At 39.2% G+C, this 119,295-nt stretch overlaps 1 protein-coding gene across 3 annotated transcripts; it reads left to right on the forward strand.

Moving 5' to 3' along the window:
* The first annotated feature begins 6,866 nt into the window (after positions 1 to 6,866).
* USP6NL (USP6 N-terminal like) lies at positions 6,867 to 119,046 on the forward strand. 3 transcript variants are annotated; one of them, XM_066318819.1, is made up of 15 exons: positions 6,867 to 6,964; positions 11,964 to 12,053; positions 58,568 to 58,641; positions 60,685 to 60,767; positions 77,738 to 77,777; positions 82,548 to 82,628; positions 90,969 to 91,076; positions 92,980 to 93,089; positions 95,344 to 95,392; positions 97,067 to 97,187; positions 100,350 to 100,444; positions 102,028 to 102,093; positions 102,181 to 102,280; positions 104,412 to 104,564; positions 115,472 to 119,046. In XM_066318819.1, exons 2-15 carry the CDS (start codon positions 12,050 to 12,052, stop codon positions 116,911 to 116,913), a joined length of 2,526 nt encoding a protein of 841 aa, XP_066174916.1. In that variant the 5' UTR covers positions 6,867 to 6,964; positions 11,964 to 12,049; the 3' UTR covers positions 116,914 to 119,046. The 3 variants fall into 3 exon arrangements, with proteins under 3 accessions (XP_066174916.1, XP_066174917.1, XP_066174915.1); XM_066318820.1 differs by lacking the exon at positions 6,867 to 6,964 and having other exon boundaries at positions 11,839 to 12,053; XM_066318818.1 differs by lacking the exons at positions 6,867 to 6,964; positions 11,964 to 12,053 and adding an exon at positions 52,211 to 52,384.
* The last annotated feature ends 249 nt before the right edge of the window (positions 119,047 to 119,295 follow it).

Genomic DNA, 119,295 nt, shown 5'->3' on the forward strand with positions numbered 1-119,295 from the left:
GCAAAACGCACATCTGAATTTTCCAGCTTGATCCATTTGGTAAAATCAGAGGAAAATCTGAAGGGAAAAACGACCTTCTCTTTCTTAGGGGGATTTTGTAGAAACTTCTAAAACTCATAGATCAAATTCAAAAAGAGAAAGGAACCTGTTTTTTGAATGCAGTTTTGACATAACTAAGAGTAATGGAAATAGAAGTGGGCAAGACATTTTGAAGAACTTTCTACAATCCCAGTTTTGAGGAGTCTCACAGAACACAAAGTTGAGTAGTGCTCAAGTTCAAGTCTAGGAAGGCCAGGCTCCATCCCAAAACCTAACTGACAAATGAAACATATTCCAGCTCTAAATTTGATCACACATGGATTGGGAGCATTAGTGGTCATACAAAGGGGAAGGTACCACACCTGAGCCTCCCCAGATCACCTGCAGCACTCAGTGCATGAGAAGAATGAGACCTCAGGGTTTCTAGGTCCTCCCTCAAAGCACATTTGGAGCACTTGTGAGTATCAGACTTTCAACACATAATTTGAGGCCTGATTCAGTGTAGATCACAAGGTGGTGCAATTTCAGTGAAACTACTGCTTTTTATCCTACAGCTGTTAATTTAATTCACTTGTGTGATTTTGAAAGACTGTGAAAATGAAGAATTACTCAAAGCAATCTCTAATGACTATGAATGTTCTTACAGCCCTTACCAGAAGGTGAATGTTATGGTGTAAAGGTACACAGCACTCAGGTACAGGAACTCACTGTCTGTCCCATGAGCAGGTGCCAATCCTCAGGGTCAGTGTTGCTCCAGGGACAACCTTGCTGACCAGTGTCATGCTTGGTGTTTATTGTTTGATATTAATCTCTTGATTACCAGCTTTTTCATATAAGCTGTGGCCAGACAATAAAAGGCAAAGGCCAGTGTCACATTAATGACAGAGGGCATAAAGGTCTTAGAATTTATTTTTAGTTCACCAAACCATTCTAGTCCAGAGGTTTAGGTTATTTAAAGCAAACGTTGCTGTACACCCAACACATGATATTTTCTCCCATGTTGCCTCAGTTCCACATGCTCATGTCACTTCCATGTGAACTACAGCATATTACAAAGCTGTGTTGTATTCTTTTAATTTTTACACTGAAGGATTTCAAATGGAACCCTAACATAATTAGATTACATGTAATCTCTTCCCATTTTGATCCTATTCTCAAGAGTGTTTGCAAAGGAGCTTACTTGAGTCTTAAATGCACAACTTGAAATCACTCTGACGGAGATGAATAAGAGCAGCACACTCTTAGGAAAACATCCAGATGTGCAGGACAAAGCCTCATGGCTTTATTTAGTGAAATAGGTGTCTCCATGGGCAGTGCCCGCTTCAAAATCCTTGACACACAATTTTTTAAACTGCTGCACAAAACCTATAGCAAGTTGATTCAGAGTCCTTCCTTATCCATTTGTCTCCTGAATCAACATGGACTCCTGTTAATACCTGCTTGTCCTGGGGCTTCCAGAGAGCAGTGTGTTTTCTATTCAGGTGTCAGCCGAGGAGATAAACTGCAGTTCAGAAGGGTTTTCAAACAGCCATCACCTTCCCTGGGAGTACATTAAAAGAGATTATGCATTGCCAGACAGCAAGTCTTGTCAGGTCAGGGCAAAACAACATTTTAAGCCGATTGGCTCATATATCTCAAGGTATGTGTGTCCTTGCACAAATTCACTTTCCCCTCAACCCAGTATTTAAGAAAATCCACCTTTCGTGATGTTGATCGATCGGAAGTGTGGTCAGATTGAATCCTGCTTATTATCCTGAGGTTACCAAAGGATAACTATCTCTGGGTGTGATAGTAAATTACCGGATTGTAAGGAAACTTTGAGGAAAACAGCCTGTTATTTGGTAGCTGATGCCTCACCTTTCAGAAAGCTCTTCCTTGCATAAAAAGGATAAAGCATGTTTACACTTCAAAGGTATTTGCTGAAACTTTTGGAAGCTTCATCCTGCTTTACAGCCTCAAGCTGGCTTTGTTTGCCAAAGGTGAGGGATGCCTTTATTAGCGACAGTGGCTGTGTGCAGGGACCTTGGTTTCCCTACAGGATGAAACGAGGTACCTGGTGTAAACACCAGCCACAGCAGGATCTGTGAGCACACCTTCTTCACTGGCCAGGAACCTGAGTAACCTCAAGTCCCTGCGTTTGAGCAGCCTGACCCTGGGAAATGCAGCAGTGGCCCTTCCCTGGAAAATGAACTCTGTTCCTTACGGGTGTGAAACAGCTTGGGAGAGCATGCCCACCCTCTCGTTGGCTTGTTACACTCTACGGGTGCCATATGGGCTTAGTTAGGGAAAAGATAAGTGCGACAGGACTTCCACTTCCCTGGCAAGCTATTCCTGCAGTTAAAGCTTCATAGGAAACCTTCATGCTGCTTTACCCCGAACAGGAGGCTGACCGAACACAGATGGCTCAAGGCAGAGGGGGAAGAATGTGTTTAAATGCAAAGCTCGACTTGCATCCTCCACTGCACGTTGTGCTACATAAATTCTACATGAAGCGGAGCTGGGAAAAGACTCTAAATATCACATTGCTGGAAAAAAATTATTTTGATCTTTCAAAAGGAGCTTTTACCTGAACGAACTGCATATATTTCTACTCCATCAGCCATTCACATTTGTCTTTCTGCTGGTTTCAGCAGCAAATGGAAAAGGTCATAAAGATTTAACTTTTGCACTGCATTAGACAAGTAATTACACCTTTTGCAGGATACACTATCACAGCACAGAGTATTGACACATTTTATTACAGGCTCCTGTTTTCATTTGCTTGTAACTTCGTGAAAATTATTCCCCTTGAGGCTTTTAGATTTGTTGGTGTCTAAGAAATGATTCTATTTCTGTTAACTTTGACTTGCTTTTGACATTCTGGTGGTTATGAGTGAGTGATAATAAACTTTAATAATGACTGTGCTCTGAACACTGACTCTATAAATACTGTCATGAGATTCCTGGTTTCTTGTCTTACTGTAACTCTACATCAGATCTGCACTTTATAAAAATGTATCTTTCAGCTACTCTCCTGGAAAATCACAATAAGGCATACAAAGGATGAAGCTGACGTTTTGTTTTGTTGTGCATCATTGCCAATAAGACCTAATCTTCTGTCTTATCTCTTATTTTTCTTCATTTTATGTTCTACTTCTCCTTGATTTGATTATAACTTTCCCCTCTCTTTCACCAAATCCCTTCACCTCCTGCTGTGGGAACAGGATGAGATCCTGTTAACAAGAATATAAAACTCAGGTTCAGGCAAATATCCCAATTCATATTTTAAAGCCTATCCTGCGCTTCAGTTTAGATACGGCCACATGTGTCTTCCTCAGCCAGGCTTCCTGGGTTTTGCATTTGCTGTGCAGAGCCAACTGTGCACTGTCTATGTACTCAATGTAGAAAAAGATCTCTGGGAAATTCTATAACATAGGATATACAGGTAAGTGACACATTTTTGGTGTTGTGATGTTTCTCAGTGCACTGAAAAACTACTTGGTATTAAGGAGACCTTTAAAAAGGGGTTTTGTACTGTGTAAGTGTATCAAATGTTGTTCTGTGTGTAGTTTTCATAGATAAAGAATATTGAAAGCTAAATCAACATAGAAGAGAGAAGGAAATGAGAGAATATTGAAGTAACAGAATAAGACAGAAGGAGGTGAATGGTAAAAGGCAAGAAAATGCTAGAGGAGACAGAAAATTTGGGAAAAAAAGAAGGAGAATTAAGAAAATCTGTCTTGACAGACAGAGGGGACAGAAATAGCCCTTTTCATCAGGCATCAAGCACAGCACACATTCAAATCGGATTCCGACGGCAGGAGCCACCAAAAGCAGGAAGAGAGGCCTGAATGGGTGAAACCTGAACCTCAGCAAAGCAGCAGAGCCTGTGGACAATGGGATTGGCTGAGGGCAAAGCGAACAGTCCCAACCAACAGGAAAACAGTCCTGTAGGCAGCCAGAAATAGTGAAGCAAAGGGCAAATCCTCCTACTCAAAGTCCCACCTGACTCCTGCTTTTAACACAGCCTTTCCTAGGTAATGCAGCGTCTCCGTGTGGGCTGATGCTCCCGTGTGTGTACAGGCAAACCTCTGCCTAAATCATCAGTTCTGCAGAGCTCCTGGAAATGACATGATCAGGCAAGGGATGGGCTGCAACTAACACCTGAAACCCACCACTTTCATTTTGGGGAAAATAAACAAAAGCAAACCTAGCAGGTGGTATAGCAGCTCAGTGCATTTAAGCACATAAAATATTGAAGTTTAGGAGCAGCATTTTGGGAATAAAAAAAGGGGCAGAGCCCCTTCTCTGATCTATTGAAAAAAAAAAAAAGAAAAAAAAAAAAGGCTTGTGGTCTTCGTGAAGAGATTGATAAAGGATTTAATCACTCTGGATCTGCTGTAAATTGTGCTGAATTCTATCTGATCTGTGCTTAATAAATGAAAATGAAATGAATTTACTACTCACATTGCAATTTTATTCCTAGTTGTAATGTTGATGCCTTGTTCTGCACCTTTTGTACAGCTCCAGGGCCTGGAGTTGTTACTCAGAGGCACGTGGCACTAAAAGTGGGTGCCTTATCCAGCTTGTGAGATGTCACTTCAGAGCTCCTGGAACCCCTCAGAGCTCTCTGTTCCCCACAGGCACCAGGGACTCTCCTCCTTCTCACTTGGCAGCAGGTGTAGCCCTGGAGTTGTGCCCAGCTCCTTCATGTTCAAGTCATGATGTTCTCCTGCTGCGTTGTCCCAAAGACTCAAAAAATAACTTCTTTTTTTGCAGAAAGAAGGAACAATTAAACGTTTTCCTTTACTTCCCTTGGCTGGGGCATGAAGGGAATTCAGAGCAGAGAGAAAGGGCCTGGCTGGGAACTGTGCTGCTGGGAAGTATATGGGCAGCCTCTGTCTTGCCTTGGGGAGCACAGAGAGAGTTTGGGGTCATCATCTGTCCTCATTCAGGACTAGGATGTCCCCTACTCCAGAAGGAACAGGAGAAGTTCTCCAGTTCCATTCTATGATGTGAAGCTGTGTTCTATCCATCTCCATTTCTAAATCCTGCTTGTTTTCCAGGTTCCTGAAATGTCTAAGTGTCGTACATTGAGGAGTGGGAGCTGTACCTGATCTGCTGGCTATGTGAGTGATCCCTGTCCCTCCTGCCCTGGAGAGGATTGGACAGAACATCATCCCTTCTACTGTGCCTAGGGGCCAGCCCACAGGAAACTGGAGCATTTATCCTCTAAGAGCTTCCTGTGATAGTCATTCCTCCTCTAAAATCACATACCTGGAAAACCCACCAGGGCAGAGTTGGGTTTTCTGTCCCAGCTCCTCATGTCTTCTCCATGCAGGTGAGACCACAGGTTACCTCGTGGAGTGCCCCCTCTCTGGAGCAGGGGGATGCCTGCTCCTAATAGCAGAGACTCTGGTCTATACTGGTAAGGCATGGAAAATTTCCTCTTTCATGTCCTCTAATAGTTTCTGGAGGCCCTCTTTAATTTCCTCTCTTGAATTCCAGAAATTCTCTGTCAGTCTTTCCATGGATGAGATGTAGGCCCATAATAGGGTGGAGATATTTTCTTCCTGTGTCTGGAGTCTGCCAAACCAGGATGCCCACTTCTTCTTCTCCCTCCTTCCACGCCAACACTCCCAATGACTTGGCACATGACTACATGTTTTGTGTACAGTGGACGCTGTCTGGATTATTAGGGAATCGCTCGTTATCGGAAAAGATTATCTCCAGCACATTTAATTCTCTCAGGCACCCGGTACCTTCCAGGTGTTCCACTTGTCTTGGAGCACTGGAAAGTCTTCCTTGCAAAGGTATCTTTCCCTCACACTTGACAAGAGCTGCCTCCAGAGGTTGAGAGTTCCTGGTCTTTTTCTGATCCTCTGGCCAATACTCACATCTCTGGATAGAGATCGCAGTTGCTTGGCTTCATTACCATCCAGTGCCGCACCATTAGGCATAAGTCTTGCCAAATATTCAATTATTTAAGTGGAAATAATCTTAAAAGAAATAATTAAAATCACTTACAAAGGGAGGAATTGTTGGAAATTATATCACTTTTCTAATTAATTTTTTAAAGTAATTATTTTAATTAATCAAAAGCAGTGTATTAGTCTTAAGCAGTGTAATTTTCCACTTTAGCCAGCATGTCGCTAAGGTTTTTTTTGACAGACTTATTGTTAGATCATTGAAATTTTCAGTTTTGCTAAACTAACCCTGATAAGCTTCAATGAACAAAGGAAAGGTGGACACCAAGGATCCAAAATTTGTGGGCCTCCAAGGACATACTGGAGTAACAAAAAGAGACTAACAAAGACATTACAGACTAAGCATAGTAGCCTCTGTCGGGGAAAATTGATACAAAGGCTGGAAAATGTGGACTAATTAGCACCAGAAGCAAGAAACCAGCTAATAGAATAATAATTAAGGAAGAGAATTACGCAATTTAGAACCAATGAACAATAAGCTGTTTGCTGAAAACGTGTAAGTGAAAACTTTTGGAAATGAAGTTATCTGCTACGCACCCCAGCTAGGAATAAAGTAATGCCTACTCCCCAATACTATAAAGAGTTTGGGAGTTTAATTTAATGGGATGTTTTTTGCGCCATACTGAGGATCCCAGAGGCGGGCACAGGGCAGTGGGTGTCCATGCTGAGGCCTTGGCGGCTCACGCAGCACAGCCAAGGGGCCTGGGGCAGCCCCGGGCCCGGCCCGCGCCTCTCCCCACAGCCGCTCGGCCCCGGGCCGGCGCCTCGTCCCCAGCCCAAGATGGCGGCGCGGGTCAGCCCTGTGGGAGGGGCGGGGGCGGGGAGGGTTTCCATAGCGGCGGTGTCACATTGGGGCACTTCCCGGTCGGAGGCCGCCGGTCCCGGGGCAGCGAGCACAGACGCGCCGCTGGGGAAGGCGGCGGAGGGAGGCCCCGGGAAGAGGAGGAAGCCGAGCAAAGGTAAGGACGAGCCGGGACTTTGCTCCGGCCATTGTGCGGCCCCGGGGTGGCCGGCTGGACCCGTCCATTGCGGGGGTGCGAGGGGGCCGCGTGTGTGTGTGGAGGTGCCGCGCCGGACCCTCCATTGAAGCGCGCGGGTTCCTCCCGGCTGCGGGGAGGCGGGCGCTACCATCCTGCCCTGGGGGGGCGCGTACCCCCCGCGGGGCCGGGAAGGTGGAAGTGGCGGGAGCCGGCTCCCTCAGGGTGCTGGGGTGCTCGGACCGTTCCATTCCCAGCGGAGGGGTGTTCGTGGTTTTGGAAGCTCCCTGTTCTTCCTGCTGGAGGGGGGGCGCGCGGGGGGCTGCGGGACGCGGCGGAGCCGGGAGGGCTGGGGGAGCCCGGGGGAAGCCCTGTGGAGATGCCCCTGGTCCCGTTGTAAGGTTGGAGTGAGGTGTGGCGGCGTGAGGGGCCGCAGTCAGAGCGGGGCCGGGGGTCTTGTGTGTGTGGGTGTGTGCTTGAGGGAGTCACGGCTGTAGGTCGGACGCTTGGGGGCCTCCTTTCCCGGCCATGTGGGCGCGACACTGCCACCGCAGTCGGGACTAGGAAGGATTTCCATGGCTGAACACATTTCCCTTTAATGTGACTTTCTGGCACTACAGCTCTCTCTGTACCTGCTCCCTCCTCTGCTTTTTGTAATACTTCAGGTATGTGGTGGAAAGTACCAGGCTGGCAGCGGTGGGCTGGGACGGGGCGTCCCCCAGGCTGTGCTCAGCCCCGGCTCTCCGTGGCCCTCTCCCAGCATTCAGTCTCCGCTGGGATTGCCAGCAAAGAGCCAAGTATTATCAGGTGTTTCAGGTTCTTTCTGTGGCGGGGAAGGCTGCCTGTAGAAAACCACCGAAGCCACTGGACTGCCAGCTGAACGAGAGTCAAGTGGTGACTTAAAAGTCACTGTCTCCAAACTCCTGTACCAGTTGTTCACGCACATATGCTCGAGAATAACTTTCTTTGTGCTATTTACTGCTTGGAGGAGGCAGCTGCACTGAAAGCTGGCTGTGAGGGGAGCTGGTTTTCAGCTTTCGCTGAATTACAGTGGAGCGAAAACAAATCCGCATCTGCCCTGTTCACAACAAATGTATCTTGCGGAGGATCATTTCAGTTAAGATAATTACATTAAATAATTGTTTTCTATGGTTTTCTAGCTTGCTGCGTGCCCTGCAATCTAGAGCTGCTGTGTGACAGTCGAAACTCCAGCTCTACCAGGCGTGTGTGTATTAAACGCAGCGGCCAATCAGCAGTGCCTGAAACTAAAGGCGATTTGCCTCAACGCTTTGTAGTGTAAATATTCCTGCTATGAACAAAGGAGGGTGTGTCGTTTGGCTTGTTTCATTTGTACTTCCATGTGCTTCCTCATCTGTGGCCAGTCAGTGATTCTGTATAGGTTCTGAAACAGTAGCAATTTCACTTTGTTGTGAATTGTGCATTTGTGCTGTCTTGGGCATTTTACTGAGCTGCGGTGCTCAGAGGCTTGGTGCTATATTAGGCATTTTTGTTATGTTCTTTTTAATAACTGTGCTCTGAAGTGACTTAGTTTTGCTGCTTTGAAACTTTTACTATTTCTGATTATAACTTCTAAGTTAATTTAGCTGAGATGCAGTGTAAAATAAGTATTCAGTAGAACTGCCTTTTAACCAGCTGTTCCTCTGCCCTCTGATTATACAGCACAGAAACCACCAATTTCAGACTTAATGTTTTCCCAGCCAGTTATCTGTGCAACTCTAAAACACAGTGCTTCTGAAATATCTGTTTTCTGTGAGGGGCCATAATGTTTGGTTTAAAGGAGATGGTAAATGACACTAAAATACTGATTTGTGCAAGGCAGGCTCTCTTTAGACTGTTTTGTCTTTGTGTGTTTAAGCAGTGCAGTTGCGTGCTGCTCCTGTGATTCCTGGTACTTGGGAACTGGGGGTATAAATTTTTAATGTTAACTCCTTAGTATCTAAGTTAAACAGATACTACAGTAGTGCACACACAGGGTCGACCTGAATCTTTAATTGCCAACTTTAAGGAAAATCTCTTCTCTGGGTAGAATCATACTGCATAGAAGTACAATAAGCTGTAATTTGCTTTGCAATCTGGCTCCTGCTAATTATCCTGAAGCAGAGTATTGGGTAAAAAAGAGACCTGGCTCCAGCTATGGAAACAGGTAATTGAATGTATTATGAGTGTGTGTGAAGTTGCGAAGAGCTTTGCTCACTGCAGGTATTCCTTTCAAATCTCAGCTAAAATACCAGTAGTTTCACAGCTACTGAATGTGATACTCCCAAGAGTGAGTAGATGTGTGTCACTAGAGGAAACATGGGATGGAATACAAGGGTTAGTTCTTCAGGAAAAGACAAAGATCAAAGGTATGTGTGGGTGGGTTGGTGGTTTTTTCCTTCAATTTTTATTATAGCCTTGTTGATTGCAAGGGAAAGCAGAAAGGGTGTCAGGTGCTCTTGATGGCACCTGCACTGTTTTAATTCTTGAATTAAAAGTTTTTCCCATATGCTGTTTTTCAGAAAGACACTGAGCAGGTAATAGACTCTGTCTTTCTGTTGATATTTCTTTACAGGAGAGAGTTCTGCAGGCATTGAAATAAAGCAGGTTGGCTGAAAAAGCAAAGCAAAGGCAGTTTAGTTTCCAGCATACATCCCTAGGAAAAGGTGTTGCTATTGCAATGCAGGGACTGTCTGCTATTTGATTGTGTTGATTTTCAATACTGCTTGCTATCGCTGTACTCAAAATTACTGTTGAAAGACAAAACTTTTCTTAACAAGTTATGTACAAGAGAAATGGTATAAAACACGCATGTAGTGTTATTTCAGAGAACAACTAAATTTGCCAGAAGTCTGCACTGTCTGCTAAACAGATGCTAGCAGTAGCTAAACAAAATATTTGGGCACTGAAGGCAATACAGGAGTAGCACTTTCTGGCTGGGAGTCAGAGGTCAGGTTGCTCTGGTGCACTGGAGCATTCACTTTTCACACATTGAGGTAGAACAGAGTTTCTGTATTGTCCCCATCTCATTTCCTCCCTGTTACGTGACAAAGTTTTTATAAGTGGTGAGGGTGCATAATTAAGCTATTATTAGCCTTAAGTGGTTTTCAGAGCTGCTGTTTTGTTTTTTCCTAATGAACAGCCTTTTCCTCTACATACACACAATAAAATGTCATGTAACACGATGTCTCAGAGGCAAAGTATTGTTAGTTCGTATTTACAAAACTAAGGTGAGATAATGCCTTTGGAACGTCAAGTTGAGTGGGAGACTCTTGTTTTGCAGTTGATTATGCATAAGATTCAAGAAGAATCTGGGCCCAAAGGTATAGTGTAAAACTGGTCAAAAGTGCTTTGGACCTGGTTTGAGGGATGTCTGATCTATTTGATGTTCTTAACATAATAGGTGTTATTAGCCCAGTAAATAATTAATTGTCATGGAAGTTATATTTGCTAATTTTGGCACCAGTAATCAAGAGGAAGCTGGCAAGGTGCAGTTCTAATGATATGTTTTAACAGACACTTCATTTTTGATTGGTCTGTGTGTGCTTAAATATTTAATTCAGCAGACATTCATGGAAAGTTGACGGGGCCTGCAGTTCAAACTGTTCTTCACTGATTGTAGCGTCTCATGGCTTCGTGTTCATCTCTGCTTATTTAGAATGTTTGTGTGTGGATTTTTTCAGCTGCCTTCAATCCCTGCTGAGTCTCTGCCCTGTGTTACTTTTTCAGTGCAAAAAAGTTGGTTGTAATTTTCCGTCTGCAGCTTTACCAAAGGCTTCCTTTTGGCAGCTGCATTTCTTTTTCATGGTGTCTGTGGCTTTGATGTTTAATTTATTTTTTTTAATTGTTTTAGCAGTTGATAAAGGAGCGTTCTTGTGATGTCCTGTTGTAGTTCCTGTACTACTTTGCCATGTGCTGTAGATCTGTAAGGGTTATGTGAAGTCATAATTTAGGAGCAGTTGCATCTTTTCTTATGTCTTTTTGAATTTTACTTTGCCTTTTTTTTTGCGCCTTTTTTTTTTCTTGAGCATGAAGAGATCAGGAGAGTTGAGACTTGAATCTGAGCACAAGATATCTAGCTGGATTAGCACAGGTGGTGAGGTTCAGCAGGTTCTATATGGTTTTGAAAACATGAAATATTTAATATTCCTTAATTTACAGATTTGTGCAGGTATTGGAAGAAAAAGCTGTATAGGTTAGTAGATATGTTGGATTTCTTTTCATCTCAGCTCTGATGTGAAGTTTCATTTAACTGTTCTTTCAGACTTGTGTAAACTTGCTTTTAGCAGCAGGAGGGAGATTATATAATAAATTTTTTAAAATGTACTTGCTGTGCTGTCGTTGTTGGAGATTAAGTCCTCTATATTTGGCTTCAGGGAGGGCCAGGCTTATTGTCAGTGAATCCATCTGCCCTACTTGGGTATCCTTTTCTGAAATCGATGAGGAATTGATGGAACTGTAGGTTTATAGTTACTGGAAATGGTGACTTGTTCGGGTTTTGTTTCTGAGAAGGAAATGTTGGATGTCAGTGCCAACCTGTGCTTGTTTAGTAATCTTAATTGCATTTCTTGTGTTTTAAAAAGTGGATTTTTTGCATAGTTTTGCCAGCTGAGGTTGCTGAAGGAAAATACTGCTTTGGAATTTTCAGTTACTCTATCTCTGTTGTAGTCTTGCACTTTTAACCTTTTAACTGCTCCCAAGAGATAACAAACATTGTATTTTATAGCACTTTTTTTTTTTCTTAGCACATACTGAGGTTTATAACGTGTTTGTTAGAAGAAGGTGCACGTTTTGAGTCCATAAACAGCTAAATAGATCCATAAGCAGTAGAGCTCCCCAGTCATAACAAACACTTTTTTTTGTTTTGTTTTGCTTTTAATGAGGATGGAAACAGGGTAGGAAAGGCAGTTTATAGGCAAACATATATTCTAGTGATTTGAAGCTGAAAAATTTATTTATATTTTTATTTTCCTCCCACCTTCAGGACATGTATACCTCTGAGAAACCTTCTCCAACAAGATACCTTGCTTCAAGACCTGTCTTGGATTATATACAAAGAAGTTTCCAGTCATGAGTAAGTAGATTTCTTTCTTTCAGAAAAAACCCAAAACCCTTAGGTGGCAGTTTAGAAGTACTGTACTTCTGTAGTAGGTTTTGGGAGATGGTTATTCTTTGAAAATATTCATACAGAGTTTTGTATCTGCAGTCCTGTAAAAATAACCAAATAAAGCTGAGATTTGGCAGATGCCATTTTTAATCTGCAAGTTTTTGATCAGTGTGTGCTCTGTAAGACTTCTCTGTAGTTTAGTCTCATTTTCAAGAAGTTGAGTTCTGTGACAAGATGATGTTTGTTTTATTGAGTATAAATAAAACATGTAACTGAGAGGAAAATGCCTTGGATTTGCTAAGAATTCCAAAATTTATGACTGCCTAGTAAATTAAAAAAGCTGTTAAAAATCCAACATAAATGAATGGACTTCATTTTATAGGAAAAAATAAATGGGTTACTCAATTACTAGTGTAGAGGTTTGATCCCAAAGGAGTTCTGGCATGTATTGGAATGATCTGAGCCATAGAAAAGTGTGACTTAATATCTGTTATGGTGGAAAAAAACAGATGAAAGACACCGGAAATTTTGGTTTAGGTCATATCTGATGGGTGAGATAACCTCTTTTTAGTGAGCTCTTTTGAGTATTTCAGGGTCTCGTAAGTTTTGCAGATGTGAGACTCTTCGTGCAGGTTTTGTCAGCAGTGTTACTTTCATGTAGAAATCAGGATAAAATTCCATTTGCACAGGAACTGGATTTGTAATGTAGCTCAGCTTCAGCACAACTGTACTGAACATGCTGAAGGAAAAGCATCTTGTTCGTAGGATAATTATATCCTGTGTTGGTAAAAGAAGATGATTTGAGTTTCTGGGAGGAAGTGAGTAAAGAAAATTGTTGGTTAAATTTCTTGTCAAACTAAATGAAAAATGATTGTTCTTGACAACTGGAAATAAAAAAGAATGATGAAGGAAGTGCTTGCTAAATGCAGCAGAGGAAAAATTACACCAAAAAAAGGCCTGGAAGAATTGCTGAACTAAAGGGTTCATGCTGGTGTAGCTAGAACTATTTTAGTTTTTATACAGATTTATTTCTATTTTCTTTCATGTTACTATTCATGCTTGTTTACTTTCTGATGTTTAAAGTACTTGCTATATTGCTATTGCATAGAGGACAATTTTCCAGGCAGTTATTGAAGTACTGGAATATCCTGATTTGTCCCTGTATGTGAATCTTCATTTGTTTTATAGAGCTTTTCATGTGCAGTCATTGCCTTGTGTACAGTCTTACCCATAACAAAAAACTGACTCATAGTTGCTGTGTGAAGTGTGACTTCCAGGCTGCTGCTGTCATGATGTTGGTTTGGGTACAGCACATACAGACAGTGCTAGAGCAAAACACCCTTGGTTTAGGTCAGATTTTGAGCTGATTCCAGACTGGAGGGTTCAGCTGTTCATAAGGAAGGGTGAAGACCCTTATTCAAATCAAGGCAGCATTTTGGTTTTTTTTGGATGTTTTTCAATGCAGGATTCTGCAGCCCTGTGGTAGAGCGGCTGCTGAAGCCTGTGCTGTGATGGGCTTCAAGGGCACAACACACAGTGCCTTTCTTTAAAAATATGGTTTAGAGAAGATTAGGTGTTTTATATTTGGCTGATGCTGAATTTCTTAGTTTGTGGTTTACTTGAGAGAAACTTGATCTATAAGCACAATCCTCTTTCCTAAATATCGGTCAGTAAGGTATCATTTATTATGAAGCTTCATTTATTTGCATAGTTCTGTTATTTGTGTGCTTACTCACAAAATCTGTGGGCACCTAGAATGGCTGGATGTATTAAAAATGGTGGGATCCTCTGGGATTCCTAAACTGTGAATCACCTCGTGTCATTCAAACAAAAAAATCTATCTAAATGATGTAATCTCAGCCTTCAAAAAGCCACTAAGAACACCAGAATGCTGTTCTCTGCTGGCTACATGATTGAATCCTATATATATATATATGTTATATGTATTTCCATGGCTCTTTGTGAAGGGCTGTGCTAGGTGCTTAGTCCTAAAATGATTAAATTCTTTTTCTGGTATCTGTCCTAAATTTTTTCACAGGCAGATCATATATATTTGGGTTTTTTGCCTCATTTAGTCACTAGCTCAAGTAATTTTTACTATATAATGTTTGTTGTTTACCATATGAAACTCGTTACATAAAGCTTATCATTTTATTTAAATATCTTGTAGAAGTAAATCTCTTAATATCCTGGTACTTATGAAAGCACATACATGCTTACTTTTAAGCCAGTGATCAGTTAATTTTTTTTGAAAGTGAATGATAGAACTACTTTTTTGTTTAACGTTTTTAATAGTTACCAGGAGTGTAAGTGCATGCTTTGGATTCTGTTCTACTGGATCTTCCCCTGTATTGGGGAAGAGCATTGACAGAATTGCAAAGTTCACCATTCATGGTGGTAGTTTGTTGTTGGACATTACAAAAAAATCTGTTAAAACGGAGGTAGTCCCTATTTAGGCTTTTATTGCTGTGGAACAGCTTTGTAAATGTCTGTTTTCACAAATAAGTGTAAGACAGATTTGTATTTGAAATTGTGCTTTTCCGTTGTATGCCTTATAGGACACTGAGGTGATGTCCTTAAAGGGTTTGTAATAGTGTCAAGTGTGGCTGAGTGAAGTTGATTATTGATTTGGTTTGTATTTAAAGATAACTTTTCAGAGACGTCCTGGTGGATGCAACCTGCTCAGAATGTCCCACCACAGAAAGAGTTGATTTAATTTTCTCCAGCTATTTAGTGGCTAGAAGATCTGTAGTGTCATGATAAATTCTTAATATTATAAATTCTGCTCTTCATTTTTGGGGATTTTCCTGTGCTTTTCTTCTCTGAGGAAAGGTCAGTCCACTTAAATTATTTGAGCTGCTGCAGTGAGACTTAAGGTTATTGCACATTATTGCAACAAGCTGCTGACATCTTCATGCAGTACCAACTTACAATACAGAATATTTCTTTCCTGACTTTGTCTTTCTGCTTTTAGTTTTATTTCTAACACTAAAAACTTCATGCTGCATGCGGTTGGGAAGGTCACCTGATTCTTTGTGCTTCACTCCCATCAGTTCAGGTTTTCTTTCTGTTTGACTGAGGGTAGAAACACATTCCATGTGAGAGAACACATTTTGAGAAATGCTGTGCAGTGTAATCTTACATTGTGCAAATGGTTGGTGTAGCCTGGTAATGATGGGGGCAGTTTTGCCTCAGCAGTTCAAATGAAGCCCACAGTGGTGTGATTAAAGGCTGCTTCTGTTTGATGGTTGGTTATGTTCCTTGACTTCTCATTACAGCTCTGGCTTCCTAGCCTGTGTTCTCAGAGGAACCTGATGGTTTTTGGGATTTCTAAAAACATAGACTTTTTTTTTCTTTCCTTCTATATTCTTGTAGTGTATGTAAAGAAAGAGTTTTGGCTGTCAATTTCCCTGTTCATGAGCATTGAACTTGGGAATCCCGTTAAGATCAGCCATAACAGATCAGGGTGCAGTACTGTAGTGAGTCCCTTTAGGCCAGGTTGGATGGGGCTTGGAGCAGCCTGGCCTGGTGGAAGGTGTCTCTGTCCATGGCAGGGGAATTGGAACTGGATGATTTAAAGTTCCTTCCAACCCAAACCATTCTACATATGATTATTTCTGTGCCTGCAGCTGAGGAAAATGTTCTGGGCGTGTGTAGAGCTCCCTGTCCCAAGGAAGGTCTGTGAGTTAAGGCTCCCCAACCCTCAATCTCCACTCCAGGTGTGTCAGAATGTATCTGGAGTGACCTGAGGACCAAGTCAAACTGTTCATAAAATAAATACTGGGACACAGACCTTTTGTTTGTTTTACCTGAAGTGTAAGTGGCTGTGCATTTTATGTATTGTGGGTGAAGTGTTGCAAATAATTTTAAAGCCGAATGATTTAGTGGAAGAGGCTTTGTAGTCATCACTTCTTTGCAGTGAGCTGAGATGGAATGAAAGAAAGGAAGAAGTCTAGGTTCTGATTCACCAAGATGACTTCATGCTGGGGAAGGAAGCTTACAAGTAAACTAAAATACTTTTACAATATATAATAATGAATAGTTAAAGGATGTCAGGTTATTATGTTACATGCTAGGTTTTTGATTATTTTTGAGCCATGAATCCTGAAAGTCTGTCTAGTCATGAAATGCAAGTTTGAAGCTACAGTTAGTGAAGTGTTTTCACAATTGTTATGATTTCACAGCTCAGTTATCTTCTAATCCTTATAAATACTGTGACTTCAGAAATAGAGAAGAAACTATTGTGTCTCCTAGGTTATCTTTCCTGAAACTTGAAATTGTAATTCTCTATGAAAAACTGAAACTCTGAATAATAAAGAATTGTTGGATACAGGGGACAAAGAGCCATATTGCAGATTTGCAAAAGGTGGCTTTCAAGACTTGTGATATGTTTTAAAAAATTTTTAAGAGTTAAATAATAGCAGTAACCCCCCTGCAACTCAGCTATGTGAAACCCACTAGACTGAAATAGTAAACTGCTGTATATTAGTGAGCCCCCTAAAAAATTGCTTCATTGATAATATTAGTGTTTCAATTCTTCTCTTTATTTTATTGAAGCTTTCAAGGGAGTTCACCACTGTAACTGTGAGAGACAAATGAGGATTTGTATCAGTAGTAGTACACTATTAACTTTTTCATAGTGAGGTGTTCAAGCATAAAAAACACATGATGTTGTTTGGCTCTGGAATCTTGTAGTAGGAGAACTTGTCACTTGTTTTTGCCTCACTGTTACTCTTCTGTGTTTTCTGAACTTTTCAGGTCTTTTCTTGGTGTACTGCTACTTGCTGCTCTATCTCCTCTTTATAGTGCATCTTGTACTGGTGAGACTGTCAGCAACTGGGACAGAGATAAATTTTTGACTCAAAATACAGATTGAGAGATGAAAATTAATGAGTTACAGAAACCTGTATGGTCTTGAGAGGGAAGTATTGAATGAAGTTTCATTAGAAAGGTCTGGGCTACAGGAACTAAGGCTGATCTCAGGGTCTTAAAATTTCATGATCTCTTTAAAATGTTGCCCATGGCAGTAATGGGTTGGTGTCCTTTGCCTGCCTGAATTCCTGCATTGTTCCTTGTTCCATGAGGCTGACTGCAGTGGGGTGGGCTCCCTAAGGCCTTGCCAGGGTAGCTGCATCCATGGTTGCACTGCTGCCCTGCAGGGGTGGGGATCAGTGATCCCTGGGTGAGATGCTGGTCAAAGCTGCTTTTCCCTTGCTGGAAGTGTGCATGGAACTGTAGCTTAAGTTGTTCAGGAATGTGGTAATCTTGGGCTTCCTCTATGCTAAGCAAGGAGAGGCATCTCCAGAGGGCTAATCAGATCTTGGGTGACCCAGTTTCTCACCAATACTGTAATTAAACTGCTCCTCTGGATACACAGGGTGCCTGAGTAGTAATAATAATAACCCAGATACTTTGCACAAAACTGATGCATCACTCGGGGGAAATGCAGGCATGTTAGTAGAAACGCGTTGTTTTAATATTTGCCTTTTATTATGTTGGATTTTTATTTATTCAATTGACGTAATGGTGCAGCTTCTCAGACTTGATGGATTTTTTTTTTTTTTTTGCTCATAGTAGAGCTATTTACATAACTCAGGAGACAAATGAAAGCTTTTTCAAATTTGTCTGTATTTAAACAGATTTAAAATTAATTTAAAAATAATTTTCATAATACTTCCTTTATTTTTGGTCACATTTTAGGATATTTATGGCTGGTAAGTTGTTGCTTTCCTTGCACTTAGCATTTATTTTTAGGTCAAAGAGGCACATGAACAGTTTTTGAATTTTATTCTGTCAAGTATTTACTTGAACAAAGTCCTCAATCTCCGTGGTCTGAAATGAAGTTGCATCTTTGCAGGAGGTTGCAGTTACCAAAAATGTGTTCATCACATCCAGAAGCTGTTTGCAGGTGGTAGGTTCAAGTTGAGTAATGTCACTTTTTACAGGGCTTTGCTAACAAAGAGATATTGTATAATATTTACTGTTTAAATTAATTAAGGTATAGTACAGTTAAATTTGTAAAACTTTTTGCATACGTTTCAGGTACATTGACTGAACATTTTTAATAGGTGTTATATTTATTTTTAGATTTATTTTTCCATAAAAGGAGCTTTGAAAGAATCTTCTTTCATTTAGGCTTTTTCTAGCAGGTTCATGGGACTTCTCTAAATAAATTAGTGCAACATGACGCCTACTTTTAAGGAGATGCAATTTCTGTTTGTAAACCCAAATGTTGGCACTGGCAGGAAACTATTGTTAGTTCTGAGCTGACAGAAGAGCTGTGGCAGGAAAATTGCCATCATTAATGTTGCTGGAGTTCCAGTGTTTTTGTATACACACACTGGTCCCCAAATGTTTCCTTTTTAGGCACTTGCACTTCACCTTTATTCTGCCATGGCTGTGTTGGGAATTAAGGCTGGATTGTTTACAAAATATTTACTTTATAGTACTCTATATGCTAAACAACAAGGATGGTAGAAAGATGGTTATGATAGTAATTTATATTTAAACATTCATTACAGGTTTTATTTGTGATAGATATTTTATGTAATTATTTTCTCTTTATAATAAAAATTATATACGTGCATAAAATACATTAAAATTCTTTTATTTATGTGTTTATAAATAAAGGAGAGTCATCTTTTAACATTTATCTGCCTCAGTGTTTTGATTGATGGCCAGTAAGGAGTGCTGAATTATTATGACTAATTGGCATACACAAGAGTACATGCTTTTGGCATGATAATATTCTCCCATTACATCGTTTTTTATTTAAATCTTAGTCTTTGGGCCTCTCTCTGTGCTCCTTTATATAGAACATTGCACAATGATGCCTTTATCGTGGGTCTTTGGTGCTCCTGCAGCAGAAGGAGTGAGTAGCACAGGAACACTGTAACCTTGTTCTCTGGAGTGAGTATCAAGTATCTGCCACTATGTAAGCAATTCATATTTCTGGGATCCTATTCATCGTGTGATAAGTTGAGGGTGGTGTTCAAGTACATTCCAAAGGGGAAAGGATGCAGACATTCCCAACTAAAATCCAGATGAAAAGCAGCAGTTATGAATGCAGGCATTTGGGTGGGCACCCCCTTGTCTGCATAAGGCACTGTGCAGTCACAGACCAATGTTGCAGTTACTGCAGGAGGACTTCTAGAGGCTGCAGTTTTAATTAGTTCCCTAATGATAGTGTTATTTCCTGTTGAATCGAGGAATTCACAAAACAGCTGAATGCAATGAAAGATTAGAAATGGACTGAAGAACTTTTCCCAACAGCAGTATTAAATGAGGTGTTCACAGGACTTTCCTTGCCTCTCATGAGTCAGGGTGATTCTCACTTTCCATACAAATGGTTGAATAACATGCATCAATGTGTAGGAAAAGTGAAGTACTGCTGCTCAGTGGTGTAACTTTATCACAGATATGAAAAATAACTGAGCTGCAGTCTCATTTTATTTTGTTATTTGTGTTCATATTCAAAAAAAGAGCACCTGATTTGAAAGATGTGTGGTTATTTTAAGCTTAATTGACTAAGCTTAATTTTTTCTTAAATTGACTAATAGTTTTTTCAAGAAAAACTATTTTAACATGCTTTACTCAGCTACTGATAGGAAATAACTTCTCTGATCTGTACCACAGTTGGAAAATATTTGGGGTTGTTGCCAGAAGTGGGGTTATGTAAGTAATGTCAGCGAGATTGTTGGCTCCATATTTGTTTAAATTTTAAGATATTTTCTTTACTTAAACTATCCAGCCTGTTATCCTTTCACTGTTTAGAAGGATGGTTGCAGATATTTGTGGTGAAGTAGCTGCACTTAGGTGATATCCTATCAATCAGCTGATTATAAGGCTTTTTCAAGCTCTCTTTGCAAAGGACTCTCTCCCCTAAAATTAAGATACTTTAATTCCTAAAAGTATGTGGGAGACTGCAAGATAGCCTTGGAATGTTTTCAAGGCTGTTGGTAAACCTGGACCTATCCTGCCCAGAATTTCTGAAGCAAGCATGAAGCTGTGCAGAACTCCCAAGTTCTCCTGGTTTGGGAAGCTGGTGTGATGTGTTGTTTTCTTTCTTCTCTTCCATTTTCCCCCTCAGTTTTATTTTGTGTAAAATAATGGTCTCCAGAATGGGAGGCATACCAATACACTGTAGAACCTCAGTGCTTTTGGCCAGGGCAGTCATTACTCTTAACAGATCACTGATGTAAAAGGGCACTTTGTTTTAATGAAGCACTTTGGTTTGCTATAGGAGAGGATTCTTGAATGTGGTCTTTCTGTTTTAGCCTTGAAAAGCTCTTTGAAAACCTGCCTAATTCTGCGGTGGAGTGCTGAAAGCCTTACTCAGGGCTCTTTTGAGCTCAAGTCAGACTTGCCAGAATTTTTAGGGACATAGGGAAGTAGGTCTCTCACCAGAATGTTCTGTTGCATTCAATAAAAAGCTTTTTCCTTCTCTTTTTACTTTGTAGTAGAATTTTATCCAGCATTATATGAGGAGTTTTATTTTGTGGTGCTACTGTGTCTGAGTTGTACAAACAGTACAATGGCATAACCTTCCTCTCCTGCACTCCCCCAAATTTACGTTTGGAGGTGACACTTGGGGGCTGCAGCTCTGAGTTCCTGCAGTGATGCTGTGCTACAGCCATGCTTGTGATCAGGCTGCTCTGCAGACCCTCTTTGCCCTGGGAGCTTCAGCACAGTTACAGCTCATTTCATATCTGGCTGCAAAAACTAGACCAGCTTTTAGCTTCTCCTCCCCAGCTGATTGAAATTACTGTAAGAATGTTTGAAGGATGTCATGGTGTTGGAGAACACGAGAGAAAAAATTTGGCTTGCTGTAAAAAGATGAGGTACAAATTGAAAAGTGTCAATTTTGCTTTTTATTTGCTCCTCACTTTCTTCCCTGCCCCCCTTCCATCCCTTTTCTATGTTGGTGCAGTGACAAAATATTTGTACATTTGCTTTAAGTATGTGGTAGGAAAGTTTTCTTTTTAGAGCAAAGGCTAATGAGTCACTTTTAGTGACATTTCAGTATTTATTTATTCCTTGTGCATTAAAACAAACTCAAAGAAATAATACTTATGTCAAACTCACTGTAAGGCTCTTGAGATGTTTTTTTCCCCCTCTTCTTAATGCAATCGGTCATTAAGTGGAACATCATTTAGGAGAGCTAACACGATTTGTGGTTTTGTTTAACACTGTATATTCAGTGGACTTACAGGATGTTATAGCAAGGCCAGGTTACCTGGGTGTTACTCAGCGAAATTTCACAAGGATAAATCCACTGCAAGGGGAGATCTTCTGTTCCTTTAGCACTGGTGTAGTGCCAGTAGGAGTTAAAATGCTAAGTTGCAGTGGCTGAATGTTATATCGTTCAGCCACTGTAGAGAGATTACCTTTCTTGTCTGGACCATGGCAGTTGTTGGCTGAAACTTGGCGTGACTTTAAATCTACAGCTGCAGAGAGTATAGGGAGCAGTAAATGCACTACAGTTTTTCATCTGCCAAAACTGAGACAGTGTTTGTGTGTTCCTCTGTTCTTGTTCATGGAATAAGTAGGGAAGGTGTTCTTCATTTGGATAAATTGAATGTCTTAAGGTGAAGCTGACTGAAGAAGTCTCAGATCGCCAAATGTTTCCTCCATTTTGTCTTTGATGGGGGAATAGGAGGACTCTTCAACAGAGGAAGCATTTATATGTTTTTATGAGAAATAGGATTGAATATGAAGGAAGTGGGACCTCTCATTGCAGCACACTAAATAAATCCAGATGTAAGAACAGAGGCAAACCAGAGATAACCATAAAGGTAGCTACAACCAGCCACTTAAACACAAAACATCTCAAATACAGCTCTAGCATTAACCTTAAGTAGTCACAGTTAACATGAGTGTCGTATTCAGGTGCTAAGCTTGGATTTTTAAAACTTGTTAGTTGAAAGCTGCTTTGAAAGGCTGCACTTCTGAGTGAACATGGCAAGAGAGCAAGAGGCAGAAGTCTGAAAGTGAACAAGTAATGATGTCTCCCATTAGAATGCAACTGCAGGAAGCAAACAGAGCCAGGTGCACTTCCTTTTAAAGGGGGGTGGTTCTCTTCTGCTCTGTAACCTTCGGGTTAATTTCCATTTGCTACTTTTGGAATGTTGAATTTGTTCTTCCTTTGAATGTGTCTCTTTGTAATAGTTTCTTCAGCACTGAGGTAGATTGTATTTGGGGGATTAGATCCATTTTAGTGTTAGATTAGCCTATTACAGAGTATTCAAAAACTTGTTTTGAAAGTTTTGAGTTTTGTGTTTGTTTTTTTTGTTTGTTTGTTTTGGTTTTTTTGTTTTGTTTTTTTTTGCAGAGGCAGAAAGCCACACCATGTACTATTTGCTGCACAAACTGTGGCTGCAAATACATGGGCTTAATAAAAGTAATGTGTAGTTTGCAGTGAGCTAATAAGGTTTGATGGTCTTCCTGGTGCCTCTCTACAGCTGCATTTTATTACTTGGATTAAATGTACATGCAGTGAAGGATTTAATCACGCTAACAAATAGCAGTGCATAGAATTTTCTAGTTTTTCTTTGCCTCAGGGAGGTACAAGATTATTAGTCTCATTCATATCCTCTTCAAAAGGAAACCAAGTAAGGGTTTAAATTAAAAGCAAAGTTTTTATTTTTTGTCTTTTTTGGAATTGAACACACATTCATTTTTATCAGTCTATGCCTGATTAAACTAATGAATGTACTTTGACTTCAGTATTAGCACATGTAAGATGCTAATAGTTTTGGTTTTGTTTAATTCTGCAAAACCAAAAAAAGTCTTTAATGACAACTGTGGCTTCTTTCTGCATGCTTAGGTTTGACAGGACATTTAATGATACCTTTAGCTTAAGATAAATTTGTTGGTTAGCACTACAGCCGTGACCCAAATCCAGGCAGTGTAAAATTGCTGCATATTCTGTTTGAAATGCTGCAAATGCAGGAAATGCTGCATATTATTGGAGAATATATTTGAAATAGTTTTTGTTATTGTAGTTGCAGCTTCGTTAATGTCTGATTTCTTTTTGAGACTTCTAGTATGGAACTTCTTTTTTCTCAGAAAAACCTTCATTTGCAGCTAGATCTATGTGAAAATTTGCCATCTAATATGAGGAAGACTGAGAAATCCTGTGGAGTGTGTGCATTCACTGAGATGAGATCTTGTAGTACCATCCATCCTCTTTCTTCCTTTTGTTTAAAAAACCCCCACCAAACATTATTTTATCAATCATGTAAAGCACAATGCTTAGATACAGCCTTTTTTGGGGGGGTGGGAGGGTGATGGTGGAATTCCATTTGCTTTGTTGTTGCTTTCTTGGCCATTTCATGAGCCTGATGAAGTGACCATTTGGCCTTTGAAGGGCGTGGTGTGAGTGTGAGGAGAAAGAAATTTAATTAATTTGAAGAATCTGTGATTCTATTCTTACTCATTTTCGTAATATTTTGTAGCTTGCTTAACACAACCCTAATCACATGGACCCTAAAGACACGAGTACCTCTGTATCTAAGGGATTTTGCACTGCAGCCTGAGCTATTCCTTTTGCCAGGTCTTTATGGGGTAAATATTTGAGAGCTTTTGCAACTCTTTGAACTGTTGCTAAATGGTGCAGTTTAAATGCACTTTTATGTCTAAATCTACAGTTCTACAGAAAATATATGAGCGAAGAAGAAGCAGTACCCTTTTCTCACAGAGGTGACAGGTATAAAACACATTTATTGGGAAGAAAAAACAAACAGTACATCTATACGTGCTTTTTTCCTTTTTGTAATTTTTTTTTTTCAGAAGAGTGCATCAAGACTAATGTGAGCACAAACTTCTGATACTGATCCCTGTGAGTGTCTGGTTTCTGTTATCAGGGTGATAAAAGTGATCTACAGGGACATTTCCCTTGATTTCATCGTGGCTCTCTGGGAGACTCACTGTCTCTCTTGTTACAAAATGTGTCCTAGCAAGAGCTGAGGGGGGGTGAAAACTGGTGCAAAAAGGGTGGCAGCGAGAGCACTGAGCATGGATGGGGTTTGCAATGTGTAGTTTTACTTCAGTGTGTGCAGTTAGGGTCTGTGGAATGTGGCCCTGTGTTTTTCTGTCTTCCCTTTTTTCCCAGTTATAGCATTTGTTTTTCTATTTTGGGTTTATAGGTTTTTTCCCTGGAACAAATATAATTACTTTCATTGACCATTTATTGAAGTTTTCCATCATCTGAATTTAATGAACAGCTTTCTTGTATGTTTACAGTGTAAAGAAAAGCAGTCTTTTAAAAAATAGCTTTCTCTTGAAATTCTTACTTTTCCAGCCTTTAGATCAAGCTACTTTCTCTTCCCAAGAAGATGCCTTCTAAACAAGGCTCCTATATCTGCATCAATTTATTTTAAAAACTGCAGCCATAGTTTCATGCCTCAGAATTGGAAGCCAACTGCTAGAAATGAAGAAAAAACATTCCTAAATGGATGCAAATTCCATTGGATTAAGCAGTTACTAACACTGAAGGACCATTGAGAAGACTGTGAGGATGTTTATTTATTTTTATGTATTTTTTGCAAAATGCACAGCCAAAAGCAGTCATTTGAAAAACGAGCTCCTGAATAATAAATGGAGTTATGTCACTGGTGCAAACATTGTTACAAGAAAGCTATCAGAATTTCGCATCGGAGTTCTATGTGAGCATTAGGTTTTCTTCTTCTTGACTCGATCATGCTTCAAAGAAAGACCAGTAGAAAATAATGAAGATTAAGAATCTAAAGTTTCAGAGATGTATGGGGACAGTTAGCTATTGATCTGGAACTCTAGAATTCTCGTCCAACTGCAATGGATTATTGAAAACTTAGTAAAAACTGTAGGCTTCAGTTCAGTGATTGGAAAATTAATTCAAAATATTAGTGAGAAACAATAGATAAACCTACTTCATAGCAGCTGTAGTAATAACTTGTGTTATGATACATTGCCTGTCTTAGAGTTCAATGCCTGATTGTTTTGAGGTAATAATTTGAAGACCAGTTGTGACAGGAAAACTCAGAAAGGAGTATCATGGAACAAAATATTTCTGGGGGTAGTGGGGATAGTTAAGGTGTTTGCCTTAGCTGTTGGATAGACTTTATCTGAATTCATTGCTTTTGCAAGAAATTATGAAGGGACCATGCAAATGTTCTTACAATATACTCTTCCTCTTATTTGATATTTAAAGACTCTTTTCCCTGTTGCCTGACTGGTATTTTAATCCTTTAATCTATTCTTGAAAACTTTTATCCCACGTATGAGTTAGTGGTTCCTGATGGGAAAATAATTTTCACTTTCTCAGCCCCTTTGCTGAGATAGGAGGGACAATGAAGCAGTTGTCCCATGTGTGGTTTCTGAAACTGCAGCTTTTAAAGCAAACATTCCAATGGGTCATTAAGGGCAGGTGCCCTCGCTTTCGATGGCACTTGGAGTTTTTACAGCCCCTGTTCTAGACGGCCCTGCCGGGACAGCCCTGCCCAGACAGCCCTGCTGACTCTCTGGTGCTGAAACACCTTCTGAAGGGTGTTGCAGCCTGGGAAGGAGGGTCCAAAGAGCAAATGCTCCCTGGTCTCTTGTAAATCCTCTTCTCCTGCCTCTAATGTCAGACTTTGCTCTCTTGCAGAGCTAACATCACCAGAAGTGTTTTGTGCGTTATTTGCCTTCTAGAGGACTTAAAGCTTGATCCTGCGTCGTAACAGCAGTGACAGAACTGCTCTGGGCTAGGAACTTCCTGGCCATTTTGTTATGGGCTCTCCATTGCCTAGAGTGTCAGGCCTGAAAGGTTGGCATCTTAACCATGTGTGGAGTCTGTAAGGGAGGGAAAAGGACATAATTCTGGCAGTGGGGAACACAGGGGAGGATGGTGGAGCCAGACATCCACAGGTTTCTGCAGAGATGTTGGGAATAATCAATATGCAGAATATCTGAATTCTGGACAGTTCAGGTTGATCAGAGATGGAAAAAGAACAATGACAGGAACTTTGCATCTCAGCTCAAATGTGTGCAGTGTTGTTGTTCCTATGAATGAAAGGCCTGGAGCCATTGCAGTGGGTTGTTTTTTTTTCTGTTAGTAGCTTGTACATCTTTCTGTAAATGAGGACACAACAAGCAGGCACTTTTTGGGTAGCTGCAATGCTGCCTGGGAAAACTCCCAGGGTTCTTGATGGTTTTTTAATAGCCTAGACAGAATGCTGTGAATATATAAACATTACAGATTAGAAGAAGACAGTGAAAGAGAAAATATTAAGTCTTCCTCAGATGTAAATTCTGACCTTCCCCACCCCTTGTCAAATACCTTTGACAGATACCCACTGAGCCATCCTTCTGCAGCATAATTTGTGCTGTGAATGTGTTACGTCCTGGCAATATGCTTCATGAAAAAGAACTACTTCCAAGGATCAGTTAATTATAATTACGTTAACGGAAGCATTTTTATTCTGAATTACGATAGCTGACTAATCAGGATGCAGGTCATTTTTTTTTATGCTTGGGAGAGATCAAGGGCTGTACACTGTGATCCATGAAGTCCCATTCTGGTTGACTGTTCCTTTCAATACCAGTGTATTTCATCAGGTTGATAACATGTGCATGATTTCTGTGTTCCCTACAGTTTTGAAGTCAAGGAGGAAAAGCAAAATCCAAGAACATCATTAAGCACATATTGCTTAGCAAGCTCTCTGTTGAAGAGGAAAAGTGCTTGGCAGTGGTCCCTGGTCTGTGCATTGAATATGTAGCACTAATTTTTATCTCAAACAGAATTTAATCCAATTGTTGCACTAAATTTATGACGTGGTTTCTTTGTGGTTCACCTTGTGTGTGTGTGTGTGTCAGAATTGCTGTGAACTTCCATCTGGTCTATCCTTGCCCACAGTGGGTGTTTTGTCAGGATGTGTGGTCTGAGAGATGGCAGTTGTAGTGACAGATTGTATGGAAGTATCAGTCAAAGATAAGAGTGAACTATAACCAAATCCTGACTCATAAGTAACAGATGAAACTATACAATTTAACTAGTTAGTGTGTTTTATTTCTAGAGGGCTTTTTGGTATTGCCTTTGTAGTAAAGCAGGTTTAGTGTTGCTGTTCTGGTGTATAAATTGATTTGAGGAAAGACAAATAGCAAGCACTAGGCTTACTGTGTAATTCTTCAAAATTTCAGTGATTTGTTGAAATTTGTTATTTATCATGCCCGCTTTACACTTGCACCATTTTCTTTCCATTGCATATGGAATGTATTTTACATTTTCATAAATTATTTTAAGGCTTTATTTTAAGGCTTTGCAAGTTTTTTCAGTTGTTTTCTACATGCCAATTTTCACAATAAAGAAGAGAGGGAAACTCCTGTGCATCCCAACTTTGGAAACTGTTTCATGTTGAGGAAGGCAAGCAAGCATGTGTGAAAATGTCTTCCAGTCCTGATGTTCTCATGTGTCTCCTTTTAAAAGCGAGGACAGGGACCCGAACCAGCAAGGTGAGGGACAGTTTGGAAGAAAAAGGAACAGCTTCCTTTTTGCAGTTGGGAATTGGTACTGAAGTGTTTAATTTCTTCCTTTTAAAATAATTTTTCAGAAAAGTCATGGTTTCTAGTCCTTTCTTCCTCTGCTCCCCCTTCCCAACTGTTAATCTTTGTTCAGTCCACCATCCTCTCCTGGTTCCAGCACTTGAGAATGTTACTGTAGCAGTGAGATAATCAAATTCATTTAAAAATCAACTATAGGATCTGCAAGGTATATTCTTGCTTTGGAACGCCAAGTAGGTGTTATTACCGAATATTTTATTAGACCTTAATCACTTTTTTTCTCTTCCTTTCTCCTCCTATCCATAATATGTTAATATAAGGACCATCAAAAGTTTAGTACTTCTGTCGTTGTTATGGTTTTAGCACCATGAACTTAGAAGTCAGTTTTTTAGAGAAAATTTGCAATGTAATACAGTTGCAAGTAATGATATCCCTTTGGTTCATATCTTGGACTTGAAGATAAGGTGTTTGATTACCTAACTAAATAAAAACCAAATCCATCATGGTGAAATAATCGTGGAAAAAGTTCTTCCAACGGCAGTTTTGAGCACTGGATTATTAAGTAATGGACCTCCAGGTAAACCTTACTGTACAACTCTGCATTTTACTATATTCTGAACTATATACTAGTTCTGAAATTATAGTTGTAGTGATCTTCTCCAAACCTATCTAAATACAAAGTAATTGGTCTTAAACCTGGAATTTAACTTTAGGTCCAGGAGTTACAAGTTATTCTTAATATAGGAAAGTTTAGGATTCTATCTATAACAGTTTGAAGAATCCTTTTTCAGCAAGGGATAAGTCATAGTTGCACAGTGTGTCTACAAGCTTCCTCTTGGGTGGACACTTGAATATTTTGAGAGTGGGAGAAGAAATCACACAGCCTGGCAGGGAGAAGGATTTTGCTTGTCTTTGTTTTGCCTAATCAAAGAGGATAGAACTTTGGGTTGCTCTTCCTTCTGGCAGAGATCAATGGGCAGGCTGTGAATGAGACTGACATAACAGACATAGTTTGTCGTTCCTGTGCTCTGTGTGATTCAAGAGACTGGCATGGACGTGGATAAATACGCCAGTAAATCTTAAAATCTGCAATGCTTGTGATGAGCAGCTGGAAATGGAAAAATGGAAAGAGATGACCTCTTCTCCCCTCCCCCCCGCCCCTGATCTAACACTTAAGCAATGGGAACAGAAGGTCTAAAGGCCGGAGAATGTGGCCTGTGGTTTGTTTTCGTGTTACAATTTTCAGAACATGTAGTTGGCTTCCTAAATTGATCTGTGTGTACAAGGCCTCATAGTGCTGCTCAGGAATTTGGTTTTCTGAACTGTTCACAGAGCCTCTTCAGGCCTGACAGTTATTTAAAATGATTGCATAAAGCATTATTCTTTTTTTTTTTTTTTTTTTTTTTTTTTTTTTTTTTTTGGTTAGCTCTGCAGAGACTTTGACTTCTGAAGGGGCTTTTTACATTTTCCAGATGTCATTAAAAATGTAGGGGCATATACAGCAATCTGTCTGCCTAAAATTACCTGACAGAAGCAATGACAATCCCTTTGCTGAAATAGTTCATAGTTCTCCGGGCCTCTGGTGGTGGGTCAGAGAACGCCTGAAATCCTCTGAGGATTTCCAGCGTGCCTCCCGGTGTGTGAGAATTCCTGTCACGTTCGAGGGTGTCAGAGGTTTCTCTCGGAGGGGGGAGAAAAGGAACCCCGTGAATGCCTTTAGCACGAGCTTGCTTGTGCTTGCTGGAGTTCTTGCAAGCTGGGTTTAATTTTAGTTGTGTGGTGGATCTGGTGCTGGCTCTGCACTGCACCGGAGTTTTCCTTTAAGCATTTCGTGAAATTTCACGAATTGAGACCGACTTGAAAAGAGGATGCAGCCACACTTGTTAGTTACTGAGCCTAGGGGAGCACGCTGCATCTGTCGGCAGTCGTTTCAAGGTTGTTTTCTTTTTCTTTAGGTACTTAGGAACGTTTCCTTTAAACTTTATTTAGAGAAATCAGTATGCATTCTCTGCAGTAAGTCATTCAGTAATTCTAAAATGTTCTGTAGAAATACATTTAGGACTGCTTGCAGTTTTTTGTCTACTTGTGCTGAAGTCACTTTAAATCCATCACCCCAGCCTGTAGAGTCGTCAGGCAGAAATCTTCCTGGGGATGTAGAGGAGTTCTTCCTGCATCAGTTTTGCTTGAGCATACTAGAGACAGCCATGTAATGAGGTGTAGTAATGAAACCTGTTGGAATTTTAGAGGAGCGCCTCGTTCCTTTGATCTTGCTAACGAGCAATGATTCAAGTGCTACAGATTGTAAAGGATCTGGTGTCACCAGCAAGACGGAGAACAGATGCTGCCAGGAAAGGTAAGAGCAGCTCTGGGATATACTCTGTGCTCTCAGTAACTTGCTGTGAATCAGAAATATTTTGGAGTTCGGTTGTTGTTAAATTGTATACTTGATACTTAAAAATGCTCCTTGTTGTGGCATGTACAGCTGCCATAATTTGGTTTAGAACTATATTAAGCCTAATCACCGTTTTTGCTGCTTTCCTGAAGAGAATCCCGGTGACGTTTATTATGTGAAAATTGAGTTTGTCAGCATCTGTAACTGTTAGTTGTACTAAAGGTTTTCCTTTTTTGTTTGTTTTTGTGATAAAAACATCTTTGTTGTCAGGAGAGCTCAGGTTGTGAAAATAGCAGTTGTATTCTGTGTAATCCCATCAAAATAGTTTTGAGAGTCTTAATGCTCTAAATGAGAATAAGAGCCAAAATAGGCAGCTTTAGTGCTTATGGAAATGAGACTGGAAGTACACAGCTGCACTGCTGACTAGGTTTTACAATTAAATTATTTCTAGATTGCACCTAACTTCAAAATCCAAAATGCCTCTTGCAAGTGTATGAAAAACTACTTGAAATAATCAATGATTGTTTGAATTTTAATTGATGTTAAATGCTGTTCTCATTTACTTCAGTGTGTTGAACGTTTGTTTTTCCTTAGCTAAAGTAGTGCCATCTTTTGTGGTATCTGGCACACATATCTAATGAGGAACTGATTAAACATTTCTTTTGTCTTATATCTTAATTATTTGCAACTGCTAAATATTTGGTTTGTAGAGGAACTAAATAATTTGTAGGGATAACTTAAACATTTCATTTCTTTCTTCTCAGAATGAATTTTCTCGGACTAGTTTATTTTGTATTGAATAGGTTGTGAATAATTTAGGATTTACAGCATCTGCCTGTTACTGTGTCTTTTTTTGTTCTGCCTTTATGTGTAATGTGTGGCTATAGGCAAGTACCTTCATTTTAAGCCGAGTAACACCAGGCTGCTCTAATTGTAACAAGTCAGTTAATGAAACACTTCTGTAAGTAAATAAAAAGAGTGAAGGTAGAAAGGGGCTCAGCTGTTACCCTCTTATTCTGAAAGAACAAAAATACAAGCTTCTTAATTACTTCCTTAGATTTTGCAGTGATTGGTTGAACATTCCCCCTCCAAGAGTTGTATAATTTCATCCCAGTGAATTGACTTCAGCACTGTTCACTGTTCATTTCTGATTTGTGCTGCTTCCAGAGGACGAAGGGGCAGAAGTTCTACTTGTCTCTTCTGCACATACTTCACTAGTCAGGCAGGGTTTTACTGAACTGCTGTAAGGACTGTTTAAAAAGATACAACATCAAAACCCATAAAAATACTTATTTATAGGAAGGATTCAATGGAATTGAAAGGGAAAACTTGGAAAAACATGAGGAAATGCTCTGTCTCAGTTCTGAAGCTTTTAGTTTTTTTTTTTTCCCTGTTTGTTTTACTCCCTTGGTGAAAGACATCAATTTTGGTCAATGTTTGGACGGTATTCTCAAGCTGCTACTAACTGACCTAATTAGGTGTTAGCTCTTACAGAACCTGCTGGTGTGTTTTGAATAGCAATATTAAGATCTTGACACTAAAAACCATTCGAGTATTCTGAAGAAAACATTTACAAAAGATGCAAAATGCTGACAGGTTTTGGTGATCGATACAGTAATTTGAATAGACATTAGGGTTTTTTTTTCACAGCATGCAGCATTAGGCATCTGGTGTACATGAAGGGCTGTATTCTGCAGAAATGACTTATTCTCAGTATTGTTCTCAGTAAATGGAAAAATGGACTTGTAAAGAAAGAGTTGCTAGGAAGCCCACTGTCAATGTGAGGTGAGCCCATTGAGACATGGGGGATGATGTGTGAAGTATTTATCAAACTGCTTTCAAATCTGTGTTACTAAACTGTAAAGATTTTAAACCCCACTCCTCAGGTACATCCTCCTCTTTTCCTTTAAAAAGTGTTTTCATTAGAATATAATTTCTTGGGAGGTAAATGTTACAAAGGAGCATAGTGTATTAATGGCATATTTCATATGTAGTATCAAGTAAAAAACTTCTTTAAGACTGGAGGTCCTAACCAAGTAACTGTTTTTATAGATAGTATGTAAGGTTGGGAGGGAAAGGATTCCTCTGGCTTCCAATTTTCCTAAGATTTATTTTCAGACTGAGGCTTAGAAGCACAGTTAATAGCCAAGAGAGTGTCTTTTTGCATCCATCATTCAACATCAGAAGCTTGTTATAAGGTCTGCAGTAAGCACAGCTACTATGGAGATGGAAATTCAATCCCTGCAGAAGAAATTCCTGCAGAATGCCATTTAAAAGAAGCCCATTACTAATGCTTCATGAGTTGAAATGTGGATTTAATGGGGTTGCTGAAGAGCCGACAGAGTTGTGGAGTCTAATTCTGGGTTTTTATGGACAGTTTATTTTCATTGTGGCCGTGACCTATACCACAGGTTAAATTAAATTTAATTTTCTGTATCATAAGAGGTTGATAAATAGGTGGTTTACAGGACTGAATCCCACAAATAGTCAAGCAGTGTGAGCATGAGTGTTCACCTTGTCTCCCAGTGCAAGACCTGTGGTTTTGGTTTTGTCTTCAGCCTTTGGCTGCTCAGGCTGACATCAGAAAATGCTTCAAGTAGGCCTGGGAGTCTTGCTGAGTGAATACATAGAGCGAACTAAACAGTAGGTTTTGATTTAGAATGTCTCACATTTCCATACTTTTTTAAATCTTGTTCTGCTTAAAAATTTGATTACTTTTTTTTTTTTTTTTTTTTTTTTTTTTTAGGAAAAAAGTTCTTTAATTGTTTTCCATAGTCTTCCAATTGCAGTGAAGCTGAATGTGTGAAGCTTGTTGGGTTTTGATGGGTTTAGTTTTTGGGAAGCTCCAGACCCTTACCACATTTAGATAATATCAGATTCATTAGAGGAAAAAATGGCCACTAGTCATTTATTGTCAGAGGAGTAACACTTTACATGCCCTGTAAGTCTGAAGATGAACATGAGGTGATTAAGAAACTTAAGTGGCTGCTGTTATTTTATTTATAAAATTGAAAATTTGCTTTGACTAATATGATAAACCATAGCAGTATAAAATTCTCTTGACAAGCATTCTAATTTGAAGCCAAACATTTTATGAGATCTGAAACCTTTCTGAATTTTAAAAAATAGTTCAAGTGTTATTTGTCCTAGAGAAATCCATGTGGAGTATAAATCTCTAAATTATTTTCTTCTTTTCCATCACTAAAATCCTAGTTGAAATCCAGGTTGCTTGAAATTATTGAAGAAACACTCATGTTTACTTCTTTCCTCCCTTCTTCCTCTTGCTACAGCTTCCTCTTGGCTACAGCAGAACTTAACTGGTAACATCACCTTGATGTTAGGATATAAAAAGAATTAGAATGTATTAAAACACTTCTAGCAGATAAGACAACAAAATTGAAATCACAAAATTAAAAAGAGATACAAGTATTTCATTGTGTGAGAGAGAAACCTGAGAGAAAACTTCAGTTTGATTTTATTTTTTTTTTTAATGGAATACAAGGAGGGGCATATGTTTGATAACTGAACTGTTTGGTCCTTGAAGATGTATAAGGGTTGGGCCAGCCAAGGATAACTGTGTTTAAATTGTCCAGCAATAAATGACACTTGGAAGTCACTGCCTGCATTCAATGCAGTACTGTATTGGTATTTCACACCCTGTATTTCACACTTAGGCTTGTGTGGAAGTCTTGGCATGGACTAAGGTGATAAGTTGCAAGATGGAGAAAATAAAATAAAGGTCCCACATCCGATAGTTGTGGTGTTTTCTCTTTAGCTTTGGTGATAGTAGAGGAAAAGTGTACTCAAGTCAAATGCATTCCATTAAGGCATCTACTGAAATATGGGAAACTTTCTTCCATGCCTTTATTTTTCTGTTTGTTGTAGTGTCTTTGCAAGAAAGGCTGAGAGTTTTGCCTGGAGGCTCCAGGGTTACCTGAATTTCTTATTTTATTTCTTCATATAATAGTGTTACAATCCAGGTTGAGTATTTAAACTGATAAATGCTGGATTAGAAGCAAAGGTTTCTCTAGACTCATATACCTATCCTTGGATTACTTCATTTTTTAAAGGAGACTGGCCAGAAGAGCCGAGTTAATAAAAATTAATGAGCTCTTCAGTGAGCTGCAAGCAGGGAGTTAAATTTTTTTTTTTTTTTTTTTTTTTTGTCATTAAGTAGGAAATTCTGCCCACAGCGGTCAAGATAATGTATTGTAGTCTGCAGCTCCTCAGCACAGGTACACAGCTTCAATTCATAATGTACTGTGGCAAAGTTTCCAGCATTTTGACAGAATTTAACTCTATTTCAACAGTTCTTCTGACATTATTTGTGCTGAAGTTTCAGCTGTGGTTTCACAAACAACTAAAGCTGGCAGGAATGACTCCTCTTGCCTTGCCTCTACTGCTCACTTGGCCTCTTTGTCCCAGTTCAAATCCCCACAGTGCTTCACAGTGTGTTTGTGTAGCCATGCAGTGGTTTGGAGTGGGACACTTTACTTTTCATTTGTGTTGAGCTACTGTAACCTTGATTAGTTTAACTAATGCACTTGCTGGTGCAGTTCCACAAGGCTGAGCTCCAGGGAGGAGCCAGCAGTGAGATGTGACTGAATCCAAGGGAACAGCCTTCCTTCAGTGGTACCAGTGGCTAATGGGAAATGCTGGTGGGACTTCCTTCTGCTGGACTGTGAGGAGTTCACCTCAGGATGATACAGACAAACAAGTAATAATAATACACTTGGATCACTGTACAGCTAGACACATAGTGACTCATCCAGAGTGTTTTAACCTAATATACTCTATTTCTGTGGCTGGCATTTGCTATGTCTCACTTTAAACAGCAGTAACTTTCATGGGTTATAGATGCATCATGGCTTTTCTATTGAATTTCTTATCCTGACATTTTATTGCCTTTGTACTTAGTTTGAAATTTTATTCTCCTTTGTGTGATGCCAGCTGCAGTGATTAAGAAAGGTCCTTGTGCTGCTTCACCATATGTAGCTGCTAATGGCTTACTTTAGTGTCTGTGTATTTGGTTATTAGGTAGGTAGCATCATTAAACAAAGTCTGTAGATGTTGTATCTTGGGAATTGGTCTGTGGCATAACAAAATTAATATAGACAGAATTAATTTAGCTATGGAAGAACTACAGAGAAAAGCACTACTTGTTCTCTCTTTGTGCAGTTATGTTAGTCACCTGAAATTAGCCAATTTACAAGCAGGTAAGTACAGCAAAGGCAACTCATCTTCAGCTTCCTACTGTGATTTGTTATTCTCTTATGTCTTGGGGTTATTTTTGGGACAGTGTGACCCTAACCCCATGAACTGTCAACTGTGGTATTCTCAATAATCCTGAAATACAATTGTAGTGTTCTTATTTGTAGCACGTGGGAAATGTGTGAGCTTAGCATAAAATATTTTTATACAAGTAGGCTTGAAAAAGAAGGAAGAGTAGGGAACAGTGCAGTAGTGTAATGGGAAGAGCACAACTGGTTTGCAGTTATGTTTCTGCTAGATGAGACAGAAATTCAGTTCTGTGTTCATCAGCACAGCTGTTTTGGCATCACTGAAGCTGATCTGACTGGCTGTATGTGGGGATCTGGAAACCTTGTCCTGGCTTCACTGCAGCAGGAGGCACCTGGCAGCTGGCTGAAAAGACCAACTGAAAACAAGGTGGATTTGTTGTGTTCCTTGAAAGAAGAGGACAAATAATGATTCATTCAAGTTTTTGCTTAACATTTGGGAAGATTGAGTTACATGGTTTTGAGCTTGAGCTGGTAGGTTGAATATATTTGGCTTTCTGGTTTCAGTGGTACTCCAGCTGAGACAGATTCCGTATTGCCTGAGGTATTTGTCCATTGTGTTTGCAGTAGAGCCAAGCTCTCAAGCCTGGATCTGAACGTGACGAAAAGATGTTTGTACCCTGTGCCTTTCTTTCTCTGCTGGCTCTTGTGCTTCTGTCAGTGTGTGAATTTTACAACTAAGTCAGTTTAGTTTTGGTTTGGAGACTTTTGAGAAAAGGCTGGGAAGCTCTGCCTGAAGAATCTCGAAAAACAAGGCTCATTCTCAGTCTTGCATTTTCATAGTTCAGATGAACATATTTTTCTGATCTTGATTTTGGTAGGATAGCAGTTGTGCATATGCTGTTTTCAAGCATGTAGAACTTTTTTCTTGTTGTTGACTGTCAAAGGGTAATTCTGATGTTATTTTACATGAGGTAGTATATTCCTTTCTTTGGAGAAAAACTTGTGCTGTTGAGGTGTGCAAAATTCAAGCAATGAGGGATCATCTATTTTTTTTTTTTAAACGTGTTAAGTTCTTAAGTTTTCAGTATTTTATCCTCATGTTTATGGAATTTGGAATCCACTGTTAAATATAAATGCTGATGTCCATGTTTGTTAATAGGGAAGCTGGTACAGAATTTATTTAAAAAGCTAAAAATGTGACAGGTTTTTTGTTAGATTGCAATAGATCCGATTAAGCAATGGTGCAAATATAAATGCTAATGTTTGCCTGTTTGTTTTCAATAACTTGAAATGTGGTGAATATTTCAAAGTGACAGGGTCCCAGCTGGACGTTTTCTACAAGAGATAATTATAGCAGTTGGGTGGTTTAGACAAGTGTGTTGGTGTATATTGACATTCACAACTTCCCTGGACTTCTTATCTGGCTTCTTCCAAGTATTTTTGTCCTGTTGAACTTGTGGATCTTTTGGTATAGCTTGTAAGGAAAACATCCAGACTTCTCCAATCAGTTATCAAAGCAAATTTTTTTAGTTAATCCTGTCTAACAGCAAATAAAAATATTGGTTTTTCAGTGGATTAGATTCCACTATTTCATCCTTCTCATTGCAAGTCCAAGTAGCTTCTTCTAAAGAAAATTATCTGTCAGCATTAGTATTAAACTATCCATAAAAATGTTAATTTCAACTGAATTTCCAGATCAAACAGAAAACTTAATTAATATCAGTTAATTAAATTCTTGGTGGAAATGAGAAAATAAGTACACAGATGCCTAAGACTGCTGCTATATCCTTGCTAAAGCAGCTAACGAAGCATTTTTAGCAGTACCTGGAGGGGGCAGGTCCTTGGTGAAAATAATTTCCTCAAAGAACACATTCCTGCTCCCTTCTGCTTCATGTCTCAGATGATGCAGGGTTTTTTGCCCTACTGTTATTTTCTGTAGCATTATTACATGTCGGCACAAATAAAAGGAAATAGATGTGCAGGCACTTGATTGCACACTCTTCTCTCCAGGAGAAGGGCACGACCCCTGTGTCAGGTTTCACGGTCACTTAACTCTGCACCCCAAGCTGCAGTATAAATCTCAGGACCTGCCACAAGGGCTCCTGTGTGCAAGTGGGTTTTGGTGTAAGATGAGTCTGGGCTGACTGGCCACAGTTCCTGTGAGCAGATTCTGTCCACATTTAGAAGCTCATGGATATTCAGCTTGTGGACTTTGGATACTCTTGTTTGCCTGATACCACTTCTGGGTTGAAGGTGTTAACAGCTCAAGTGCACACTTCACGTGGAATTGGTGGTTTGAGCAATAACTCTGCAAGATAGGATTTACCTGTTCCTTTAGTCTCAGGGTGTTCTGAAGACCTCGAGGATTTTGTAGCTTTTAAGCCAGGTATCACCCTGATTCACACAGTTGAAACTGTACATCCCTGGGGAGTGAGAGTTGTGTGCTGCAGTTGATTATTTTCCCTCTCTTCTCACTGCCTGTGTGGTACTGGTTTTTGTTGTTTGTTTGATGTGTTGTTTTTCCTTTAATTTTGTGTAATTTTTTGTCTGGCACTGTTGTGCTTTCTGAACAACACATTATGACAGTCTGGATGCTCCATTCTTATGGCACATTGGCCACTGGACTATTAGAATCTAATGCAGATATTAAAGAAATGTAAGTGGGATACTAGGAAAAAGCAGTCTCCTTATTTCCATGTGGTTTAATTCACCATTGAAAAATGGGTTTCTATTAAAGGATCTAAAAATCAAATGCCTTTTTCTTAGCATTCTTGCTATAGTGGTGTAAATGATGGCTGCACCTTCCTTTCTTTGTACTACTGCCGGCACCAGTTGTATCTGAACATGGAGTGTTCAGATGTAACCTTTCTGCCTATTATTTTTCCATAAGTAAATAGCAAAGTCCTGTAAATTTTGTGGGTGTATCAGATCACACAGAGCTTTCTGCATTTATTGACTGGGAAATATTTTTATTTCCTGGAAACTGAAGGGGAAATCAGTTGCTTTTTCTTTTCCTTGTTTTTAGATGAGACTTTTTCTTTTGGGATTTACTTAATATATCAGGCAAGATGAATATGTAAGCATTTGTAGAGGAACATGAGTGTGAACAGGCAAGTTTTATCGTACCACTATGTGCCGACTTTTCCCCCAAATATTTTGACTACAGGGCATTCTCCAAGTACTTTTTTATCTCCACTTAGTCAGAAATATCTTACAGAGGTTAAGGCTGAGTTTCAAGCTTATTTTTTAGAAAAAAATTCTTGGAAGTTTTAATTAATAATTTTGGTTTACTGATTCCTGTCACAGTTAGAATGAAAGTGAAGCTTTTGTTGCTAAGCCTTATTTCTGAGTAGGAAACAGCAGGATTCTGAGGGACATGGTTATAATGCAGTTCACAGGTCTCAACAGGAATGTGAGAAGTTGCCTTGATCTGAGACTTCCTCTTGCTGATAGAAAAGGAAATACTGTTTGTGATAATGAAGGGACTTTGGTAACTTGAATATGCTGTGATCTTTCGTGGAGAAATATTTTCTGTTTCATTTAAAGTCACATTGTTTGGATTGGTGGAACAATTGTTCATCACTTTCAAGTGTTGGGTGTTCCTGGGATGCTTCCAGGGCTCCCCAGTGTGCAATGTACTGCTGATTTCAGGCGTTGCACTTTGCGGTGTGATGTATAAATGGCTGCACTATTGCTCTGTGCCCTAATTTTTCTCCTATAAAGAAAAAAACCTGACTAATCCTTTCCTTTTTCTGATGACAGCTGTATGTTGAAAAGACTTTTAAATGTTTTGAAAAGTCTCCCCATCTATGCTGCAGCTGCATCAAGTCTTGAAGCCACCATGTCACATCACTGGCTAAAAGAAAATGTTGTGTTCACAGACTGTAGTGTGGATCACACATGGCACAAATCAAAGATATGTTTTTGTCAATTCTGTGCCATGAATTAGTACCCTGGCTAGGTTTTGAAATACGTGGGATGAATGCTACTCTGGAGCTTGCCAAATCTATAGATGAAAAAGAAAATAAGCTACACAGACTCCAATTCCCACTACTATTTAGTTTATAGGCATTGGAATGACCTTCTAATCTGTGCAGTGATAATTGCCTGTTTTACATAATGTGTAAAGCCTTGCAGAGGAGTGTTTGTAGTGATGGAACATGTATTAAAAATCATTGTCTGGCAGCTAATAAGAATGTAAAGCCATTCTATAAATAGTGCAGATAAGCTCTAAAAGGAGGAATGAGCAAATATACTTAGGCAAATCAAGGGACAACTGTGCTGGGGCCCAGGCTGGGCATTTAATGTAACAGTGGCTCATGAACTGTGTCCATGCTGGCAGGGAGTGTGGCACTGGAGGCAGAGATGGAGAGAGGAAAGCTGGCAGTTCAGCATTCCTCTGTATTTTGGCAGTTTTTTTCCAGGCTAGGTCAAACCTTGGCCGTATCTTTTGTGTAGAATGTAACTTGGAGGTAGGAGTGCATCTCCCAGATAGTTGAGCCTGGACGGAATCCAGGTTTGCATATTTCCGAGTCTCTTCCCAGCACAAAGTGGAGAACAGTAAATAGAGATGATCCGGAGCTTTGCTCCAAAGGGTTCTTCCAATTTAGACTAAAATGTTATTTATAGAATTGCATGGAACATCCGTAGTCTTTTATCCCAGATTTATGATCTTGGCATTGGATAGCATACCCTAATGAGGTTTTTCTTGGAAATAAGTGGAATTTCTGGTAGGCTTGATATTTCGGGGGCAGAAAGGGGATCAAGAGATTATGCACTAAAGCATTGAAGACTGCCATTTATGACTTGGGTTTCTGTACGCTCTGCATCTTGAGATTAAGTGCTAACTTAATGGCAGAGTTTCTGTTTGGCCACTGTACTGGGCTTACACGGCAAGGTTTTGGTAGCTGGGGCTGCAGAGGTGGCCTGTGTGAGAAGAGGCCAAGGTCTGCCCACAACTTGCTTCAGAACAGGCCCATCCTTGGCCAAAGCTGAGCTCATCAGTGAAGCTGGTGACACCTCTGAGATAAGATAGTTAAGAAATGCTAAAAACCACAGTGCAGCAGTTGTGAGAGAGATAAAAATATGTGGGAATCAACTCTGTCGACCTCAAGGTTGGTGGAGGAGCAGGAGGAGGTGTTTAAGCACCAGAGCACAAAGTCATTGGCAGCTGTGCCCCTGGAGCCTGTGGAGGTCCATGGAGGGAGCAGAGATCCACCTGCAGTACCTGGAGAGCCCATGCTGAAGCAGGCTCCTATTGGCAGAAACTATGGCCCTGGAAGAGGAGCCCTCTCCAGGAACAGGTTTTCTGGCAGGAACAGCAGCTGGTGGGAAAGGAACAGTTTATGAGGGACTGTGGCCCTTTGGAGGGACCCCATGCTGGAGCATGGGAAGCATGTCAGGATTAAGGGGCAGCAAAACCCAAGTGTTATGGGCTGACCTATACTATTTTTAATTGCTGGCAAATTAGTTTTCCCAAGCTAAGTAGGTTTTTCTCATGAGTGTAATTGGTGAGTGACCTCCCTGTTTATCTTGATCTATGAGCTTTTTCCTCTTTTCTTCTCCCCCAGTCGAGTAGGAGGAATGAGAGCAGTTCAGTGGGCACTGGCAGCCAGCCAGGGGTCAACCCACTACAGCAGGGCTGAGGATGTGGACAAACTTAAACTTTGCAGGCCTCTTGTTTTGTGACTTCTCCTCAGTCCAGGTTCCCTGAAGCTGCCAGTGATGGCAGCATCAGTAAATTCAGCAGTTGGACTTTTCTGTCCTGGGTTGCAGTGCACTCACATGATGCTGTTTACCAGCTCTGCCCAGAGCAGTAACTTCCAGCAGAGCAGGAGACAAAAAGCAGTGATGTGCTCAACAAGCCCTGTAAATCCAGGACTGACTGTGTGAATGATATCCTCTTGCCTTTTCCTTTAATGCTCTCATAATGTACTTCTAAGCAAAATCTGTCTCTGTTTAAAAAAAAAAAAAAAAAAGTTAAAAAGCTGCATAACGTTTCCAACTACTGGTGTGTAGTAATTAGTTTTGAAACAGTATTTACTGGTATGCCAGTGGACACTTTTGAGCAATTTTGGCTGGTGTTAGAAATTATAAAGTCATTGCTACCATTAAGTGATGTCAACAAATTATGCCTTGTATCCTAGCTGTGATATAATTTCATGATATGAGGAGCTTAGAAAAGAGAGAATCAAATTAGGGCTAATGAGAATGCACTTGAATGTGAGGGGGACAAGGGGTCACAAAATTGATAAATGTGAATCATTCTTGCTGCTGTTGAATTGCTGTTTATTAGTTTGGTCTGGGCTTTGTTTATTTGACTAGGCTGCCTTGGCAATTTCTCATTCCTTTTTAATTTAAAACTTTTCTGCAGTAGTTTTTTTTTTCCTCTCAGACCTATTTTTACCTGTTTTTTATCTGTCATGCAGCGTTCATCAGTTGAGTTCTGATTAGTGGGAAAACCTTTGTTTCCAATTAAAAATAAAACAACTTAGAGCTTCATATTTGGGAATAATTTATTCTAATACAAAGACATTACAAAATGGTTCCAACAGGAAAACTATTGCATCTCTTTTAATAATTTATTTTTTTTCCCACCACAATTAAAAAAAGCTTGCAGATGAGCCTGTTTCCCAAGCATTCTTTTTCATTCTGAGCCAAATGTGAAATGTCCTTCAATTAAAATTTGTGCTAAATCCTACAGTCCCATGTGAAAGGCTGTAAATATTTGGTGTCCTATTTATATGAGCTTAGAAGCTTGAACTTAAAATACTGATGGCTGAATGATGTATCAGGGAACTGCATGATATTGGACTAGTAATGACATAGCACCTTCACTGAGGAATTGTTACCTCTGAGGTGGAAGAAAAAGGAATTGTCCTTGCTTGCCCTCAAGTGCCCACAAAGCAGCTATGGGAGTCACATCATTACAGTGACTTATAAATATGGCAGTTCCCTGTGTCCTATCCTTGGGTCCTTAAAACTTGGAGCTACCTAAAAGGTGACTAAAGTTTTTTAAAAGAAGGTAATTTATGCCTTATTTGTATTTTTTTGTGCTGGTAAGTCTCAGTTGTATGTTGGAGGAAACTGCTTTTCAAAGTTACTTATGGTTCATAGATCCTTCACATTAGCTTGTACCATAGCCTATTCTTCTCCAGTTTTTTCTGTTTCTTCTTCATCTTATTAAAAATGTGCAGTTGTTTTGCATCTGTGTTTTGCCTCTATGAGTTTCTCTTTGGGCTTTTGATTTTTTAAATTTTTTTTTCCTTTCATTTCAGTATTGCTTGTGTAAGCGGGGAGATACCAAGTAGTGCTGATGTAACATACAGGTGTGAAGGAGGAAAACAGGTGCAGGGTGGTGGGAAAACTGGTACTCAGATTTGATGGAATGTTGTAATCCCATACCCCTTACTGGTGATGACCTCTGTATGCTTTAGCTTGACAGCTAATTGTGTACTAGCAATTTGGTACATCATCCTCTTAAAACGTCATTCCTTAGCTAAAACATCACACTTCCCCCCTCCCTGCTTTCTGTATCCTCTTTTCTTGTTTGCATTTGTACTGTCACTAGGTGTGACTTCTCAATTCTCACCACTCTGCTTCTCCAGTCTCAGGTGGCGTTACATTACCAGAAAACAATGGCACAGGTCACTCACTGCCTCAGCGTGGGCTGTGTGTCAGGGTAAAGGTTACAGTGTCCAAGGTGAGCAGCTGTGCTTGGGCTGTACTTCCATCAGCCCTGGAGCTTCACCTGCATCCACAGCATTGGAACAGATTTGGGCCTCTCTAACAGGAGGGAGAGCCTCTCACTGCTTCCCACCAAAGATTTTTTATTTAGTAAAGCCTCATTAGATGAGTTTCAAATCCATGCATTTGTCTTGTGCCTTTGCTTAAAATCCTGTCTGTTTATTGCAGGAAAAGTGACTTAGTCTTTGTTGGAGCTGGTGATTCAGTGAAACACCACCTGGGCTCAATAGCACCTGAAGAATAATGGCTGTTTGTGATACTGTTTTAATTGAGAGAGAACTTCCCCAGGGCGTGCAGCTGACTCATTTTGCAGAGAAACCTGTCATCAGTGTGTCTGAGGTGGCCTGACTGTTACCCTGGGATTAAGCAGCCTCTTGTACCTCAGGTACAAAGTACTCTCTGATGCTTTTGTTTTTCTACATTTATAGCATATGTTATCACAATAATGTGAACCACTGGTTCCTGTTGTCAACGCTTAGGTTTTGTGTGCTCTTCCAAGACAGTGGGTGGTGGCAAATAGAGTATGTGTGAGTAATTTTAGTGTTTAATAGTTACACCCCTCAGGATTTTTCTCTGCCAGGGAATAAAGTGAGCTAGAGAAGAGAAAGTGTAGAAATTCTGCTCACTGTTTAAGTAGAGTAAGGTTTATGCTGATGACTAATGCACCATAAAAGCTGTTGTCTTTAGTGTGGATTATAGTAAAACAAATTTAAAGTGAAAATTATATTTCTTCTTTTCCCCCAGCCTTAAGGGAGACGGAGTTGTTTGTAAATTCTTTCAAGAACTTGCTGTCACAACAAGAAATTTGTTGTTAAATTCAACGGTTTCAGAAAACTCTGAAGCAGGAGAAATATTTGGTAGTTTTCTTTCAGACTCGTGTGACAGCAGATACAAGCAGTACATCTGCTGAGGAGGGAAGAGTTGATGAGAGGCTGTAGGATTTTCATGCAGTTTGAAGCCCTTGGAGTGATAGCTCTTTATTCTTCCAAAAGGTTGTAATTGAAAGAACATTCTTCATGTTCATCCTCTTCATTTCCCATGCTATTGTTGCTAGACCTTTCAGGAATATGTATGCAGAGATGGTTTTGGTTTACTGCATTACAGTTCCTTGCTTCAAGAAGAGGCTTTGGCTTTGTTTGTAGTAAAATCAGAAATGCAAAGCTATTGTTTTAACACATACTGAAAAAATGCCTTTAGTGGTAACCAAAATATGCTTTTCCCTTGCAAGTAGTTTTGGGTTTAACTTCACTGATGAAAATTTCACTGATGAATTTGCTGAATTTCCATGTGAAGTCAATGGATTTCAGAGCGAGTGTTGCCCCTCATGGGAAGGTTTCCTGCTTGACCACTGTGTTTCCCTCTCCAAGTCTAAACAAGGATTTAAGGGCTGTATAGGCTCATGTAGAGCTTTGACCTCTGAGTTTTCTCTCTGCAGCTGGTTTTAGAGCTCAGAGGTGTTGTCTTGTGCAGGTTGGGTTGTTTGGTTCATGCCTGGGTAACCAGTCAGCCCTGTTACTCCTGGTCTGTCTGAGCTGCACAAACGAGAACTTGAACCCTCCACAAAGTGCTGAATCTCTTAATTGCATGTCTGCAGGCACAGCAGACAGTGGGTGGATGTGTGTTTAAATCCCAGCTGGTGCTGTTCCTGCATCTCTCTGGTGGAGAGAACAGCTCATGTGTGCCCTAGGGAAGGGTTCTGCGCTGGGGCTGCTTTTCCCAGGGAACAGGATCCTGTTAGCCAGGTGCAGCTTCACAGGCTCAACCAAGTCCTGACTCTTCCCGTGGATTTGATTCTGTAGGGGATATGAAATGCACAGAGGTTGAGAGGGATCTGTTGGGAATGAAATGGGTTCTATGGGCTGGTCTGGAATCCATAAAAGGCTTTATTTATGTATTGTCCTAGAGCTAATGCTTGTAACCTGGAATAGGGTACTCCATCAGTGTTTTTATTAGATGAAGTAGGCTTTCTCAGTTTACTGAGTTTAAAACTGCTTTTTAAAATTTTAGATAATTTTCTGCTGAGATACGTGAATCTGCGACAAATAGATTTTTCTGGGTTATGGGTAGTTTTCTTTGGTTTGGCTTGTTTATTTAACAGAGTGCAGTGGTTTTAAATCAGATCATCATTAGTAGGTTCAGTGCATTATTGACTTCAGCAAAAACAAATGGATTTTTTCTTGATGCCTGTGTATAAGGCTTAGACTAGAATTAACATCAGGTTTGTTTTGCAGTATGAACTTGTTACGGTGTTCACAGCATGTGTTTGCAGTTCATTTTGCATTGGTTCTGAAATAAAAGTACTGATTTTGAGAGAAGTAGCATTGAAAACTTCATGATGGACTTGTGTTACTGAAGTGCCTCAGTGCTTATCTTCTAAGCCAATAAAAAAAAAAGTGTTACTGATATGCCTGCTAATGCACTAATTATTAAAGTTATTGTTTCTGTGCAACAGCTGTATAAATTAATAATTGTCATCTTACCTCAACACTGGATGTTTGTAAAATGTTTTCAGAGTATCCAATGGTTGCTCTTGCTGTGATCTCTTACTTGAAGGAGATTTAGAACCTCTTTGGAAAATTCTGTTGTGATTCTGTTCTGTCCTTTAAAATCAGAGATTCAAACAAATGACTTTTCATTTTTGTTTTGTGGTCTTTTTCTGCTACAGCTTTGTGCCTGCCTCTCAGTGGTGCTGACATTTCAGTGTTGTCTGTACGTAACTGGAGTCAAAGGTTAGGGAAAAGGACCAAGACCTTTTTTTGGCACATTCTCCTAAGTTTTAGGGATAGATTGCATTTAAAATCTAATTTGGTGCTTCCTCTACCAAAAAAATAAAGGTGATGGATATAATGTAGGCAGAAGGTTTTTCTTACTGGTACAGTGTTCTGTAGATACACAGCCAAAAAGTTTGTGATCTTTTTTCTTCCCCCTTTCTCTCTGTCTTCAGGTTGCTTTATCCAAACTCTGAAGTTGTTTTATGTTGACAAAGGTTTGAATGATGCAAACTAGGTGGAGGCAAACAAATTCATACTGGTATTACTAATTAGCAGTATGAATGTGGCCTGATTGTGATTTGGTGTGTATTGCACTGGGGTTTCTTGCAGCTCTGCTGGATTTTCCCTCAACTTGGGGCTGGGACCAGGCACACAGGGCAGCCTTGGACGCCCTAATTCCTGTTTCGCATGGGAAATGCCATGGCTGTTTACTTTGTTTTGTTTACCAGTCCTCAATCAGTGAAACTGAAAACAACAGAACCTTCTTGTCTACCACTAACTTCCTTTTCTAGTAGGAAAGATGAAGAAACTTCCCCTGTTTCTGCTGCTGTTTAACAAACTTGTTTACCTTTCATCTGGTTGTCTCTTACTCCTCCAGCCTTTCCTATAACTGCTTGTAAACATAAAAAACATGGATCTACTGCTGCCTGACACTTCAGATGATTTTAAATGTTCACAGAGGATTGCAGCATTTCCCCCCTTCTCTTAAATGTCATTTTAGTTTTTAATTAAATGAATGACAGATATTGTCAGTAGCCAGTTATTCAGCTCCATGCTGTGTCGACATGACCGATACAAGCAGGCAGGTATATATATTTGCGTTAATGTCCTTCTGTGGACTTAACCTTCTCTTGGTGGCTCTGTGATAAGTTTTAGTGTCATTCGAGCTTCTTGGTGCCATTCAGAGTTTTTGGAGGATTCCCTTAGAGGATCCTATTTCTATTTAAGTTATTATTACTGCAGTTAAAATGTTTATCTGCTCAAAGATGAATAGCTCAGAGACAAGAGTAATGGAAGAAAGCTGTTCAGCTATGGTGAACTGAGCTGTAGTGTGCAACTCAGTTTGGGTTTCTTTTGTGAAGTGCTTTCAGGATGTTAAGATGATAATTAAAGTTAAACAGAGAAGGGCCTTGCAACTTCTCTCACTGTTACTGTGGTTTTTGGTGGTTCCTTCAGTGTATCCCAGTGGTAGATGGAGGGATGGCTAAGATCCACATTCTGTGGTATGGATCACAAACAGTCTGTCTAGCAGCGTGTAGTAACTGGTGTAACTTGTGTAACGTGCTGTTGCTGGAATAAAGTGAGAAATGGTTTTTCATTCTGCCACAACTTTCACAGTCTTTTTATTTTCCTGTTGTGTGTTGGAGTGAAATTGAGTTTAAAGCTTGAAAATGAATGCCAAAGTCTCCCGTGCAGAGGCTGTCCCCACACAGGCAGAGCAGTAGCTCAGCACCTGGGAGGCTCAAGGTCAAGTGTGAACAGAGGCCGCAGGGAGGTTTTCTCACCCTTTTGTGCAAGGACTCATTCCTGCGCACTTCATGTTGTCTCTTCCAGGAGACGGCAGAAAAGTCAAAGGCTTGGTAGTACGTGTGCAGCTGGGGAGTAAAAGCTGGTGCTTTCAGGAGCTGCTCATCTGTTGCATGTTTGTGAACGCATCCTTTTCCATCTCCCGTGGGGCCAGCGTGGTTCGGGTGGCAGCCCCGAGGCTGTGGGTGCTGGGCAGCTCGGGGAGCTGCTGCTGTGTCCCCATGGTGCTGTTCAAGTTCTGCTCCTGCCACCTTCAGTCAGAGCCAGTGTTTTCCTGAGCTGGCTTGGAGCTCTTTAGGCTTGTTAAGTGGCAGAATAGAATCTATTACAAAAACAAACGCTCCTTTTCTTCCTGTTGTAATCAGTTAAATCAGCTGTGTAATTAAATGATGAGCTGGACTGTGGGTATGTCAGTGTGTTCAAAGCTCGTCTGTGTAGAAGAACAAATCTCTTTATTTGAGCCAGTATAAAATGATATCAATATAGATGAAATTTTGTAACTGGACACCTTGTAGCTTCTCAAGCCCTGCAGAAGAAATAAGTTAGCTTCCTCAAAAATGGAAGAACTGCCCTCTTTTAAAGAACTTCATCTAGAGGCTGTATGAGTGTTGTCTTGGTGATGTTTTAGACTGGGAATAGACTTCACATCATTAACGCTGAATTTTAAGATATAATTATTGTTTGCTTCATTAATTTTGAGTAATGCAGAGAGAAAAATGATTAATCAGGAGACTTAACATAATTAGTGCAGTGTGGCAGCTGACTACTTAAATATAAGTCTGTTAACATGGGAAGCATAGCTCTTGTTATGAAATGTTCTACTTTGTCAGAATTGAAAGTATTAGAACCATTTTACTCTTCAAATTGATACTGCAAATCTTAGTGCTCTGAAAACATTCATACTCTACCACTAATTATGATGTTCAAAACAGGAAATCTGAAATTATGTCGGAAATAATGTCAACATTTCAGAGAATTTTTTAATGTTCTTTTGATTTATGTTGCTGGGAAAAAATGATTTTTATATGTCATTCTGATATATGGCATTGGGAAAGCGAAGAAGAAATTTATTGCAGAGAACTGCTGTGTTCAGTCTTGCTGAAAGATGGTTTTGCTTGTGTGTTTAGTAGCCTGTCAAGGTTAAAAGAAGTATGAGCAGCGTCAGGGTACAGAAGGGGTATTTTAGTTCTCAAAAGCCTCTGGGAACTGCAGGCATAATATACTTTCGAAGTACAAGAGATAAAAAAAAAGACATTTTCAGCTAAATTTGCTTATAAAATCATAACCGATACCTGAAAAGCCACTGGTGTAAAAGGATGCCTTGACTTACATTAGGTTGAGGGTAAAATTCCTGAAATATTTCTGCTTTTCATCTGTCAATACTACTTCTGAGGTCAAGTGTCTGATCTTACCATATAATGCAGCAGATGATTTGCAGCGTATTTTATTAAGACATAATTATCAAGGCTAAGGCTAGCGCTGGGAAAGGTCATGGATTTCAGAGGGAGTGTGGGAGTAATACTCATGAGCTGTAGGTGAAACAGATTATATGTTACAGTGGGATCAGTCCTAGCCACAGTAGGAGTCCTAAGAAATGTAATCTTTTGGTGGAAGACCATAAAATGATTTGCATGTAGTAGAAAAGCTCCTGTGTTTTTCCACGGAGGCTGTGTCTCTGTTGTTCCATGGCTGCTGGCTTATGATGTGTTCACACACAAGGCTGGCTGTGTCCCCTGAACAGCAGGATGCAGATCTGCTCCCAGTGCCTCTGGAACAGCTGCTTGCAGGGCTGACATGGATCAGCTCAGCAGTGTTTGCGTCTCCTCAAAGACAAACGTGTAGGTGAGTGACCACTTCTTTGTGGCCACAATGCTGCTCTTTCATAGCACTGAGGAAAGGGAAGAATTGTGATGGAAGGGCCAGATACCAGCTACACCCTTGGGAAGAGACGAACAAAGGATGACTTAAGCTTGGACATAAGACATGAGCTAGTTGTGGCACAAGTCAGACCAGTCTTTACATGCTGGCAAGCCCTAAATTATACCCAGCCTGAGTTTTTACATTTAAGTTTAGTAAGAGCTGCCGTAAATGTTTCATGTTGTGTTGACAGAGGTCTGGGCAGGAGGGTGGGTTGTGCATTGGCTTTGTCCTCTTTTTCTTTCAAGAAAGGAGCATTGTTCAAAATTGGTCTTACTCTTTTCAGTGTAGCTTGTTGAAAATCGGCAATTATGGTTTCTTCTGGCTTTGCAACTGATCATGTTAACCTTCAGCAAATTAATTATCTTCTGGCTCACGACTGCACACAACACTTTGTAAAATGGAATTACTGTAGAACCCTGCCAGATCTTGTCACTCCACTTTGTAACCCTTGTGGGAACTTTCATAAGGCTCAGTGGTGAGGTGATGACATGAGCATTCCAACTGCAGCTTCCAGCTGGTTAGGTGTAGGCATTGCTGATGGAGTGATCTAATTTTAAGGTGTAATTATTTACATGAAACACACAGAAAAACAAATTGCAAATTAGGGCTAATTAAATGGCCAAGTTGTATGTTATTAGAGTATGTTCTTTTTCTGTTTATTTCTGTTTTATTGTTAGTTTTATGCTTTCATTGCTCCATTAAGTAAAAGTGTTAGTAAGGCTTTGTTATTAAAAATAAAATGATAGGCATATCGCAGTAACTGATTAATATTTGTAGTTTCTGTAATCCCTTCAGTCCATTGTTGCTTAAAAGCAAGATAGAATATTTGATTTAAATTCTATGCAATACATAGACTCCTAAATTCTCATTTGATGTTTTGACATAGGCTTCCCTCTGTGGAATATCACTTAGGAGGGCTGCCTTGATTTCCCCGCTCTTGCTTTGAGTCTTTTGGGGATCACTTTAAAATTGATTTTTGAGAGGGTTTTTAGTAGCAGTTAATTCTACTAATTTTCAAAGTGACCATTTTCCATTGGTGAATGTGCAGTGTCTCATAGGGGAATATTACAAAACTGCAGTAGTTCTGCCATAGTGAAATTTGATTGTTCATTAAGACGAGAGTTCAGTCATGTTTCTTCAGAGAAGTTAAATCTTTACTTTCATATTTTTCCCTCATTACTCCTCATGCTGTAAAACTACAATAGCATCTACTCTGCTGTATATTAAAAGGGGAGGGTGCATGTGTTTTGCTGTTGCAATGGGCTTGTTTTAGTGCAGAGCATAATGCAGTATGTTGATTTTACAAAGAGTTTTACTCCATCTTCTTTATTTTCTTTGCAAGAGAGAGAAATTTCAGTTAAACCCAAATCTTACCTCTTCTGTGTGTAAGTCTACTTGGAAAACACGCACAAAACCAGAAGTGCTAAGCTTGAGAGACTTAAGCGAAGTATCAGTATAGGTATCTCTAGTGTATCTGTAACATACGTGTGTGTCTGTCAGTAATAAGGCTTATTAGTGCCTGGGATTAGCGTGTGGTAGAAGAGCAGCAGTGATGTTAAAAAGCAAAATGTTTTCAAGTGGTGAAGGGGTGAGGGAGTTAACCTGGGACAAGTGCTTGTATTCATTGCGTGTTCTCTTCATCCTCACCACAAATGTGCTCACAGATAAGGAAACAGAAAGTAGCTGGTTTTACAAAACCAGTTCTGTAGCTCTGTTGTGAGCAAAGTGGAAGATTATTTCTGTGTAGCAAGAGGATTGCTGTTGAGTGTGTCAGCAGTAAGAAAATGTTGCTTTTGAGGGAAATATGCCTGGTAGTGGACATGGCACTGGTTTAGTCTAAACTCATTCTGATTGCAGAGACTAAACTATTGACACCTGGGCTTGGGTGGGATCCATGAGCAGTAATCAGTGGTAAAGACAAAGGAGCTGCTGCTCATTTCCAGGCTCAGTGCTCTGCCAGACGATATGGGGAGGAAGGTTAAAACAATTGAAGGAACTGTTCTTTTTTCAGTCTCTGGGGAAGAAAGAATAGTCCAACACACTTGATCAGATCTCCTGTTCCTGGCATTTTAACACTTCTCTGAGTGCAAGAAAACCACAAAAGGTTTGTGGCTGGAAGAGACCTCTGAAAGTCGTCTGGTCCAACCCTGTGCTCAAGCAGGGCTGTGCAGAGCTGGTTGCCCAGGACCACATCCAGACAACTTATGAACATCTGCAAGGCTGGAGAGAGATTCCACAGCCTCCCTGGGTAACCTGTGCCAGTGCCACTGATCATCTTTCACCTGGTTTCACAAAGTGTCTGGTAGGGTGTGTGCCCTGACTCGCTTAGGGTAGGGTATGGAATTGGCTGGTTCCTGGCTGTAGGCATTACATACAGCAGAATGGCTGTGAGCATGTGTGAGGGCTAAAGTCTGTGCAGGAGAATGGTTTTTCAAGAATTCATTTCCTTGAATGTTTGGTATGGAGATCTGTTTTTCAGGTTTTACTCCTGCATTTTTGTACTTTTATCAACAAAAATGTTGTTGCCAGCTCCTGACGTCCTAGGTGCTTCAAGTCCCCAAGATATCTCGAACAGTGAAGGAATTTTTATCAGAAAATATGTAAAATCTCCATCCTTTAAGTAGAGAATGCCAGTTACAGAAATCTAAACTGTATTTTTAGAGTTACCGAATTTCATGGTTTCTTAGGTAATAAGCCAGAAAAAGGGTGCTTCAAACCCCATTTCAACTAAGTCCTTTCAGTAAGACGCTTTTCCTACAGCACTTGGAAAACATCAGTAAAAATTCTTGCCCGAGAGTAGAACACTGATGTGTTACAGGAGCCCTGGCCTCTGAGGCTGTTTGTTCAAATCCTTTTGTTTATTATGAGCTGGAATGCAGAGCTGTGGGCTGGGCTGGAGAACACCAGCGTGGTGCCTTCGTGACACTTGGCATTAACAAATGGCAGCTTTGTTCCAGCCTCTGCAGCTCCTGGAGCTGTAGAGGGGCTGTGTCTGGAAAAAGGAGCACGTGTCAAGTGGCTCAGTTGTGTGGAGCAAATGCAGCAAGTGAAAGAGGAGAACTTCTCCCCTGGTCATTTTTGATAAACACTGATTTAGAATATGGTCTAGAAGCAAACAGATTTACTTCATGAAGACTAAAACAGAGCTCTGCAAGGACTGGGATGAAGATGATAGTCTGAAGACTGGTAAAGTGTTGTGTCAAATTTTATGTCCTGGTCTTCAGTTGTTTATATTGTGCTGTTTTAATTCTCAATTCAAGTTAGTGATAACTGGGTTTTAAATATTTAATAATATTTAAGGGATATAATTATGTTTAATGGTGGAAGGAAAGTAGCTCAGTTAACTTCTGGAAATACGTATTCCAGACAAAGTGTTGCTATGCAAAAGGGATTGTTTTTCTAATTCATTTTATGTTCAAAGTTGGTTAACTAGTTCATTTTATGTTCCAAGTTCTTCTCTGTGTTAGACTGTCTCTTTGCATGAAGAGAAAATGTAATAAATGACGCTTAATCCCTTTCGTTCAGAGCAGGTTTGGTATTGATGTGCAGGTATTTACCAAGATTCTTTCTTTTGAACATCGTGTACCCACAACAAAATACTACTAAGTGTATGTCACAGCTTTTATTTCGTTGTTTATGGGAATGAACTGGAAGGAAAATAAACAGCCTGAGTATTTAAGGGACTTTCTGCTATGACCAGAGACTTTGTTTATTGCTCTGATATGTGCTTTGAATGTGTAGATGCATAGCAGCTGGTGGTAGTGCCTGCAGACAGGACTTGGTGCCAGTGCAGCTCTTGGAGCAGTGGGATGTGTAATGTGCAAACAAGTGAGAATTTTAGTAAAGTAATGGGAAACAAATTAACATTTTCAATTCTTTTGGGTTTTTGAGAGTGCTCTGCAATAGGAGAGAGAAAAAAAAAAAGGGCAGAAACTGCGTTTCGGAATTTAGGATAAGCTTACACAGGATGCTCTTTGTATTGAGCCTCAGCCCCATGGAAAGAGGCATTGCTTCTGAGGGTGAGCCTGAGCAAGTCTGTGGCCAGGAAGGCCCATGGCATCCTGGCCTGTACCAGCAATGGTGTGGCCAACAGGACCAGGGCTGTTTTGTTCTCCTATACTCAACACTGATAAGGCCACACCTTGAATCCTGGGATCAGTTTTGGCCCCTTGTGGCAGGAAGGACATTGAGGTGCTGGACTGTGTCCAGGGAAGGGAATGGAACTGGGGAAGGGTCTGGAGCACCGGTCCTGTACAGAGTGACTGAGAAAGCTGGGGGGTTGTTTATCCTGGAGAAAAGGAGGCTCAAGGGGGAAACTTGGTGCTCTTACAACTTCCTGACAGGAGGGTGTAGCCAGGTGGGGGCTGGGCTCTTCCCACAGGAGAATGAGACAGAATGAGAGGAAACTACTTCATATTGCATTGGGGTGGTTTAGATTAGATATTATGAAAAATTTGGTACCCAAAAGGGTTATCAAGCACTGGAAATAGGTTGCTGAGAGAAATGGTGGAGTCACCATGCCTTGGGGTATTTAAAAGCACTTGGAGCCATGCTTAGTGCTGTGTTTGGCAGTGATGGGTTAATGGTTGGACTCAATGATACTTAATGTCTTTTCCAACCTAAACAAATCTGTGATTCTTCTTAAATTTATGGTTCACCTCTAAGAGGCAGCTCATTATACTACTGCTGATGCATGAGCACTGTGCTGTATTTTGTACCTATTACTTCTTCAGTGTAAAGAACTCACTGAGGCTTTTGGTGGTACTCATTTCATATTACCTTCATGAGGGAGCTCCTCCATGGGTGTTACCTTTGACAGGTGAGGTACAGCCTAGTCATTTTTTAGGCTGTTTCAGAGACAACAGCACTAGTGAGTTTGAGTAACCCCAAGACAATTCCTATAAGTTGTATGACCACTTTTGTAAGGGCTAGAGATGTGTGCTCAGTGGATTGCACATGGAGATCACTTTAAAAAAGGCTGTGCCATACTGGTTTGCAGTTCTGTAGCTGAACAGGATTAGAAGCTATGCAGGATTAGAGGACAATTCATAATACAGGGACTTAGTAAACTTTGTAGAGCAGCAGCTTTTCTTTCTGTGGGAAAGGCCAGTGTTTTACTGTCTTCTGGCCATTCCTGACTTCTGCCAGGCTGTGATCAAAGCCAGGTGTAACTCTGGGCTCTGGGTTACTCACCCCAACCAGGAGCAGCCGAGCTGCTGGCAGGCTGTCACTGGCTGTTCAGCTCCTTCTTCACTGCTGGAAACATAAGGGATAGTGCTGCCAGTTACCCTCCTTTATTTTGGAAATTTGAGTTACTGCAGGGACTGCAAGAGGGATCCTCTGTGATTTAAATGAATACAAAATTACATTATTGTAAATTTTTTCCCCCAACCTTCTCCCACCTTAAAATACATGTTTAGGTGGATTATAGGGGGTCCTTGGGTTGAGATTCTCTGGTGTCTGTAGGTGACTACATCTGCAGCTACTCTTTCTCCATGTGGAATGGAAGAGAGAAGATGAAAGCAAGAATAAGGCAAGATTTTTATTTTTTTAGTATCATCAGACTATAACTCTGTTTCTTGCAAAAATCTCTATCCTTGAGAATCATTGTAGTAAAAATCAGAGTTTAATTTTTACATCTTTTTTTTACTAGTGTTCATTTTTTATTTAGATCTGTTGTTTTGCTGTTATATGTCTCTTACAGCAGTTAGTTTCTTCCAAGTGGTTTAGCATTCATTAATAGAGCATAGTGTTATATATTTTTAGTTTGCATTTTATCTATTACTCCTATGGAGATTCAGGAATCTTGGAAATTTTCACAGTGAGAACAGCCATTGGAATAATCTCTCCAGGGCAGTGGTGGATTCCCCAAGACTGGACACTCCTAACATTCAGCTGAACAAGGTGCTGGACCTTGTCCAGACTGTGCTTTTGCCAAAAAAGCTTGCACTAGATGGTCCTTGAGATCCCTTCCAGCCTGTCATTCTGTGATTGATGCTGGGCAGGATTTTAGCCACGCTGCTTGTACCTTGTAAGCCTGATTTTGGGGGGCTTGAAAGTGCTGTTTAGCGTGCCACTGTTGACAGAATTTGTCATCAGGTCATTGCTAATATATTTCCACATTTTTTTAGTTCAAATCACTTCTCTGTACTCTGATACTTAATTGAATATATATTAATGTCCACTTCATTTGGGATGGCATTATTTCCTGTATCATCTGTAATGCTAACTTTTAATTAGTAAATTTAATCATACTTGTGTCATCTTTAACTGCTTTCACTGAGATAATACTGAATAAAACTGATAAGACTTTAGAATACCAGTTATTTGTCTTCAATTTCATAGCAATGTGTTTTTGTGCAGAGAATTTTTCTTGTTCCCATATTTAGCTTTTACTTTATCAGGAATTAATGTGTAATTTCTAAGTTGGAGATGTTTAAATATTTCCTCTTGTAAGAAAAATAATGTTGAATGCTTATTTCCCAAAATAAAACCTCTTGCCTCCATCTCAAGCTGTTTTCTGAGTTTTCAGTATTGATGGATTAATGAAACATTGAACTATCTCAGTGCAGCTGGAAGGTTAAGATGATGCTGGCAGAAAGCAAAGAGGATTACTTTAAAGGCAATGAATATGATAATTTACACATAAAATGTAATTGAATTGTCATGAGACACAGAACATGCCAGACTTTGATTCACATATTGCTTATGCAGAGGAAGGGATGGTAAGCCCTGGCTACGTTTTCAGCGTAAATCAGGAACTTGCTTTCTGGTGCAAATACAGTTTGGCATTCTCTTAAGCAAAGGTTTAAACCTCTTTCAGCTTACACTGTTATTCTGTCTGTGTTTTTGAAGACCTATGCATGTCCTTTTGAGATTTTAAAATAAAAAATAGAAACTATTTTTAGTTGTGTTTAAAAAATGTATCAGCTACATATTATGTGAATGTAGTGACTACTCTATGTTATAATATTGTCTGCTTATATTCAGCCACAGTCTTTCACTCTTTCTCAAATTAAATCTAATCTCTTCTACTTGGAAATTAGTGATAGGACTTTTAACCTATTTCTTGAAGCTCAGCAGCAGGTGTCCTTTAAACAAGGGAGCTTTTCCCCACAGCTGTCCATTGGAGGAGTGGACATTAGAGCCAGTCAGTACTTGAAGTTGCTGAAGGAATATCAGGTTTCTAAGAAAAAGTTTACTTTTTAAAAACTCCTATTTGGTCTTCTGTGAAGACTTGCTGTAAGCAAGATCTGCCTTACAGAAGGAAACACAATTTAATTTTAGTTGCGATTCCTTTATCTTTTCACTTTGAAAGTAAAACCAGGGTTCATCCACTGCTTTTTGTTGTTGTGGATTTGGTAGCTTTAGTGGATGTGTCAGTTCAGCAGACACGCTCTGTTGATGAGCAAAGCTTAGGAACCAGATTGTTGTAATTGTTCCGGGGGATTGGACAGTGCTGGGGGGCCCTGGCAGTGCTGTGAAGTTGTGTCTGTGCCCTTGGGTGTCTCAAGGCTGGGGCGGGGCTCTGCAGGGCTGTGGGAGCTGGGCAGCCATGTGCTCACATGGGCAGCCAGTATAACAGGGCCCTGGCAGTGGCTGTAAAGCTTAGTCAGAGAAAAGCAAACCTGAGACCCAACTGCTTTGTGTCTTGACTCCTCTTTCAGCTTAGGAATAAAGGTGGATCCAGCACCTGAAGGAGCAGTGCCCTGCTTGGGCACACCAAGTCTGAGCAATATGAAATGATTCTACTCACCCTTCGTCTTACAGGGAGGAAATGATTTGTCACTGTTGTAGCTTAGAGATGTGAAGCTTCCAGATATAGCAGATCGAATTATTTGGGTTTTTTTTTTTCCCTCCCTCTCATAACTGTGTAAATACATGTGTGCTGTTTCTGCTGCACTCTGGAAAAAAATGACAGAGCTCTATGTATTCTTAATAAATAGGAGTAATATGATTGGCAAATGATGGTGACAGAGGGGGCCAGGTGAGAGTAATCAAGTGTGACTTCTGGGGATCATAAATGAAAGCTTTGAGGAAGCAGCCAGACTTTCCCTTAGGGGAAGCTTGGGAGGAGCAGTTCTGTTGTCTCGAATGCTGGTGCTTGTATCTGTGGTGGGTCATAGTGAGGTTCTCTCAGTGTTCCCCTGGAGAAAGGTGGAGTGGAAACAAGCAGAGACCATGTTAAATCTCTAACAGATGGCTTAGAAGGCCACCTTGGCACAACTTCTTGTCTAAATATTGAGAAATATGTAGGTAACCTTTATTAAAGAGACAACGGTTTGAAGAAATAATTGTGTTAATGTCATATGATAGAAAACTGAAATGTCTGATCTGTTTTTCTATTTCATGGCCCAGACAGTTGGTATGTACAATTCCTGAAGTTCATTATGTTGCCATGAACTAGATAGTGAAAAAAACCCCATGTGCTTGGAGTTATTTTTATAACAGTGTTAGACTGAAATATATTTTAAACCCTTTTCAAGCCTTGCTTTATCTGAAGTTCATTGCTTTTTAGTGTTCAAAAGAATTCAACTCTTGTATCTTCCACAAATTTATTAATTAAAGCTAATTTACCTCATTGGTTTGATATAATTAAATTTGGAATATTGAAGGTCATTCTGTTGTTGGATATTCAAAACAGCAGCTTTTCATTTCTTGGTGCTCTCTGTTCATGTCCATGAGTTAGAGATGGTTTCTGCTCAGGGAACAGGGCTGAGTAAAACTTGAACTCCACTCATGTAATAAGTGCTGCATCTGCAGTATTCTCCTGTCCAATGCTTACTCACACACTGTTTTTTTTTTCTTGCCTGTCAACCTTCCTGTTGTCATATCCTTACACTTATTCCAGCTCTGGGTTGCCCAAGTTGCAGTTCCGACACTGTAATGACATCCTTCCCTGTTTTCTGAGAAATATGTTTTAGACAATTTCTAAGAAGCCCTGCAGTATTTCCTCAGTATTCCAATATCTCCACAAATGCTGTAAATACATCAAAGCCAGTAATGAATGTTTCAGCTTTTTTTGACTATTAGAATGTCTGTGGTATTACCAATTAGTAGCCTTTAGTACTTTTTTCAGTCTTTCAGTTAGTGGGTTGTGCAGAATTACTTTTTATTGTATTTAATATCAACATTGGTGGAAAGTCAGAAGTATTCTAAACTCAGCAATTAAGATACTGTGCAATTTACTGTACTTCACTTTGAGCAGTATTCAGGACATACACCAAGGTCATATTTTGCTTTGACACAATAGTTTTTGCATTTCTCCATTGAAATCATCTCCCTGAAGTTGATTTTCCAAGTATTTGGCTCCAGTTCTTTCTTCACAAGGGAAAAAATCTGAACAGCATTATTTTAATTCCTCTACAGGTGCAGATGCTGAGCAGGATGCTGCTATCAAACTTGCCCAGGAACGAGCAGAAATAGTTGCCAAGTATGACAGAGTAAGTGAACTTTTTAGTAATTGAAAAAATTTTATAATGAAACTTAGTAATATGTCTGTTTAAAAACTGGATCATGATTCCAGCTAGCTGTTGTTTAAAATTTTCGGTTGAGTACTAATCTGATGTTTAGTGATACACTGTCCTTGGGGTGAATTAAACTCTCCCTCCACAGGAGATATTCTGGATGATGATTCAACCAACTCATTTTTCAGGTACATAGCAAATTACTTTGGGACTATTTCAGGGAGTTTATTGTATTAGAAGTAGTGAAAGTGCGGTGTTTGAGGGGGCTCAACGCATCTCTGAGATCAGAAGGACTCTAATTAAACTTTTTATTTATTTAATCTTTGGTCATGGTAGTACAAACACTGAAATCATAGAAAAAGTAAAAGATGTATTGTTTCTGACATTGTTGTGGGGAACTAAAGAAATACCCTGGTCATGCCATGTTTGTTCTTGGACCCCTTGTCAGGAAAAGCCTGGCACAGAGTATGCCTAGAATGCTTACATGGTAGTCAGGTATTTTTGTAACACTTAGCACTTTTTAAGTGTCATTGGAGTACAGAGCAATAACCTTGTTTGCAGAGTTCATGAAATGTTTTGTATGCCAGACTTACTGGTGGTTTGCACAGTGTGCAGTAAATGAGTGGCTCATCTTGGAATAAGGAGAAACCTGCCTGTGTGTGGCAGACTGACACCAGGTGCTCCTCAAAGCTGCTCCGTCACTGCCATCCTCAGCTGGGCAGGGAGAAAATATAACAAAAGGCTCATGAGGTGGGATAAAGGCAGTGAGAGATCCTTCACCACTGACTGTCATGGGCAAAGCAGACCTGAGTTGAGGATATCTGTTTATTACAGATCAAATCAGAGGAGGACAATAAGAAAAGAAAAGCTGGTTCTAAAATATTTTCTCCCTCATCTTCCTTCCCTTTTTCCTGTGCTTAGCTTTGCTCCCAATTTTCTCTACCTCGTCCACCTGAGCAGCACACAAGGATGGGGAGTGGGAGCTGTGGTCAGTTCATCCCATGTTGTTTCTGTGACTCCTTCCTGCTTGGGGGTTTGACTCCTTAAACTCTTCCCTATTTCCAGCTAGAGTCCCTTCTGCAGCTGGAGTTCTCCATGAACTTGTTCTGTGTGGGTCCCTCCCATGGGCTGCAGTTCTTCACGAGCTGCTCCAGCATTGGTGCCTCCCTCAGGCTCAGTCCTTCAGGCACAGGGGCTCCAGCATGGGCTCCCCAGGGGTCACAAGGCCTGCCACCAAACCTGCTCCAGTGTGGCCTGGGCCATGGCCAGTGGCAGGTCTGTTTTGGAGCTGGCAGGCTTGGTCTCTGTTGGATGTGGGGGAAGCTTCCAGCAGCTTCTCAGGGAAACCACCCCTGGAGCCCCCTGCTACAAAAACCAGGCCACACAACCCCAGTACACTTCGTTTTTTGAGTGGTGGCCTGATTTCATAGCCAGTAACCTGTGCAGAGCCCATACCATAAGCAGATAGAGCTGAAATATAGTTAAACTTCTGCAAGGCTTTTGCAAGATTGCAATTGGAGAGGAAGAATGGGACACAAGTGAATGCATGATTGAGGGAAAATTCGGTGCTGCATTGTTCGACAGCTGCTGCAAGTCAGCATGGACATTAATTCAGGAGTGTCTGCAGAATGTGCTCTTGCAGGTGATTGTTCAGGAAAGATGAACACGGGAAATGAAACTAGTAGAGACCACTCTGGGGACCTTGATGGATGGATTATTGTGGAGTTTAACAACAGGTGTGGGATCACTGTGACTCTGGTTGAAATGTAGTTTGTGTAGAGCAGTTACCAAAAGAGATTTCCTGTGATGAAAATACTGGTTATAGGGGCTGGGGTAGGTGTTCTGCTCTCCTTTTCCTTGGTTGGTTAGTTTAGGACTGGTGTTCTCCTCCTCCTTCTCTAACCTCCTGCCACCATGTCCCAAAGGTTAGGCTTTCAGTGGTTGAATGCTCTCTTATGTGTCTTTATTTATTGTGTCATAAAATATGATTTGGCTTTTTATTTTTTCCTTTCCCCTTAGGGACGTGAGGGTGCTCAGATTGAACCGTGGGAAGATGCTGACTACCATCTTTACAAAGTCACAGATAGATTTGGCTTTCTACAGTAAGTAGCAGGCTTGTAAAGAAAATAAGATTAAAAGTTTGCTACTATTAATATTCAGGCTCTTTATTGTATAACCTATTTGATGAAAGTATTATTATGCCTTTAATAGATATTTTGGAAACTGCTGTGTAAGTGTTACTGCTGGCTAATCTTTCACTGTGCTTTTCAATTCACTTTTTATCTGGGTTTTTATTTCTGTAATTTAATCTTACATAGAGAGTGAAACATTTTAAAATATTTTATTGAGGAATGAAAATTGATAGCCTACAAAAAACATATTTCAAGCTGAATTGCTGATCAGTTTTGGTTGTGAATAACTTAGTTGTATGTGAACAAACTTGAAGTTCTTGGAAGGATTTATAAAAATTTTGTTAAAATGTTTAATTTTCAAAAGATCCCAACACATTACTCAGTGGTTGTATACGAGCAACAGTGTATGTCAGTCCATCAAAGATTAGTATCTTTTGGCTTCATGTGTTTTTTAACCTTACTGAAATGTCTGCTGATTTGGGACCTAATTTTGAATCAACTTTAAGTCAGAAAATGCCAGAGTCCAGATGCAGTTCCCCTATAGGTGCCTCCTTTGTAACATAATCTGTTTCCTTTTGGCAAATTGAAGATTAGAGTATTAAATTGTATTAGGGTTTTTGTGGTTGGCAGATGTAAATATCCAGCTTGCAGAAACGGAACACAAGCTGACTTGCTACTTTTGGTGATATTAGGACTCTCTGAGGTTCTTGGTGTTTGGCATTTTTGTTTGAATATGTGAAATGCAGTTTAAATCCAGAAAAATCAGTGATAAGTAGAAAACTAATTATTGCTATGTAATTCATAGTATTGGGAAGGGGGATTTGTACATTTTGGGGGACTTTTTTTCTTCTCTTCCTTCTGTTTTCCGGTATTATTGTTTTTACAAGCTGTCAGTTAAAAGTCCTTTTTACCTGCAGATTGTTTGTGTCTCATTGGGGTGAATTGATTTGATGTGTGACATTCAGAGATCTGTTTCACACAAAGAAGTCCTTGCGTTGGTAAACCGCAGCTGCAGCACCACAGGCCTGCAGGTGTAGCATTCCTGATGGAGAACGGATGTCAGAGTTACTTTATTTCTGGGGCAGAAGTAATGGAAGCCACTGCAGAGTTCACCTGTGACTTTGGTATCCTTGTGAAGTCCTGAACTTTTCCTGTTACTTGTATTGTGATATTTGGCATTTTTTTTGCCTTAGGGGTAGCAGACTGTTACTCAGGTTCTCTCCACCTGCTGCTGCTGTTCAGTCATTACCGCAGACCTCTTGCCCCATCTTTACGTACCAACGCAGAATTAATTCTCTGTATAGTCAACTTCAAGGGATGAGAGCTGAAAGATTTAAATTACATAAAGACTTTCACAGGTTAACAGTGTGTGCAGATAATCTCTTCACTAATTGGGCCTATTTGTAGCTTATCCATGTCTTGTTACAGGGCAGATTTCACCAGGGAGTGCTCTCAAGGTTGCTTTATGATTGCTTAAGATAAATTCAGCGTCTTGCGAATGATCTTTTTATTTTCCTGAGAAGCAAAATCTCTCCTACTAGAATAAATGTAATAGAAGAAATATAATTAGGATAAAAATATCAACTGCCTTGCCCTGAAATGACAATTTATATTACACTATAGATTTTTAGCTGTGGTCTGGGTAATGTGTGCTGTCATACTGGGCCTGCCGTGTCTGAAGGAAACTCCTGCTCTGTGGGAGTTTGAAATGCAGCAGGATGTACCAAAAGCCTCAAAAGTTTGTCATCCCTGAGACCCATAATTCCCTACGACCTCTCAGGTGTTCACAGTGTAAATTAGCAAACAGGCTGATGCACACTGGAAACCAAGTCTGGGGCAATACCAAGTTTAGTGTCCTAGTTCAAGTCTACAGGGATTTGTAATCTTGTTTTTATTGATATCTTAAAATACTAAGAGAGGTGTCTTTTGTATCGGAAGGGTGCTGGGTGTGAGGAACCTGTTACAAAATTAGGGCTTGTTGTCTAAAGTACAATAGGCTTTGATTACTATCAGTAGTTTTCTCTTTTTCCTTGTCTGTGTCCTGTTTGCAGCTTTCCTTGGCTCTGTGAAAGGGCATTCAAAGTTCAGCTGATTGCTGATAGGGCAGAAAAGATAATTTTGAGGGAATGAAGCACTCAGGCTGCACGTGTAAATTGTCACTAGGTAGAAGATGGGAGAATGTAAAGGCTAGAGACATTACAAGAACAATTTTGGTCTAGATCAGCAATTCTTCTGGTGTCCCAGTGTCCTCTTTTGTGTGCTCAAGTGGGAATTTGTGAACTTGAGGGACCTGAAGACTTAACACTTCTGTTGTTTTCCTGCCATACCGGTAGAAGTGGCTCAGGTTTTCTTCAGAGACCAGACTGAGAGGTAGAGGGAAAGTGGCTTTTTATTTAACTGTGGAGAAATTAGATTGTGATTGGAAACAGATACAGCATTTCCCTTCAAGTAAAATGTCACTTTAACCAATCTGTAAGACTCTCAGTTGATGTATCTGGCATCTTTAGTCAATTCTAAGTGATGTAGTATTTATTGTTTACAGGAGTTAGGTCCATCTTTACCCAATATATTCTTTAATTTTTAGTAGCTACTGCCTTCAGAGCACAATTTAATTTGCTTGCTGCAGTACTTGCAGTTCTGCAAATGAATGTGAATGTTCTAGTTAACTTTGGATATTAAAAGGAAAGTGGTATAGACAGGTTATTAATATAGCTATTTAAAACAAAAATAGCTGAGTTTATACTTAATGAATTTAGGGAACAAGAAAGTGTGTTCAGTGAGAAGTACCAGAGCATTATAAAAATGAGACTTACTTGAAATGAATAAAGGGAAGTTTTAGGAGGAAGTTGGATGTGGGAAGAAGGTTTCCAGCAAAGTGAAGCTGTGAAATAACCTGTGAGGAGTCCAAGGGACTGTCTCTTGAGGTGTTTAACACCAGAGTATACAAAACAAAATGTAGCTAGGAAGAGTTTGTTCAGTGGGACAGACTAAATTGTAGCAGTTATGAGCTACTCTGCTGGAAATATAAATTGCACAGTAGAGGCATGCAGGAACCAGGAAGAGTAAAACTCTCATTATTAGTGAAATTGTACAAAATTTGGCCTTTACCAGCTACTGCTGTTGCAAGGCTATAAGGAAGTGGTGGGTTGTGGCTTATTTAAGCCATGTGGTGTTACAGACAGACCAGACTCAACTTTGAGAATTTTTGTCATAATTTACTGCCAGGTAACATGACGTTCTGACAGCCGACTTGGGTGCTGGGTAGGAACACTCCAAACCATAACACTCTAACAAGCACCTAGAGGAAACACCTGTCTCCTCTCTGGTCTCCTCCTTCCCTTGCTTTTTGTTGTGGGTTAGCCTTGGTTCACCCCAGTTCCTTTGGTGAGGTGACAGGCAGTGCAGGAGCTCCTGCACATGATGCTTGCTTTCTGCTGCTCCTGGTTTTATACTTACTTTCTCCTTCTACTCCTTGTGTCTTGCATGTCCTTCCCCACCCTGACATGATGTTCCTTCCACTGAGAGTCTGTCTCCAGCCATGAGGCAGCAACTGACAGAATGAGAGGACACAGTCTTAAGCTGTGCCAAGGAAATATAGGTTGGATATCAGGAAGAAGTTTTTTACAGAAAGGATGATAAAGTATTGGAATGGTCTGCCTGGGGAGGTGGTAGATTTACCAGCTCCGGAGATGTTTAAGAAAAAACCGGGTGTGACACTTGGTGCCATGTTTCAGTACAGTTTAGTGTTGGGTTGGACTTGATAATCCTTCAGGTGTCTTCCAACCTAATGATTCTGATTCATGTTCTCAACATCCCCATTCACATATCTCTTCTGTCTTTCCAATTAGTATTGCTCCTCTTAATTAATACAGACTTGTTTCTGCCAAGTGCTGTTCATCTTCCTTGGTATCACCTGATGCACATGGTATACATGGAATAATATATTAAATTAATACATCAATTAAAAAAAATGTTCCTATAACATGGAATAGCCTGTTAAAAAAACCGAAAACAAATCTTCACTTCTGTGATGTTTCTTTTGGAGAATCCTGTGTCAGGGAGCTTGTCTTAGCGATGACCATGAGTATTGACAGAGCAGACCAGTGTATTTCATACAGGTGCAATGTGGTTACCAATAAACCTAAAAATATTTAAAGGAGAAAAAAAAAAAAAAGGCAGCAACATCCCTTCCCAGGAAAACCTCAGGCAGCCATGGTCCTTATTCAATGCAATTTGTTTTCCAGTATTTCCTGCTGCTGATTTCACATGGTAGTGTAGGAATGCTGGGCTGTCAGGCTGATGTGAAAAGTGCCATTCGATTTTTAACACGAAGATTTTTTTCCTCTGAAGTCTAGTACCAGTGTGTGTATATACAATCTGCCAGTGTTTTGATAAGATGGGATATTCTTTTCTAAAAAGTGCAGGAGTTGGATCTTTGAGCTGTGCCTTGGGCTGTTGAAAGTCCAGCAGCCCATCTCTGGGGACTCCCATAGGGCTCAGATAAGGCTTAGCCTGTAATAGATGACTTCTGCAATCAAGTATTTTAGGAATGGCAGAAATGCCTGAGATTTCTTCACAGAGAGTCATAGCAAAAACTGTTTTAGCTGGTTTTGGAAATTAAAAAGGTGGAATGTGTTTGGTATTCATTGAAAAATCAGGATTTGTTTCATCAGATTTCGTTTCTTCGTGCCCCCCCCCCCTTCTTGGATATATGCTGTATCTTTTTGGTCATCATTGTGTGAATGTTGGTTGGCCCTGCACCTACAAAAGAGCAATTCTTGTCTGTCCTGTCTTGGAACCTGGCTAAATTTTAAATTTCAAGTCCTCAGTTTTTTCAGTGTCGACTGTTCTTTCATCAGCCTGTTTCTTTACCTTGTAGTTAACTTCTGTTTGCATTTTTTCTATTAGCAGTCATTGATAAGGGAATAACTTAAGGAAAAAAAAAAACCTAAAGGATTTTCTGAGTATCTTGAAGCTCATGGCAGGAATTCCAGTAATGCCTCAGGATTTGGGATTTTCCCCTTCCCCCTCCTGGAATTATTTAGTCGATTTGGTGCTGCTTTGGAATGGCTAAAAAAGCTACTAAAATAAATACCTTATTCCTTGGGTGGTGAAAAGTTCCTTGCTACAGCTAGTAATGTTTTAAAAGGTGTTTTATTTCTTTAAACTGACAGTTTATGTAATATCTATATTGATATCTCTATTTACAAGTAACAATTTTGAGTTATTTTTATAGCTAAAAAATTATTAAAGGTCTTAAGACAGTAAAAGAAAGCAAGAAATTCACAATACACTATTTTTGTAAATAAATAAGAATTTAAGCTGTAACTGGCTGTCGTTGAAGCACATAGTTAAAGATGTATTTTTCATGAATATATTCTTGTATTTATTTTTTATGAAACCCTCAGTTAACTACAGGGACGAAATGACTTGATTCCCTCGCCTTCCTCCCTGCCCCACATAATTTTAAGGTTGAATGGTCACAAGAGCATTGGCTGGTTGGAGTTTGCAAAACAGCCCAAAGTTTGTACGTGATCCTGAAGTAGGGTGGAAGCTGAGAACAGCATTTTGCAACTGTAAAGGTCAACACCAGTTTAAAGAGCTGATCCTCTTTGGGGGCTTTCAACACCAGGCCAAAAGTCAGAGCAGGATAAGCCAAATGGCCTCAGTCTCTTCCTAGAATGGCACAGAAAGCTCAAATTCGAGCAAATCTAAACAGCATCTTCCTGCCCTTAGGTCACCACACCAACACACCACAACCCTGGTCAATGTACTCCAGGTCCTGAGGGGCTTTGGACTGAAATTTGTAAAGCATTGAACAACATCCCCCGAAGAAGAAATGTAAGCCAGGTTCATTTGTTTGGTGCCTGTTGGAACTACAGATTGCAGTCTTTTAATCATTTGGGGACTGAGCAAAAATATATTTTAACAATAAAATGTCCCACACGTTTCATTTTTACCTGTAAATTAGGATTTATATTATCTGGTCTTTTAAAGCATTTTTCTGTGTGTATATATTCTTAATGATTCTTTTATATTTCTCTCTCTGTGTATCACCCAGCTGTGAGGGAGGTGTTCTGTTTGCTTTTATAAGAAAACTGTTCAAGACCATAGTTTTGCTTTTCTAAGTAAAATAATGGCGCTTGGAATTTGGGGCAGGTACAGCTCAAGTCCAAATTTTACTACTCCTCATTGAAAATACAGATTCTGACTTAAGTACTCTGACTAATATATTGTGGAAAGTGTTTAAAGTGTTCAGACCTTAATAGTTATTAAGTAGAAATAACAGAAGAAACTGCAATTTATTTACTTCAACTTTCTTTCTTTCCATTGTTCCCTGATGAATGCCAGCAACAGAATTGTTTTGATAACTTTTGGTGATGAACTGTGAAAATCATAGCAGACATGACATCACGCAAAAAAATGAAAATTTTATTTCTTCAGCCTGCACTATATGAGTTCTTTCAGACCTTGTTACTATGAAGGTTTGTGTTAACTTATATTAATAATTGTTACAGCAGTAACCTATATTGTGACAATTTGTGATCTGAACTGGGTGATTCACTTTAAACATGTTTTTCCTTTTGCTGCCTGCTCAGTAAAGGGAAACTGGGGATTTATATTTGCTGTGGCAGATGCTGTTAGGGTGATAAATATTCCAGGATCAGCATAGTGAGATTGGGCAGATCGTAGGTTTATTTTGCAGGATTGTTCATGTGGGTTTTTATCCGCTGGAGTGGTACAACAGAAGTACCAGTGGTAGAAAATACAGATGTGGTCTGGCCCTCACCCCGTTCACGAGGCTGTCTCCAAAATTTGGGTTATATTCTTGTGCTACTCTTACAGTAGCTCTGTGCTGATTCTGATGGAATTGTACCAATTCACAGCAGCTGAGAATGTGACTCATACCCTTAGTCTTTATCCCATGAGCCTGTTAAAGCAGTGAACATGCTTTGAGAATAGTTTGCTAATGATGGAGATTATCACATTGCCAGAGGCGCTTTTCAAATAGCAGAATCCATTCTTTCTTTTGCTGAGATGAGACCTACCTGCTCTTCTCCATCAAACTTCACTCTTTAAAAAAAAACAGTGCATTTTTATGAGCTCCAGTGCATTTCTACAGCATGTTCCAAAAATGAGATAGGGGAGCAAAGAAACTGCAAGCTCAGTCAGGGATTGAGATACTCCATTAAATGTTTCCAAATGAAACTATTGATTCTTTTTTCCCTTCAGTATTATATTTTACCCTGAACTTTTTGATAGGGAGCAATATGATGAGCAGCAAGTTACCTTCTCTTGGATTCTGTTTCTTGGTAATTTGTATGTAGCCTTGGTGGAAAATAGCCCTTGTCTCTAAAGCATTCTGTGTGCATTCCTTAGTGTTTTCTCCCTGTGCCTGTTGAACCACGTGTCCAAGAACAATAACTCTTGTGCAGCTCTCCCTGCTGATTTGGGTGGTACACAAGTGAGTTCTCTCCAGATAAGAGCTGTAAGGACAGGTCTCTGAGGGTGCTTGGCAACAAAAGAGGTTATGCTGAGATTTTGGATAATAGCAGTTGAAAAAAGAAAGAAGCATGGTTGATGTCATTTGGTAAGAATCAATGTAGCATTCAAAAAAAAAAAAAGGGATTTGTTATAATTTTAATTTCAAAATTGTCGTAGGAGAGCCATAGAATCAGAGTTGGAAGAGAGCAAGACCAGCAGTAAAAACAGCAACATCACTGTAACCCCATAACCACTAAACCACATCACCTAGTGCCAGATCTATAAGCCTCTTAAATATCTCCAGAGATGGTGACTGCACCACCTCCCTGGGCAAACTGTTCCAATGCCTGACCACCCTAAGAGTGAAACAGTTTTTTCTAATAACTAATTTAATCTCCTGTGCCTCAGTTTAAGGCCATTTCCTTTTAAGGCTCTTAAATCTGCACAGCAGAGTTTAGGGAAAGAGCTCCAGGGCTAATAGAAAAGTTGCGAAGTTACTATTCACAGCAACATGGAGCCACAATTCTTAATTTTCTAGGCACAATAAATACTGCCAAACATATTAAGTGATGTGATGTGCTAAAATAGCAATGAAACGTTTATTCCTAACAGTTCAATTATAAATGTCAGTCTTACTGCATTTTATTTATGCTGGTCATTCAGCAGGGACTTGCTGTCATTTTCTTCTTCTCAGCTTTGTAAGACAGGGTCAGACTCTGTTGTCGGGAGAGCGGCTCAACTCTTCCCTCTCTTGGGAAGGAGTGTGCCAAGTTCAGCCTCTTTCAGCTGCCAAAGTCAAATCTTTATTGAAAAAAAAAGTTCAGATCTCTCTTCTTAGAGAGATGTTGTGTTTCTCTTCCCTTTCTCCTAAATATACAAATGTGCCCCATTTTGACAATCAGGAATTTTTCATGAGGCGTTATAAAGATTTACCATGGGAACTCCACTGAATTGTCTTCTCTCCACTGGAATCTTGTATTATGTGCCATGGATTCTGCTTTTTAATATGTGATACACTTGCCTTGTCTGATTTTGCTGTAGAATATTCATTGCTAATCATATTGAGGAACTGCTGTTAGAAAAAAACCCAACCACAAATTCCAGCTCTATTCTTTCCTTTTGCCCTAATATACCCTGAGGATGTTATCTTTGTTTAAAGAGAGAAGTGGTAGTTTTCTTGAGTTAGTTATTGAGATTCAAAGTGCTTTCTTTCAGTTCCATCTTCCTAGCATTAGACAATTTTTTTTCTCTTTGCATGCTTCCATGGGGAACTACTTTTAAAATAATATTTTAATTATGTTTCTGTATGACAAAACCTGTTTTAAAAGCACAGCAAAACCATGATTTATCAGTTGTGGAATTTATGATCAGTTGAAATGAATCCTTGTTTAGTATGCAGTTGTGGTGAGGCTGGTTCAGAGAACAGGGTGAATAGGTAATTTCATTTAAACATCTCTGACAGTGGAAGAATACATTGGACCAGCTGTAAAACTTAGTCCTGTCCATGCTGAGTTTACAGCTCTGCTTCCATGATGGACAGTGAACACCTTTCTGTCAATTTGTCTGCATTCTTGGTGGTGGTTGTGTTGCGAGTCTCCTCTTTGCATTCATGCATTTGAACTTGTGTCCAAAAGCATGAGCTGTCTGCACCAATTTGCAGTATTTACTTCCTTAAAGTGAGGTCTTATTTTGCAAGAGCATGTGGTCAGAAGTGTTGCTTTAGGTGTTTTGGTTACTACAAGGAACTCTTTGATGCCTTTGTTGTTCACTTTTTCTCACAGTTGCTATTTTAACAAGTATTCTTTGTCAGCCTGATGGGGAAAAGGGGTTGTTTATTCAAAGCTGTTTCATGAAAATTATCTAAACTAGATGTAGCAAAGGGAGAGGAACCAGACCTCTCTGGTGGTCACCTGTGAGCTTTACAATGCATGTATGTGCGTATCACTTGTGTGTGTAGTGGTAGGACTTCACCAGGAGAAGGAGGAAGTGCCTCGAAGTTACGTGTCTACAAGTTTTTCTGTGACTTGGACTGTGCATTTCATTTCTTTTGCAACAGTATTTAAGATGTTCTCCTCTTCAATTTTTTGTCTTCCCTTTCCCCTTGTGTTATCATGGTGATCTAGTGTATGGTTCTTCTCTTACTTTCCTTTCATGCATGTCCTTCCTGTGGAAGGAAGAAATGTTCTGTTACTTGCTGTAAGAATGGTGTAGTCTTTTTTTCTTCCTAAATCTATGTCCGTGTTACCTCTTTCTTTACCTTAGCTTTATTCTAAGCTTAGTTTTAGGACTAGAATTGAGATTTGAAATTTAAATCCATTATTTCAGCTGAGTTAGTCCAGACTGTCACTTCAGCAATCCCCTGCAGATACAGTAGGAAATGAAGTGAATGCAGTCCTGCAGATTTGATGGCAAACACAAAAATAAGCTGCAGGATAATTCTGCCAACTAAGGACAAATAACGTGGTTTTTTGTTAACAGCTGCTGCTACTTGATTTGAGTAGAAGATCACCCAGTGTGTAATAGGAATTCATAAAGTACTTCCTTGTATGAAAGAGCTATTAGGTAGCAGAACTGAAAAAAATGATTGACTATATTAATATGGTTTAATTTATACAACATTCATAAAGCAATGTGCAATGGTTTTGAGTTACTGCTTAAGCTCTAAAACATAAGTTTGTAGCATAATCATTATTACGTTGTATATTTCCTACTAAATTTACCATTTATAGAAGATTGAAGTACTAAATGTAGGGAATGGGCAGAGTGTGTTTCACTGGCACAGTTTGTACAGGATGCTAAAAGGGGAACCCAGTTTTTAGAAGTGCAAAGATGCTGCTGCTCTTGACCCAATGAAGGACTCAGCAGAATGGGATTTGAAGTTTATTTCCTCAAAGAAGCAAGTGTAGGTACATAATGCTTTGAGTTTCAGCAGTGAACAAGTATGTATTGCTGGAACAATACCGTCTTAGTTAATTTATGTTGAAATATGCTTTGCATAGCACATGAATTTTAATGCAGATGAAGCTGCCAACATGCAAAGCATGGATCGCTGTTAATTTATGGTGTAAGTGATCTGCACAGGAAGTAACCTTCGAGCAGTGCTTCAAAACAAGAGATATGTGTTTAAGGAGAAAATCCTAGGTGTTTTAGACATTTATCAAATGTAAATTAGAGGCAAAGCATTCTCTTTCATTTGCCTTTTAGACTCTTGAGAATTTTAAGGTAGCTTAGACTAATTTTTATCTTTCTATAAAAATGTGATTCTGAGAAGACATTTTTAGCCTCAGTGTTCATTTATGTACAATTTAAGTGGCATCAAAAATCAGCAGAAATACTGATGTGCTCAATTAAGCAGATTATAGATTTTTCTCAAAGGTTTTCTGCTTCCATGCTGGGAAAACTTTCAAGTTTGCATATAGAAAATGCCTTTCCACTAAAAACACAGCAAAGCACATATTTTTAGCATTTGGCAGTAAAAACACAGTTCTGTGTTTTTTGCTGTAAATTTCTTGATAATTTTTCATATTGGCAATAAAAACTGCAAAGTCTTCTTTCAAGCAGCAAAGTACTTTACTAAAAAGTCACTATTTTGAGATTTAGTTGAATTTGATAAAGCTTTGAATTTGTTTTATCTCATCTCTCACAGTGCTCATTGCTTGGACTTTCTGGACAGGAGCTACATGTTCATGGCACTGTGCTGTGCAAGTTGGCAGCAATATCCACAGAATCCACAAATAATAATTGGAAATAAAACCTACTCACAAAATCACATGTGGTCCAACCTTTTGCCAGCATTAAATTCTTTCTTGCAGCACGTTTCCTGATAATTACATTGTGGAATGTCACACTGGCTTATCCCATATGTTAATTAATTGCTTTGGCTTGCTTACGAATTTTAACAAAACTTCTGAAAGCTGTTTTTTAATCTGCTGTAGTCACTACTCCCATACTGTGCAGAGGTTGTTCGGTGAAAATTCCAAGTGGATGATTACAGTAGCAGAGCTCCAATTATTTTGAGAGACAAACTTAATCAAAATGGTGAGTTTGTAAGTGAATTGTGAGATAGAAAGTAGGAAATGAGCCATAGAATTTTATCTGTGAAAAACAACAGCTTTCTTACCTTCTCCTTAATATTTTCAGGAATCTTTTCCATATAGTATTGATTTTGAAAATAGTACTTTTGCTTTAATTTCCTTTGAAAAGCTGGAAGATGAAAGCAATATTCATTGTCAGGATTCCTCTGCAAATCACCTTGAAAGTGTGATTTTGTTGCAAAGCACTGTTGTACATATCCATAATACCCCATATTGCCATGACAGCTTTATGTGCCATGTATCAGACACTGAGGGGAGGCAGACCTAATAGAACACCTCATTAGTGTGTTTATTGCTGTAGAATTGGTTTCCCAGTGTGAAAATACTCTTTTTTTTTTTTTTTTTGTATCTAGTAAACCCATAGACTCCTACAACTCACTCCTGGCAAATCACACAATTTAGAACTGTACCTATTGGGGAAGATTTACTTTTTCCTAATATATCTGGGTACTGTAATGGTGCAAGTTGTTACTTCAGCAGTCCGAGTTCCATGTTGTACAGCAAGGCAACTCCATTTGTACTAAAGCTCTCTGTGTTCAGACACCTGTCAAGTGAATTCTTCCCTTCTCATACCTTGCCTGTGCGTGGTCACTCTTACAAATTTATTTCACGTCACTTGTGGTTTTGAATTTTATACCTTGCTAATGTTTTTGTGGATGTTTCCTCACACATTTCTTGATCATGAAGGTTTCAAAATGATACAAATGACTGTTTTTAAAAATTTTTAAAAATTGTTTCTTCAGAATAGATCTCCTGGGTAGTAGCAGGTATGTTTCCTTCATGGATTTAAACACTTAAAAATGTTACAAGCTAAATGCACAGCATTTGTGTCTTCATGATTAACTCAATGAGACCATGAAGATCAGTGCTCTGCAAGAAACTTCTCCCACATTATATTTACAATGTGATGTTAGATATGATTTCAAAATACTTTTCATTTAAAATGAAACTCTGTGCAGTGGTACAAGGTGATGCTATTGCACTTAGAGGAGAGCATGAGAAAATAATTGAGTAATAGTTTGAGGAAACCTTTTGCATAGGTACTTTTGCAGGCTTTATGAGTATTGAACTTTTTTAATGTCTGTGTTACACTGGGTTCAGTAATACAGAAATATTGAATTCAATTGACTTTTTAAATAGATGGCTTGTGTGTATCACAGTTATTCCCACAAATGTTGCATGGTAACATGCCCCAAAGTTCTTCACAGTGTTCTGACCAGTTCTGAAATAGAAATTGAGAAATAAAAATACAGCATGCCAAAAGGTTTTGAACGTTACAATTCTTAGGACAATTAAGCTTTGTAATATTTTTGGTCTTATTTGGTCAATTTTTCCCACTTTTTTTTTCCCCCCCTAATGAAAATTTAACAAAAGCCTTGTCCAACTTGTAACTGTGAAGTAATGAATTGATGTTCTGGAATTTGGAGTTGTGTGGTGACTGGTGTACCAAGGTTGATTATAGCACTAAATCTCTTCCACCCTCAACTGAAGTTGCAAAGGACAGAGGCTTTACATATGTTAAACTTAAGCCAAACCAGAAACAGGAAAATACTGTGATTTGAGTCAGCAGGGAGCATACTTGGGATTTAAATACAAATGTAGGAAAAGAATAAATCTGTTGAATGTCTAATCTAACAAAGTCTTTCCTTGTGTTTGTATTGAACAAATACATCAAAGTGCTGTTTAAAGATTACAGATTTAAACAGCAGCAGTGGGTAGGGGACTGTAAGCTTTTTACGTCTTAGACTTTTCAATTTATTCCAACTACCACTGGTACTCAAGGAGGCTAATTACAACACATGCTGCAATGGTCAAAACCATAGATCTGCATATTTAATGTTCTGAAGTGACAGATGTTTATGCATTTGACTTTTTTTTTTTTTTTGAGATTTCTTCAAACATTCATGAACACCTGTGTTAGCCACCGTGGTGGATTTCAAGATGAAAGGTCCAGTCATCCCTTATAACATAAAAAAAAGTCACTTTCAATCAGGTGTGATACATGAAGTCTTTTCTTAGACCTTAGAGACCTTCTCACCAGAAGGTAGTAGTAGTCCAGACTGAAAGATGGGAAGATGGCTTTGGACTGGTGCTGCAGATCACCAGCAGTGAGGACCATGGGTAGAGATCCTAAGTTCCAGTCAAACCTTGGAATCCAGGATTTAGTTTCTTCCCGTGAGACATCTTTGAGGTACCTCACTGTAGTTGGGGTTTGCAGCTCCCAGACCTGGAAACAGGATCTGCAGCCCTTTCTCTTGGGGCTGTAACTCCAGAGCTGCGTGGCCATGACAGGCAGAGCCCTGAGCTGCTGTTGGTTGCATGTGGTTGCAGCTGGGAGCTCTTGTCTTCATGGCAAGGCACAGACCAGATGTAGTCACTGTTAATTCCTGCCTCATTCAGCAGCTGATGTTACCTATTCAGGTTTTACTTTAGTGGGGACAGCAGAGTGTCAAGATCTTCTGTTAAGTGAGACCTTATTTTCATGACTTCAGGTAAAAGCATCCCTGTGACTCCTCTTCTGGATATGCAGGATGGTTCTAATTATGTTAATCAGTTCTGTTCTGTCTGAATCCCCTAAATGAATATTTCTTGAGCTACTAAAGGAAAACAGTCATCTTAGGGCAGGATATAGCCATATTATGTCAATACTGTTTATTATTTCCTATTGTTATTTGCTGAAGTATGCAGATAGAAACCATTGAGAAATGCAAGTTTAAATAGACTGGGAATGGTTAGAGAAGATTAATTTTTAAAATAAATAATTAGGGTGTAACAATATTAGGTTGGCTTGGCTGGGGATGGAAGGGAAAGATGTATGGTTATAAAGAAAAAGTAGAAGGTACAGTAAAATAACAGATTCATAGACATTAATTGATTTTGTGTCAGATCCTACCTAATAAAAGAAAATCTCTAAGGTTCCAAGTATGTAGAAAAACACACTAAATATAAATATATTTATTTAAAATACCTTTAGAGACTTGAGAGAGTTTGTGTGCCTGCATGGCCTTTCCTTCTGTCCTTGCGGGGTAGATTTTAATATTTACATCTGTGAGTCTAGGGGCATAGTTGATACCATCTCGTTAATGGAGAGGGAGATCTCCAGGAACTCCTGCATGTCCAGTGAGTTACTGAGCAGCCCCGGGCAATTCCTTTGGCTTCTGTGCTCTTTGCCAGGTGCTCAGCAGTGTCTCGGGGAATAGAAACGTGGGGCTGCCTTAATATGCTGCTGTGGAATGTCACTGTAGCTCTGTGGTGTTAGTGCAGAGTTGTGCAGCTCCAGAAAATAATGAGCAATTTGGCCATAAATTTGATGTTGGATTAACGTAATGTCTGCTTCCCAGGACATGGGGGCTGCCTTTCCCTGCTCAGGAGGTTTCGCTGTGCCTGTTCTTTGTACATCGATGATAACTCGCAAAACTAGCAGAGAGCAATTCCTTAATAAGTTACTAAAACTCATTCTCCCTTTGTGAAAAACAAGATGTGCTTAATCTTTCACGTGATCAGCTTCCATGCCAGTGTGAAGAGAAGCTGTCAAGTGGTGCCAGTTCAGCAGAGGGGCTGCTGTGGCCTGTGTGGATCCATGGGGATGCGCAGCTGTCAGATCCTTGCCTTGCACGCTGCAGGCAGCACTGGAGGAAAAAGAGTTTGTTGTGTGCACGGCCCAGCTGCTGGTGTGACCTCGTAGGGCTGCAAAGAATGAGGCTGCTGTGGGAGGCTCGTGGAGGGTAGGCAGGGCCCGCAACTGCCACTGAAGAATTGGAAATTTTAAGTGATATGGGAAGGCCCAGCAGTCTTTGTGCATCAAACTGAACAACAACCGCCCCAAGCAGATTGTATTAAATGGAATTTTTTCTTCCCCTTTTCTTTTTCTTTCCACCTCAAATAAGCTGAATTTCGAGGCATATAAAGGGCCTGCTTTCAGATGATTTAGTTATATGAGAGCATGCACAATACTCTAATTTTGTTAACATTTACAAATAACATTGACTAGAGGTTGTTTCTAGTACATTAGATGTTGATCAGGAATTTTTTTGATTATGTTGTTCAGCGAGAAAACTTTCAGATATTTAAGTGTTTCTAAAAGAATGAATTATGCTTTTTGCAATGCTGCTCAAAAGCAACAGTCTTGGTTTTAAAATTAGTTTCTGAGCTGTGGACTGGAAACTTTGACTTGTGTGTGGCCTGTGTGAAGGTGTTGATGGGAGTAAGTTTTTCCATTAGATGAAGTGGTTCAAATGTATTTCTTTATTCAAATACAACTTCTGAATTGGAAGCAGCATCTTATAAATGAAATGGGATTGAATACAATTCAGGTGTTTTGCATCAGAGTTCTTAAACTGGTCGCAGTGTTAACTTCTGTAGCCTTCCCCAGGGTCACTCTTGCACAGTGGATACAGGTCTAAAACACTGGGATTTAATAGCTTCTCTGTAGAAAGCTATAATGATGTGGGTATGAGGGATTTTTTCATAATATCAAGACTCAGTAGGAATTTTTAGAAGTATTTTACATGTTTCCTGTGTTGTAGTCCCTTTTAAACATGGCTTTGCTGGGTGTGTTATTTATTTGACCTCTAGAGCAGAAGGGAGTTGCTTTTTACAACTGAGCTGCTGTGTTTTCAGAAGCTGCAGGGGAAGGCAGGCTCACTTGGCATCAAGGTGGTCCAGTTACTTTTGAGAGGAAAAGAACAAATTTCTTTGCTAAGAAAAACAGGAGTCAGAGGCCTCAGAATGAAATGAAAGTAATGGGGAGTCTGAAGATGTATCATGTCAAAGGTTGCTTTTAGAGCTTTTAATTCTGAAACTGCCTTTTTAGGCTTGGGGTAAAAAGTGAAAATACTTCAATTTTTAGTTATTAATTAGGTACCTAGTAACAAAACTCTTTTTTTTCCCCTGCTAATTCCTGCTGGTTACTTAGAGTGAGATTTGTAGTTTTGAGAGCATGGGAGTTAACTCTCCTGAGTCAAGCAAAGTCTCAGTGCCTTTCCTTGAGCATAGTAGTAGTAAAGGAGGAAGCTTTTTTTTTTTTTTTTTTTTTGTTGGTAAATCAGCTAACAATAGTATGGTCAAAGAAAACAAAATAAAAATCATTTGGCTTTCAGTTCAATAGTATAGCACAGAGTGCTTTTACAGGAGGAAATAAGTTTTCTTAAGCTGTGCAATGTTTTTCTTAAGTTATGCAGCTACTTTGATTTAAAATCCCAGTTCTGTACTTAAAATATTAGTTCTTCATTACAGTTCAGAATTCTTGTTCACTTGTTACTACAAATTGCTGCTGTAAGTGCTGACTTGTGAAAACCTATACAGAAATGATTTTGTGCCAAGTTCAACCAAGACTAACATAAACCCTGTCTTTATTTTCAGTCCAGAGGAGCTTCCTGTCCATGATGTGGTGATAGAAAAGGTAAGTCCACTGTTCTCCAGGTTTTTTTATTAATAAGTAAATATTTACAGCTTTTAAAAACATAAATCATTGTGAAATGAGTTGATGAAGCATTTTAGTGATTTGCATTTCGAAAGAAGCACATTCTAATTCCCCTAAGAACCGTGGTCCTTGAGGCCACGTTAACTCCTCACAGATCTCTTGGGGCCCACTCATACATTTGTCAATGAGAATGAATATTCCTGGCCCATTGTGTGGCCTAGTGAAGGAAATGGAGCTCCTTAAGGGCTCACACCCAGCTCTGCCCTGAAAGAGTGAAAGCTGTGGTGCTGTGCCAGGAGCTGCCCTGGGCTGTGCTGGGGGATGGATGATGTGAGTGAGGTGGTGGCACTGACATGACGTGTGCGCTGCCATCCTGAGGAGTGTGGGGTCCTTTGCTGCTTTGGGAAATGGTGACAAATACCCTGCTGCCTCTGCAGTGTGGTGACCTCCCTTGTAATGCTGAGTTGCTGAGCTGGGTGTATTCCAGACATGCAGCAGCTCCTGTTGGCAGCTGCTGCAGGTCCTAGTCCAAAAATCCTTCTGCTGCTGGGGAGTTCTGGAGAAGTATTTTGACAGCTGATGTGTTGGGAATGTGAAAAAATAATGGGGAACTGAATTTCTGCTTGTCTGGGCCTAGCTACTGTTGGTATTTCCCCTTGGTCAGTTGGGTCTGCTGTTACCTCCAAGACCAAATCAAATCAGAAAATTCAAGATAAGGTATTTAAAGCTGTAAGTTTAAGTTAGCCCTCTTGGCTGCACAAATCAGTAGAATAAATGGAAAAAGGATAGAACGACTTATTTCAAGGCAGCTCAACTGTTTGAATGTTAACAGCAGCAGTGATTCTGAAAATTAATTAATTAATATTGTGCTTCAATTATATACTGAAGCTAATAAGAGATGCTTACTGTAAAAGAGTAGAACTTGTCTCTTTTGTTTTGCCTTGGTTCATGTGTGGTTTTTCATGCACAGCCTGAAATAGTTGCATTTTCCTGCCATGTTTCATTACATTTAATAACAGCAGTGAGTGTATGTATAATTTCATTTCCATCAGAAGGACACAGCAGGGAGGGGAGTCTCTGAGCAGAAATATTAGGCAGCTTGCAGCTACTGTGGTAGACGTGTTTTTGAAGCTCTGATTCACTGTGACTTTGTAGTTAGCCTTAAATTATTTGGGGGAAATAGTGTCTCAGTTCTCTGTCCCAAATTGTGTTCATGCTGTCTCAGAGTGTCAGCATAAAAACTGTATTTATGGAGTCAGAGTTAAATTGCAAGTCTAGTGTGTTTTTTATAATCATCCAGTGATGCTCCTGCATTAGACTGCTGGTTCCACTCCTGATGGTATCCTGACCTCTGCTGGTTTGAGCTTTATCTGCCTCCTGTCAGCAGGGTTCGAATCTGCAATTTTCGAGACACCATTCAAAAGGATTACTGTGTTATGTTAATGTAGGCTAAGATTAAAAGCTTTCTGTACAATGTCTTTTGAAGTCACTCGGCAGAACTATTTATGCTTTCCTTTTGCCTTGTGAATTTTAAAAAATATTTCTAGCTCAAGTTTTCATTTTATTTGCAACTTATGTAAAAGGTCGATATCCTTGCGAATTTGGAATCTGTTCTTCAGATGCAAAAAAACCCTTAGGCTGGAATTTCTGTGTGTGTATTTGTGTGTGTGTGTATTTTTGTTCATAATTCCTTTACTCTGCATTAAGAGTGATAATTACTCATTTTGGTGCTTCATTTCTTTGCTGCACATTGGATGCCTTAAATGCATCAAATCATTGTCCTAGGTTATAAACTGCTTAACCTTGAGATGCATCATGCAGCACATCTCAGATAAAACAAGGGCAGGACAGATTTTCTGGAGGAGGACAGGAAACGGAGAATTGACCTCAGAAAGTCATTGAAGAATTGACCTCTGGGGTCTGTGTCTGACTCTGATTTTCAAGTTCTATTAAGTGTTTTATAAGTAAGTTTTAGTTAGGTTTTGTCATTGATTTACTTGATTATATTTTTTGGGGGGAGGAGTTCAGTAAGTTCTGGTTTTGTCTGAGGCTTCTGGTGGAGCCGTGCTTTAAGCCTCAGCCCCTGGCACACATGCTGTCTGGGAAGGTGGAGTGCTGCACACGAGAGGGGTGCTGGCCAACCTCATGATTTTTGTGCTTTTACCAGTGTGTTGTTTACTGACATGAGAGTAGGAAACCAGCTCTGCTTCAATTAGGAATTCTGTTACTCCCAATGACAAAAATGTTTCAAAGTGTAGAATGTACTCAGAAAGCAGATAAATGTTGGGGTTTGTTTTGTTTTGTTTTTTTTTTTTTTTTGGGCGACAACTATGTGGAACTTGTCTGAAAGAGCAGCAGCAGCATCCCTCTGCTCTGCAATGAGCTGCCTCAGATCTGTCTGTGTTTTCAGTGTTGTACCTGTTAGACATGAAAGTGAACATAATTCAGATAGGGAAAGAAATAGCTAGAAGTTTTCAACAACTGAACACAAAAATAATTGCTATTTTGACTACAGTAGCACAGTAGCATCACTTGAGAATGGGTAAATTGACACAAGGACCTAAAAGCTTGAACAAACACACAATTGAAGTGAGCTTCTGGCTCAAAAGACAAAAATCTTGCAAGCAGATCAAACATACAAACAAAAAGACTGTTGAAGCAGATAGGGTTTTATTTTCCTCACCAATTACACGAGCAACCTGTTGGGGGCAGAGACCTTTCCTGACTTCCTGTTATTCCTGCAGCCTAAACTGTGCCTAAAGAACAGCTGCTTTAAGAGATGTTGAAAATGCTGATTCCTTACAGGGGGTTGCAAGTGTGAAGGAGAATCAGAAGCAGTGTTGTGAAATCTTGGAAGCAGTAGTTTTTCTAGCCTTCACCTCTAACATAAGTCTTAAGAAATGGCTTTTAAAAAAATTTAAAAGGCAAGTATTTGAGATATTACTCAGTGCAGCCATAACCTGAACAGGAATGTGGGCAGTTGTTTGCAACATGAGTAGTTAGATTAGGTTGAAAGAGTAAAGGCATTTCTTTTCCCCGTAACATTTTTATACTTTTGTCAGGCTTACAGAATTTGAATTCAAACAAAAATTACTTGAAAACCCAAACCAACTTATTTCCAGGACATTTTGTGGACCTGTCATAGTTGGGGTGGACCTAAACTTGATCAAATTATACTTCTGCTAATGCAAGGCTTTTGGCTCCTGGATTAAAGAAGCTCACAAAGTCCAAGAAGCCCATTTTTTTGCATTGATAGCCAAGAAAGAATGCACAAATTCTGATGGAGAAAAGCTAGAAGTAAAATTAGGATTCTGTTGGGATAACAAGTAACATTATCTTTTTTTATATTTTCCCCCAACATTTTGGATGCAATTGGCTTCATAAATACTTAATGCAAATATTAATAACTTTGCAGTATCCTGCGGAGGCTTGAAATTAAACTTTTACATTGTTACCAGATTGAATCACTAACCATATGAATATCCTTCCTGTCTTTATTATTCCCTAGATTTGAAGTTGGAGGTAGAGGGGCTGTCCTTTGCAATAAAACTAAATAATTATTTATATTCAGCTCTGAAGAGAAAGCAGTAGCCACACACATGTATTTTTCTGCTTGAACCTTTCCAGTCTGGATCTTCTGCTCTGAAGCTTTATGAGAAAATTGAAATAGTCTCATTAAAAACATATGAAAACACACAGCTAACTATTAACTTTATAGTATAATCAGACACACTTTTCAAAATGTGAAACGGAGCTATAAAAATAAGTGCTAGAAGTCTTATCCTTGGAACTAACAAAATACAGATTTTCGGTCATGTAGTGCCAAAGTGCCTTGAAATTCCATGGACTAAGATGGCTGATTCCAAGTGCTTGTTTGGTTCATAAATTCAAGAATTTGATGGCAACTCTGGCATTATTTTCATAGACAGAGGTGCAGTCTCTAAGGTAGTAAGGCTGTACTTGCTAGACTACTTAATATAACCATTTATTTTGAGAAGATAGGGTTTGTTTTGGTTTGGATTCTCATTCTGTTACCTTGTCACAGAAATATTCTTGTCAGTAATAAAATTTAAGCAAATAGATCTTCAGAAGAAATCCTTGATGTTAAGTTACAAGGTAATTCAGGTAAAAATATGCCATGCCAAGGAGAAGAATTTTAGCAAGGATTTCTAGCTTCTAATGTCTAAAAATTAAAGCTTATTCCCACTTTTGCTCCTGCACTGTCACTCTTGCATGTACTTGTTTTTGTTCCTTTTTAACTTTCTGCCTTTTAAGAAGGGATGGTTTGTGTGATCACTTGCAAACAGAAGCTAATTATGTTTAGGGCAAGTCTGGGTAAAGAAGTTCATTTCAGAGACAACTAACTTTTAAGTGGTTTGCAGCAGAAATTACTTGCCTGAAAACTGAGTATAAAAACAAATGGAAGTTGTAGGTGGTGTGTGGTTGGTTTGTTTGCTGTTGTTGTTTTAACTTGCCAAATATGTAAAAAAGAAAATTCTAGTCATGTTGTACTTAACCTCCTCGTACAAAATACAGTTCATCCATACTGCTGAAAATAAGAGTTTCTGCTTGGTTTTTGGTTGGCTGGTCTTTTGGGTGTTTTAAATGAACTGATGTTACTCTTTGCCATTCTCAGATGACTGAATAAAAAATTCATAATGCTCTGTTAAACTTTTTCTTGTTATTTAAAAAAAAAACCTTCAAATGCATTCATTTTGGAGATATTAAAAATTTCTAATTCCTTTTCAGCAAAAGCACCTTGAAATTGAAAGAACTGCAAAATGGCTTAAGATGCTGAAAAGCTGGGAAAAATACAAGAATAGTGAAAAGGTAAAATTCTGCATGCTTTTGTCATTGGCTGTCACTTCTGAAAGAATGTATACCCTGAAATTAAATTGCCTGTGTTTGATATGTGGGGAAAGAAACCAAACCCCACACTGAAAGAATAAGGTTTTTAGTTTTTCAAAAGTAACCCAATAGTAATTATCCAACAAAAAAAATCAGTGATCAGATGGGAAGAATTGTGTTCAGTGTGTTCATGAGTGCAAAATTATCTGTGGACAGAGTGGGTTATGTCAGGTGTGCCATTAAGTGCTAAATACTTTTTATTGGCTTTAAAAGCAAGGTGGAAACTTCCATGTGAACAGTTTATTTGCTGGAATTGTGGTCTTGATCGTCTTGAAATTATGGAAAAATTTTAGCTGGAAAAAAGTTGCTGGAGAGGCTATATTCCCAACACTGGGTTCTAGGCGGGTTTTCATAACTGGTCTTGTGGCTTTTTGGTGCATAATGCACAGAATCCCAAATTCAGATTCCTTCTCTTCAACACAGCTTAAGACTTGCATTTTCTGTTGGGGGCTCTGTTGGTATTTTTTGATGCTGTTGGTCCACCTGTACTGTGCAGATGACCGAGGACAGCTGTCACACATCCCAGGTCTCTGCCCTGATGATTGGCCTGGAATGGCCTTACTCCCCTACTGGCCTTCTGCTCAAGTAAATTATCTATGCAAAGTTGAGACCTTAAAAGAGAGATATTGAGGCCACAATACCTATTAGCCTGATGGAACAGAGAACTGAGGTGGTGCTACAAGTAAAGTAGAGGGAGAAAGATACTGGGCCTGTCGCCTGCTCATCCTATCTGCTCACTACCTCTCTTTTCAAGATTGTAGCTTTTTTGGTAAAAAAAAACCAAGCCGGTGGTTGATCTCTTTCAGGGTGTAGCTCAGAATCTAGGGAGTCCATTTCCTTAAAATATGATGTGAATGCATGAAAAATAATTATTTGTTCATGAAGTTTTTTCTGTAATCCTACTGTCTGTCCTGCCATTTCCTCTGGGAGGAGAAACTAGGGGTCTTAACAGTTGTGACTTTGTTTTGTAAATGTGACACTGAAGAGATTTTTAAACAAATATGTTCCCAAGTCAGAGGGCGATAAAAAACTCTTAACAGCTACTTGGTTTGCTAAGAGAATGTTAAATATGACATTTCAGGTAACACAATAACCACGTGTCATCTGAGCAGCAGTGGTTGTGCTCTTCAGCCATTGGTGACATCAGTCCACGAGACACTGACTTAAATAAAGAATCCTCTCTTCACCAGGCTTGCAGAAGGTCTAGCAGATCAGCTGAGCAGAAAGAGTTTCAGTTCATGTAACAAATTATAGGTTGAACTATAAATAGTGGCAGGAATAATTCAATATGTTTATAAAGGGATGAACTTTGCTTGAGGCTAGGAAAAATTTTCACTCATTGTTGAGCTGTAGTGAAGCACATGAAATTTAAAAAACAAGGGTGTTTTCCTTATTCTTTCTTACATCTTATGTGGTAAGTGAACCAGAAGATATATAATAAAGAATCAGCCACCTCCTCCTCCTGAGCATTCAGTGGAAAGCCAGACATTATTTGTCACTGCTCTTTATGGAAAGCATGACCACGTTCTCAGAGTTGTGCAAAACTCACAGTGAAAGACAATTTTTATCTGGAAGTGTGTTGGAACAATGCACCAGCTTTCCAAGCTCACATTCTTGAAGCATGGAAGGAGTAGTTGCAGTAACAGTTCTTGACTCTTGTTTCCTGTCTTCGCTTGACTGGATAAAGTGGTTAATGCTGGAGGAGCAAATTGCTAAAGAAAATGAACAGCCTGTGTGTTACAATAACAGACTCACATCACCTGACACTGCCATGGTTTCTGTGCAGTCAGGCTGCTCCTGAAATGAGTGTTCTTTAGAAACAGCACTGAAGGGAACATTGCAGCAACTGTAATAATGTTGTAGGATTGTAGATTATAATTGTAGTGACGGCTTGGTTTTGGAAAATGGCATATTTGAGACACACTTGTGCCCTTAAATAGGTAGGAAGGGAGACTCACAGAAAGTGATGGTCCCAGGTATACAGCAGATATGGACAAAAAAAAAGGATTTTCGACGGCCTGTTTGTGATGAGCCTTCAAAATATACAGCTAAGAGAGCTTTGCCTTGAAGGAATCTGTTCATACTGTACACATACTGTAAATGAATCCATATATTTGATTCCATTATCCCAAATTGTCATATGCTTAGTTGCAAACTACAGTTTTCATTCAATAGTCTTGCAGAGCTGCCTATAGGCTGCTTCTACTTTTCCTTTTTTTTTTTTTTTTTTTTTTTTCTGTCATGACTTCACAAAAAAAATTAATGAGCAAACATTAACCAAGTGGTGGGTGTGTGTGTGTGCATTTGACATGCTTCACTTTACATCTTCTCCTGGTCTTGACTGCTGAAGAATATCTCAAGAAATAGATGAGGCCTCTGAGAACTTCACACAGTTTTCTCATTAGAACTCTTGTGCTAAACCTTGTAGAAAAGATGGGATGAGGAATAGAGATTAGGAATGTGTGACCATAAGGAACTGGAAAAAGATGGAAAAATTGTCACATTGAGATCAGAAATATGCCAGGCTCTACCAATTTGGGTAATAGAGGTAGTGAAGTGTGACATAATAAAGTGAGCCCGTGTACAGCTCCATAACAGTGTAGAATCACAGCATCATAGAATGGCCTGGGCAGGAAGGGACCTTATTGATCATCGAGTTCCAGCCTCCTGCTATGGGCAGCACCACCTTTTACTAGAACAACACCCTCAGAGCCCCATCCCACCTGGCCTTGGACATTTCCTGGCATGGGGCAGCCACAGCTTCTCTGGGAACCTGTGCCTGGCTCTCACCACTCTCACAGGGAAGATTTTCTTCCTTATGTGGGAGCTTTTCTTGTTGCCTTTATGTCCCTGGCCAGATTTGATCTCACCAGGGCTTCATCTCTCTAACCTGATCCCTGGCTGCTCAGACAGTTCCTCTGTATTCCTCCAAACTGCCTGTCCTTGCTTCCCCCCTGTAAGCTTCCTTTTTCTGTTTGAGATAGTCCAGGCACTCCTTCCATTCATAAGGGCTTCCTGGTGCTTCTGTCTGACTTGCTCTTTGTGTATAAAACTCCTTGATTCCTCTGTGGTTATTTAGGCATCTTTTTCAGTGGAATTGTCAGGTTTCTTACAGATACCACTCTGAAGTGTGTAAGTGCCCTTGTGTCTTTGCTTGATTGATATTTGTCAAAATAAAGCTTTCATCTCCCCATCAGTCATTTCTTATGCAGGAAGTGTCACAGAGCAGCAAAGTTTGTGTTTCAGTGTGGTTCTTCTCTAGTTTGTGCTTTTATTTCCTATTTGTATTCTACTGCTTAGTAGTTCAGGGTACAATCAACCACCCACAGATAGTAAATCCTTCCTGGCTTAGTATGATCATAACTTTCAGGAAAGATTAAATAAAACTGTTATGTGTTGTATTCCCATTTGAGTATTTCCACCAAAGTATTTCTGTCTTTCCCTGTCTGCCTTCATCTAGCTGTGATTGAAGTTGCCTAAATTGAAGGGGAAAGGAAGAAGAGAAACAATCAGGGTAGCTGCCATTTCCAGCTGTTCTGGCATTCACACACAGTATAATAATCAAGTCTCCAGTTCGTTTGGAGTCTGAACACAGAGCCTTAATGAAGAACCCTCTTTGCATTCCTGAGATTTTTCGATGAGATGGAGCAACTCTTCTATTTGCACTTTTTCTTCCTTTTATGCAACCCACAGAAGCTGAAGAACCTCTAAAGGCAGCAGCCTTTATAAATATATTTTCTTTTCATTATAAATATACTTTCTTGTGAGACAGGTTTTAATTCTTATGCTTCTCATCACTGATTCTTTTTGAGGTGACGGAGTCCGTTTGCTACTTGTGCAGCTCTTCCTGACAGCTGAGAAAGTTTCATTTTCAAGAAAACCAACTTCCAGGAGCAGTGGTGCTAGTTGCCACTCTTCAGGCCACTGCTATGTGACAGTGGCTTTGTTTCTTTTCCAGAAACCAGTTGGGTTTATGAGCTGGAGAGATGGGGGCCGGGAAAGGAAGGGGGAGGTTGAATGTTTTCTGAGTGGTTTTGCATTATGGCCTTCATAAGGCCTTCTTTTTTGTTTTGTTTTGTTTTGTTTTGTTTTGTTGCCGTTTCGGTTCATTCTTTATATTCAGTGTATTTATAGGTCCAATTTGCTTTTGGCTGAGAAGCTCCTTTGAATTCCCAGGTGGTAGGGCCTCATTTAGTCAGTTTCTCCTACCTACTTCAGGATCAACAATCTTACTAATAATTGCAAGAGTTTGACTGCTGTCCTTGGCTGAATATCAGCTTAGATGTGCTACAGAACTTGAACCTGTATTTTTATGTATTCTATGTTTATACAATTATATGTATCAAGGATTACCTTCTTTTTTCTATGTCTTGTGCTTATGGAAACATCTCAGATCCAATAACTTCATTCTTTGAATAAATGTTTTCACAGATGTGTGTTTTTATCTGTACTCTGAGTTTATATATTTGTGTTTTGTTTTGAGCCATTATCTTAATCTTCACAAATTATTTTAAATTAACTCACTATTTCATCTTCCCAGAAGCAGAAGAAACAAGTAACTTACTGAATTTTCTACTTTCTGTTGTAATTATTAATTCAGAGAGAGCAGAAAAGTAGTTGAGGAAGTATATTGATACAAGCAGTATTTCTCAGCATATTTTTATTCTGGTGTTACATAAGGACATAGAAAACAGCAGAGGGCACTAGCATGGTGCTTATGGTAAAAACATTCAGCTAGCTAATAATCAGTGTACTCATTTTTATTTTCTTTAACTGTTTGGTGTCTGCATGATTACCAGAAATGAATTTTGCAGTGAAGTGTGTGTGAGTTCCCCCCCTGCTCCCCAAGATGCAGCAGAGCTGTGTCATGTTCACAAAACTGCAGCATTGCACAGGGTCACAGAAAGACTGGGGTTGGAAGGGGCCTCTGGAGGTCACCTGGTCCAGTCCCCTACTCGAGCAGGGCCACCTCCAGCAGCCCAGGACCTCGTCTTGATGGGTTTTGAGATTTCCAAGGTTGGAGACACCACTACAACCTGACTGGGTGACTGTGCCAATGCTCTGTCACCCTCGCAGTGAAAAAATGTTTCCTGATGTTCAAAGGGAATCTGCAGTGTTTCAGTTTGTGCCCATTGCTTCTGGTTGTGTGGCTGGGCACCGCTGAACAGAGCCTGGCTCTGTACCTTTTGCACTTTCTCTTCAAGACGGTGCAAAAGACAAATTGATAAGATTGATAAGATCCCTCTGAGCCTTCTTTGCACCCATCCTCTCCTCATGGTAGAGATGGTCAAGTTTCATCATTTCTGTAGCCCTTTGCAGTGTGTCCATGTCTGTCTTGTGTTGAGGAGCCCAGAACTGGACTCACCAGTGCTGAGTAGAGGGAAAGGATCATCTCCCTCAACAGGCTGGGAATACTTTTGTCTGGTGCAGCCCAGGAGACCGTTGGTCACATTTGCTTCAAGGGTACTGCCCTGGTTCCTTTTCTTCAGAGCTGTTTTCTGGCTGGTGGCCCCTAGAATGTTCTGGTGCCTGGGGTTATTCCTTCCCAGGTGCAGGACTTTGCACCTCTCCTTGTTGAGCTCTGTGAGGTTCCTGGCAGCCAATTTCTCTGGTTTGTTAACATCACTCTGGATGGCAGCACAAACCTCGTGATGTATCAACCACTCCTCTCAGTTTTCCATTGTGTATGAAATTTTTCCTACTGGTTTCCATGTTCTCGTTTGTGCCGTGGAGCCTCTGCCATGACTGAGTGACATTTCTCTCTTCTGTATCAGATAGCAAAAGTCTTTGGTCTTGTGTTCTGCTGAGTCTGTAGGCAGGATCTGGTAATGACTTGGGATGACTGAGAGCGTTTTCTCTGCCTCAATAAAAGGATGGAACAGCAGAGTCAGCTGAACACAGATCTAAAATGGTTTGCAAGAAGCTGTGAATATTATTTGGGTTTATTCTGTCAGGTAGTGCAATAATTCAGAACTTAGCTCCTAAAAATGTTTGCTTTCCTCCTGTTTTTATTTTTGGCGTAGCTGTAGTGAGCTCATGAAAGTGTTCACCCCTCTGTCCTTTCTGCTCTTTTTAAAGTTATATTTGCAATTCACTTTCAAACTCTTCTGTGAAAAACGTTTCCACAGTTCTGTCTGTTTTTACTTACTGCTTTAAGGGCTCTTCGAGCATTTGGATGTTTCAATCTAGGCAGTGCAGAAGATGGGAAAATTGTAAATGCCACGGACCCCTCTGAAACTGGCTGTTCTTCTCCTTCCGGTTTTCTCCTTCAGGTTTATTTTCAAAAAAAACCCTAACAACTCCACACTTTGGATGGATGGTTTGAATTTTTGAAATTCTTTTTGGATAAGAAGCTGTTATTATAAAGACTTATTTCTGGTGTTTTATATCTACCTGACCTTCTCCCAAAATACTAATTTATACAACAACAGTAGTTTTGAAAATTCCTTCTTCAACCAGTTGTCTTCATTAATAACCTTTTGTTCTAAGAAGCATTTGAAAGTGAGTTAAAAATATAACTAGCTGACAAAAATGTCTGCTGTAAAGGTACTCTGTTGCTGGGCGTGGGTCTGAGGAATAAAACTACCTGTCACTGAGGACATAGATTACTGCATTTTTTCCCCACAGCTTTCTTCCAAATTTCCAGAAAAGATACTGCAAACTAGGCTCATTCTGCTTTCCAGCAGACAGGCTAATCTCTGCCTAGGATGACTCCACTGCAGTCGGGGGGTGTTTGGCTTTCAAAAGACTGAATTTTCCTCTCTCCCACATGCAAGGTACCCTTGTGTCTGGGTTGATGCACACTGAAATCCTGTGTGACCTGAGCTCAGGGTATCCATCTGTAGAGAAGGCCGCTTTGGAGCTCTGTATGTTGTTCCTCATTTTTACAGGAGCAAATGTACTGGCACAGCTGTGCTCACATTGCAAGTGTTGCTGCCTTAGCTTTGGTAGTTTTAATGCAGCAAAGTTTTCCTCATGAAGCACAGCATGTTTTTGTGGACAGCCTCCAGGATGGCTGTTGTATCTTATACAAGTTTGTTTTTCATTTGAAAAAGGAACAAGGGAAGAAACTCACAACCATACTTGTGCAAGAGTTACAGATTCTGCAATCCAGACACAAATCCTTGCTGGCATTAAAGACACCTTTAAAGAGACGATATTTTCCAAATGGCAGGAGGTTTGGAAATACACTGCAACAAGGGGTTCATTAATTTTCCAAAACCGGAGATGTGAAATACGGGAAAAGAAAAACAATCCTGTCTTTGAGGAGGCCATTGCTTTTAAAGTATTTCTTACTGCAAACATAACTTTTATAAAAATGTTTCAAGGAAGTGGTAGCTGTGTCGCCTGAAATTTTTAAGGTCTAACTTCCATTGTAGGATAAACATGAAGAAAAAATTGGAGAGCCGTTGTGTATGGTTGGTTTGTTTTCTTTTAAACCTAATTGTCTCCTTGTGTAATCATTAAAATAATGGTGAAAATATAACTTCATAAAAGTTCTTTTTCTGTGTCAGTGTTGTCCTTTTAATTTTCTTTGTCTTAGATGTCTGCAAAAGATGATAACACCTTTTTGTGCTCTTTTGTTGTCTTTTTTTTTTTTTTTTTGCAAATGTTTTAATATGCATGTAGGATACTGATTATTAGTTTAGAAATAGAATGTGAGATCTGTTAGCTTTAGAAATTACACAGTCTGGGTTTTTGTGATCTCACAGTTTGTTTTTCTTTGCATATGTACATTTGAGCATATTGTCTCAGTTTTAGAAGAAATCAAAAATCAGTTCTGCTTTTGGGTTTTTATTGATAATTTTTAAAGCTTTGTAATTTTGCAGCTCGCTTTTTGCTATTTCTGTTTATAGACCGTAATTACAGTGAGTTATTTGTTGCTTATCCTTAAACAGAATGTTGCTAAGAATCTGATTTTTGTGATCCAAATTGCAAAATTCGCTGAGCAGAGGTGATACAATTTTGATAGACCTTCCTACATGCAAAAGTCCTGGTTTGAAAACATCACCTGGGACGGTTTGGCCTGTGTGTCTGTTTTGTCCCTGTGCCTCTAGATTCTGTCAGGAGGTCCCAAATGGCATTGCTGGACACATTCCTCAAAACACACTGGATCACTTAGTCCCTAGAGGGTCATCCCTTTCCTAGGGGGCTTGGTGTAATTGCATTTTACTCTTTAGGGTGTTGTGCATCACTATTCCTTTTATTCAGAGCACTGTAAATTGTGCTGCATTTTTACCTTCTTTTTTTTTTTTTTTTCAGTTTCATAGGAGAATTTATAAAGGCATCCCACTGCAGTTCAGAGGGCAAGTCTGGTCTTTGTTGCTTGATGTTCCTAAGATGAAAGAAGAAATGAAAGACTTTTATAATGTGAGTTTGTAGAATTTCTACTTAATTTTAAGTTAAAAATATTGGATACTAAAGCTACAGCCTTTATTAAGCCTTTACTGTTACGCAGTGTTAAAAAAAATTAGAAATTACATTGCATTCTATTGCTTGTTTTAGCTAGGAAAAAAGCTTTGTATTCTAAAGCTGAGCTGAGATTGAGTCTGAATAGATAAGGAGTCTTATGGAAGAAGATTGGTGTTGGTATTGATGTTATCTAAATTTTGGTGTCTGTTACCTTCATATTTCTTGCTTTTTAGTCTAACAGGTTGCTTTTTCTGATTTATATTTTGTTTAAGTTCTTCAGTAAGCTTAGTGGGAGGTCCAAAGGAGGTAAAACATAGATTATGCTGAATAATGTGGTTGTAGGAAAGAATGCCAAGTAATATTAAAATAATTTAAAAATAGGTGAAATAATCTTCAGGAGTTATTAATGTCATCTAATGCTCAGTGCAAAACAAAGCAATGTTTGTAGTTCAGATACAGAAATAGAAAGAGTTTCTTCCATCATTATCTGATTTGTGATACATTCATCTTCCTGCTCTCTATTTTTCTATTTCCTGAAGTGATATTAACACTGCTCACTGCAAGTTTCACAAACTGCACACCTTAAAGTTAGAAGGGTAATACACAATTATTGTAGGTTGAATAGCTTCTTTCAGTTCTCTTTGCAGGGGAAAGACCAGTTCTTAACCTTCTGTCCTCCCTGTTTCTCAAACTTTTGGTACCTTTCTGTTCTCTCACATGTGAAGGTGCCATGATTGCAAGGGCTTAGGGTGCTGCTTTTCCTATATTCCATCAAATCTCAGGTGTTTCAAACTAGAATTTTTTTTCCCTTTGCTGCTTTTCTGTCTGTCTGGGGGACAAATCACTTGGGGTGTTTAGTTTAAATTGTACTGAAAGGTGCATGTAGCTGAGATTGTGGTTGGTGCTGTGTTGGTTCATTGACTTACAGGTAATTAATTCCTCATGTGCCTAAAGCTTCTGGTTGTGTACAACAGACTGGATGCATGCTATTATTATCCCTTTATTATTATTTTTGACTTAACTCTTGTTTTCTTGCAGTTGGAGTCGGTAGAGTTTTGTCTGTTGATTGCCTGTGGTATTCTCTAATAGTCGGAAGTAATGTTTTAAAAATACCACATTGAATCCAGGGTCTTGCAAACTCAACTTTTACGGTCAGAAGTGAGAATAAATGAATGAGAGTCAAGAGAAAATTATTTTAAGTGCAAAAAATAAGGTGTCAGTCTAAACCTGTGCAGGTTTCATAAGTATTCAATTACAAAAATGGATTTAATTATAAGACACTAAAGCAAGTGCTAAAGTAGACATATTCTACAGCTAAATTAGATTAGAACAGAAAGACAGGAAATTACTAGAGAAATGTCCATTATCTATATTTAGATAATAACTGGCAGCTATGTAGCTATTACTTCTGCTAGAGAAAAAGACAGAAAAAGTATGAAAACCACACTAAATCATTTGCTTAAAGCCTAGTCTAGAGCACTTGCATCTTAGGTTCTTTTTACTGAGTAGCAAAATTAATTTTCTGTCTTTCTCTAGTGCTGTACCTGCCTGAGAAATGGAAAAAGAAATTTGAAATGCTGAAACAGCCTTAAGTATGGGTAGTGAATGATGTGTCAAAAAAAATGTGTATTGGGGATTGGTCTTTCTACATCTTTACTCTGTGGCTGTTTCTTACTTTCTTAGTGTAGAATTTGTATATGTATATGTTTATTTAGTAGTTAAAACTAGTAATCTTGTGAGTTACTATTCTGTATTGTTTTAAATAACATGATGACAATTAATTCAAGCAGATACAGTCAAGCAGGTTTCTGCTTTTTCAGAGTTCACAATTTTAAACTTGTGTTCTCTACCCTACTCTCAGAAATTGAAGAGTCAAGCACGAGGGTCTTCGCCAGATATTCGGCAAATTGACCTCGATGTGAACCGGACGTACAGAGACCACATCATGTTTCGGGACAGATATGGTGTAAAGTGAGTAAACTTTCATCTTCCCACAGATTTCAGCCTTCCTCTGGATTTTGTATTCTTCTTCTCCCAGTGTCTAATTCTGAACTAAATAAAGCAGTAGTTTTGTATGTGATTGTTTAATTATTTTCAACTCTAGGCCATAATGCTTTTGGATTTCTTCGAAATATTTTTTGTTATTTTTTGCTGCCACTAGATGAGGAATATTAGGCAGCTGTCATCTTTAAAAATGCTTAATAGTGGAACAGGTGGGGATACAAATATCAGTTGTTGCTTGCTTGCAGCATCAGCACCCTGCTGAGAGGAAGAGGATATTTTTCCCCTTCTGTCTTCATATTAGTTCAGTTTTTAATCTCCTTTTCTTGCCAAGGCAGATTTTATGGTAGTCTGCTGTACTCAAAAAGTGGCTCTCAGAGTTGTGGACTTTAATGTGATATAATAAAAGAAACATTTATTTACATTATTTTCCTGGATATTTTGTGGAAAAATCCTAATTCAAGGGAATTTCTCTGATGGCTGTAAGGGAGGAGCCCAGAGCTGAGATTCCCCGGCTGAGATGGTTCCATGCAGCCAGTGCAGTTCAGATCCATTTGTGCAGGGCTGGCAGCGGCTGTGCTGCTTGGGCCTCTCTTCATTCTGTGCGCACATTCCAGATGTCAGCAGAAGCTCATTGCCTCATCACTTAGGGTTAACACAAGCAGAGCCAGCTCCAGTCCCTGTGGCTGTTGTAGCCATGCCCTCAGAGTCCACAGGAAAGCCTTTGGCTGCCTAAAGCAATTTCACACTTGGAACAGATCTTGGAATTACTATGCATATATTATGCATTTCCAGCAATGCCTCAATGAAAAATTCAGAAATCATTTCACATAGCAATGAAATAAAGCCTCCTGGCTAAGTCAATTGTTTGACTTTTAAGTAGACTGTATGTCTTTGAAGGTTCATTCTGTTACAGGTCTTCAGTGCTTCCATCTAGTGTAAATAATACTGAAATCACCATTACTCTGTGTATAGCACTGTGAATGTGATTGAGCTTCTACCTCAGATTCATATGGTCAGCTGAGGGTACAGGAGGTTCCTGTGTTCACTGGGGACATGTTGGTTTGTCATTGTAAAATGAGGCTCCAGCTTGATGTCTAACACCTTGTTTCACTTTTCTTTGGTTACTGAAGAATAGCTAAACTTCAGTTCTTCAAGAGGGTAAACCAAAATGCCATAATGATAAAATAAAATTTTGACAAAAAAAGTTTTGATAAAATTCTCCAAGTATAAATCCTCTTCCCAAAAGCAAATAAGCACCTTCTGGCTTATGCTTTCTTTTTTTTAGCCTGCTAATATTTCCTTCCATTCATTGATTAGTAACAGGGAGAAAATTTCACTGGGCAGCAAAAGGACAATACACAAAACTCTGCTGTTAAATTTTAGCAGTTTTACTTGTAGATGAAAGTAGGCATTCAGGTATCCAGCTTCTCTCCTGAGCAGGTGACAAAAAGGAGCTGTGAGTTTCAGAGTTGATTTTGAGAGCTCTCCACTGTTACTTTTATATACAGCTTGGAAAGAGCAAAGTTGTGCTGCCTGGTTTGGTGTTGTTTGGGGTTTTTTATCTGGCTTCCTTCACAAATTAGACTGTTTTACAGAAAGCAAGGGACCTGTACAAAGCTCTGTGTCATTCTAGCTCTGAAGTACCCAGAGATAACAGAGGGCTGAGCACAGGATGCTGAGCCACAGTTAATATTGTTTTCCTTCAGTTTGACAGTAGCAGTCACTAGAGCAGACTTTAATTTTGGTGCCAAGATTAAGACACCTTTGTGGCTGCTTTGTGTATTTCACATCTTTGCTTCTACGTCTCTCTTTGGAATCAATAACAGCTGTTAGTGTTCTGCAAGCACAGAAATCAGGTTTGGAGAGTTTAAATTTTGGCATTCAGAATAAATTGGTGTTTGAAATGTCACCCATGCAATGTTTCACTTTACCTGTCTGTAAAAATGATGATGTGCCAGCACTCTCTTCTAAAGTATATTGATACTTTTTGAAACATTTCAACATATAAACCATCATAGAGGTTCTAATTATAGGAGCTACAAAATAAGCTTGAAATCAGAAGCACTTATCATTGTGAAGTGTGGTTTATCCTGTTGTTTAGTGCTAGGCAAGTTAAATTGGGAAAACATGTTTCCAACATCTATTTCACTACTTCTGTGTTTTTCTGTTTTTACAAAAGATAATGCTATATTTTTTTCATTTTCTGCTCTTATTTCTCCAGGCAACAATCTTTGTTCCATGTTTTAGCTGCATATTCCATATATAATACGGTAAGCTGTGTTCCTTCACACTTAAATCTGGTTTCTCTGAAAGTGCTGTAAGATAACAACTTGCATCTCTGTCGCCCTAAAAAAACCAAAAAAAAAAACATTTCAGAGACCTTTGGAAGCACATAGAAATAAATTGTTTGTTGACATCTTTTGAGCTGAAGTTAAAGCATCTGAATTATGAGTTTTATTGGCTAGACTGAACCATGCTTCCATTTTGGCTGAAGCCAAGGATTGTGACTAATAAAAATAATAAATTTGTATTGTGCTGGAGTGTTATGTGACTGATATTTTCCCCCATTATATTATCTGCCTTGCTTTCATTTGAATCATGGGGAGGAAAATACTGCGGAAAGATGCATGTTGGAGTCCACAGGTGTATTTCATAACCTGAAAGGTTCTAAACATTTGAAATTAGTTTAAAAGGCTGTGTCATCTTTAGATAAGCCCCTGGTCTTGGCTGTAGTCCTGAATGGGGATTTATTAGAGTGAGGTTTCCAGACTGTATCATAAGGGTTAGAAGATTATGTATTTTGTAATGTCTTTTGGCTGTATGCTAAAAATAGAAGAAAAAGAAATGCCTTCATGTCCACATTTAACTGTGGTTTTAATGCACTGTCCCCTCATTCCTTAGGCCTATTTTGAGCATTTCTGTACATCTTCCATTTTATATCCTTCAACAACTCCCTAGAAGTCAATATAAAATATGTTAACTTTAGAAGAGGAAACAGAAATTAAAGCAGTTACTTGAATTAAATACTGGTTTGTTTAGATTTTTTCAAAGTTTTAGGAAATGTAACCTTTCTGTCTGACCTTTTATTGCTCCTATAAAACACTGGACTGGTATTTTCAAGTTGCATGAAAAATAATATTTAAAATCAATCATCAAAGTGATGAGACAATTGTAGTGAAGTTTTTATTTTGCACTTCTCTTGTTGTATTTTTCATCTTCAGTTGTAGCAGTTCTTATGCTTTGGTTTTATCTCTAGAACAAAGTTATGCTAAGAACCTGTAAATCTGAAAAAACTTACTCAACAATTAAGTACTTGTCCTTGCAAATACTTTATTGATGGGGTTATCTTTGCTAGCTGAATAATAGTGACAGCTGGTTCCTGCTATAAAATTCAAAATTAATAGCAGAGGAAGTACTCAAGTTCAGTTTTGAAACAATAATTTTTTTGGGGGAGGGGTTTATTACAATTGCTTGCTGTTGGGCTGCTGAACTTGAACAAGTTTATAGTTACAGGTTACTCTTGAAAAATCCTGTGTTTATCAGATGGTGCCCTGACTTGCACAGTCTGGTAAACCAGAACAAAGCCAGATACTCTCACACTCCTTAAAACCCTCCAAATTACAACTAGATGAGAAATGCATCCATTGGACAAAAAGTTGATACAGTAACTTGAAAATATTAGTACTGACCAAGGATTTTGTTCATCAGTAGTGAGTTCTAATGAGCAATCAATACTTCCAGGTTACTTTTCAGTGGGAGGGTTGTGCATCATCCCTTCTATCAATCAGTATTTTTAATGATTAAGAATGAAGTGTGTTTGGTGGGAAGCTTTGCCATCAGGACAGACATCACCTTTCCTCCACTAAATCAAGGAAAAGCTAAAAGCTCATGGCTATGAGGTTTTTTTTGCAAGCATTTTAATATTTCCACTGTATGATTTTCAGGAAGTTGGATACTGTCAGGGAATGAGCCAGATCACAGCTTTGCTCCTGATGTACATGAATGAAGAAGATGCCTTCTGGGCCTTGGTGAAACTTCTCTCTGGTCCAAAGCACGCTATGCACGGTATGGAGTTTCATGTCAGTGTGTTTAGGTTTCAGCCTGTCCTATTTAAGCTGTAAATTATTTGAAAATGAAACTATTCTGTTCTGATTGGTCAAAAATAAAAGATAATGGGAGCTTTATACTTGGGGGAGGTATTGGATGTTACTGGAGCTCTCAACCATAAGAGAATAATGGTTTTTATATGTGATATCTTTTCAAATAGTTCTTAATGAAAATCAGATGGTTTCCTCTTATTCTCTCAGGGAATGTAACCAATTGAAAACTGGTTATGTAGACATCTATATAGTAATAAAATAGTAGTGGAAACTTAATACAGAATGTGTTAAATAATATTGCAGCTGTGCTATCGTTTGGCAGAAAAGGAATCTACAGTAAAAAATGGACTTGTGTCTAGGCATGAACGTCAGGCTTCTCAGTTTTATCTCTACCTCACACAGAATTTCCTGCTCTGATGGTATTGTTGCTCTTCTGTTATTGGTAGTTCTCTCTTTCCATGCCAGATTTAGTATGATCTATGCATATTCCATGGCTATTGGTATGGAACAAGTCCAGGAATTCCAAAACCTTCGTGATGTTACAGTTCTGGTGATTCAAAAAAGCTGTGGTTCTTGGAAGCCTGCAAAAGTAAATGCCATCCAGAACTTGGGCTTTTTAGCAAATTACCAACAAGCTCTAGCAGCTTTTCCCTGCTGAAGAATTTCTCATTCTGTGATATCTTTCTTCCCAAGCTTTTCATTGTTCCTGGATGTTCTCCATCCCCAAAACAGAGAGATAGTTTGTTACTTTACTGTTTACAGTTCCGCAAAGCTATGGACTCGGGGAGGTAAAAAAAGTGTGATCTGATGTCAGTGTCATAAATGAAATTTCAAATCCATCAAATGTCAAAAGATTTTCTTGGGGCTTTACACAATTACAACACAGAATAAAAGCATCTTTATAAAATCTATAGATTTCATGATAATCCAAACCTGTACAACTGCAGCCATGTAGAATATTGAGCCCCTCAAAGCTCACAGAAAATTCTAGATATTTTGGGGGAAGTAAGTCAAAATCAGCTTCTTATTTACCAAATAAGATAAACAAGAGGATAAACACAGGCAGATGCATTGCCTGAGATGTTGCAGACCTTCCTCATTCCCTCCTTCATTCCTGCTACACACCTGTCAAGTGATGTGAGAGGGAAGGAGGGGACTTTGAGTAGCCCAAGGCTTGATGAGCTTCTCCACAGGGCATAGGAACCATTGTGCCACAGCTTTGTTATACACACTGAAACTGTCTTGACAGTGCCTGTTAGGCAAGTTTGCGTTTATAGATGGGTTGATAAAACTTTAATTATAACTCACATGTTTCAAATTTATCATTTATTAAATGTTGCCAGCTAGTCTAAGGTTCTGCTTTCACCAGGTTGGCCAGATAATCTCCAGAAGTCCTGTCCAACCTGGATTTCCTGTGATTCCTCAAATGTATCTGTTTTAAATGTCACTGTGCATCTGTAAATATCACTGTAGATTCTGGCAAGGAAACTTTAAAACTGACTTTACCAATGTCAAATTAATTTGCACTTTCTATGTTCATCTTTGGGGAAAGCTTAGATCACTGTTTGTCAATTTGTTAAAGCTTAAGTAATTTCAATTCCAAATTGCCAATATCCATGAAGAAAAACTTCTAGAGTTGCACTTGATGCCACTGACCATCAGATAGTTCCCTGAAATGGGCGTCTCCCTATGGAAATCATGGGGGTGAGCTAAGTAATTCAATTAGAGTCATACTGGTGAGATTAAGATGGTTAAAAGCTCCTCCTCCCCACAAAGTTTTTCATGGGTTTTTTTTTCACTTTTCCATCTGATACAGCAACCTGGAACACTTTTTGGGTGCACCCCATTAGCCAGACTAATTTCTAGTACAAAACTACTTGAAATCAAGAGATGCATTTGGCTTCCCTTCTATTCCATGTTGTGTAGATGATGTGAAGTTTCTAAATGATAAAATACAGGCATTTGACCTTGAAAATTATCTGCTTTTTTGGAAGCTCTTTCCAGTGATCTTTCTATAGTCTTAAAAATTCAAGATAATGAGTTGATGTATGTAAATGTGAAAGAGCAACCTTCCATGGAAAAAGAACCTTTATTGTTATTGTTGATGGCTAATTAGCTTTGATGTAGTCACTGTTTACAGTAAGACAAAAACCAAATGCCTTGCCTGTGTGACTGAAATTTCCTAATATGCAGCCTGACATTTAAGTTTTGTAGAATTTGCATTTGTATCTATGAAATAATAAACCTGTGTGAATCTGAGGTAGTGAATCTTCTGTCCTAAGTGTCTGTGCACTGAATCGCACATTTGGTAACTAGAAAGACTTCACCTTTTGGTTTAGGCCTTCAGTTTTCTGGGGGCGTTTTCTTTGTTTGTTTGTTTGTTTTGATTTGTTGTTTGTTTGGTTTGGGTTTTTGTTTTGTTATTTTATTTTTTTTTTAGGTTGCATGGCTGCTATTAGTCTGTACTTTTTCTTCCAGTTTTCATACTACTTAAAGTATATTGGAGGGTTTTTTTTAACTTTAATTCTGCTGATACCTCAGCTGGAAGGGAGTCTTAGAGTTTTCCTTTTCCATGTGTAATCACTAAAACAATTAGATTTTTTAATGCCCTTTGTTTCAGTCTTGTGAGCTCACAGTCTTTACTTATAGGCTATAATCATGGTATTTGTCTTGCTAGAATATCCCTCTTGTCTTTTTTATGGTCTTTTCTTCAGTGCAGACAGTTCTAATAGATAACTATGCTGTTTGTCCTTCAATCGTGAATTTTCTAGTCTATTATTTCAATTTTAGTGGGTGATGGTTGCGATTCTTTGTTTTGGTTTTATTTAAAGGATAATTATAAATGTGATTGTCACATGATCTTATATTGGTTTAACTAATGTAGGACTGATGGATCTGCTGTCATTGAGTCATTCTGATCTAATAATAGTCACTAAGAGAATGTATTGATTGTAACTGTTTAGGCAGGAGTATGTGCATATCTGAATGGAGGCATCAAAATACTATTATGAATATCTGTTTGGATCCAGTGGTCTTATAGAAGGATAATGTTCCTGGAGCCTTAATGGCTTTTTAAAATGTCACTGCTAGCACAAACACCTATTACATGGTCAACTTCTTTTCTTAGGTTTTTTTATTCCTGGTTTCCCAAAACTATTGAGGTTTCAGGAACATCATGACAAAATACTGAAGAAATTTTTGTCCAAACTTAAGCAGCATATGGTAAGTATTTATTTCACTATACAAGCAATGCTAATTTACAGCTTTCTACCTTGTTTCAGTTCAGGTGAACCCACTAGATCAAGAATACTCAAACCTCAGGAAAAGAATGCAAAGTTTTAAGAGGCAGAGGTGCTGTTGTTTTCATTATAGACAAAGTTATGGTGCATCTTGACAAAGTTATGATAAAATTGGATCCTAAGATGATTAGTTTGGGTGTCTGTCTCACTTTGGACCTCTGAGTTAAGGACAATGTGGGGTTCTTCTAACTGGCCTTGTGTAAGTTCTATAAGCAAACTGATGCTAGAACATTTTATCTGTGGTTTTTTTTTTTTTTTTTTTTTTTTGGTATGTTTAGTTTTGTGATTTTCTGGACAGAGATGACTTTAGGACCAACTAGTTTTAATCTCTGTTTAAAAAAATAACCTTTATTAGAGGGGTTAATGATCCTTTTAAAATACTTCTATTTTCATGAAACTCCATGCAGGATTTTATCTCTTCTAATACTCTAAATCAGAAAATAATATGCCTCTTTTTTAAAAATATTTGCTGTATTTGTCCTAAGAAGTGAAATATTTTTCTAATGGGAGAAAAAGGCCCTTCCAGCAGGCATCAAGAATTTCCTTTTGACAGTACCTTGGTACTGCCAGAGTCCATCCTCAGTTCTTAAAAGATGATGCAAGAGATGCTCACTTGTAGCAACATCTTTTTCCTCATCTCTTACTGTGAGTGTGTCACTAAAATGAGCCAATGTTAACTCCTGAAAGACAAAAGTAAAGCCTGCGCATAAACCGCAGGGATTTGGCCCATTGCTTATTCAGTGTTTCTATAATGAACTCCTGGAATTTGGTCCATGATTTCTTGAAAAGCCGTGTGGCAAGCACAGAGTATTATGGGATGCCACAGTTAAAATTCAGGATTTCTTAACTTTCCAGCTTTTATTTCAGCATTTCCTCTAACTGTGCAAAGGATTTTGAAGTTCTGTGAAGCTGCAGAGAAGCTTTAGCAGTCTTTGAATGGGTGTCATATCTCATGGATTATCTGTGCCCTAGGGAAAATTAGGCTCCTTAATCAAGAAATAAAATTCCTTATCAGCCTGCATCCTGTCAGAGGCCCAGTGGTCAAAGAATTTGGTTGTTGGTCAGTCATTTCTGGTGGATATATATTTTTGTAAGGAAGTCCTTTCAGCTTTGGGTGTGAATTGTCAACCTTGCTACAGAGAAGTGAAAGATTTAATGGGTCCAGTTCCTGAACTTGGGTTGGTCCAGAATATTGATTTATTTTCTTGAGAGAGGATTTTATCCTCTGCTACCTCTGTCCCCAGAACATGATAAAAGTCTAGGATGTATTAATACTTCAGCACGCCCAAGTACATGTTCTTCAGATGGTGAAATTGATGAAGAAAACCTATAAAACCCAGAAATTCCATCTGTTGGATCGAAGTAACAGTGTCCTGTGTAGTTTAATTAATTGTTTATGGTGGCTATAGAGTACGTTGGCCTCAAGGGGAAAATGTTTTTTCATGGACAGTGCAAGGCATTACTTGAATTTTTGGAAGTATTTTTCAATTTTGGTGTTGTTTGCAGGACTCCCAGGATATGCCCACCAGCTTTTACACAACCAAGTGGTTTTTCCAGTGTTTTCTTGATCGTGTGAGTATGTTTTTCTTTCTGTTGCTGTTTTTAATTGTGACTTGGGGCAGACTGTTTTCACAGCATTGCCTGATTCTGTCATTGCAGACTCCCTTTACATTAAGCCTCAGGATATGGGATATCTACATACTTGAAGGAGAGCGGATTCTCACTGCTATGTCTTACACAATTCTGAAACTGCACAGAAGTAAGAAATCTGTCAAACATTTGAAACCTAAACAGAGGTTCAGCTAGTTTTGTTCTCATTTTCTGTAGTTTGACCTTAATGTGTGAAAATCTTACTTTCCCATGTGCCTTATGCTGCTTCTGACAGATATTTTTCATTCCTTATGCACAAAAAGTTAAAAATCTTTGCTTTATTAATGTGTGTGCTGTGGGTTGATCTTGGCTGGATCCTGGTGCCCACCACGCTGCTCTATCCCTCTCCTCCTCAGCAGGACTGGGAAAAGGGGAAAACAAGATGGACTTTTCTAGACACCAGTGCACAGCACTTGAGGGTAGCTGTGGGGAAAATTAACTCCATCCCAGCTGGGCCCAGTGCAGTGTGATTGTCAAATAGAAGTATTTGTTAGAGTAAGAAAGTTAGTTGGACCTGAAATCAGTTGTATTACTGACTAAACAATGGGGAATAGTGTGGTAGTTTCATGTTCTGGAAATGGCTTCTTAGCCCCCACAGGATTTAAAATAATCAAAAAAGCACACAAAGGGTCAATACTGTGCCACTAAATGCTGGAAATCTACCAGCAAAATACCTCAGCAATGAGGAATCACCAGTCTGTGTCACTTTATAGCATCATTTGTCCAAGAATGCAGTTAAAATCCAGCATTTCTCTAGTCTGCCTGTGTGATCTTCTCCTTCATCTCTTGACTTGAAGTAAAATTAGAGGTTTTGAACAGAACTGTCTAAAGCATCTGTGGCCGACTCCCTGAAGTGACTTGGCATCCTAAGTTCCAAGGACCCAAAAAGCTTTTGAGGGTGGATGTTTGCTTCTAAATGGATTTGAACATTTCTAAGGATGATACATTGTAGCTCACCTTTGAGACATTCATCCTGTGGGACTTTGTCTTCCTGAGTGAAGTCATTTGACTCTGTAAAAACAGAGATCTGTGTGGGGCCCATAGGATCAGTGTTGCAATTTCCTTGCTAGTTTATCCTTCCTGGGCTGCGGTGATGCTGCCTCACTGTCTCACTGGGATGCTTTCATTAGTTTGGCCATAAACAACTTTGAAAAATGGAAAAGGTTGCCTTCTACGTTATTATACTTGAGAAAGCTAAACGTTTAGAGGCAAATCATTAGGCTTCACGTTTTGATTTCTCTTCTTTCTTTGCAAATAGCTATCTACTTGATTTTGTTTTTTTATTATTCGCCACTCTTTTAATGGGAAGACCTCAGGAAAAAGTCTGATTTGCTTGTTTGGCAAGTCCACAGCAACTTCCTCCATGATCAAACACTGAGAGAACCTCACAGCAACAGAGGAGATGAGAGGGCTGGCAGGAGACAGATTCTGATTTGTTTTTCCAGTTTCTTGTCTCCCCTCAAAAACATGGATGGTATAGCTACTCAGTCAGTGTCCTTGTGGAATACATGCCAAGAGCATTTTTATTACAGCACCAAAACATTTTTTTATTCTTTCCATATTGAAATGATACATCTGAAACTTTTGGTGATGTACAAATGGTGAAAGAAGAGACATACCTATGCAGTTACAGCCTTGCAGTCCACATGGCCTTGCATGCTGTGTAAAAAGGGAAAGAAAAATAATCTTAGAACTATAAAATGACTTTCAAAATATGACCTGAATTTTCAGAGAGCCTGAAGCAATGGTTCTGAAGTGTGAACTGCCATCATCATTTCGTTGGGAGTTAATTCAGTCGTGAATGAGGATACTGTAAATAGCAATTTTTGAAATGTTTTTTTTCCTTTTCAGAGTTTCTAATAAGAGAGACGATGTATGTTTTACAGATCCACAGCAGTGGTTGTTAATTGAGGATGCAGGCTGACAAATAAAGACCTGAAGCTGTTGGGCATGAGAAGGCTGAAGGAGAGTGACTTGTAGTTAGTTTTCTGAAGATGCCCCTTTTTGGGAAACACCATCCTAAGTAAAGAATAATGTGTAGAAAGGATTTCCATGGTGACTTGCAAGTGAATTTTTAATGTATTTTTAGATCTCTGGTTGTAGAAATCTGTTATCTGCCAAATTAACAAGTGTTCTTCATTCTACTTTGAAAACAAAATCACCTCATGACTAAAGTACATTTTTGAGTGTTTGTTATCAAAATATCTGAATATATAATGTAATATTTTCTCCTTATACAGAGCATCTGATGAAATTACAAATGGAAGAGCTTGTAGAATTTCTGCAGGAGACTTTAGCCAAGGATTTCTTCTATGAAGATGACTTTGTAATAGAGCAGCTCCAAAATTCTATATCAGAATTGAAACGAGCAAAGCTGGATTTACCAGTAGCTGGTAAGAAACTGGCACATATGCAGAGTTAGATATTTGGAGTTATTCACACATTGGTAATTTTAAAAATGTTAATTAATGCTGTTGAAAACTGCAAATACTTTTCTCTTCATCACTGCAGGGATTTGGGGAATTTTTACCCAAGAATATTTTACAGTGTAAAGTCACCATTTTTCCTTTCATGAATTTCCTCATCTTTTGGTCTTTTGTTTACTGTTTTTAAGGTAATGGCAAAACACTAAGAAAAATACCGTGTTCTGGTAATTTATTAACTTGAATTTACAAAACCTTTCAGAGAGAGGATCAAATATCAAGGTTTCAAAGTGTCTGAGAATCCAGACTGTTTTGTAGATTGATTTGATGTGGACCAAACTTCAGGTCAAATAGCTTTTTCTGTTTGTCAAATCCAGATTTTTAATTTTTTGCAAATGATAGACTTGCTGTGTGTTTAATGGAATAGTTTTCATTATTTCTTTTTAGCCTTTGTGCTTTTTGGTTGTAGATAAGAGAGAGTTGTTTCATGTGGCCTTACTTATGAAATGTATTAGAATCTCTTAAGATTCTATTCTCTGTTCTATCCCTGTCTCCATAGTCTTTAATTAAGATTTTTCTTGTGATTACTCAGTGTCTTTTTACTATATCCTTACTAATTGTAGAAAAGTACGTGAGAAAATGTTTTTTAAAAAATTACAAGCATGTCAGAATTTACCATGAAGTAACTTAATAAAGTTGCTATGGTTAGCTTTCAGAAATTAAGAAGTGTCAGAATAAAGATGGCCTGTGTAGCATTGTTGTGATTATTTGTTCTTTCTGAATGAACTTAATTTTTCTTTTTTGGTTGACATTATTTATTGTGTGCAGTATTGGGCTGTGTCAGGACTCCTCATCACAAGTAAATACCTGTTTTACCTGGTTCTTCAGATCTCTTCCTATGGAGTACAAAGATGTTCTGTATATGTGTTCATTCTTTTGGTTCTTTGTCAGAGTTCCCATTTCTCTTGCTCCCTATTCCTTTATTTTACCCTGTTCCTGAATTTCTGGACAATCTGTCCAGCAGAATGTCTTCCACTCACAATAGGTCTAGGTCTACTTTTCTGCCCTTGCCTTTTCATCTGTTGCTTCCCCTGTCTCACCACAGCATTCCCATTCTACCATCTCTCTATCCTTTTTCCCCAAGCTGAGTTTCAGTCTTGACTTTCTCTCCAGAAGAAGTTGCTCTTTGTCCCTACATTCAGCCAGGTGCTGCCTCAGTTCAGGTGTCTTGTGCAGTGGGTGACAAATACGAGCAGCTGTGTCCTTTAGCATCAGCTCCACACCACCATGTTACAAGGACATAGATCACGGGAATCCTGTCTGTTCAGTCCTAAATACAGAGTTCTCCATGCATATATTGGAACAGTGAGGGGATTATCCAAACAACTTCATAGATTTTTTAATGGATGTGGTAAAGTAAATTTCCTCAGTGAAAAGTTCCACTTGGAACGGTGGTAGGGGAAAAATTGGGAAAGATTTTTGTAGTTTGCTACTTCATGAAGATAGTGCGTCTTCCAGCCTGGAAAACCACAGCCATGTGAGTCATATTGAGATTTTCTGTAGAAAATATAAAATTTACTGGAAATTTTCTTGATGCAGAAGGTAGAAAGCCTGTTCCTAATTTATTTGTTTTAAGGCCCTTTGTTTTGGTAGAACATAGGTGAAAGCTTGTTTGAGACTACTCTGGGTTTTCATAGAAAATTCAAGGAGGATTTAGGTGACCAAAAAGGGCACTCCCCTTGTGACAGAAAATGTGAGACTCAGTCTGCTTGTGGATACTAACTGCAAGGAATGGTGACTGTGTTTTCTTCCTGAGACACATTGGCAGTGGGATGCAGTTGTTTGGTTTCACACCATGCACACTTAAGTGTAACTTCTGATGCAGTGAGCTTACAGCATGCTAAGTGTTTTGGGCCACACTGGTTCTTAGTTTTGGTAGCTAAAGAAAAATCAGGAAGAAAATGTCTTCTGTGGGTTTTTTTTTTCCCCCTGAACGTGAATGAGAAGGTTTAATTTAATTTTAAAACAGGAAGAGCAAAGCAAAAATGAAGTGTATTTTGGTGCTGGAATTGAGCTTTTTTCTTTTTGATTTCAGATTAACCTAGGCAAGCCTTTCTATATGTTTTTGCTAGGGGCAGAAGGGAACATTATTTAACCTTTCACAGGCTAAAAATCAAATGCCTTCATCCTAATACTTAAAAATAAAATGTCTTCATCCTTATCCTTGGGAATCTAGCTGATTTGTTTGTGAGGATGCCTCATTTGTTCTTTGTATGAATTTCATAAGCCTTTGGGTTTATTTTTTAAAATTTTCTACTCTCTCCTAATTTTGGTTTTATTAATCACTGTCTTCAAGCAGTATTCTTGTTCAGGTTCTGAACATTCTCTATAGATATTCAGCTTTGCTCATGTGTTGTGGCAGGTTCATCCTGATAGGGTACCAGGTGCCCTCCTCAGCTGGGCAGAGGAGAGAAAACAAAAGCAAAACTTCTGGATCAAGATAATGACAGGGAGAGATCACCCAGCAAATTGCCATCATGGGCAGACTTGAGGAAATTACCTGAATTTATTATCAATTAAATTGGAGTAGGACAGGGAGAAATGAACCTTAATAAAAACCTTGCCCCACTCTTCCCTTCTTTGTGGGTTCAACTTCACTCCCATTTTTTTTCTACCTCTTCCTTCCCAGCAGCACAGGGGGCAGGGAATTAAGGTTGTGGTCAGTTCATCATACTTAGTTTCTGCTGCTTCTTTCTCCCAAGGTGAGGACTCCTCTCACACTCTTTCCTTTCCCCAGGGTGGGACCCACAGGTAGCCAAAACCTGGCCATGCAACCCCCATGCAGATGTCTAGCTCTGCTCTCTTTACTACCTTGAATGTCACTGTTTTTCTTCTAATTTCATGTAAAACATATGAAACTATTATATGGGGTACAGGCACAAAAAAGACCAGCCTGCTCATTTAAAGTATTCACCGTAGCCCGAGAAAATAATGTTTATTTTCATTTTCTCAGCTGAAATCAAAGCACTGCTTCCTATCTTGCACTTTTTTTTTTTTTTTTTTTTTCACTGAGCAAAAATTACACCTTTAAGAACTAAAGTAAAAATGTGTGTTAGGAAAAAGAAAAGAAAAAAAATCTTCATTTTGCAGTTGCATCAGTATCAGTCATCCAGGAATAGCAGTGAGCTAATTAAGCTCAGTGGAATTTTCCATCTGGCATCCTTTGTTAGGCTGTATAGATTTTCCTGCCCTAGTAGGGTAAGCTGCAGTAGGATATTAAAAGAGGTAATAACTTTTGTGTTACTTTAAAGTGGATGTCTATTTATGCCTGATGTAGCTTTCTCTGGCTCACTTCCTCCATGGCTTCTCTCACTGAATTAAGGAGCTCCTTGTTCCCTTCAGAGCGGAGAAGGGAGGGACTTGTTTAACATTTTCTCACTGATAAAATGTCCAGCCAGAAGACATGGGTGTTAAGGAGATCCTGCTAATTTTGGATGCCAGTGCACTGTTTTTGCCAGTACCAGGGTTGTTTTGCATGAGCATTTTTCTTCCTTTCTGTGCTGATTTCTAGTTGAGTGCTGACCACTGTAGGGTCGCCCATACTTAGCAACTACAACTTCCAGCGAGTGGTTTGTAATTCCAGTGCTGTTCTTACAACCCAGGATGGGCATCCCTCTCTTTCTGTGGCTCTGGAGACATGGGGCTGTTTGATAAGCACTCCTCTTACTGGGGAGCTGAGGTTTTTGAGACCTTGGAGAAGGGACGCTGTGACAGCTGTACACAGAAACTGTCCTTGAAGGTACCTCTCTGACACTGCCTCAAAAAGAGGAAAAGACATTTGGTATTTTCTGGGTTGCCTGGAATGTGATAAAGGATGTCTGCACCATGGCTCGTTCTTGAAGAGCACTCTAATCTAAATCTGTGTGACTTTACATGTTCTTCTGGAGCCAGAGCCAATGTAAATTCAACAGTCTCTTCCTTAATTCAAGGGTGATGTTAAGACCATAATGAGAAGAATTTTCTTGGTATCCACCATTGATTCCAGAATTCCTTGATGCAAATTATTTCCTTGTCTGATACTTAGTACAGCAGCTAAAGTCTATACATGCTTACAAGATATGGATAGAATTTCTAGCTTTGCTATGATTTTTTTGCTGTAGAACTACATGAATAATGCAATGCTTAATAAACAGTATTTATATATGGATAGATTTTTATAGTGTCTGACTCTAATAAACAGAAGTGCTTACCAGTGAAAGTTCCATATTAAAAATATGTTGCTGAAAATAGTTTATTAATCCAGTGTTTTGTAAACAAGACAGCTGGGCCCGCCTTCAAGGCATGAAGCCCCTCATGTCTGTGAGACAGTTTCTCACCTGTGTTTTAATATAAGGGTCCTGAAAAGAGTTGGCAGGAGGGTCCTGGGCTGGATTTTTATGACTGGAAGTTTAATAGACTTTGCAGCAGCTGAAGGCCTAAAATCAAAGATAAAGGTCTTGCGCCTTAATTTTAAAGCAATATTGGCAAATTTGGAATCTGCCTGTGTCCTTGTGATTAACTTTAAACTGCAGCTCTTTTAGTTTCCCTGATCTTTTCTGTATTCAGGGAAAACTAGCAAAGTTTGAATCTTGCATTTGCCACAAGTTTTGAAATGTTTGTCTGATATTTATCTTTGAAGTTATATGGTTTTAAATTTATTATCAGTATCTTTTATTCAATGATCTATTTTTCACAGTCATCAGTGATAGTGCAGAAATGTATACTACCTCAGTAATCTGTTAAATAATGTCTGTTCTCTCTTGTTAATGAGCCTTTTGACAGCCAAAACAGTAGAAATATGTAAATCAGCTTGGCTTTCCTGTTTTTGATGGTGTCTTTCTTTTGGTTGTGTTTTGTTTCAGGGGAATTTTGGATTTTTCTCTTGTACTTCAAGAATACACAAGTAGCTATTTCAGACAATGCACTTCATGCTTTAATCAACTAAACTATTTTTTCTGCCTTGTTTCTTGTGTGATGCAACTGCTTTACAATACTATGAACTAAAATAATATGTGGAGTTATACTAACTGATATTGTTAGTATAGATCCTTAGAAGTTTTAGACTTTGGCTTTGCATCATTTAAAAATCTTTACGGTTTAGAACTTGCATGATCTTTAAACACATGATATAGATAGGTTTGTTGGTCATTGTTCATATTGCTGTTTAAAACTGACTTTTCAAGGAAGTATATTTTTTGGAAGAAATGTGGAATTAGGAATGTAAAGCAGTGGGTAATTTTAGAAATCCCTTTTTTGCAAGGGCACCTTACAGATGTGCAGCTGGTCACCTGTATCTTCTGGCTAATAACCAAATCTCTAAAGATTTGTGTTCTTTATCTGAATGCAGATGTTTATAAAATCAGTTTTCCTTGCTGTCAGTACTATAAAAGTGACACAACTGCAAGAGAGGCAAATGGTGCTTTTAGTTCTCCCTTCAGGTTGTCCAGCTGTATTTCGTTTAGCAACTCCTGTGCCAGTGATGGCATATAAAGGAAGGAGTAGCAGAGGTTGACTTTCACTCAGCAGCTTGAGCTCCTAGTGCAGGCACTTAAATTTCTTTAAAATTCTCTTGGACTTGTAAACTGAAGAAGATGGGATGTCACTGATTGAAAATAAACACAAAATTTCAAGATGTCATTTTAAGAGTTGTTTTTATGACCATTACTATCCTTGAAAATTGTGTTAGAAGAGTCAAAGTGCATGTATTCTGGTGCTGAAATTAAGGACTAGACTGTTATTCACTGGAGAGAGCACTTAAAGCACTTTACTCCAATTATATGTCTGCTACTCGATGCACGAGGCTGTTAGTGCCTCCTGAAGCAATTATCTGTAAAAGTCTTGTAGTGGAGATCGACTTCCACTGGGTGGTGGCCAAGGCTTGTTTGAGCAGGAGGAAGACAAGAGGCAAACTTTCTTTAATATGGCTTGTATTTCTTACCTTTTGGGGAGCAGTCAGACCTGCTCATATTTGCTTTGCTCCTTTTTATGTCAGGGAATATGTTTGCCAACAACAAACGAGCCCCTGATTGTTCTTGTTTTGCTTAAATTGTCTTCCTCTACTTCCATTCTCTCCTTCCTCACCCATTTTTCACCCTATTTGCTTTGTTGTTTGCTTATTTTATGCTATACTGCATAGAAGCCAGCTAAATCACTACCTTTCTTTTAAAGGAAAAATAGAAAATCTATAGTTCTTGCTCCGTAAACTCTGATACAAGCTATTATAGTGCTTGTTTTTTGGAAAAGCCAGTAACTAAACTGTCTACAAATGTACTCTGTTGAAGGAAGGAGAGAAGGATGAAAGTAGAGATACCCATATCTCACAGGGTTACTGGTAACTTGGGAAAAATCTCATTGCCCAGATTGCTTCTGAGGACAAAGGGACATTTTGATGATTGTACAGGTCAAAACAGTCACAGCTGAACTAGACAGCTTTTTCTTAACTTGTAGTTTTAAAAATGCTTTCAATTCTTGTATGTAAACATCACAGATTGTATAGAAAAGCACTTGTCCCAAATGTACTTCTTGTAAAATTCGACAATTTCTCTGTTTCTCGGTCAGATAGAGAAGTCCAGATAGTGAACTAACTTGGATCTTGGATCATCAACACAAACAGATACTCAATTGAGTTTCCTTTAAAACATCCAAATAAAATTTCTTTGTGCTCACATTTGAGGAGTTTGAACAGTGAGTGTAGTTGAAGTACTAAAGGAGATGGTTGAGAGCTGTGCATGTGGCTTTAGGCAGATTTGGAGTGGAAAAATGATAGATAAAAGAAACAAGGCTTGAAGGAATTGATGCTTTTGCATGCTTGTCTGGCGAGCTGTTTGTGTACCTCTTTGGGTAGAGATGTTTGTTGTGACTTGGTGTCTTTTGTTTGCTTTGGCATTATGGTTTCTTTTCCTCAGCTTTTTGCTTTTATTACCTTTCTTCTTTCTTTGCTAGTATGCTTTCATGCAGCATCATTGGTTTCTTGCTGTTACTGCTGATAGTGGACTGCTTAAAGCATTCCCAAACACAGTTGGCATGCCCTTTGTAGTCCCATTGTAGTCATGTGCATGGTGGTAATTTGGTTATCCTCTGCTTGTTTATTTTGTTAACTTTTTTGGAACTTCAGGTGGTTTTATTTATTTGGGGTTGTTTTAAGTTCTTGTTTCACTGGAAATGGTAACTGTGTATGTGTGCTGTATCAGTATTTATGTATGATCTGTACACTTCAGTTAGAATTAAGTAGCTATTTTGCAGTTTCAGAAAATTTCCTTTAGAGGGTGATTGGTTTGCAAGATGTCTTTTTGCTGCGACATCATAGATCCTTACACAATTGCTTTTGTCCCAGTGCTTTTGATGGCTGGAGATGATCTGTGCTGGAGCACCTTTGAACCAGAGCGAGGCCTGTTTGGGGGATGGCCTTGATTCCTGAGTTGGCACCTCCAGCAATGTGGCCTTGCTTAGTTTCACAGGCAGACCTGGGTGACTGAGCAACCAGTGCCACTTGTTTGCATCCAAGGTCAAGTTCAACCAAGTTTTGTGGAAGTCCTGGGGCTGAGGTTCAACCTGTACTTTTTCTTTACCCTGCTGAACCTTCTTCCACTTGTTCTCACTGTTCTGTATTTTGTTTTCCCTGACAGCATTAAGCTCTGGTGTTACCAGCCCATAAACACGGTATCATGCTGTTAAAATTTTCTTCTAAATGAACTGCTGTCTAGCAACACTTTCCTTGTTACTCAGGATGTGAATTAATGTTAAGTTCTAACAATTTCACTACAGGCATTTCTCTGATAGTCATTTTGCAGCTGTGATTCATGTTACGGGATACATCACCTAGACCATGCAGCCCACGTGTGCTTGGTTGTAGGGTGTTCCTCTACTCTGAAATGAGCTGGAAGGGTGACACAAAGAAACCTCGATAAAATTCAGTAAAAATGTCTGCAGTATTCTCACTTGGGTTTATTAGAGCTTAATAGTAATTAGGAAGCCTTAAGAGTGTGAAATTAAAACCCAAAACCTCACAGAAAATCCACCTTTATTGTGCAACCAAGTACATATAAAGAATCTCCTATTGCTCTGTAGGCATTTTTTAAAGTAAAAGCTGGGAGAAAATAAATCAGTTCATGCCTTTGATGATGCTGGGCAAGTGGAGGAAGCATTGCAGCTACCAGAGGAACTGGTCTTCAGGTTTTTATATCTATGACTAGAATATTTTAATTTTAGATGTGGAAGAAAGTAAACACCTTTTCTAAAACATGTCTTCCAAGAAAGACAGAAATGAAATAGTTTGGTGATGTTGCAGAGCCTTTTCTTGTGCTATTCCATAGCTATTTTGGATCTCCTGGAGGCTATAAATGGATTAGCAGCCCATAAAGATTAGTTCTGTATGATTTAGATCACACGTTTTTGGTATCTATTTTGATCGTACCGAAGTTTCTTAATGCAGACTTCATGCTCATTCAGACTTTTCACATTCAAGATTAGTAAGAGTGAAAACACTGCAATCAATGGTTTAAGTATCAGGAATAATTATTATGTGCAACATTGGCTTTTATTTAGGAGACAGGATCTTCAGCTTTGCCTAATGGTGTGTTTGAGGATGCAGATGGAATTAAGTTACACCAGTGCCTCTTGCCAAACAGGAGCAAGTTCAGAAAGTGAATTCATATTCATAAAGACTAAAGGAAAATTTTGGAGAGGCTAGTGCAGCAGTGGTGCAGCAGTCTGTGTATTGCAGAGCTCTTAAATTGCCTCTTTTATAGCATCCATGCAGCTTCTTCCTTCATCCCCTCATCTGTTTTTTCAGTGTTGGAGCACTCCCTTGCTGGGGGGTGCAGGTCTGAGAGCCCTGTTCCTGATTTTATTTGGAGATAGCAAGGGCCCATATGGAAAGAGACCAAACATCAGACCTGTAATTCCAGGAGCCACTCACTGGAGCCTAGTGCTGAGGCCCAGCCCCACTGTGTGTGCTGTATGTGAAGCGAGGTTTCTGAAGTTATTTCTTAAGCAAAGTATAGGTTTGTATATGACCTTTGGCCCTTAGGAAGAAAAATCAAGAAAACACTAGTTTAATTGTTTGGCAAATCTCAGCTGTTACTATTAAGTGCATTTATTTTGTTGTCTTGTTTGACAGCACCATTGTGCTCTTCTCGCTGTCCTTCTGCAATGGCCTGGCTGGCTCAAGCCCAGAGTTTTCCTTTAGTTTATATAGCAACTGATCCATGCTGGTAATTTGTTACTGTGTTATAACAAATAACAGTGACCTTGGCTGCTGGCTTTCCTCCGTGTATCTGTATCATGAACCACTCATCAAAGATTGAGCTCCTGCTCGTGCCTGTATAAATGAACATAGCTCACTTGTAACTACAGTGCTTGTCAGGGAGAGACATTTGTGTGTATTCACTCCTGTGAACCCTTATAGACAAAAAGAATTGAAATTACAAATAGCTAGAAAGTGAGGTGCTAACTCACTGATCTCTGATGAGAGGAGATTCTGCAGTCCTTGCCTTAGGAAGAAGCAGGGATTAGACAAAATTATTTTACCAGCAGCCATTTTATATTATTTATTTTGCATAGCATTTCGGCAAGGGTAGCCATTTCTTTTTTCCTCCTTACAACAAAGCTTCTGTTTATAAATAGATACACAGTGAATAGAACTTATTTGGTAATGCTGACTTTAAAGCTTTTGTGGTGTTTTGTTGTTGTTGGGGTTTTTTTTTTTTTTTTTTTTTTTTTTTATTGATGCTGAACATCAAATGAATTAAATCCAGATGAATACATTTAATGAGAAGTGCATGACCTTTTCTTCTTATAATGAGAAAGTAATGGATTACACAAATAAATTATATGCAAGTAGATATGATAAAATACTTTAGCTGTGATTATGAAGAGCAGTGACTGCTAAGGAGAAGGATTGCAGTAGAAAATTTGATGTGAATTGTTCTATGAGCAGCATCTAGCCATGAAACACTTCTTTATTGTCTCTGTATGTCAGTGTGGGTTGCACTGGGTCCCCACACTATTAACATTTACCACTGGCTGTTGCAGTGTGTTGAGCTCCAGTCTGGGAGAACTTTCCATTCATGTCCTTGTTCTGTAAATGATGCCCTTGTGTCCTGCAAAACCCATCCATGGAACACTCAACTGAAGCCATGACGTAGCCAGTATTGGTGTCAGCTGCTTCAGTTGTTCTGTATAGATAGAAGCTGAACTGAAAAAAAGATTCTGTGTATAGAGCCTTTTACTGGAGGTTTTTAATACTAAGGATGAAATTTCCAGGTAGAAAAGGATTTTGGGAAACCAGGTCCTAATTGTGTAGACGTTAATGAGTAGCTCCACCCAAAAACAGAAGTGAGAGACAGTTCAGAGATGTCATCTGGGTACTTCGTGCATGTGAGAGAGGAGCTGATGGTGTGGCTTGCTAGAGGTGAACGTTAAAGGATGAATAAATGGAAAACCATCGATTGGGAGAATGATACTGGGAAGGATTTTTAAAGCAGACAAAGTAGTTTGCTTAATATAACAGTGTGAGGAAGGTTCCATAGAGACTAGTTACTGTAACCAACATGTTGTCCAGGAAAATGTTTTGTTTTTTTTTTCCCAGCAGTGTCATGATAGAGCAAAAAGCTTGGTGAGATTGCGTCAGCTGTAGGAAAGACTAACTGGTCGGGATGAGAGGCTAAAGAAAATCTGTGCTCAGTGTCAGTGTGCAGAAGAACCTTTGAGATGCTCAGCAGAATGGTGACCCAGAGAGAGGCCCAGTTAATATTTAGCTATTTGTGCTTGCATGATGAACAGATCAAAGAAGGCTTCTGCACAAAGGTGAATTTATGTTTTTCCTGTTCTTGTTTTAGGTAAAGAAGATGAATTTCCAAAGAAGCCATTGGGGCAGATTCCGTCAGGACCTTCGCCCTCTGTGCTTAACTCTACTCCAATGCTTAATGGACAGAACAGTACTGGTACACAAGCAGCAAGAAGGACAGAGAGAAGACCATCCATGGAAGAAGAACCAGAAAGTTCATCAAATGACCGAAAAAGAATTAATTCTGTGGAAAACAAACCTTCCTTGAAACAGCAAAAGATTCGACCAATAGAGACACAAAACAGTTTGCCTAAGAATGAGGTAGATACCAGAAAAAAGCCTCAGCCAACAGAGCAAGATAACTCAAGTCTATACAATAATGCAGCTGCTAATCAAAATTCTAATGCTACTTCCAATACAAGAAGGGAATTTGTACCTAAGTGGAATAAACCGTCTGATATCAAAATAATGGAAAAGACAATGAAACTCACTGCAGAAGTGAAAGGGAGGCCAGTAAACCATTCTGTTTTGGGCCCGCCACCAAGTCCTGGAGAAATGCAGCCTTTGAATGTAAAGCAGAGGGTGAGGGTTTTGGATGCTGATGAAAGTAAGCGAGGGTCTAATGCATCTCAGTATGATAATGTTTCAGAGGATGAAACTGAGAACGAAAATATTGTTGAAGAGATGCTTGAGAAAGCTCATCCACAAAGTCCCGGGCATGTAGCATTTTCTAATAGTCCAAGAAAGCAGATGGAAAAAGTACCAGCTCCATTAAAAATACCCAATAATTACACCTTCGTTTCCCAACCCACATCTCCAAAATATGCATCTCAGTCTGATGGTCCATCTCATGGACTGAATGTAAAACAGCCACTGCCAGGTTATAGTAATCCCCCTACTTACTATGGGAGTTCTCCAAAGCATGTTTCCAGTATAGGCAATACAGCTTCTGCACTTCTGCATTACCACGGGAATCGGCCCAGCCCCTCTGGAAGGACACATGCTCCTTTCATGTCAGTAGATCATTCCCCAAATAAACTGCAAATTAATTCCTACCCTGTCAGTCACCAAAGTCCTCTTCCACCAGCCCCTGCTCAAATACAAGTCGCTCCTGTTGATGCTTACACCAGCAACTCGAGGTCCTCCCCGGGTGTCAAGTTCATAATCCCTCCAGCAGATTGTTTACCAGAGGAGAGAAAGTGGCCGGATGCCGCCTACACCTATAGACATGAACCCTACCGGCAGCCCTGGGGCCAAGACCTTAACAAAGGCCACTTGGATCATTTCCAGAAATACCAGCATTTTCAGTCAACACCTTTACAAGACCGCAGCCTCCCTGCCGTTTCTGTGGATAGTCCAGTGAGATACAGGACTTCCCCAGCCTTTGAAGAGAACGGCTCCCCACAGTACCAATATCCAGGCCCGTCAGCTCAAGCCCAACACTATCGGAACAGAACTGATGGATTGCCTATGCATGAGTCTGTGCTTCTCTGAGAATCTGGCTGTGCTTAGTAAAATGGCAAGAACCAAAACCAGTTGAACAGTGCTGTGTTAGTAGTATCCACCTCAGTTCTCTGAAATGTGGGTGGTTCATGTGAGTTCAAAAATAATGACACTATTTCAGAGATATTCTAGACTTTGGTTGAAAGCTGGTGGAGTTCTTGGACTTGCATGGAAGCTACTGGAAGTGATCTAATGCACATAGACATAGCAATAAGCTCATTTACACCATGTGGTTCATGCTGTTATTGCTCCTTACATTTTAAGTAACTTGTGTTACAATCCTTCTGCCTAAAACCTGTAACACACTGAAAAGTTTTATTTTAACTGACGTTGTTAATGCACTGTACAGATGTGTGTGTGTGTGCCTGTGTGAGTGTGCACTCACAGTACATAAACTCATATGGAAAAGAGCTAAAGAGTTTAAATTTAAATGCATTTAACTTTGGGCAAAGCTCGTGAAGTACTTTAGTTCATATTAATTTTTCTTTGTAATTTATTTGAGAAGCCATTCATTTTGAATGGGAATTTCTGTCATTTTTATACAGCTGCCTCAGCATCCCAGTATCTGTTCTGGGCAGGAGAGATGCTTTGGAATTATTAATTTAATCATAAGTGAGAATTAATTTCCTCTCCTTTGACTACTGTTTGTCATTTTCCTCAGCAGGAAGGAGCAGGCAGGCAAAAGCAGAAAGCCAAAAATGTCTCTCTGATCTGGCTAAGAAATGGTGCTTAAATTCAGGGCAGTGTTTAGGGGTTTTTTAGGTGCATTGAAAGTGGAGAATTTGTACCTTCTCACCCAGATCTACCTTCAGAATGTCCTTCTATATGCAAAAGACTGGAGCATAGTGAGACTAATGCCAGATACAGAAATGGTGCTGCACCCTTCACTTTTTGCCGTGCTGTGCTGTCAGACTAAAACTGGTTGCAGGGCCAAATCTCACAGGTATCAGAGAATTGCACAGCTCGTTGACACCTCTGTGAAGTGCACGAAGGAGTTTGAGCTTTGCTCCAGGCTTGAAATTCCCTGAGCTGTGTGAGTATGCAGTGTCCTTTCTCTTAAGCTTTGTGGAGTAGATTCCTTTGTGTTTTTCCCTTTTTCCCCCCAAACTGCTGGCAGGTTCCTGTCTGTGGTGGGGCGTGTGCTGCTGTGCTGTCGGGCTTGCAGTGCGCCGTGCTTTACACTAAAATGACCCTGACTGTTGTTAACAGGAATCTTAAACTCCTGCTGATGTAAGTATTTCTAATTAGTGTTTGCAGCCTTTTCTACTTCATGTTTTCCTTTCCTTGACTGTGAATTGGGGGTGGAATTAAAAGCAGGTGAAGTGGCAAATGTAGGATGGAGTCCTGTGAGCTGCAGGACGCGCTGGCCTCTCGCCGAGAGCTGAGGCAGAGGAGGGTCTCGCCAGGAGAGGTCCTTGGAGTGCTGAACAGAGAGATTTCTCTAATACTGAAGTTCTGAACATTGGTATCAACACCAGTTTGCAAGGTTGTCTTGTTCCCTTTTGTTTTGTAAGGTTTGTTAACTGAAAACATAGAAATGGATATTATTTTTTTTCCTTTAAAGAATGAGCTTTAGTGCCTATTTTTGCTGCAGGTTGGCTCTGTAAGTTTTAAGGTACAGAAGTAAAACAATTTTTACAAATGGAAGTAACATTTACTTAGTATGTTTCAAAACTTTTTTTTGTGTATATAATGTGTCTGATGTAATTTTTAATAACTGGGCAATTTTATATTTTAAAAATTGCAAACTGCAGCGAAGTAACTGTAGCCAAGCACTACACTGAAATCCTAGACTAAAATTGTGAAGATAAATATGACTTGGGCTTACTTTAGTTCTGATTGCTTACAGCAGCTTAGAAATGTATGTATATAATATTGTGGCTAAATGTAATAATCTCAATGTTTAATGATGGTTCTGTAATTCATAACAAAGCTGTACAATTTATTTGTGCAAACAACATGAGGCTCCAAGATATGTATCAGCATTAGTAAATACTGTAGATTTTTATATATAAAATATATACACACTATTTTCTTATTTCATCTGCAACAGTTTTATAACTGTGTACCCTATTTTGATGTGACTGTATTTTTAACATGTTAAAATAATATTAATTAAGCTTACGTTGTTTTGTCTTTCTTCTTAATTATTTTATTAGCTCCAAACTGGACTTCTACTATTCTCAGCACAGATAATTGCTTTTCATAAATGAATCATGTGTATATATATGATGTATCCTGTTTAATTTGTACACGTTTATTTTTAGACTAAGCAATGTAGATACAATCTATATAGTGCTTTTTCATTATTGCAGAAGTGGCAAGATTATTGATTATGGTTTATTGCACTGCTAAACCTTAGCCCATCATTTG

The sequence above is a fragment of the Sylvia atricapilla genome, chromosome 5 (assembly GCF_009819655.1).
Source record: "Sylvia atricapilla isolate bSylAtr1 chromosome 5, bSylAtr1.pri, whole genome shotgun sequence".
NCBI lineage: Eukaryota > Metazoa > Chordata > Aves > Passeriformes > Sylviidae > Sylvia > Sylvia atricapilla.

Excerpts from the sequence above, each read along its gene's own strand:
- USP6NL (XM_066318818.1), top strand. The coding sequence starts at position 52,327 with ATGAAGACTAAAACAGAGCTCTGCAAGGACTGGGATGAAGATGATAGT. Across the intron at positions 82,629-90,968 it reads AATACAAGAATAGTGAAAAG|TTTCATAGGAGAATTTATAA; the intron begins GTAAAATTCTGC and ends TTTTTTTTTCAG. Across the intron at positions 102,094-102,180 it reads TCCAGTGTTTTCTTGATCGT|ACTCCCTTTACATTAAGCCT; the intron begins GTGAGTATGTTT and ends CTGTCATTGCAG.